Source organism: Colossoma macropomum, unplaced genomic scaffold (assembly GCF_904425465.1).
Source record: "Colossoma macropomum unplaced genomic scaffold, Colossoma_macropomum, whole genome shotgun sequence".
Taxonomy (NCBI): Eukaryota; Metazoa; Chordata; class Actinopteri; order Characiformes; family Serrasalmidae; genus Colossoma; species Colossoma macropomum.
The window spans coordinates 36,194,625-36,319,624 of NW_023494798.1; the positions used below are offsets into that span (position 1 = coordinate 36,194,625).

At 41.9% G+C, this 125,000-nt stretch overlaps 5 protein-coding genes and 1 long non-coding RNA gene across 6 annotated transcripts in view; 2 read left to right on the top strand and 4 right to left on the bottom strand.

The window, feature by feature from the left end:
- The window catches only part of pid1 (phosphotyrosine interaction domain containing 1), a 37,292-nt gene extending 30,506 nt beyond the window's left edge, over positions 1–6,786 (bottom strand). The window contains exon 1 of the mRNA XM_036585090.1: positions 6,656–6,786. Coding sequence (XP_036440983.1) covers positions 6,656–6,685 — 30 coding nt within the window. The 5' untranslated portion in view covers positions 6,686–6,786. The remainder of the gene's footprint in view (positions 1–6,655) is intronic.
- A 7,404-nt stretch (positions 6,787–14,190) lies between these two features.
- dner (delta/notch-like EGF repeat containing) lies at positions 14,191–72,047 on the bottom strand. Its single transcript, XM_036585619.1, has 13 exons — positions 71,602–72,047; positions 38,593–38,919; positions 37,430–37,524; positions 36,700–36,863; positions 35,559–35,707; positions 33,132–33,285; positions 31,932–32,045; positions 20,944–21,174; positions 18,907–19,029; positions 17,658–17,771; positions 17,324–17,455; positions 16,607–16,853; positions 14,191–14,933 (listed from the first exon to the last, which is right to left on the bottom strand). Exons 1-13 carry the CDS (start codon positions 71,839–71,841, stop codon positions 14,822–14,824), a joined length of 2,202 nt encoding a protein of 733 aa, XP_036441512.1. The 5' UTR covers positions 71,842–72,047; the 3' UTR covers positions 14,191–14,821.
- Positions 72,048–84,794: 12,747 nt separating this feature from the next.
- Positions 84,795–90,620, bottom strand: LOC118818013 (zinc finger protein 239-like). Its single transcript, XM_036585099.1, has 2 exons — positions 90,396–90,620; positions 84,795–86,705 (listed from the first exon to the last, which is right to left on the bottom strand). The coding sequence occupies exons 1-2, from the start codon at positions 90,453–90,455 to the stop codon at positions 85,665–85,667; spliced, it is 1,101 nt and encodes a 366-aa protein (XP_036440992.1). The 5' UTR covers positions 90,456–90,620; the 3' UTR covers positions 84,795–85,664.
- Positions 90,621–93,041: 2,421 nt separating this feature from the next.
- Positions 93,042–105,339, top strand: LOC118818015 (sodium- and chloride-dependent GABA transporter 2-like). The gene is made up of 14 exons (XM_036585100.1): positions 93,042–93,393; positions 94,437–94,571; positions 96,113–96,253; positions 96,416–96,500; positions 96,732–96,864; positions 97,052–97,186; positions 97,698–97,801; positions 97,965–98,089; positions 99,422–99,534; positions 99,624–99,761; positions 100,125–100,227; positions 102,505–102,605; positions 103,781–103,951; positions 105,159–105,339. Exons 1-14 carry the CDS (start codon positions 93,255–93,257, stop codon positions 105,300–105,302), a joined length of 1,767 nt encoding a protein of 588 aa, XP_036440993.1. The 5' UTR covers positions 93,042–93,254; the 3' UTR covers positions 105,303–105,339.
- A 1,135-nt stretch (positions 105,340–106,474) lies between these two features.
- The window catches only part of LOC118818011 (sodium- and chloride-dependent GABA transporter 2-like), a 22,934-nt gene continuing 4,408 nt past the window's right edge, over positions 106,475–125,000 (top strand). The window contains exons 1-9 of the mRNA XM_036585095.1: positions 106,475–108,218; positions 109,354–109,488; positions 120,051–120,191; positions 120,404–120,488; positions 120,748–120,880; positions 121,687–121,821; positions 122,385–122,488; positions 122,632–122,756; positions 124,828–124,940. Coding sequence (XP_036440988.1) covers positions 108,080–108,218; positions 109,354–109,488; positions 120,051–120,191; positions 120,404–120,488; positions 120,748–120,880; positions 121,687–121,821; positions 122,385–122,488; positions 122,632–122,756; positions 124,828–124,940 — 1,110 coding nt within the window. The 5' untranslated portion in view covers positions 106,475–108,079. The remainder of the gene's footprint in view (positions 108,219–109,353; positions 109,489–120,050; positions 120,192–120,403; positions 120,489–120,747; positions 120,881–121,686; positions 121,822–122,384; positions 122,489–122,631; positions 122,757–124,827; positions 124,941–125,000) is intronic.
- LOC118818016 lies at positions 119,255–120,833 on the bottom strand. Its single transcript, XR_005008059.1, has 2 exons — positions 120,737–120,833; positions 119,255–120,180 (listed from the first exon to the last, which is right to left on the bottom strand). It is a non-coding gene; the product is annotated as an uncharacterized LOC118818016 (long non-coding RNA).

Sequence of the window (125,000 nt, forward strand, 5' to 3'; positions counted from 1 at the left end):
CTAAACGCCTACAGTCCAAAAGCCGTAAAGGCCTACCACCTTAAAGTCCTACCACCCTAAAGGGCTACAGTCCTCAAGCCATGAAGTCCTACCACCCTAAAGGCTTAAAATCCTACCACCCTAGAGCCCTACAGTCCTACACTCCTAAAGGCCTACAGTCCTAAAGCCTCAAGTACCTACAGTCCTATAATCCTAAAGGCCTACATTTTTAAAGCCCTCCAGGCCTTTGCCACCCTAAAGGCCTACAGTCCTAAAGCCATAAAGTCCTACCACCTTAAAGCCCTAAAGCCCTACAGTCCAATGATCCTAAAGGCCTACAGTCTTAAAGCCGTAAAGTCCTACCACCTTAAAGCCCTACAGTCCAATGATCCTAAAGGCCTACAGTCTTAGAGCCGTAAAGCCTTACCACCCTAAAGGCCTACGGTCCAAAAGCCATAAAGTCCTACCACCTTAAAGCCCTACAGTCCAATGATCCTAAAGGCCTACAGTCTTAGAGCCGTAAAGCCTTACCACCCTAAAGGCCTATGGTCCAAAAGCCATAAAGTCCTACCACCTTAAAGCCCTACAGTCCAATGATCCTAAAGGCCTACAGTCTTAGAGCCGTAAAGCCTTACCACCCTAAAGGCCTACGGTCCAAAAGCCATAAAGTCCTACCACCTTAAAGCCCTAAAGCCCTACAGTCCAATGATCCTAAAGGCCTACAGTCTTAAAGCCGTAAAGCCTCACCACCCTAAAGGCCTACAGTCCAAAAGCCATAAAGTCCAACCACCCTAAAGGCCTACAGTCCTCAAGCCATAAAGTCCTACCACCCTAAAGGCCTACAGTCCTCAAGCCCTAAAGTAGTACCACCCTAAAGGCCTAAAATCCTACACTCCCAAAAGCCTACAGTCCTATAATCCTAAAGGCCTACAGTCCTAAAACCGTCAAGTGGCCAGTTAGTGGAAGACCAAAGTGGGTGTTTCTAGTAAACTGGTCAGTGAGAAAACACTGTACAAACTAGGTGTTTCTAATAAAGTGGCCATTACTCACACAGCTTAAATAAAAGTGTCATGTTTGCTGACTTGTTACAGGAAAAGTTTACTAATTTCTCAGAGACTGTCTGTCTGCCTGTTACTGCGTCACGCTTGGTATTGGTTTGGAATCAGACTGACCAATATATACACTGACGGTCACTGTGACATCCGGGAAAGACCCGAGTCACACACACAGTCTTGCAACAAACCAAACAATAAAATTCTCCAAACACTGACCAAATTCCACTCTCACCGCAAACACACTCCTGCAAACCACAGATAATATTCGATGGTATGAAACCCAGAAGACAAACTGTTTCACACATTAATAATTCAGATTGAAACCCTAGTAATTCAGATAATAATTTGATGGAAGTTAATAGTTAACAGCTTTACTGGTGCAGTGACTCCGAACCAAAAGGACAAAAGATGTTTACATGACCACCTAAACATTTCGGCTGAAACTGAAAAATGTCACTTTCAGTTGAGAAAAAAACAGGAAGACTAAAAATTAAGTAAAAGTAAACAGGTCCACACCAGTGGTCAACCACATTCTGCTCCAGATACTTCACCTCTTCAGAACTTCCTGATTAGCTGGATCAGATATATTACTGCGGAGACAGGCGATTAATATCTAATATAAGACATTTTTAAGATACACTTTATGTCACAATGTTTATTTTTTCAAACTTCTGATCAGGTGGAACAGAGAAAAAAGAGCCAGTAGAGCTACATTTAAAAACACGATCAAAAACTGAACACAGTGATTTTTATTCAGTATTTGTCTCTAAATCCAGTTAAACTGGACTAATTTTGTTCTCTTTATTATGAGCAGCTTTACTTTAAAATCCGGTCCGAGCCTCCATGAGTGTCGCCAGTGGAGACAGTGTGGCAAGGAAAAACTCCCTAAGAGCAAAAGGAAGAAACACTGAGAGGAACCAAGATTCAGAAGGGGAACCCATCTTCCTCTGGAACACACCGGATAGCAAACAGCGTTATCACAGTAACACAGAAAACACTGATTATTCACTGGTCACTGATATCTTAAGCTGTTTTCTCACTGAACGTTCAAAACCAAGAACTGACCAAACAGGAACCAGTGGTTCTACTTCTGCAAGGCAAGATTATTTATAGAGCACTTTTCATACACTGACAAAATGCTTCATGATGAAATACAAAGATAATTCATATGATAATTTAAGAAGTAACAAAGTAAACAAATCAAACACACGATGAAAAACAACAGATTTTAAAAGAGAAGAATCAGTAAAATTCAAAATCAAAATCAGATGAAATGAGGGTAATAGAGCAGTGTTAGAGGAGAGAGGTGCAGCAGAGCTGACAGTGTTTAAACTGAGCTAAACGCTGTTATATATTAACAGGACTGATATAATAAACAGGACACGGTAATTCCAGTTCATTCTCTACCTGAAGGAGCCGGAGCCTCATAATAACAATGATCAACGATTTAACCGTCTTCTTGGTCATTTTAAGCCTCTAAAGCGTCTAATTAGGCTAATTAGCTACCTTGCCTGCTAATGATAGTTAGCTTACTTATCAGCTGATCTGAGACGGGGCTGTTCTGCAGTCACGCTGACACGTCTACGTTCACAGAATACAAACAGGACATACTTTTGTAATTAAACAAAATCGCTAATTTTCTGGAGGCTAGCATGAACGCTAATAATGTTAGCTTTAGCGCCCTAACCTGCTTCCTCCTCAGCAAATTTACACATAATAATTATAAATTATAATAAAGAAAACAAATGAAAATAGCAACAAAAAAAAAGTTCTGCAAACAAGCGCTGCAATTTTTATTATATAATACATCAACAACACTGTCTTACGTTTTAAATGGAAAAGAATAAACTAATAACACAGAGCTTGTGAACTGCCTGTAGATGAGCCAATCAGAAGCAACCACATTCTGTATATGTGACATCACAACCAACTGGTAGACTGACCCACTCAGGAAAATACCAGACAAAGTGGATATTCTGCTCTTCTTGGCAGAAAACAGGCCTGGAAATGAATCTATAGAAAATGACTGCATTTAAATCACAATACTGGTCACACCTAGATATTCATTCAGCCCTAGTATCATGTTTTTCCTCCCACCTCTAACAGATATAACACTCATTATCATTATCAAATAATCACCATGAATATCACTAAACCTCAGTATCACAATTACATATCACCCACCCTTAATACCATCACCCCTACATCACACCTACATCACCCCTAGAACACCCCAACATCACCCCTATATCACACCTATATCACCCCTACATCACACCTATCACCCCTACATCACACCTACATCACACCTACATCACCCCTACATCACCCCTACATCACCCCTATAGCACACCTACATCACCCCATATCACCCCTACATCACCCCTATAGCACACCTACATCACCCCATATCACCCCTACATCACCCCTATATCACCCCTATATCACCCCTGCTGATATCAGTACTCAACCCAATGAAGCCCCCCGTCTGAATTTAGCCCAAACCAGCGGCAGCGTCCAGCAGAAACAGGAAGCAGCAGCAGCGGGAGCAGCACAGGCGCCTCAGTGTGGTCTGAAAAGGACGAGTGGACTGATTTCACATGTCTCACAGCCAAAACTTTCACATGAGGTTTGGTTACAAAACCGCACGAAGCCTCTGATCCGTCCTCCAGCTGAACCCGGAGATCTCGGATAGAGATATCATTCACTGCGGAACCAAACCGGCTCCGCTCACGGCTCTGTTTACAGACCAGGAGGGAAAGAAAACAGCGTCCACCGCACTTACTCACACAGACCGGCCCTGTGCTTCACTACGGAACCGACCAGCACACGCCTGCTTCCTCCCCACCACACACACTTAAAAAGGGGGTTCCTCAGTAAAGAAATGGTTCTATATAGAAGCTTTTTGAAAAGCGTTCTATACAGCACCAAAAAAGGTTCTGCTACTGTTACAAGCTTGAAACGTACAGTTAAAAAGGATGGTTCATCAAGAGTTCCTGAGTAAACGAAAGGGTTCTAGATGGTACCAAAAAAGCGAACAGTAAAAACACTACAGGAGACTCGGAGTGACAAACTGACCACATAACTTCAACAACTAAAGAAACAAACTACATCAAAATTCTAATGAAATCTAACAGAAATACAAGATAAGGAAAAAACATCAGAGGTGACTTAAGTACCAGCGTTCGCAAACACAATACGGTGATGGAAATATGAAGAGTATGAAACAATATCTGATTCACACTCGCATTTAGGTGTGCAACACATCAGCAGTGTGGGATTATTTCACGCTTGAGAAAACGTTCATTGCAGAATCTGTAACTTTATTAGCTGTATTTTGTGGTAGTGGGAGATAAAACATCTGGAATTCTTCCTCAGGTTTTCGTTTCACTGCTACGCCACAAATACACCAGATAACACAACATACCAACAGTGCACATCATGCAAACACTATAATAACTTTTTAAAAATTATTTATAGAGCACTTTCATAGCAGCGGCAGCTCACAGTGCTTCACAGTCAGGAGATGAAGTTTGACAGTAATAGAAGAAACTATGAATTATGTATTAATTTAAAATCATATAAAACAATGAGCGTGTTTACTTTCACTTAATAATCTGATAACTGCAGAAATCTGATTGTGTCAGTAACTGGTTCAGTGTGTTCACACATAATAATCTGATAACTGCAGAAAATCTGATTGTGTCAGTAACTGGTTCAGCACGTTTACACTTAATAATCTGATAACTGCAGAAAATCTGATTGTGTCAGTAACTGGTTCAGTGTGTTCACACATAATAATCTGATAACTGCAGAAAATCTGATTGTGTCAGTAACTGGTTCAGCACGTTTACACTTAATAATCTGATAACTGCAGAAAATCTGATTGTGTCAGTAACTGGTTCAGTGTGTTCACACATAATAATCTGATAACTGCAGAAAATCTGATTGTGTCAGTAACTGGTTCAGCACGTTTACACTTAATAATCTGATAACTGCAGAAAATCTGATTGCGTCAGTAACTGGTTCAGCACGTTTACACATAATAATCTGATAACTGCAGAAAATCTGATTGTGTCAGTAACTGGTTCAGCACGTTTACACATAATAATCTGATAACTGCAGAAAATCAGATTGTGTCAGTAACTGGTTCAGTGTGTTTACAGTTAATAATCTCATAACTGCAGAAGAACTGAGGGACTAAAGAACCTTTTCTGGTTCTACATACAACCATAAAGACTGTATACAGAACCAAACTCATTCACCATCAATCCGAAAAATTATTTCACCACATGAAAGCATGCAAATGGTTCTTTGCGTGTTCATGGTCTTTACTAAAGAACCCTTGATGAACCATCTTTTTTAGGAGTGTATCATAAAACAGTGTCTCAGTCATCAGGCAGTGAATTCAGAACCATTTCATGTAGGAACTTTCTGTGAGGGAGCTTTTAGAGGTGGACGTCTGGTTCCTATCACCACCACTGTGAACAGTTCTGACTTGGTAAGTTTCTCTAGAACAGAGCGTTTCACACCAAACCACTCTGTTTACATCTTAACCGGTTAATTATGCAGTAAATTTCAAAAACTGGGTGGAATTCCCCTTTTAAGCACGAACACAGTGTCTGAAGTTGTGAAATTCTGCTTTGTAGAAGTTCCTTGAGGCGTGTGTGCATTTCTACTGACATATGGCCACCATACCACACACACACAGCGAGAACTTTCACACTTGAGGACCACATCAGCATGGGTAATCCAAACCATTTGGCCTAGATAGGATCCCTTCGCACGTCAATGGGAAAAGGTAAAGAGTAAAAAGGGTTCCACTCTGCAGGCCCTTTGTTTTCACTCCAGACAGAACCAGTGCAGAAGATCTGATTCTGGTTTCACATCTAATAACCTTCCAAAGGATCAACAAAGGCACAAACGGTTGGAATGCACAGAGCAATGAGGCTGACTTTGGCTTGTGGAATTCTCCGTTCCACCTTAAATGGCGCAGCAGTCAGTTCCACCTTAAATGGCTGAATTTGGTTTCTTATTCAAATTCCACGTCCTATCTTAAACGGCTGGATTTGGCTTGTTTTTGGAATTCTGCGTTCCACCTTAAATGGCGCAGCAGTTACATTGTGGCGCCTGAGGCGCCACAATGTAACTGCTGCGCCATTTAAGGTGGAACGGAGAATTCCAAAAATAAGCTGCCAGAAAAGAGAGAAAACAGCTGAATTTTCCCAAATGAGCTGCATCTCGAGCTCTTGGGGTCATAATTTTCATGCCTGTACATTATTTTGCATGATTAACATTCCATATTTTTTGTGCAAATGCCTTAAAAATGCCTCTGCCAGAGCTATGTAAGCTACGAAAGCTATGGCCCTCCTGGAGGGGGGGTTGTGTAAGTCCTCCCTGGCCGCAGTGCTGGACATCTGGAGCAAATTAGGAGCAGCAAAAAAAACCCTCCGAAAGCTCCTCTCACTTCCACAGCAGCAGGTAGGAAAGAAGAACGAGCTCCTGCCAAAAGCGCAGTCTGGCTTCCAGGCTGCTAGGCTGCAGGTCTAGATCCATATAGGCACAGGAGAGTCTAGAGAACCTCCAGAACCTCCAGAACCCTCCTCCACCGTGCTCCTTACCTGCAGTCTCTCGCTCGCGGGCTGCCACATCTCAGCGGATCTGCGGCCTGCTGAAGCTGAAGGTGCTGGAGGTTCTTCTGCTGCTGCTGCTCTGGATCAACATCTGCTGCTGCTGGAGCTCCTTATTTTTCTCCTCCAAGCAAAGCAGAGAAAAAAACAGAGAGACGGGGGCGCGAGGAGAGAACAAGCCCCGCCTGCAAGGGGAGGAGCACGCGCCTCCTCCTTTCTTCTCTTTTTTTTGGTGCAGTTCTCAGAGCGTCCAGCAGAGGCCGCTGTAAACGCGCTGTTACATAGACAACGTTCAAAAGTTTGGAAGCACTTGTGAATGTGTTCGCATTCAGTTGTGGTGTAATGTGTTGGATTAAAAAATGGTTCTTTAAGGGTTCTTTAGTAAAGACAATGGTTCTGTATAGAACCTTTGCATGCTTAAATGGTTCTTTGCATGGTGAAATGGTTCTTCAGATTGACTGAGAATGTGTTGTATATGGTTCACACTTAAAAAAAGGTGGCTCTTCAAGAGTTCTTTAGAACAGACAGTAGTTCTATATAGAACCATGAGCACACATAGAACCCTTTGCATGATTAAAGGGTTCTTTGCATCACAGAAGGGTTCTTTAAATTGATGGAGAATGCGCTGAATATGGTTCACACTTAGAAATTATGGTTCTTCAAAGGTTCTGTAGTAAAGAAAGTGGTTCTGTATAGAACCTTTCCGTGCTTAAATGGTTCTCTGCATGGTGAAATCATTCTTCAGATGAATGGAGAATATGTTGTATACGGTTCACACTTAAAAATGATGGTTCTTCAAGGGTTCTTTAGTAAAGAAAAAGGTTCTATGTTGGTCCAGGACCACTCAGAGAACCCTTTGCAAGATTAAATGGTTTCATGCATGGTGAAATGGTTCTTGAGACTGATGGAGAATGTGTTATATACAGTTTGCACTTAAAAAAGATGGTTCTTCAAGGGTTCTTTAGTATAGAATATGGTTCTATATAGAACCATGAACACTCAAAAAACCCTTTGCATGATTAAATGATCTTGAGATTGATGGAGAATGTGCTGTAGATGGTTCTATATAGCACCAAAAAGAGTTCTATATAGAACCATTGTCTTTACTAAAGGACAAGAGTGTGCAGCAGGCGCCAGAATGCATCTGTGGACTGTTAAACCAACTCAGTTATGATAAATTTTCAGTTATTTTTAGTGTTGATTACTGTATTACATTTGCACTTTAATTGATCTGGTCAGTAAAATCTTGCAGGCCGCAGAAGCTTTTGTGGTCAGTTGTGTGGACTGTGAGTTGGGAAGGGCTGGGAACCTCTGATCTAGAACACTGAGTTGTGTTTGTGTACACTGTCATATGAACAATTTAGGATTTTGCTTTTAATAAAAAAACAGAAGACTGAAAACACATCAGACAGCAGCGCTGCACACCTTCCGAGTCCAGCTTAACGTCCGTCTGTGGTCACTCTGCTGGAGAGAGGAAGGAGAGGGATAACACAGTGTGACGGCTGAAAGCCTAACTGGGGTCAAAGGTCAAACACTTGGCCTTTTAAAACCATTTACTCACTGTTACTGCGGCTCTGAGGTCAAGCAAATAGTGAGTCAATGTCTCTCTCTCTCCCTCTCTCTGCATTGCTTACATCTGGAATATCCACATGTACCAAAGGTCAAAGGTCACATTTCTGATTCCGGCCTCCAGGGACACACTCACAGGCGCTCTGTTGGCTGAGTGTGTGTTTGTGATACTCTGAGGCTCAGCAGTGTTAAAGGGGAATGTCACTAATTTTTCAAAATTCCTCCATAATTAAGTGGTTAAGATGTAAACAGAGCGGTTCAGAGTCGTTCAGAGAGGTTTGGTGTGAAACGCTCTGTTCTAGATAAACTTACCGAGTCAGAACTGTTCACAGTGGTGGTGATAGGAACCAGACGTCCACCTCTAAAAGCTCCCTCACAGAAAGTTCCTACATAAATGGTTCTGAATTCACTGCCTGATGACTGAGACACTGTTTTATGATAGTTTAGAGAACTTAAACTCCATTCATGGTGGAGGGATACATGCAGGGCGCTGTGAGGCAAAATAGTCCCCAAAGAAAACTTATTATTTCAGATTTTCCACTATTTTCCATCATCAACATTCCATATAAACTCAGAAGACTCGTGTAGGTTCACTGGTGGTTCTGGATAGTAAATAAAATGTCTATATTTGTGTTGTAGTCATGGCGACCCCTGGTTCCCATCACCACCACTGTAAAGACATCTGAACCACTTCACACCAAACCACTCTGAATCATTCTGATTACATCTCACACACTGAGTTATGGAGGAATTCAGGTAAAGTCCCCTTTAAATGTGAGCTCTTATATCGTTACAGAGTAGCTAATCAAAAAGTCTAATTTACTAATTGACTTTTTAGACTCATCCCAAGTTCGAACCCCTCCTGGTCTCCACCTGTGCAGGTACCTGTTTATGCCTGTTAATCATAATCGATGAATAATGAATCCATTCCTGTTTTTATGTTGTGTGCTGTTGATTATTCAGGTCAGGCTGACCTGAGAGGAGTCACAGTTTGGTGTCATGAAGTCTCTGATTAAAGCAACAAGTCATGTCAGGCCAAAGATACTTAATATTCATGTCGAATCATCAGCATAAAAACACAGATGATAATCAGAAATACCTTTTAAAATGAAGGCAGGAAACAGAGAGCTCAGTAAACAGGAGTTCACCTTTATTAGAACATTATTCCACATATAGGATCACATGGGTTTTGTCTTTTATCTAACAGAAACAGTGCTCTGGCTAAAGGCCTTCAGCGCTGACCTGGGACCAGCAGTCCTGTCCGCAGCTTTAAAGGGCCCACATCCTGCATTTTACAGTCCACTCATAACGTCTGTGTGGTTTTATGGACCAAAAACAGTCATAATTCATTTCTACAGGATCATTTTTCCAGCCTCTTTTTGTCCCTTACAACTGTTTCTCTTACTGTGCCTTCAAGACTGATATATGTAAATGAGCTCTGTTCTGATTGGCTGCCCTGTATTGTGCCTTGTCCTAAAAGCAGTCCAGGCTAAAATGTGGATCAAACTATTAAGCTGACCGTGAAAACGCCAGGACCACGGAGAAAAAATCCTTCGGACGCTCCTTTCAGATGTGTGGATACTTTGGAAGCTGCAGTGATCCATTTGCTTCCTGACAGCCATGAACAGCACCACGTTTAATCCAGTGTGTGATATAGCCCCTGGTGTTTGGGGGTTCTGTGTTCGCTGTTTACTCCAGAGCAGAGTTACAATTTCTAGACTATGAAGGACCAACTGGGTGAACCAGTCTGCTACAGCGCCACCCTGAGGCAGAGCAGTGCTGCAGCTGTAGATAGTTGACAGAAGCTGATTGTGAGTGAAGCAGATACACAATCAGCTTCACTGATTCTGGATTTGAGTCTATTTTTCTCTAATGAAGAGCATTAGGGCATATGTTTTTTTTTTGGGACCCCCAGAATTTTGACTGAGACATTCAGGGGGTCAAAGAGGTTAATAGGGGGTTCCAAACCCCGCAGGACCCCCTGTGTTTCACACCTTGGTTTAATTGGCAAATCTGCCGAGCTCTGTAGGCACAATGGGCGGGGCTGGACTGCTGAACGGAAAATGAGCCACCATATGGAAATGCATTCATGGTTGTGACCTCGCAATACTGTATTTGTAGCTTACTTACCTTTCATACATGGACTGTGTGTTCTGGGGAACTTTACTGATGGTTTCTGAACTTCCTCAAACTAACATAAAAAGTGAGTACAATCTGATTTTCTGTGATATGGGCCCTTTAATGCTAATCATTACTGAAGGAACAGCCAAACTGCTCCCAGATCAGCTCCAAAAGCAGCCCATCACCAACATCAACAACAGCAAGAGGATGAGCGGGAGACGCTGGAGGACAGGATGAGGGAGTGGAGGTCAGGAGAAAGAGAGTGAGTAGTAGACACTGTTTAATAAGTCTTAAGATTAGTGAGTGATGCTTCTGCACTTTAAGGGGTTTTAACATTAACTGAGTTACTGTTATTGCATTGTGGAGGGAAATTGCGCCATCTGCTGGATGAGTTCATTGTGAATCCCGCTCAGTTCTCCATAAGGAGATTTATAACAACAAACTAAGGGCTGTAACTTTAGTCAAACTGTCATTTTGCGAGTGTAAGAGCACAAATACAGTATAACAGCAGAACATCTTTTGAGCCATAATTGAATATTGAGATATGATGAACTACAGCACCGTTTTATTGCGTCACCACCTACAGCAAATCGAGTTGCCCTCAGTAACGTGCTCCATCTGACAAAACTGATGTATAATTTACAGAGCTAGATATTTTCTTGATTACTGCTGACTGTGTGGTCTGTGTTGGCAAAATTAAAATTAAAAACTAAATTAAAAGCTGTTTTTCTGTCTTTTATTGTCAGTTACTCGGTAGAAACACTGATATAGTGTCAAATAGAAATGAAAATGGGGGCAAAACCTGTAACCAACATCACCTCCAATTCACTGTTAACCTACACACTTAAAAAAGACGGTTCTCCATGGGTTCTTCAGTAAAGGCAGTGGGTTATTTCATGACTAAATGGTTCTTTGCATGGTGAAATGATTCTTCAGACTGATGGAGAACGTGCTGTAAGTGGTTCTATATTCCCCCAAAAACGGTTCTGCTACTGTATAGAAGCTTCACATTGTAAAAATGGCAGAACCCTTTAAAAAAGGGTTCTATAAAGGTTATAAACGATTTCAACCTGCAAAGAACCATATAAGCATGCAAATGAACCACTGCCTTCACTAAAGAACCATATTTTTTAAGTGTGTACTTTTTGAGCGTAAACAGCAGGGGGCGCACTTTCCTTCTCCATTGTCAGTCACTATGTTATTTCATAGAGTGTAGAGCTCATGTTTAACTATATCCTCTGCTGTATTTGTATTTTCCCCTCTGCTTTGTCTCCCAAAGGAGACGACAGGAAGGACGAGTGAAAACTGAGTGAGTGAGAGAAAGAGGGAGAGAGAGAGAGAGAGAGAGAGATAGAGGGAGGGAGTGGAAGAGGGAGAGCGCTCTGTGTGGACCGTACGACACTGTAAATCTAGGCCGGTTCTGCGTTAGTACCCATAGTGCATGAACTGAGTGAAATGAAACAACGGAACGTTACTGTTAAAGCAGATGGTCAAACTGCCCCCACGACACAGCGGCGCTTTGAGACTCTTCTACCACCAACGTTATGGCACGAGACTCCGGCAAAGAGAAGAACACCAAATAAACAGATAAACAACACTGTACACACGGTTCCAGACATTAAAGGAACACTTCAGCGTTCTTCAGCGTCAGCTCTGTCTGCTGCAGCGTTCAGTCCATTAACACACTGACCACACTGACCACTATGCACATGGGGTCTCAGCAGGTGAAATCATCATTAATCTCATCAGTATGCCTAATAAGTCTCAGGTTGAGGCTGTCGTAATCTGACTGTGCGATTATTTAACTCATTTTAGAGATTTTGTGCTTGTTTTAAGTGACTATATTATGTGAAATGATCTCCACTGGCAGATAATTTTGCTTGTTGCTTGAAATTCAAATCATCTGCCAATATAGTGAGATAATTTGACAAAATTATTAAAAACAAGTACAAAAATAAGTGAAACCATCTGATAATAAGCTTACAACACTCTCAAATGAGATTTATGATGATTTCATTCAACAAGATACCATTTTGCAGAGTATAATTCATTAATTTCCCTGAAAACAGAAAAGACGTTTGGGCTTATAATTGAAGCGAAATGGGCAGCTGCTGAATTCAGGTAATAAACATTTCACTGCTGTTGGAACAAAACCTTCTATCTCCATTTTTGACGTTTTTGACATAATTTGAAAATGCCTGTTGCATCAATTTCATGATGAATGGACCAAAAGAAACGACTCAAAATGACTTGGAAATAATTCTGGTTCCATTGACTTCCATTAAAAGTAAAGCAGTTTTTTTCCTTCTCCTGTAAAGTTACCATTTTGGAGATACAAGGTTTTGATCTGACAGCAGTGATTTGTACTACATGGCTGTCAGGCTGACTTTATACCATGAAACTTTCATGCAACTAGTTGCATGCTGTGAGCTGGCGCCATATTTCAAGCATATTTGTTAAAATAAGCAGAATTATCTGCCAGTATAGTGAGATCAGTTTACTTAATAATTAAATTGACTTAAAACAAGTTAAAAAAAAAATTAACTCAGCTCTAGATTTATTATAATATTCCCACAACCATCTTAATGTGAGAAATATTTAATATTAAGACTAAATTTAATATAATTTCACTTTCCCAGATATAATTTTTTGCAATGTGTTACTTTTTTAATGTTATTTTCATGTCATTTTTTAAGCTGTAATTGTTGTTGTTCTCTGTTTATTTTATTTTTTTTTGGTGCATCTTTTTGTTTGCCAATTTTATTTGACTGCCTCTTGTTTCTTTAGTTTTTCTGTTAGTTTAATTTACACTGTAAAGCATTTTAAGCTGCATTTTAAATGCATGAACGAGCTATATAAATAGTTTATTATTATTATTATTATGAAAGTGAGCCACAAAAATATACGAGATTATTCGTGGAATTCAGCGTCTGCTGTTGGCTTCTATCATAAGTGAGTTTCAATGCAGTGAGTTTTCTGTTCTTATCTAGTTTCAGAGAATCATGTTGAAATGACCGTCTGCAGTAACCGACTGTACGAACAGACACAGCAGATACAGATCAGGAGCCATATTACAGAAACGTCCTCTCTTTCTGTCTTAAATTCAGATCTGACAGGTCAAGACAAGATTTTACACATTCGGATTACAGAATCAACTCTAATCTTAATTTAGGGATTTTATCTTATCTTACAGCACCTTATCTCCAGTTAGGAAATCTTAACCTACTCGATTGAACTCGACAATCGACTGGCATGTCTGTTGCCTAGCAACTGACCATAAACACACAGCTGAAACATAAACACATCATCAAAATAATGTTAAAATGTGAATTAAGCTGCTGTTACTGATGTAAAAAAGGTCAAACAGAACTAAAGAATGATAAGCTGTGAGTAGTGAATACTGTGAGAGCGCCCCCTGCTGTTTATCAGAGCATTGCCGCTCCCCAGTTTCAGTCTCCATTTCTCAAACGCTTTAGCCGAGCGCGCTAACGTTACTCCTCCTAATAAACAGACACACGTTCAGCTCCGTCTCCTCATTATTCACCACCATCACTGTAATATTTCATCATCAACATTAACACACGAAGGTGATCAGAGGGGCGGTGGAGATCGAGTCTGCAGCGTCTGAGATCTTTAAAACGCAGAGTTAGAAAAGAAAATCATCTCACAGTGAAAGCAGCGTTTTACAGTAGAGATAAATGGAGCTCATTATGCTGGTAGTGAACTATGCTGCTGACTCAGCTGCCTAAAAACCATAGAAACAGACCTTAAACAGAAGTGAGGACCCTGTTGGGGTTCATCCTAAAGTTAGGACAGGATTTAGGAGGTTCAGTCTAGTTAGGATGTTTGTGTGATGCTGTTTTCTTATCTGGAGTTCATGATGAGATCATGAAGGTAGGAACTGTTATTCTGGAATAGATACTGAACTAAATTCCGATCAGAGTTCAGAGTCTGTAATACGGCTCCTGGTGGGAATCTTCTGGAGTTTTCCTTTAATGCAGAAACCATCGAGTCTACCATGCAGCGCATAAGGCAACCTACAGCTTCGCTATAACGTACTGACTATCGTAACTGTGCCGCGCTGAATGCTTCTACGTCTGCTGACGCGCCTCTGCCGCCCGAATCAAAGCCTACAGTTACAATCAGCGAGATACTCATCGTCTATGAACAGCAGCATCTGCAAACCAGGCTAATTTAACTTGCCGCTAATCCACAACGACACTAAATTGATGCGACGCTCCTACTGCTGGATATGACTTAAAAGCTTTTATGGAGTTTAGTGGTAAAATAGATCTATCAAATACCAAAATTCAGCTAAATTACTTTTACAGTTATTACTTTTAGAGTTTTTACAGCTTTACTTCTTCTTTTTTAACCTTTATTCAGGTAAATAAATACTTTGATGGTCAGAATCAGCTTGTGAGTGGAAGTGTGTGTGAAAGTGTGTGTGTGTGTGTTTTCAGTGCTTTACAAATCTTTTGTTTTGATGAGTGTGACCAGCGGCTTGTCGTCTGGACTGTAGTCTTCATAAGAGATGGGAGCGGCGTCGTACATGGCCGGCCGGGACTTCTTCCCAAACCTGAAAAATAAAGAACATTCTAGAACCCACAGCACCGATCCACCTTATATGGCATTTTAGCACCTGAGAACATCTTAGATCTCGTCAATATATCTCATATTTCTCATTAAGAGACTGTAAGAATATTATTCACCTCACACTCCTAAAAAGGATGGTTCTTCAAGTGTTCTTTAGTAAAGGGAATGGCTCTATATGGAACCCTGAACACTCAAAGAACTCCTTGAATGATTAAATGGTTCTCTGAATGTTGAAATGGTTCTTCAGACTGATGGAGAATGTGTTGTATATGGTTCTATAGAGCACCAAAAAGGGTTGTTACAAGCTTGACATGGTAACAATAGCAAAACCCTTTTTGGTGCTATACAGAACCCTTTTCTAAAAGGTTCTATATAGAACCATTTACAACACATCCTCCATCAACCTGAAGAACAATTTAATCATGCAAAGGGTTCTTTGAGTGTTCATGGTTCTATATATAGCCATTCCCTTTATGAAAGAACCCTTGAAAAACTCTTTTTGAGACAGTATTTCAATATATATTTGCTTGTTTTAAGTAATTTTGTCTTAATTTGGCTGATTTTAAAGATAGTAATGCTTAAAACAAGTAAAATCACCGGTTTACATTATACATTATATGGACAAAAGTATTGGGACACCTCCACATCACAACTACAGGAGCTTTTATGACCCCATTCTAAATCCATAGGCATTAATATGGAGTTGGTCCCCCTTTGCAGCTCTAACAGCTTCCACTCTTCTGGGAAGCTTCTACAAGATGTTGGAGAGTCTGTGGGAATTTTTGTCCGTTCATCCAGAAGAGCATCTCCGTTCTAGTTCATCCCAAAGGTGTTTGATGGGGTTGAGGTCAGGGCTCTGTGAGGGCCAGTTAAGTTCTTCCACACCAAACTCACCCAGTCAGGCCTTTATGGAGCTGCTTTGTGCACTGGGGCTCAGTCATGCTGGAACAGGAAAGGTTCTTCCCCAAACTGTTCCACAAAGTTGGAAGTGTATAATTGTCCAAAATGTCTTGTTCTGTTGAAGCATTAAGATTTCCCTTCACTGGAACTAAGGGTTCTAGATCAACCCCTGAAAAACAGCCCCATATCATCATCCCTCCTCCACCAAACTCTACAGCTGCACAATTGGTGATGTAAGGCTTCATGCAGCTGCTCAGACATGGAAACCCTGCCATGAAGCTCTGGGTGCAGTTTCTGTGCTGATGTTGCTGCCAGAGGAGGTTTGAACTCTGCAGTTATTGATCAGCAGAGCGTTGGGGTCTTTTATGCTCTGTGCTCCTCAGAGCTCGGAGACCCGCTCTGTAACTTTACATGGTCTGACACTTCGTGGCTGAGCTGCTGTGATTCCTAAACGGTTCCACTGTTCAATAATACACTCACAGCTGATGGTGGAAAATGTAGGAGGGAAGAAATTTGAGAACTGGATTGTTACAATGGTGGCTCCTATTACAGAACCACGCTGGAACTCACTGAACTCTTTAGACCCATTCTTTCACTGATGAGTGTAAAGGCAGGCTGCAGGGCTGGGGGCTTGACTTTATACACCTGTGGCAACGAGACTGAATCAAACACCTGAACCTGAATTCAATGATTAAGAGGTGTGTCCCAGTACTTTTGTCCATATAGTGTAGATAGATAAAAAGGCGCTGAGGTTACCTGGCGTGGCGTATGGAGGCGATGGCGTTGCTGAAGTCACTGTCGATGCTGCGACAGTTGTAGAACTCCTGATAGGCGTGTCGGGATGAGGCCTGATACTCGATCCGGCTGATCCGGCAAATTCCCACGATGAGGATGATGAGCATCAGGACGAAGGCCACGCACAGAGCTCCGATGATGATGTAGAGAGAGTGACGAGGCATATTAGTGAGAGAGTCGACCGGGTGAGCCATCTTCCACTGCAGATCTGAGAGAGAGAGACAGAGAGAGAGACAGATTAGACAGACGGGGGGGGGGACAGATGGTTAGATTGACAGACAAACAGACAGACAAATAGACAGAGAAACAGACAGACAAAGACACAGACAGACAGACAGACAGATAGATAGATAGACAGACAGACAGACACAGATAGATAGATAGACACAGACAGACAGATAGATAGATAGATAGATAGACAGACAGACAGACAGACAGATAGATAGATAGATAGATAGATAGACACAGACAGACAGATAGATAGATAGATAGATAGACACAGACAGACAGATAGATAGATAGATAGACAGACAGACAGACAGACAGATAGATAGATAGATAGATAGATAGATAGATAGAAAGACACAGACAGACAGTTAGGTAGATAGACAGATAGATACACAGACAACAGACAGGTAGGTAGATGTCCCTCTGATTAAAGGTCCAAGGTGAACTCACGGATCTCACAGTTCCCGCCCACCCAGCCAGGTGGGCAGTGACAGGTGAAGCCGTTTGATTGGTCGATGCAGGTGCCGCCATGGTGACAAGGGTTGCTCTCGCACTCATTGATGTCCACCTCACAGTTCACACCTGGGAGAGAGAAGGTAACAGTAACACACCCCATACGTTCATACATATGCGTCCACACGGCGTCGGTGTAGAGTAACACACATAGGGCCGTGTCTGTCTGTCTGTCTGTCTGTCTCTGTCTGTCTGTCTGTCTGTCTGTGTTAATAATAATAGGCCTCGTATTTATTAAAACATGAAACAATGACAGTGATGTGTGTGTCACCTGTATATCCAGGTGTACAGACACAGCTGGCGTTGCTGCCTCTGCTCTCACAGCGTCCTCCATTCTGACACTGCAGCCTCACACACGGGTCTCTGTAGACCTCACAGTGTCTCCCTACAACACAACACACGGACATGAGCTCTGAGAGACAGAGCTGCTCTGAGAGTCTGTAATAACACACTGCCTCTAAAGGTATCAACCCCAAGACATATTCACCTTTCTAACAGTGAAAAGCAGAAGCAGCATGTAGAAATTCATACATTTAGAAAATTCACAATTAAAAATTCATCATTTTAGTCTTAATTTTGTGAAATGTACAATAAATTTGCTCCACGATAATTTAGATTCCCCACAAGGGGGTGCTATTACGACCCAAGCAGCATTTTTGTGCATCATTTAGAACAGGGGTGTCGAACTCAACAAGCAAAAGCGACCATATTAAAAAAAAATTTAGCACTCCGGGCAAGTGTGCTCACTGCCCCCTAGTGTGTGTGATGGGTCAAATGCAGAGGTGAATATCCCCGTTGTGGGACTAGTAAAGGTCACTTACTATCATATTATAATATAATTCTAGTTGATCTATCTAACATTACCATTTTGCGATGGTTGTGCATTTATCATAGGATTATCTATCTTATTTCTAGACACTATTTATTTGTTTTAAGTCATTTTTTAAGTAAAATTCTCGCTATTCTGGCAGATAATTTTGCTGGTTTTAAGCTCATTTCTTACAACAAGCAAAATTAACTGCCAATATAGTGAGAGTTTTACTAAATAAAATCACTTAAAACAAGTAAAAAATGTTTGAGTTCATCTTAAATTATACTTACAACAATCTCAACAGGAGAAATATTAGATAATCCTCAATAGGATTAAATATTCCAGTACAATACTGAGGCTAAACTAATCACTCACAAACACTGATTTATCAGTTGATTTATCAGAACCTCAGTGTTTGTAAAGAGGTTCTCCTTAGAACTCGTCGAATGAGTATGTTTGTTACATACATTAACAGTTAATAGTCTAACAGGCCCTGATGGTGTTTGAATATTTGTTATTATTCAGTGGGTATTTACTCTAAAAGGAATATAAATACGTAAAAGTCTCTGTATTCTGAAAGCTGCCTTTACAGAAAGTAACTGAGACTGAATACAGATACTTAATCTCTGTGTCCCGATACTTGTCTTCCATTACATCCTGACCCTGCAGAGCAGCTAACACGTGCGCTGATACCGTCCCGCTGACTCACCTGTGTACTGTGGGGTGCAGACACACTCATACGCATTGATGAGGTCCCTGCAGGTGGCGTAGTTCTGACACGGAGCAGATAAACACTCATTATACTCCTCCTCACAGTACAGACCATGATAACCTGCACAGAGAGAGAGAGAGAGAGAGAGAGAGAGAGATCAGAAAGGAGTCAGTGCTTCTTTGTCAGTGTGTAGTTCTCCTGTTCCACCACAGGGTGGCAGTGCTGCTCTGTTCTTTGTATATTTTTGCTCTCTGGGTTTTTTCCATCACTGAAGGGCAGAGAGAGAGAAACAGAGTGAGCGAGTCCGGCTGTTAGTGAAGGACAAAACAAACACATGACCAACTCAGACTCACAGTACTGACCACAGAACATCATTAGAACATCTGAGGGTGTGAATGGGTTCTTTATAGTGTTTCTTTACAGTACCGGTTCCTAGAATTTCCACACACACCTAAATCATCAATGTGGAGGTGTTCAGTATCTCTAATAGACTTGATTATGCGTATATCCTGACACTGTGATTTGCTGTTATCTATAAACATGGACTAAAGATTGGACAGTGTTAACAGGAATAAAGCACTGCCTTCGAATGGTGTTAAAGGGGAACTCCACCGACTTTTCATAATTCCTGCGTAATTAAATGGTTAAGATGTAAACAGAGCAGTTCAGAGAGGTTCAGAGTGGTTTGGTGTGAAACGCTCTGTTCTAGAGAAACTTACTGAGTCAGAACTGTTCACAGTGGTGGTGATAGGAACCAGACGTCCACCTCTAAAAGCTCCCTCACAGAAAGTTCCTACATGAAATGGTTATGAATTCACTGCCTGATGACTGAGACACTGTTTTATGATAGTTTAGAGATCTTAAACTCCATTCATGGTGGAGGGATACATGCAGGGCGCTGTGAGGCAAAATAGTCCCCAAAGAAAACTTATTATTTCCCTATCATTAATATTCCATATAAACTCAGAAGACTCGTGTAGGTTCACTGGTGGTTCTGGATAGTAAATAAAATGTCTATATCTGTGTTGTAGTCATGGCGACCCCTGGTTCCTATCAGCACCACTGTAAAGACATCTGAACCACTTCACACCAAACCTCTCTGAATCTCTCTGATTACACCTCAGTGACTTAATAATGCAGAAAATCTGAAAAATCGGCGGATTTCTCCTTTAATATGAATAAAGCAATTACACTGGATGGCGTTAATAAGAAAACAGAAATTTCACTGAACAAAGTTAATATAAATAAAGCTCTCCTATTGGACGAAGTTAATATAAATAAAGCTCTCCTACTGGATGAAGTTAATATAAATAAACCACTCCTATTGGACAAAATTAATGTAAATGATCCCATTAAACAACATTGGACGAAGTTAAAACGAATAAACCACTCCTATTGGACGATGTTAATGTGAATGTAGCTACCCCATTAAACAGCATTAACATAATTAAAGCAATCCTATTGAGTGTGTTAATGTAAATGAAGCAATCCCACTGGACAGTGTTAATCTGGACAAAGTGATACAACTGGACGGTGTTAATCCCACTGAAGCGTTCCCACTGGAAGGTGTTAATGTGGATAAAACGTCCCCACTGGACGGTGTTAATATCAATCAAGCAACCTCATTCGCTAGTGTTAATAGGAACGGAGTGACCCCATTGGGTGGTGATAATGTGAGTGAAGCGACCCCATTGGTGCATCCATGGCTTGCAGGCGAAGACGAATGAATAAGCAGGTGGCGGTTGCCATGACAACCAGACAGAGGAGGACAGGAGTGGTGCAGAGGATGGGGAAACACACACATGCACGCGCACACACACACACACACACACACAGAGAACGTCAGACACAGTGGGATGAGGAGGATCACGGTGATGGTGAAGATCAGTGCTGTTCCTGTTGGTAGAGGAGGAGCTTCTCCTTTACAAATCTATAATCAGAAGTGAGCTCGTTTCAGTTCATTGTGCAGAACCTGTTCTGGCACTGAGAGGAACCAATATCCAAAACTGAAGGCTGAAAAGCAGGAACTCTCACCTGGCACACACAGACACCTGTAGCTGGTGCCGGCGCTGCGGCAGACGCCGTGAGCACATGGGTTCAGAGCGCAGAAATCCACCAGTTGACCACAGGTGGGTCCGGTGAACCCCGCTGGACAGGTGCAGCTGAAGCCCCGCCCACCTACCTGTGGGTAACAGGTGCCGTTATTGTGGCACGGAGTGGACAGACACGGGTCCACCCTCACCTCACACGCACTGCCCTGGTAACCTACGGAGAGAGAGAGAGAGACAGACAGAGAGAGAGAGAGAGAGAGAGAGACACAGACAGAGACAGACAGAGAGAGAGAGAGAGAGAGAGAGAGAGAGAGAGAGAGAGAGTGAGAGAGAGAGACACAGACAGAGACAGAGAGAGAGAGAGAGAGAGAGACACAGACAGAGAGAGAGAGTGAGAGAGAGAGAGAGGGTGAGAGACAGACAGAGAGAGATAGTTTTTTTTATTTTAATAATCATATTATTATAAATTCTTCCATCTAAATGTAATGAGTTTTGCCCCTCCTCCGAGACGTGTCATTGTGCACCAATAAAGAGGGGCAAAATAATATTACCAATTATATTTTAACTCATCGGTCAGATATGAGAATCAGTTATGATTTATCATGCACAACCCTGTTGTTATCCAATGGTATATTTTTCCTATTTTTCAGATTTTTGGTCTGCAGTTTTCGAGATATCGGCACCGTTCCGATTCCGGAATGTCCAGTCTGATTGGGAATGATGTGCTTGTGTGCAGCTTTTTGATCTGGCGATTGGTTTTCATACAGTCGTCATTAAAAGACGATTTCCCCCCCAGTTAACCATGTAGGATATCATAGCAACAACCAGCAACCACCTGGGATACCATAGCAACCACCTAGCAACATCTTAGGAAGCTTAAGCTGCAGTCACTCTGCACTTCTCAGCAACAGAAGAAACTATGAGTGTTAATTTAATATCATATAACATCAAATTAAAAAGATAAACACCAAAGAGATGCAGAATTTCATTCAACCCTGTCACCAAAATTACTGTTAGAAAAAAGAACACATCTTTATATTTTTAATTTAGTTTAAACTGCGTGGTTATTAGTAGTTAGCATGCAGCATGTGTGCCCTGTCAAGCTGCTGCTGAATACTGCATATTTTAGGCTAAATTAGCAACTTTGTTACTCATTTTAACCTTCAATTATTTTTAGACAATAAACAAAAATCGCTTGAAATGTTTTCATTTTAATAAACCATTTTGATTAAAACAATGTTCAACTTCCTCTCTGCTCTATGTTGTATACTTTATATTTTTTACTGCATTAATATCAGCTTAAGGGGAACGTGATCTCTTCGTTTGACGCTGTTACCAGAAAATCAACAACTTTGGGTGAAAATAGTTTTAAAATGACAGAAACAGCTCATATAGTCTCTGATTTGACAGCCTGAAATGGGAAACTAACATTCTCTGAGGTAAAGCACTTACTTTGATTAATACTTTGATAAAAAATGCCAAAGAAAAAGACTTTTGAGGCCTAAAATCAAACCTATTCATGTGCAGAACTTAAAAGCACTTAAGTAACTCACTAGCTGGCTAACTGTCCAAATCAACCATTTTATTTACTTTAGCATTAACATGAACTACCTCACCCTCTCTTTACCTGGCTAGCTAACTCAGGTAGCTCGTTAGCCAACTTCCTGGGGCTTTTCCGCTCAAACTGCTGCTTTGCTCAGCTGAATCGTTTTATTCGTTTAACATTAATGTGAGCTACCTAACAGATACTAGCTAGCTAACTTAGGTTCGCTAGCTGACTGGCTAATTCTGCCCATTCTAGGACTGTGCTGAGTCTGGGGGTTCAGTCTGTCTGGGGGTTCGGTGTGTTGGGGGTTCAGTGTGTTGGGGGTTCGGTGTGTTGAGGGTTCAGTCTATCTGGGGGTTCGGTGTGTTGGGGGTTCGGTGTGTTGAGGGTTCAGTCTATCTGGGGGTTCGGTGTGTTGGGGGTTCGGTGTGCTGGGGGTTCGGTGTGTTGGGGGTTCGGTGTCGGGGGTTCGGGCTGTTGGGGGTTCGGTGTGTTGGGGATTCGGTGTTTTGGGGGTTCGGGCTGTTGGGGGTTTGGTGTGTTGGGGGTTCGGGCTGTTGGGGGTTCGGTGTGTTCGGGGTTCGGGCTGTTGGGGGTTCAGTGTGTTCGGGGTTCGATGTGTTGGACGTTCGGGCTGTTGGGGGTTCGGTGTGTTGGGGGTTCAGTCTGTCTGGGGGTTCAGTGTGTTGGGGGTTCGGTCTGTTGGGGGTTCGGGCTGTTGGGGGTTCAGGCTGTTGGGGTTTCGGTGTGTTGGGGGTTTGGGCTGTTGGGGGTTCGGTGTGTTGGGGGTTCGGTGTGTTGGGGGTTCAGTCTGTCTGGGGGTTCGGTGTGTTGGGGGTTCAGGCTGTTGGGGGTTCGGTGTGTTGGGGGTTCAGTCTGTCTGGGGGTTCGGTGTGTTGCGGGTTCGGTGTGCTGGGGGTTCGGGCTGTTGGGGGTTCGGTGTGTTGGGGGGTTCGGGCTGTTGGGGGTTCGGTGTGTTGGGGGTTTGGTGTGTTGGGGGTTCAGTCTGTCTGAGGGTTCGGTGTGTTGGGGGTTCAGTCTGTCTGGGGGTTCGGTGTGTTGGGGGTTCGGTGTGTTGGGGGTTCGGGCTGTTGGGGGTTCGGGCTGTTGGGCTGTTGGGGGTTCGGCTGTTGGGCTGTTGGGGATTCGGTGTGTTGGGGGTTCGGTCTGTTGGGGGTTCGGGCTGTTGGGGGTTCGGGCTGTTGGGGGTTTGATGTGTTGGGGGTTCGGGCTGTTGGGGGTTCGGTGTGTTGGTGGTTCGGTGTGTTGGGGGTTCAGTCTGTCTGGGGGTTCGGTGTGTTGGGGGTTCGGTGTGCTGGGGGTTCGGTCTGTCTGGCGGTTTGGTGTGCTGGGGATTCTGTGTTGGGGGTTCGGTCTGTCTGGGGGTTCGGTGTGTTGGGAATTCGGTGTGTTGGGGGTTTGGTGTTTGGTGTTTGGTGTTTGGGGTGGATAGTAAAAGAGCTGCTTGTGGTTCGAAAGCTTCTTGTTGCCATGTTGTCCTCAGTGAGTTTTGATTAAAAGATATTTTTTAACTTTGCCTTCTGCTCTATATTGTATACTTTATAAGGTTTTTACTGCATTAATATCAGCTTAATGGGGAAGATGATCTCTGTGTTCGACCCTGTGACCAGGAAACCAAACATTTTTGGTGAAAATAGTCTTAAAATGTTTCATTTAGTAGGTTTATTTACCAGAAGTGTTAATTTGGTACAAGAGTCATTAGATAAAATTCCTAATAGAGGTAAAATCATACATTTTTTATGTAGAGAGCAAAATATATGTATAAATATATATTTATGAACAATTGAAAACACAATTCAATGCACAGGTTGAGTTGGCCAGATGTTGTCATTCGCGTTTGCATACTTGCATTGAGTGTATTTTTGGCTTAATGCCGTAAATTAGGACAAAATGCTAAAGTGGTCATTAATCACTAGCGCAGAAAACAGCGGTTTTCCATTTAGCGTAAATCTAGCAGTCGTTCTTTTAACCTAGTTGGACCAAAGCGGGTGAGTCATTCGTGGTTTGCATGTAGAACGGAGATGTTGGAGGGTTGGAGAAGTAAAAAATGTAACTTAGGGCAGTTTTTTAATGACACACAGGGACATTTCACTACCCAGCTGTACCACAAGTCTTAAACAGTGTTCCTTTCCCTTCGTTTTCAGCCCCACCTGCACTAATCCCTCCTTCCTTATCCTCCTCTGTTTTCCCTCCAGTGCTCCACTGCACGGCCCTGCTGCAGTCAAAACATCCAGCTTTTCATCAGACATAACATAAACGGCCCACTCTCCATCACTCACTGTGTGAATGGCAGTAATTGCTGACCGCGGTTATTAATGATAGATTGCAACTGCTTAGTTTGTAATTTAGCAGCTCTGGCAGTTAATCTATGATAAATAACACTTGATTAGACCCATTAATCAGTTCCAGTGCTGTTAAAACTGGGTCACACTCATGCATGCTAACTCACTCCTGCATTTGTTTTCACTCTGCCTGAAAAAGAAGGCGACAAGCCGCAGGCGTTTTTTTATTACAAAAAAGAAAAGAAAATGCGCTCAGGAGCAAATCAGACTCCTCAGATTAATGATTCAGGCCGAACTGCAGCTTCGCCTCGAACCTGAACTGCTTTTGCTGCTTCTTTCTCAGCTGAACTCGTCTGACCCACATGGAAAAAATATATATGGACTTTTATATATGGATATTTTTTATATATTTGACATACGTTTCGAATGCATTGCCGTCGATCAGCCGAGACATGCTGGGTGTCCAAATTTTGCTTCTTTAGTTTTAGCAGCTAATAGCGGCTAACACCAGAAGTCAATAGTCACCCAAATCTTTTCTGTAAACACGAACCCAAAGCTTCTCTCAGCCTGAATCCAGGTCTTCATTGAGGTTGAGCAGACGTGTAGACGTGGTTTAGGCTGGCTGTGAGCTATAAACATGAACTAACCCAGAGGAGAGAAATACTCTAAATCAGATCTCCTTCTCCTGTTCTCCTGGACACAGTTCAGTCCAGTTTGAAATCAGAGTGAGACTGAAGCCGTTTTCTCCTGAGAAATAAAACTCAGATTTCTCACTTTGATCAAAATGTTGTCCCACATGTGGATTAACTCTTTAGTGTCTGACTCGTCTCAGCCCAGCCTCAGCTGAGTAATATCTCCATAAGAACACTGAGATCTCATCGTTCTCTTATGCAGCTCTGTTCTAGATAACAGAACCCTCTCAGCAGTCCGTCAGTGCAGAGGGAGAACTCATGCTTTTCTCCTTCATCACCAGAACGTCTCACAGTGAGACGCTGATGTTAGTCTCCTCTTTTCTCCTGAGGAGGTTCAGGAGGAACAGCTCAGAAATCAGAGATCCTTCATTAATATAATACTGAGATCTGCTTTATTTCTCTGAAACGATCTTAAGAAAGAATTCCCTTTCCTCTGGGAAACGTCCCCGTGTAGCTGTGGGCAGTTAGTATACATATAGTCCCAATCAGAACGTTTACACATAAGGGTTGGCTGAACTTCTGGGCGGATAACAAGTGTCCAGTCAGCGTGAAAGCAGCTGTGGCACAATTTACAATAATATTATGTAGATTTGCAATCTGTGCAACTGATTACACCATACGGAAAGTGGGAGGGGCCATTATGGCTGGCTATGTGCGAGAACATGTATGTCACAATGTGTTTATTAGAGGAACAGTTTGTTGAAAAATCAAATGTGTACAGTTTTCCCCCTACACAAGATATCAGTGCTCAAGTGCTCAAGATGATGTTCAGTGTCCAAATTTTGCTTCTTTAGTTTTAGCGCTGGAGCTACAAGGCTAATGTTGCTAACAAACAGTAGAAGTCAACAGACACCCAGTAGACTCGTCTGTGTGGTTTGGGACCCAGTGTGACTAACTGGGAGCTAAAAACATGAACTAAACAGACACTTCAGACTAACAGGTCATGCTGAATTTGGACTTAATCTATAGGACCGATTCTGGGCTCGTTTGGGGGAGGGGCTCATTATCACTGGTTTGCCTTCACACACAAGAATTCCATCCAAACTGTGGGTCGATTTCAATTCCATACGTCACTTTTCTGCGTGCGAGTTTGCAGGATGGTCAGCAGCTTCATCTGTTTGCTGCTTTTTATTATTTTCCTTGGATACAAACACTTAAGCAGCTCTTTCTGTCCACATTTAGTTTTAGACAGTAGAAGGATGAGTTTCACTAAAACAGCAAAGAAAACTCACCTGTATGTTTCCTTTACTACAGCAAACGGGTTTCAGGGCAGCAGAACACTAAAATTACTGCTACTGAGCACTAATTGGTTAGCATTACTGCTACTGAGTGCTAATTGGTTAGCATTACTGCTACTGAGTGCTGATTTTTTAGCATTACTGCTACTGAGTGCTAATTGGTTAGCATTACTGCTACTGAGTGCTGATTTTTTAGCATTACTGCTACTGAGTGCTAATTGGTTAGCATTACTGCTACTGAGTGCTAATTGGTTAGCATTACTGCTACTGAGTGCTGATTTTTTAGCATTACTGCTACTGAGTGCTAATTGGTTAGCATTACTGCTACTGAGTGCTGATTTTTTAGCATTACTGCTACTGAGTGCTAATTGGTTAGCATTACTGCTACTGAGTGCTGATTTTTTAGCATTACTGCTACTGAGTGCTAATTGGTTAGCATTACTGCTACTGAGAGCTGATTTTTTAGCATTACTGCTACTGAGCGCTGATTTTTTAGCGTTACTGCTACTGAGCGCTGATTTTTTAGCGTTACTGCTACTGAGTGCTGATTTTTTAGTGTTACTGCTACTGAGCACTGATTTTTTAGCATTACTGCTACTGAGCGCTGATTTTTTAGCATTACTGCTACTGAGTGCTGATTTTTTAGTGTTACTGCTACTGAGCACTGATTGGTTATCATTACTGCTACTGAGCACTGATTGGTTAGCATTACTGCTACTGAGCACTAATTGGTTAGCATTACTGCTACTAAGCACTGATTGGTTAGCGTTACTGCTACTGAGTGCTGATTTTTTAGCGTTACTGCTACTGAGTGCTGACTGGTTAGCATTACTGCTACTGAGAGCTGATTGGTTAGCATTACTGCTACTGAGTGCTGATTTTTTAGCATTACTGCTACTAAGCACTGATTGGTTAGCATTACTGCTATTGAGTGCTGATTTTTTAGTGTTACTGCTACTGAGTGCTGATTGGTTAGCATTACTGCTACTGAGTGCTGATTTTTTAGCATTACTGCTACTGAGTGCTAATTGGTTAGCATTACTGCTACTGAGTGCTGATTTTTTAGCATTACTGCTACTGAGTGCTAATTGGTTAGCATTACTGCTACTGAGTGCTGATTTTTTAGCATTACTGCTACTGAGTGCTAATTGGTTAGCATTACTGCTACTGAGTGCTAATTGGTTAGCATTACTGCTACTGAGTGCTGATTTTTTAGCATTACTGCTACTGAGTGCTAATTGGTTAGCATTACTGCTACTGAGTGCTGATTTTTTAGCATTACTGCTACTGAGTGCTAATTGGTTAGCATTACTGCTACTGAGTGCTGATTTTTTAGCATTACTGCTACTGAGTGCTAATTGGTTAGCATTACTGCTACTGAGTGCTGATTTTTTAGCATTACTGCTACTGAGTGCTAATTGGTTAGCATTACTGCTACTGAGAGCTGATTTTTTAGCATTACTGCTACTGAGCGCTGATTTTTTAGCGTTACTGCTACTGAGTGCTGATTTTTTAGTGTTACTGCTACTGAGCACTGATTTTTTAGCATTACTGCTACTGAGTGCTGATTTTTTAGCATTACTGCTACTGAGTGCTGATTTTTTAGTGTTACTGCTACTGAGCACTGATTGGTTATCATTACTGCTACTGAGCACTGATTGGTTAGCATTACTGCTACTGAGCACTAATTGGTTAGCATTACTGCTACTAAGCACTGATTGGTTAGCGTTACTGCTACTGAGTGCTGATTTTTTAGCGTTACTGCTACTGAGTGCTGACTGGTTAGCATTACTGCTACTGAGAGCTGATTGGTTAGCATTACTGCTACTGAGTGCTGATTTTTTAGCATTACTGCTACTAAGCACTGATTGGTTAGCATTACTGCTATTGAGTGCTGATTTTTTAGTGTTACTGCTACTGAGTGCTGATTGGTTAGCATTACTGCTACTGAGTGCTGATTGGTTAGCATTACTGCTACTAAGCACTGATTGGTTAGCATTACTGCTACTGAGCACTGATTGGTTAGCATTACTGCTACTGAGCACTGATTGGTTAGCATTACTGCTACTGAGTGCTGAATGGTTAGCATTACTGCTACTGAGTGCTGATTGGTTACCATTACTGCTACTGAGCACTGATTGGTTAGCATTACTGCTACTGAGCGCTGATTGGTTAGCATTACTGCTACTGAGCTCTGATTTTTTAGCATTACTGCTACTGAGTGCTGATTGGTTAGCATTACTGCTACTGAGTGCTGACTGGTTAGCATTACTGCTACTGAGTGCTGATTGGTTAGCATTACTGCTACTAAGCACTGATTGGTTAGCATTACTGCTACTATGATAAACTATGATTTTGCTCAAAGGCTCTTATCCCAAAATGAATGGTTTGGACTTTCAGACAGATTACAGGAAGTTGAGGCAGGATATTGTCACCCACTAAACAACAGAAGAAGTAAAAGAACCAGAGGAGCAGTAAAAAGAGACCATTCATTTTGGACTCGCTCAGGAGCGCCCTCTAGCGTTTGAGAAAACCAGAAGACATTACAGAGTGATAATCCTCCTCTCTATAGGTTCTCTGATGCAGCCCCACATGCAGCGCCAGGTGCAGAGAGCTTCCACACGCACAGTGGGCCACACCAGAGTTCCCCCAGACCACCAGAGAACGGTTCTCTGAGCCTCCCGGGCTCAAAAGCAGCTTCCACACTTGACCAAATGTACCAAACTCACAGAGCAAGCAGATCTGGGCCCGGGAAAAACTCTGCCCTAAGATACAGTCAACAACAACAATCAGGAGAAGAAGCCAGGAACCACTCAGGAGCATGAACTAGCCAATCCCAGCACACGAGGTGCAGTTTGTCAGAACAGAAGTGGGGAAAAAGATGAGGTTGGAGTCAGAGTTTTCCCTCCAGAGGGGAGGAGCAGGACGGTTCGGGGATTCAGGATTAATTGGAGCCGAGGAGGGGAAGTTTAAAATAAGAAACGCGATGACACAGTTAAGGAGCGGAGGACAGAAACAGAAACGAAATCAGGACAAACCAAGCAAACCGCTGATCAGACCTGCTCACACTGAGCGGGAAATAAAAAGACACGGAAAAGAAGCTCGACTGTTTAAAAACTCCCAGACACGGTTTATTCAGCTCAGAGTCTCAACCGCGGCTGAGTCAGTGGATTATATTAAGTAGAGCACATCTGAGCGGATTTAAAGCGGCGTGATAATGCAGAGTTTTTGACTCAGCACCTTAATGCGGGGATGTTTAGGGGAGCATTTCCTGCTTTTAAAGAGGAATTCTACTCCTTTATTCAACACTTCTGCATAATTAAAACAGTTATGGTGTAATCAGAGAGATTCAGAGAGGTTTGGTGTGAAACGGTTCAGATGTCTTACAGTGGTGGTGATAGGAACCAGGGGTCGCCATGACTACAACACAAATATAGACATTTTATTTACTATCCAGAACCACCAGTGAACCTACACGAGTCTTCTGAGATTACATGGAATGTTGATGAGCTTTCACACCTACCTTGTTTGGTCTGGACCTTCAGACTTTTCAGTTTGGTCTGAACCAAAATAGCAGGTGTGAAAGGTGATCTAGGTCCAGATCAAACTGAGCCAGGGTTCGTTTCGTCTGCAGTGTGAAAACACTTTTTTGGATGGTTTGGACTTTCAGACCAGGAAGACCTTGACAGGAAGTTGAGGCAGGATATCGTCACCCATTAAACAACAGAAGAAGTAAAAGAACCAGAGGAGAAGTAAAAGTGAGGCGCGGTGCCTCACAGGGGTGGAGACCAGCTATTTAACGGTAATTTGGTCTGATGAAAAAGTCAAAAGTCAACATTTTTCTCCATCCAAACGGAAAAGTCTGCCCACTGAACTGACCACATGCCACCGTCAGACGCTCCTTTACAGACCAATCAGTGTCCAGTGCAGGGAGACGCAGCCAATGCAGGTGATGACGACAGGATGCAGGTGTGTCAGAGTTCTTTAGTGCGTCGCTAAAAGGCAATGAGGAACCAAAACTAACTGGATCAAATGTAGACTATGTAACAAAAACAGGAACCTTGGTCCAGAATTTCAGGTGTGAAAACACCTTCAAATAATCACTGTGTTCCAAAGCCGAGGCTGCAGCTGAGGTAGGGCGGGTCCTCGGTAGGACTGTCCTATGAAGACTCCTCCTTAGTAGCCTAGTGGTCACACTAATGGAGCAGTCCTAAAGATGCTGCATGGTGACGTCACCAGAAATGTCACTCTTGCAACTGCGGCGCGAAACTTGTGAGGGAAGTGGAGAGAAAATGGAGCCGTTGTGTTTGTTGCTGTGGTAGCTAAGACACCAACAAGCTTATGTAGTACAATAAACTATATATATAACTATAAATACAAATACCTCTGAGTAAAATACGATATTTGGACGAATCCTTTAAACTAATCATTTTACACTTGATAAGGTCATGAAGACGAATTCAAGGATGTGAACGACTTACATTTTAAAACGAGCTCCGCTCCAACGGCTCTGTTTTCCTTTTTTGTGTTATTTTCATGCTGTTTTTTTTCCCTCCATTTCGTTTGTGCGGTGAGAACTGTGGGTAACCGAAGCCTGGAAGGATAAATCAGATGCGTCCTTGAAATCCCTCAGAACGATAGCTGCATTTCTAGGCTGTATATGAAGAGTCCTTTACTTTGGAACGGCCTGCTATGACACAGCGGCAGAGAAATACAGCCTAGGCTTTGTAATGCAGCTAATAGGTTTTCTTTGGGGACTATTTTGCCTCACAGCGCCCTGCATGTATCCCTCCACCATGAATGGAGTTTAAGTTCTCTAAACTATCATAAAACAGTGTCTCAGTCATCAGGCAGTGAATTCATAACCATTTCCTGTAGGACCTTTCTGTGAGGGAGCTTTTAGAGGTGGACGTCTGGTTCCTATCACCACCACTGTGAACAGTTCTGACTCGGTAAGTTTATCTAGAACAGAGACACCAAATCACATGAATCACTCTGAATCAGGCTGTTTACATTTTAACCTTTTAATTATGCAGGAATTTTGGTGGAATTCACCTCGGATGTGAGTATGTATTATCTGGAAGATATCTGAGGAGACTTTGCTGTGTGTGTGTGTGTGTGTGAGTGTGTGTGTGTGTGTGTGTGAGTGTGTGTGTGAGAGTGTGTGTGTGTGTGTGTGTGTGTGTGTGTACCCTCAGCGCAGTAGCAGCGTGGTCCGTCCAGCGTGCTGGTGCAGGTGGCTCTGTTCCTGCAGGGCTCTGAGGCGCAGTGATCCACCAGAGCCTGACAGCGCTCGCCCTCAAACCCTGCGGCACACACAGCTCATCAGCTCACTCTGAGTAACACACAAAGTTCCCAACAAATAAACCACCACTTCCCTAAAACCCAATTAGCGCGAGCGCTCGTTAACCCAGCTGTCCTCTTTTCTTCCTAACGAACCAATTAGAGGCAGTGGAGGCCCACAGTCTTTAATGATCCTCGTTCTGACGGGCCTGATGAGCAGATCCTCAGCTCTGCTGTCCTGCAGCGTCTGAGAGCCGGAGTTTATAATGAAAACTGTCCTGTCGTCAACACGTCTGCAGTGACCTCTAATACACACAGCTCACTGTATACTACAGCACTACAGCACTGTCTCTCTCCCAGTCTCTCTGTCTCTCTCTCTATCTCTCTGTTCTCTCTCTGTTCTCTCTCTCTCTGTCTCTCTCTGTCTGTCTCTCTCTCTGTCTGTCTCTCTCTCCCCATTCTCATTCTGTTCTGTCCTTCTCTCGCTCTTCTTTTCCCTCTCCCATTCTCTCTCTGTTCTTTTTTCCCCATTCTCTCTCCTTCCTTCTCTTTCATTCTCTCTCTTTCTTTCTCTTTTTCTTTCTCTCTTTTTCTCTTTCTCTCTCTCTCTCTTTATTTTTCTCTTACTCTTTGTCTTTCTTTTTCTGTTCTCTCTCTTTCTGTTCACTCCTTCTTTTTCTCTTTTTCTATTACTGAAGCCTGTGTAGCTGCAGAGATGAAAAACTAGCTGTTCTTTACAGCCACAGAGTCTCTAACACAGAAACTGTAACTCAACTATAAATATATAGAACGTATATACTGTGTTTTGACTTGCCTTATAAGCTCTATTACTTGTGAATAAAGCTTAATATCAGTGTTATAAAATGAACCAATGTGTCACTTTAGTTTAATGTCCTTTAAGTCAATACAATGTCATTTACCTCCTAAAATATCTTTAGGCAAGTTGCAATTTCTAGCATAAGACGTTCATCAATACAAATATGCTATTCAGTGCTAATACACGTGTTATGATACAATAAACTGTTACTGTTTTTTCTCAGAATTTTAAAAGAAGGTGAGGTGTCCCCAAATTGTTTATGGGCAGCGTATATACACACACATACACTCACCTGGTGTGCAGGTACAGGTGTAGTTGCGTCCCTCGTCTCCCTGCCTCAGGTCAGTGCAGGTTCCGTTATTCTCACACGGCTTTGTGTGGCACGCGTCAAATTCCTCACAGAAAATTCCGGAAAATCCGTCGTCACACTGACAGTAAAACGTGCTCTATAACACACACACACACACACACACACACACACACACACACACACACCACTGTTACTGTAAATAGCATATTTAGCACCATTAAATGTTTATCATACATCTCACGTTTATCATATGCCACATATATCACATACATTACATACACCACATGCTACATATATCACATGTATCACATGCATCACATATTACATACATTACATACAACACTTATACCACATGTATCATGTGTATCACATGCGTCACGTCACATACATTACATACGTCACATATATTACATATATACACCACAAACATCACACGAATCACACACATCACACATCAAATATACCATATACATCACATACTACCATGTATCACATACATCACATATATGAGATAGTAAAACTATTATTACCACAAAAATACTTATGTTCTTTGATAATTTCAGTTTCTAATAATATTTATTTATGAATATTTTATTTGTAATATTACAAGTATTTTATAGCACCTATAAAACACTTAAATGCTCTAAATATTTGTTCCTGTGATTTTATTGTTGGTGCTGTATCTAAACCTGCTTTACTGAACTGAACTGAAAACTCTGCTTCTGCAGAGCCGCCTCTGATTAATGAGCTCCCTCTCTTTCTATTCTTAGACTATTTTCTCTCTCTCTCTCTCTCTCTGTCTCTCTCTCTCTGTGTCTCTCTCTCTCTGTCTCTCCCTCCTCTCTGTCTCTCTCTCTCTCCATTCTCTCCTCTGCAGCTTTTCTTATATCACACACTGTAGATCTTACAGCGCTTAAAGTGATACTTCAGCAAAAATGTAAATGACTTAGTCATGATGCTAATTGGTGGGTATAAGCTTCCATTACTTGTTAGCTACGTTAGCCTCACAGCTCCGGTGTTAAAGATAAAAAAACAAACTTCAGACTCCAGGGATGCGTCGATACCGATACCCCGCTCGTTTACTCAGACTCATAAAAAAGAACCGATACAAGCATCGGATACCAGCTGATACTGTGTGAGGTTAGCCGAGTGGAGCTGCTGCGCTAACGAACAAACTCAGTGAAGGAGGATCTGATCAGAGTCACTGACTCCGTCACAGTCGGACACAAAGCCGTCGGTCACTTTAAACACTCCACCATGGCAGATTCCCACCAGGTAAAAGTGTGTAATAAAGGGTGTTAATAAAACTCTGAGCCCATCAGTGGGCTCTGACCACTTAAACGATTAATATGTTCATTTTTAACCTGTCTGTGTAAATCAGTCTGTACAGAGACCAAACTGTCCTACTGTGTATATTTCAGAGCTCAGTGTTAGCAGCGCTGCTCAGCGTCTCAGCGTGCTGCTCAGTACTCGGTTATTCTGAGTGAATCAGCTTTATTGATAACGGTCTGTAGACAGAGCGTCTGTAGAGGCTGCGTTTCCCGTAGCAGGTCAGTCAGACGGAGCGTTTCGTACAGTGTGAGTTTAGAAATCGTAGCTTTGTCTGAACACGATGGTCTAATCAAACGGACAGTGAGTCACCAAAGAACAAGATCTCTAACATCACACAGCGTCTGGCTTTAGAGGACATTCAGCTACAGCTCAGCCGGCCAATCAAAAGACTCCAACAAAACGGAAAGGATGCATCAGACTCGGATGTGATTCCTGCTGTCGCTGTGCTGCTGCTGAAAGAGACAGATGAGGATCAAAACTATGAAACCTACTTTACTTACAGCTGTACAGAAGAGCTTTTCTGACGGGGAACTAAACCTCCACTGCAGCGCTGCTCGATCAGAGATCACTGATGCAGCAGAGCGAGATAACGCAGTTCATTAAAAACCAGATAGATTTTAAGGATTTAACTGTACATTACATTACACTCATTTACACTAATAACTGCTTCATTCTAAGTAGGTTACTCAGTATTATGTCAGACTTGGCATCAGTGAGTACTAAAAACTATGTCCTCATACTCGGTCTGGAGAAACAGTATTGATGCATCCCTAGTTTCATCACTCAATGTAGCCAAGAACTGCCTACTTTAACATGAAAGGGCTGTTTGACCGGCATGCATATTGAATGTGTAGGCCAGCTGTGACAGACTGGGTCCCTCTCAGGCCACAGCTCTGCAGAGATGAGCTTTTCCCTTCTTCTCAACCTCCAAATTCAACTCGAAGGCCTTCCTAATCACGGCCCCCCGGGGGCCGTGGCTCCCAGGTGCAAAACCACTGATTTAGGGAGAGTGGGAAACTGGGGGAGTTTGATTTATCGCTTTAACCTCACCTGCAGGAGAGAGATTTTTTATCTTACCGCAGATGGCTGGGTGATGCACTTCCCTCTCCCAGAGCATTGTGGGTCGCTGAAGCCGCTGCCAGGCTCCATGCAGCTGCTGGCCTTCACTGTTAGCTGCAGGCGCACAATCACCTCCGGAGCAGAGGGGGCGCCGACGCGCAGCACAGCTACACACAAACAAGCAGAGTTAGAGAGAGAAAAACTTTGGCTGTGTTTGAAACAGCACTGCATACAGGTCACATACTGAACAGAACACCAAAGATCCCCAGGTGACGTTCCGCTCTGGGGCAATATTCCAGTACACGAGTAGAGCTCCGAGATATACTGCATCCCAAAATGCAACACGGCGGTTCAGGAGGATGTAAACACTGACGTAACCGCCCGGATATTTTAATAGCGCAGGTTTCAGCCTTTATTCTGTACATTAAAAACAACAACAAAGTGCAAGAAATTTGACCAGAAGCTGCTGCACTCACTGCAGTGCTAAATCCACACCAGCGCCCTCTGCTGGTCTTGAGGTGATTTGATAACTTTGTCTATTTAAAGGTTAACTTTCTGCTTTCTGGCTAAAACAGTAACTCAGCCAAACAATCCGCTCAGCATCGACTTCTCAGTCTCCTGTTTATTATTCAGTCTAACTAGATAATATTACCAGCGAAGACTTTAATAAATTAAAACAACTCGCAAACGGAGGAAAACAGGTGTTTGAAACAACACAGGTTTACCACACATACAAATCTGTCCTGCCCTCGGTCACTGTATGGAGTGTCTTTTAAAAGTCACACAGACTCATCTCTCAACCAAAATACAAACGGACACGCTGGAAAGCAGCTTGCAACGATTGCTAAGCAGTGATTGGAGGGCTGAGAAAAATGGGGCGGGACTTGAGATCAGTCTGATTGGCTCAGTTCCTGATGGTGGTGGTCTAGTCACGCCCCTGTCCTGTAGTTCGTCACACGGCTTGTGTCATATACTGGATGCTGTTCAGAGTATGCAGTATTCAGTATGTACTGGAGCAGTACACAGTTCCAAACACAGCCATACTGTGAGCTTCAATAACGAAACTGGTGTTATGAGACATCAAACTCATCTTACATTGTAAACTTCCCTGTGTGACATTCCTGCTGAGCTTCAACAGGACGAACACACACATACTTACTGATGAAGTAGTTGTGTCCAAGTGGAAGCGACTGGTCAGGGATGACCAGACCGTCGGCCGCCTGTTGGAACCAAACGATGGTACCATCATCTACAGAACAGCGCGAATAACCTTCATCCTTAACTCGCCATAACACAGCGGGGCCGCTAACATTAACCACCAACCTACAGAGAGAGAGAGAGAGAGAGAGAGAGAGAGAGAGACAGAGAGAGACAGAGAGTGATTATTTTATTACCTCTTTATTGCTTCATCATATAACCTTATAACCTTTTTATCCCTTACAATTAAAAAGGTTGTTTGTGTTACTGTGCCTTTAAGACTATATATGGCTGAATGGGCGGAGCTAAAGTGCTGTAGGCTGAATGGTTGGGGCTAAACTGCTGTAGTCTGAACTGCTTTAAGCTGAACGTGTACAAGTGTTCATGGTTGTGACATCACTTCCAATGTTCTACTAACTGCTTTTATAATAAACTTTTTACAAAGTAAAGAAAAAATAAATGAAAAAAGCCCAGAACACTTTTAAAGATATAGTATTGTTTATGCTTGAAATTATGCAAAGCGTAGTGTCAGCAACTTGAGTAAAGTGACCATTGTTGTTGGTGGTCAGCAGAGTGATACAGGTAGAGTGAAAAAACTGTGTTATTAAATATATCAACACAGGTGGAACACTTTTCAACCAATCAGAGTGTGTGGGCGGAGCTTACTATTGTATAAAATAAAAGTGTCATACTTTACAGCAGTTTCCTCGGCAACTTCCATGGAATCGGTCATCACCCCAGCGGAGTCAGGGCCTGCAGAGCTCCCACACTCTGAGCCGTCAGTGATCTGGAACAACCACACAGATTCGGTCAGATCTCTACAGAATTTAGGCGCTTTAAAGTCGTTTTTACACTCGTCCTGTATGTCTGAGTCCACACCCAGGACTGATTCTGGGCTCTTTACTGCTTTCACACCACAGATCTTCATTACAGCCTCTAACAGTCACTGACGTTCATGGTTCTCTGTGATTCTCTTCTAACAGCAGTTACTGGTTTTCACCACCAACACTGACTGATTCTCTCTGTTACTCTGATCGGCCTCTAACAGTCATCAGTCATCACTGCTTAATCTAAACATGTCTGTCCAGTCACAGCCTGCTTTTTCCCCTTTTCTGTATTTTTATCTTTTACACTATTGGTAAAATTCTCTTACTGTTTGCTATCCGGTGTAGACCAGAGGAGGATGGGTTCCCCTTTTACATATTAAATACATTAATACAATGTCCTGTGAAGATGCATTAAGGAAAATCATATTAATATTTTCTACAAACAGCTTAATATAATATAAAATAACAAAATGTGGAAACGTGAACTTAAACACAGCGCCGTCTCACCTTGTTCTGTGGCCCAGAGTATGAGTGGAGCTGAGCGGCAGACATTTCCAGTCCTCACCCAAAACTCCAGCTCCACTCCAGGTTTTCCATGTCCTGCTACTCACTCACACGTCAGAGAAACCCGCTCTGTCTCTGCTTCATACGGTCCATTATTATGATCTTTATTGTATGTCTTAAATGTATGGAGAGACTACAAAGGCACCACACTTCTGAACAATAACACACTGTGTGGCTAATCAATATATTGGCTAGCATTAGGCTAGTAAAGCGAGTCCATTCAGCCTAACAAACGCAGCCCAACAAGACAGAAGACACTCAAACACTTTTGAGAGGAGGTTTCGAGATCTTTCATTTTCCTTCTTCATGGAGAAGAACAGCTGGAGTGATTTGAGCGAGGAGTGGAAATGTCTGACACTCCTCTTCACTCACACGCTCTGGTTCGGCGTCACAAAAGCCCAAACCCTGAAGACTCAGACATTAATTATAAGAGGAAAACATTCTGACTCTGTGTCCACCCTCACCTGCTGCTCATCCCACTGGACCTCCACCACTCTCTGTCCGGGTTTGGGTTGCCATGGCTGCAGGGTGGGAGGGGACTGAGTGGTGGGGTTGACCGTGATAGGCTGAGACGGCTGAGTGGCGGTCGCCGGAGTGGCCGGAGTGACGCTCTCGGGGGCGGGGCTTTCCGCCAGGTCCCAGGACTCAGTGAGGTCAAAGGTCGTCGTGGCCTGGTCACACCTGACCCCTCCGTATCCGTCATTGCACTCGCACACAAACCCAGCGCCGTCCGTATCTCGGCTACAGTTACCATGGAGACAGGGGCCGCTGGCGCAGGGGTCGGCAAAAAACTGTGGAAGAAAAAAAAGGTTTATAGATCAAAGCCTGAACTGAAACACTCATTACTTCAGAACGAATGGGCGGAGCTAAACTGCTGTAGCTGAATGGTGGAGCTAAACTGCTGTAGGTTGAATGGGTGGGGTTAAATTGCTGTAGGCTGAATGGGTGGAGCTAAACTGCTGTAGGTGAATGGGTGGGGCTAAACTGCTGTAGCTGAATAGGTGGAGCTAAACTGCTGTAGGCTGAATGGGTGGGGCTAAACTGCTGTAGGCTGAATGGGTGGAGCTAAACTGCTGTAGCTGAATGGGTGGAGCTAAACTGCTGTAGCTGAATGGGTGGAGCTAAACTGCTGCAGGCTGAATGGGTGGAGCTAAACTGCTGTAGGCTGCTGTGAGTTTGTATTTTTTTGTGACATCACAACCACAACCAGCTAAATGTCCATATATGGACTGTATGCACTGCGAATGGTACGGTTTGAAACTGTAACGATGTTTACATACTAGATCAAATCTTATTTCAGAAAAGTGAAGAAAATTAAATTTTCCTCGATATGAGCCCTTTAATGCTGAGGCTGACAGACAAAACAGACGACAGGATTTAAGAAAAATTCAGTGCTAAGGATCAGAACAGTGTTTTTCAGTGCGCCCACAGTAACAGTGGAGCTGAATGTGCAGTATTGTGGTGAATAATGTGTTTCTATTTCTATTTCTAAAGTCATTAGCTTTGCTTTGTAACTGATTGAATGAGTGCACAGCGCTGAAGCCCATTAGTTTAAATGATGAAGTGTTATCTTTGTGTAGCTAATCTAATTATCCTGTTCCCTTCAGCACAGAGAGAGACTCTCACCCCAACCATAACATCCCCCACACTGTGCTTTGTGCACTGTGCACTGTTATCTCTCTTATCTCTTATCTCTGTGATTGTCTCTGTGGGGGAAACAACACACTGTTAATAATAAATATATATTATGAAGGAATATGAATCATTTAAATCTTCATTAAAGTAGCCTCCCAGTGAGTGATGAGCTCAGCGATTTGAACAGCTTCATTAGTCCGAATATACTCAATGAAAATGTTCAGTGCTGGAGAATTCTTCCTCACTTTGAGTTTCATTTTTAAAGTTCTTTGTTTCTGTCACGAACAAGTTCATCTATTTTGAATGTCTATTTTGTTTTTTGTGACAAGTGCTCTGACAAAAGCGTTTTGGACTGTTTTTTACTCAGTTATTTCATGTCAACAGAGATTCTTCCATAAAGAAGTGGAGCTTTATTACAGTTAAGCTGAAGCTAAAACTAATGTAACGTCATTTAAAAGTGGAGAAGTGGTGCTTTATGAGTGTTGGCAGTACGACCAACCATGTTGGTTTGACATGAAATGCTCAGAGTTGAGGGTGCCTTCCCGACAGTTAAGGGGTGTTTTTTTCCCCTCAATCAGAGGCCGAAAATTCAGAGTAATGAGTTTTAGTCAAACGCAGCATAACTTCAGTCATGCTCCAGTGGCTGGTGCTGTAGACTTAAGCAGTAGAGCACGAGAGGCAGTGTGTTATCGCGAAATAACATCACTCCTCGAGTGTTCTATTGCTTTTATACAGCAGTTAAATAAATACAGTAATAAATTAATAAACTGGGCCGTGAACGCGGCGTTTAATATGTTTTAATGTTCGCAGTTCCTTCACCAAATTATAGTTCCTTAACAAGCAGCGTCAGAGTAACAAGCTCCGCCCACTCGCTGCACAGTCTGCTGTAAGACTCGCCTTTTGAAGCACAGACTGAGCCATAAAACTGCCGCAATATCAGGTTCAGCTCAGTTTAGTCAATTTTTGCCAGATCGGCTGTCGGTCAAATGTGATCTTAAAAGTGTCCGTTTTCTGTTTGTGGCAAAGTAAGAAGTAAAAACGTTCAAACAGCTTGAGCGTCTCCTACAGCTGTCAAAGTCGCTGCTTAGCAACAGCGTCTCAGCGGAGTGATACAGTGTTTGTGAGAAACCCGTGATGTTATGGTAAAATAACAGCACAGTTAGAACACTTCTCAACCAATCAGCTTGCGTGGCCGGAACCAACTGTTGTAGACTAACAGATGAGTCTACTCTGCTAGAAAAAAACAGCACAGACCAGCATGCAGTCTAAACTGGTTTATGCTGGTATTGACTTGTGAAGTCATTACTGAAGTTATTGAGAATAAAATAGACATCAGGCCCTTAGAGACAGATACACACCACAATCCAACAATCCCCCTGTGATCATGTAGGAAAGACCCAGAAGGCACTTGCAGAGAGCAGTTACAGCTACACTGATTAGATGTGATTAATGATTAATAATGGAGTGTATATATTGATCACATGAAGAGGAGGAAAACAGAAATTGAGATTATTTGGATTAAATGAAAGACATATGATTAATGAAGTAAATATAATAATTGATATATCTGTATAAAACGGAGGACAGCGTCATAAGGACCATGCTGTCCACATCAGATCAAGATTTGATCGATGAACCTTACCGCTCAGTGACTTTATGTTGGGCTTGTGCTGGTTTTGCTGGTGACCAGCCATGCTGGCCTGTACTGGTTTATCTAGTAGGGCTAATAAATCCTTTAGAGTAACTTCAGCTACGCTACAGTAGTGTAGATTATGACGTTAACTTAGCCAGCCAGCAATGTTAGTAAATCCCTAAAGCTACGTTCACATTACAAGCCTCGTTGCTCAAATCTGATTTTTTGCTCAGATCCGATCTCTCTGACAGGATGGTTCACACTCGTTTAGGTAAGTGATTCAAATCTGTCATTAATGTGACGAACCGGCGTCCTGAAATGACCCTCATGAGCTCATCCTACTCAGTAACGTCACGTGAATGAATCACCGCATCATCAGCACAAACTAACGAGCAGAACGAGCTTCGCTGAGAAGATCATTAACTCTGATCAGCTCTCAGCTTCATTATTAGAGCGAGACGAAGGAGAAAAAGGTGAGATGAGCTGCTTTTCCACCGTTTACAGGCTTTAACTTCCATTCGGCGCTGTTGCCATGGTAACGCTGAATGATGGCGCAGCGCAGTGGAGAAAAAGCACATGAATTCAGATCTGAGCGTCACATTAAGGTCACATGGCCACGAATCCAATACGTATCCGATCTAGGACCACATATGAAAGATTTGAAAAGATCAGATTTGCATCCACACAGCCCTGAAAACAGATCTGAGTCACATTAGGGCAAAAAATCTGATTTGTGCCACTTCAGCCTGGTAATGTGAACGCAGCCTTAGAGGAACATCAGCCATATGCTACAGTAGCTGGTGTCACAGGCTATGACATTTGGTCTGGAAGAAGGTGACAGAAAACTCCTCCATTTTGGTGCAGCTAGCTAGCTAGCTAACTCACTAAACATGGTTAAGCATAAACAGCAGCAACACAACTGTGAACCTAATCATATCAGGTGATTATTTACTGGGAGTAAGAGCTGCTGATATGTAACGAACAGGTGTAGATGACTGTTGATGTTGACAGCAGTGGGTTGACACTATAGGTGATATAGTGACTCTATAAGGAGATAGCATCACAGTTAGCAAGCTGGCTAACTTGCCTACCATAAACAGTTAAAACACAAAAATAAAAGGATAAGACAAAAGTCCTCACTGTGTTCTTTTAGCCTTTCTTTCATCTGTTTATTTAGAGTCAGGGCACACAGTGTGACTAAGCTTAGTTAGCTAAAAGAGCTACAACAGGTGAAACTGATGAGCCTTTTAATCAGAAACCTAAAAAAAATACGCAATACAAACTCAATGTGATCAATCTAAACAATGCGACCTTTGCCATATACACAAAATAAATTCTATTATTCCATTAGAAATGTATAACTGGCTCTAAATGTAGGTATAGTGATATAAACTGAGTCTGTTCTACAGTTTCTCATTAGGCTGAATGAATAACTGGCTCTAAATGTAGGTATTGTGGTATAAACTGAGTCTGTTCTACAGTTTCTCATTAGGCTGAATGAATAACCGACTCTAAATGTAGGTATTGTGGTATAAACTGAGTCTGTTCTACAGTTTCTCATTAGGCTGAATGAATAACCGACTCTAAATGTAGGTATTGTGATATAAACTGAGTCTGTTCTACAGTTTCTCATTAGGCTGATGTTACTGATCTTCCTGTGTCCTGAACAAATTTCATCAACACTTCACCAGTTTTTCATGACAGTAACTGTGTTGCCATGGATACAGTAGTTAGAAAACCCAAAGCCAATGAGAGCGCTCAGATGAAGCCGTATGTTTATTATTCTTTATCTCTCCCTCCATCTGTCTCTCAGACTCAGACTGCACTCCGTATAAAGGATTAAACTGGAGGCAGAGCAGTTTGATCTTATTAGCATATATTTACATAATCATAAAGGGAAATGATGAGGTCTGATCGCAGTCTGAGGAACGCTTCCTCCTGAACAATCCATATATTATTGTATACAAAAATAAATATATACATGTGTAATATACTGTGTGTGTGTTAATAATTGAAATTAGTTGGTTAGTCTAAATATTATTAAATAGTAGAATCATAATAATTTTGCATAGTATTAATAACCTTAATATAAATATTATTTATGTTGTTTAAGTTAAATTATATAACAGATTTAACACCACTGCAATATGAGCTACTGATGTTCACGCTGATGATAAACAGAGAAACAAATACTTTCACCATAACAATCACATTAGCAAATTAATTAAACAAGCTAATGATCAAAATGATGCAAAGGAGCAGAGAGAGAGAGAGACAGGGAGAGAAAGGAGAGACGAGAAAGGAGAAAGAAAGAGAAAAAGAAAGGAGAGAGAAGAAAGAGAGAGAAAAGGGAGAAAGAGAGAGAGATAGAGAGAAAGTAAAAGAGGACAGAGAAAAAAAGACAGAGACAGAGAATGAGAGAAGAAAGAGAAAGACAAATAAAGACAGTGAAGGTGAGAGAGAGAGAAAGGAGGGAAAAAACGAGACAGAGAAAGAGAGACAGCTAGAGAGAAAGAGGAGAGAGAGAAGAGAGGGAAGAATGAGAGAGAGAAATAGAGTGAGAAAAGAAAGAGAGCGTGAGTGAGAGAGGAGAGAAAGAGAGAGAAGAAAGGAGAGAGAAAGAAAAAGGAGACAGAGAGAGAGATAGAGAAAGGACAGAGAACAAGAGAGAGAGAGAGAGAGAGGTAGAGAGTGTGTGTGTGTGTGTGTGAGAGAGAGAGAGAGAGACAGAGAGATATTGCTGTGTGTACAGTGGGTTCTCCTCTGTAATAATAAGGCTGTAATATGAGCGACGCTGCAGTGTTGTTATCTGATGTGGTAAAGCTGGAGCTGTTCCTGCGTTAATGGAGCTGTTTTATGAGTATAATAACACAGTCGGTGCACATCATCCCTACAGACCATCAGCTTCAGTCTGTTTAGCTTTATTTAGCGCTAAGGAACCCGGAGCTGTGAGATGCTGTCAGACTGACAGGAAAGATCAGTCTGAGCACGTCTAGAACACTTCAGTCCGGCCCTCGGGGGAACCACGCTGAACAAAACACAGTCACAGACGATTAGAACCAGGCCAGCTCCTCCAGCGCGATCACCTACCTGTCTGAAAGCGCAGCATAGATGGTTTAGCTGCTGTGAATGGAAAGTCTGACCCATACATCCCCTCACACTAAACACCAGAGCGCTGATCTCATACAACACAGCCCAGCATTCGGGACAAATTAATATACACACAGAGATTTCGGATTATTTTAATTATTATTGAGCTCAAAGGTCAATATCTGGATCAGCTGTCTGAGCAAATAAACAAATAAACAAACAAATAAATAAAATACTACTATTTTCAGCTAACTCCACCCCCCGGCACAACTTTGAAAAATGGGAGGGGCACTGCAGTGATGTTCGGGTTTGGAGGTGGGGCTGTGAGGGAAACCGGGTGGGCTGGGCTGCTGTGTTTTCAGAGCTAGCGTACGTAGCTACCAGACAATATGGAGACAGAAAGAATCAAACGGCACTTTTGTGACTGAGAGTCTTATTTCTCCACTACCGTCCCCATCTTCGACAGAGGAAGGTGTTTCTGATCAGGCAGTGCGTCTTCAGCATTAACAGCAAGCCGAAGAGTTAACATAGTGCCACTAAACGATTAGCAGTGAGTGGCAGAGAACATTCCCTGAAACCGCGACAGCTCGCTTCTAATGATCTGTTCAGCAGGTCCACATTCGATATAACCTGATGTCCTCCTCACTCTCGGCTCATATGCTTTCATATTTATGTGCACAGCATGAGTAAGGAGTCATCAGGGGGCGGTAACATTGTTTGACTGATTTGCATACTGTGACAAGTCATCTTTAGTACGAAGACATGTCATCCGCGCCTATAGCAGAGTTGAACCAGAGGGGGCGCTGCAGAGGCAGAACTGACATTTTAAGCAAAGCTGTCATATTTTATTATTACAGAGCAGAGCGTTTCAGCTGGTCCTAGTGGTGGAGTTACTCTTTAAACAGTGACTGAATAGAAAAAAGTTAAAATTGCATTTATATTCACTTTTAAAATGGTTCTTCAAATGTGCTTTAGTAAATGTCCAAAGTCCTATATGGAACCATAAGTTCTATATAGAACTCTTTGCCTGCTGAAATGGTTCTCCAAGCTTGGCATAACTGTAGTAGAACCCCTTTTGGTGCTATATAGAACCATGTACAACACATTCTCCATCAACATTCACCATTTAAGCTTGAAATGGTTCTATATAGGACCCACCTTCAAATTTACATTAGGATTAGGTTGACAGGTATGATTCACTGACAAGACAGCAAAATATGAATAAAAACTTTCTCAAATAAAACAAATGCAGAAAAAACATTCAAAGCTGCACTGTGTAAGGTTTGGGGGATTTGAGACCCCTCTGGTGGAAATGTGTAACTGCAGCCACTTTGATTGAAAGAGAATTGAAAGAGATCTCAGTCTAAACTGGGTGAAGCAGCGTCTCTGAGGATGAGAGTGAATTATCTACTACTGTCATCACATCTTCATCAGTGTGATGCTGATTCTGAGATCATTTGAGGCGAAACATCGAGCCGGACCTTCTTTCTGAGTCTGTGTGTGATGTTAATACGTAAAGACGTACGACGTGGTGTGAAAAACTCAACGCCTCTGAGTTTAAATGATTATTTCAGGTTTTACAGGCGACACACTCACCATATTACAGCCTGTTTACATTCTCCTCACTTAATAATGATGCTGCTTTCAGTTTTAAATAAACCTGTTATCTTCAAATTTACTAACATCTTTAATTCTTGAGGTCAAACTGACCCCAACAACAATGAAGACAAAATGTGTACAACATATTGAAAACATATCATCATGTTAATTTTATATTTAACCAGTTATCCCAATTAAATTAGGAAACATCATTAAATATGAAGCAAAAAAATGATCAGTTAGTCATTTATTTAGGGACGTTAAGATTGAATGGGGTCAAATTGACCCCAAAGATAATCAGAGGCTGATTTCCACTATGAAGCCAAATGGTTCTCGTGGCTGTACTGGGCCGTTCTGCGCTGGTCCGGACTCGTGAGGCTGGTTACGGTTTCTGTTTCCATCTGTTGAACCACTAAATCAGAACCAGGAAATACCGAAGAAAGCTACACAAACGAGTGGCTAACTGCTAACAAGCTAAGAGCAACACACACACCACCCACCCACATCTGATTCCATCTGTCCCTCCAACTCCAGTCTCTCTCTGTCAGCTGCTCTCATCTTCTTTATCCTCTAAACGGGTGTTTTTAAGCATCGGCCCGCTAGAACCGAGCCTGTACTGCAGTGGGAGGCACCGGGCACTCGCATTAGCTTAGCCTAGCAGGCTACAGTTTAAAGCTCTAACAGAACAGGTCCGATTTCAGCTTTCAGTCACTCCAACACCGATCAGTCGACTTTGCTCTCACTTTTTATGTTTTTATCATCTACAGTTGTGACAGCAGAGCAGTTGGTCAAATTGAAACTGCACTGGGGTGTTTGATCTCTTTAGCTAGGAGAGAGAAACCAGCATTAGGATTAGCTTAGCTAGGAGGCACCAGCTCCAGACACCAGAGAACAGGTTTCATTTCTGTTCCTCTAACATCAGCCGCTCGACTTTACTTCCTTAGATATGAGTCATTATCATCTAAATTTGTGTCACTGAAGCTTCTGTTACATTTAGAAACTGGGTTAGACTGAAGCTTTGATGTTTATTGAGTGGTGGGTTTAAAATCGTGCACTGCTTTCATTTATTTAAGCAAAGTGAATGTATTTGATTGCTTTTGGGTTTGAAATAGCGCAGCAGGATGCTGTGGCACAATACCGACATAAACACAGAACCAATCAGCGAACGGCTACATCGTTACATCATCCCACCAAACGGTTCTGTGGCCCCGAGTACGGTTAGCTAACCGTGCCAAAAAAACGGGCTGAGCCCACCTTTTAAGCATTCCGTGTCAAACTGTATCCGTATGGAAAAGCCACTGGAGCGGGTAACTTCCGTGCTCAGGACCGCTCGGCCCTGCAGTGGAAAAGAGGCCAGAGGGTTAAATATCTTATGTAGTGCAGCTTTAAGGGGGAACAGAAGATTCAAAGAAGAAGCTGGAGAACATCAGCTTTGTTCCTCAAACTGGGAATTTCATCTTCTGTAACAGGTTCCGATCATGGATCATTCTGATGGAACGTTCTGACTGTTTCACTTTGGCAGATAACTGTACCTCACAGTAATGAATGGTTTCTGGAGTTTCGGACCGTAAGCAGGGCAGAAGAGCAGACCGGAGAGAGACTGATGATGAAGAAGAAGAAGAGCAGACGGAGAACTCAGGGACTTGATTATCTAAACAGCCTAATTATTTAAAACATCTCCACGTCAGTCGTAATGCTGTTAATCAATCAGGCCGTAATGGAAGTGAACCTCAGTGGAACACAGTGAAGATGCAGCAGAGTGATGGAGACTGACCAGTGGAGGGGACAGAGTGGACTGAAGGACAAGCGAGTCTGACAGGACGAGATAAGATGAGTGAATCAGGACTTCTAATGTTTATGTGCTTTTTGGTAGATAAAACATTAATCCTTTCAATATGACCGTATTATAACCTCTCTTCATTCTGTACAATTAAACAGGCTGTTTTCATTACTGTGCCTGTAAGACTGATATATGGGCAGAGCTAAACTGCTGTAGCTGAATGGTGGAGCTAAACTGCTGTAGCTGAATGGTGGAGCTAAACTGCTGTAGACTGAATGGTGGGGCTAAACTGCTGTAGCTGAATGGTGGGGCTAAACTGCTGTAGACTGAATGGTGGGGCTAAACTGCTGTAGCTGAATGGTGGAGCTAAACTGCTGTAGCTGAATGGTGGGGCTAAACTGCTGTAGACTGAATGGTGGAGCTAAACTGCTGTAGCTGAATGGTGGGGCTAAACTGCTGTAGACTGAATGGTGGAGCTAAACTGCTGTAGCTGAATGGTGGAGCTAAACTGCTGTAGCTGAATGGTGGGGCTAAACTGCTGTAGCTGAATGGTGGGGCTAAACTGCTGTAGCTGAATGGTGGAGCTAAACTGCTGTAGGCTGAATGGGTGGGGCTAAACTGCTGTAGCTGAATGGTGGGGCTAAACTGCTGTAGCTGAATGGTGGAGCTAAACTGCTGTAGACTGAATGGTGGGGCTAAACTGCTGTAGCTGAATGGTGGGGCTAAACTGCTGTAGCTGAATGGTGGGGCTAAACTGCTGTAGCTGAATGGTGGGGCTAAACTGCTGTAGCTGAATGGTGGAGCTAAACTGCTGTAGCTGAATGGTGGGGCTAAACAGCTGTAGGTTGAATGGGTGGGGCTAAACTGCTGTAGACTGAACGGGCGGGGCTAAACAGCTGTAGACTGAATGGTGGGGCTAAACAGCTGTAGGCTGAATGGGTGGGGCTAAACTGCTGTAGACTGAATGGGTGGGGCTAAACTGCTGTAGACTGAACAGGCGGGGCTAAACTGCTGTAGACTGAATGAGCGGGGCTAAACTGCTGTAGGCTGAATGGGCGGGGCTAAACTGTTGTAGGCTGAATGGCTAGATATATGTACATGTGTTGATCTTTGTGACATCACAAAACATTTTTTTTTTTTTGCAGTTCAGTGTCCATTTATGTACTGCATGGATTTTAAACATACAACAGCTGTGAACTCACACCAGCAGGAGCTTCACAATTCACATTCACAATGAGAAGCGAAAGAACTTATTGAGTTATTTAGCGTAATATTATTTAATGTGTGATTTCCATTAAAATGTTCATAAGAGAGTATGTTCGTTATGACCTGATATCAGGTGTGTCTACAAGAAATTCTGTGAGCTCTCAGGTTGGTTGGCAGGTCTGGTTATATTTATTTGGTGTTGCTTTCTGCACAAAAAGCCAAGCGAAAGAAAAACCCATGCAGCACACATTCTACAGACATTGCTGCCACAACTTGAGACGTTTATCCTCCTTCTCTGTTGTCCACTTAGTTCTCGATTTAGCCACTATGCTTACAATTTCTCCTGTACATGCTGACAAGTTCTGTTCAGCTTGGCTCTCGTTGGTGGATGGTCTTTCAGGTGTGACGTCAACATCGTGTTTCACACCAGAGAATTCTGGTCATAAATATTTAACATTTAAAATTCACTGCACGGGACTGGGAGCAGATCGGAGGAGTCAACGATTGGATTACAGACGCTCCACACCAGAGGATAACCTGGGAAGATCACCGTTTAAGATCAACATGATATCGGGAGACCTTTTGCGATTGTCTGGAGAAGCAAATCTGTCTCAAAATCGGCCTGGTTATCCTGTCGTGTGGGCCAGGCCCAAACAGTGTTTGGAGGACAAAATGTAGCGAATATTCAGAAAAAACATGGAAAGCAGTCCTTTTTCGCTGTGCTGCTAGTAAAGTAACCACCGCTACTGGCACTGTGAGTCAAAATAGCTGTTTATATTGTCTTGTTATTGCTCACAGGAGCCCCCTAGTGGCTCAGACTGCTAAAACCCATGAGATGATCTGGGCCTGCTGGTCGGGGTTCATCAGTGTAATCTGAAAGTGTGTGGTGTCTCGTTCAGGGCAGATCTGAGATGACTAAGGACTAGCAGTGTGTACAATCTGTCGTCATGTGTGGGTCTCTCTCATTTCCAACATCCGTTAGGATTGTATAAATCCTGAAGCGTGGGCCCGGCATTACACAACCCGTTATACACACGACTCTTCCGTTCCTGCTGGATGACTCATGGTTCTGACCCACATGTTTGGGCTTTAATATGAACGTCTGGCTTCTCTACTGCAATAAACCAGAACATAACACTGTGTCCCTGTGAGGCGGGAAATGATTGGGCTCATTTACGCTCTTACTCTGCTCTCGCTCTCTGTCTCGCTGCCTGAGGATTGATTAACAAACAGACCATCAGGAAGAGATTAATGACCTGTCTAGTGGTCAGTTAACACAGTCTGAGGTAATTAAAACTGCTGGGGGGGTAAACTATGAGAAATTAAGCACATATGTGAAGAAGTTGTAATTACTAGGGGACAAGCAAAAGGAGGGAATTCTGAGAGGAACGAAGACTCAAAAGAAGAAACTCCTCAAGAGCATGAGAAAAACCCCTGTGAGGAGCCAAGACTCACAAGGAGAAACTTCCTGAGAGCATGAAGAAGAACCAAGACTCAAAAGGAAAAACTCCTCAAGAGCATGAGGAAGAACCACTCAGAGGAAGCAAGACTCAAAAGAAGTACCTCCCTAATAGCATGAGGAAAAACCATTGAGAAGAACCAAGACTCAAAAGGAAAAACTCCTCTAGAGCATACTGGTTCCAAACAGAGGAACCAAGTCTCAAAAGAAGGACCTCCCCAGGAGCATGAGGAAGAATATCTGTGAGGAACCAAGAATCACAAGGGGAACCTCCCTGTAAGCATGAGTAGACCCACTGAGAGGAACCTGTGCTCAAATGGAGATCTCGTCCTCCTCTGGGCTGGATGGGGCAGTCAGAATAAAAGTAGAACACGTTTAACAAGGCAGGTTAAACAGAGGCAGTGAGGTTCTTCAGTGGAAAGATCCAGGGCATAATATTCATTAGCCGAGTTATGACACGGGTGTGCCCCAGGGCTCTGTTACAGGACCTTTACTGTTTACTTATTAATAATTAGCCAAGTGCTTATGCTGGTTCTGCTTAGGGTTTAATTACACTGCCCAGGAAAACGTTCAGAACAAGCAGCTTTTTAAAATGTTTTTAATACGAATCAGCAGGTTTCCTTGTCAGTTTGCAATAATTTAAACAAGTTTATTTAGACCAGGGCTGCCTCAGAGGGCATTTGATTTAGCCCCACTCCCTCACAAAATAAAATAATTAACTCAATTTTATATCCATAACTTAAATTGCTATTTCCCTTTAAATGTGTATTTTGAAGTATTTTACTATCAAAATATAACGTAATTTAATATAATACACATTTAAAAATTAATTTTGAAACTTAGCTCCCTTTATTTGCATATCATTCTGTCTTTTTGGCCTTCGGGCCACCAAAAACACAGCACTTTGCAGATAAAAAGTTTGAGCACCCCTAATTTAAAGGAAAACAATGCCATACATCTAAATATTTTTTGACAATAACCATAAAAAACAAAAATCTCCCACAGCAGCTATAATTTCCATACATGCTTGTCAGATATACCTGAAAAAAGGGGTATGTTTGTTTGTTTGTTTGTTTGTTTGTGTTTATAGTTATTGTCCAAAATATTTACAGATGTAATGTTGTTTTCCTGTAAACAACAGACATGCCTGACACCACGTATCCTGTGGGTCTCCATACACACACACACACACACACACACACACACACACACACATACACACACACATACATACACACACACACACACACATACACACACACATACATACACACACACACACACACACACACACACACAAAGTGTGTAGGCGAGGCGAGCAGGTGAACTTCATAGATACAATTTCAAAACGTGCTAATGTCCAGCAATGTCGTTAAATCAGGCTACAGGCCGTCATCACCCTGCATATCTCATCACTCCCACCCTGATACAAAACAACAGCAACCAATCAGAAAGCTGGATTTGCTAAACACAACCGACACTGCAGCACCGTCACTGTAAAGCAGGCATGTCAAACTGGGGACCTCCTGGTCCAAAGTGCTGTGGAGATCAGTGTTCACCCTCATCTAACGCTCTGAATTCAGTTCATGAAGGTCTGATTAGCTGATGAGCTGAACCAGGTGTGTTTAATGTGCAGTGAGCTGAAGTCTGCAGAGATTTGGCCCATGAGGACTGGAGGCTGACACAGTGCTGTAAAGCATGCATCCATCGAATTGGTATGAATCGGTGTGCAGCAGCTTTGAGGCCAGTTTTCTCTGGTTTGATGGGCGTGTCGGAGGTGTTAGCCAATCAGCAATGACATGTATGTAAACACTACTGTATTAAAAAGTCAGCACACAATGGATTCTAATAAAGTCTCTATAAATGCAGCTGCTGCAGCTCAGTGCACACTGAACTACTGAAGACGCTAGAAGACGTTTAAAGTATCGTATTTAAACCGGTTTCATCCTCGAAAAGGGGGCGGCCACTGTTTCTGTTTATATATTCGTTTTGTTACGTTTTCTCAGGGCTGAACGCCCTGATTTGGGTAGTCAGTTGATCTTTACGTTGAATTAAGTGAGCTGGTGATGGAATGTAACAAATCCACATGTTGATGAGAAAAAATATCGAGCTCACAAGAGTCATTTTTCAGAATAAGAAACTGAAAGTGACTGTTAATAAAAAGAAAAACAGTCGGAAAAGTTTGGTGCCTCCGAATGTTTGGCGGTCAGTGTGCTGTCCATCTCAGCCAGCACAGTGTGTGTGTGTGTTTGAGTCTCATTAGCTGGTCAGTCTGCAGGACGACTCTCACTGTTACAGTTACTCATCTCACTCTGCAGGAAACAAGCAGGTGGAGAATGAAAGAGAGAGAGAGAGAGAGAGAGAGAGAGAGAGAGAGAGAGAGGGTGGGAAAAAGAGAGAGAGAGAGAGAGGGGAGGGGGGGCACATTGGCAACATGTCACACATGTACGCCTACAAACCTAAAGGTTCTCTATCACTATTGTGTCATAACACACACACACACACACACACTCACTCTCACACACACACACACACACACACTCACTACACACACACACACACACACACACACACTCACACACCACTGGAGACTAAATTAGCTCTTATTTTGACAGCAGTCTGAGATGCAGTGACAGCAACAGCCATCAGACCACCTACACACACACACACACACACACACACACACACACACACACAATACACACTCTCACTGGCCACTTTATTAGAAACCCCAGCCTTCTACTTCTGCTAACTGGCCACTTTATTAGAAACACCCAACTTGTTCTTCCACTAGATAGATAGATAGACATACAGACAGACAGACAGACAGACAGACAGATAGATAGATAGACAGATGTTAACACTGATCCCTCAGTCTGTTAGCGTTAGCTCCGTCTGTGAGGAAAGTCAATGCTCTCCTTTCAGAGCTGGAATCAAAGTTTATGTTTTCACCTTTTCAGGAGACTCACTTTCAGTTCCTCAAAGAATCTGCAGACACACCTCCAAAGTTCAGTCTTAGAAGCTGGTTGATCATTTTCTGAAGTAATCAAACACATTCAGTGGTGTTGAGGTCTGGACTCTGGGGTGGTCAGTCCATCGTTCAGCTTCTTTGTTTGATGTGTCCGTCTCCTTTTCTCAGTGAGGTTCTTCTTGATCAGCTACACATCCTTTCAGACCCACAGCGCTGAGTCGTCTTCTCACAGTGGAAGGATGGACAGAAACACCTGTGGATGTTTTCAGATCTGAAGCAGCTTGATTTTCTCCTCTCTCTCAGAGATGAAAGCTTTAAGTGCTGTTTATCTGATGGGGGCAGTTTTGGGGTCGACCAGGTCTTCCAGGTGGTTGTTAGGGGCCACATTTTCTCTGTAGCTTTAATAAGTTTTTAAACTGCAGTTTTGGAAACTCCTGTTTTTTCACTTCGACCTTCTCCTTTCTTATATCCTATCTTATATCTAATTTCCTCACAGATGCCTTCTGAAAAATGAAGAACTTGTAATTGATGGCTGTTTCGGCTGGAAGTTCTATAAATGAAGGGTGATAATGTAGTTTATACTGTGCAAAGCATTCGGTTTTGCATATCTAAACAACAGTCAAAGTGAAGGGCGAATCAGAGAGCCGAGAATGAATAATAAATAACTCAGCGGTGAGGCTGTGATTTGGTTATTATGGGATGTGGGTTATTGTTTGTATACAAAAGATGTCCTGTTTTTCATTCACAGAGGCTGGAGCTGTTTATGGTGCAGCTGCACAATAAAAAGCCATTTAAATCACCCGCACACACACACACTGCTGGGGGGGTTATGGGTGTAGGAGAACAGAAGGAACAAAACGTTCTGGATAAGAAGTGGTTCACTCAGAATCCCTCAGCAGACCATCCATCTCTGAAATCAGCCCCGATAAACCAGCAGCATCTGACAGAACTGAGTCTGAGATACGAGAGAGAGAGAGAGAGTGAGAGACAGAGAGAGAGAGAGAGAGAGAGAGAGAGAGAGAGAGGGTCGTGTGGTTGCTAAGAAACGACCAGAAGTGGAGGATGAAACACACACACACACACACACACACACACCACCTGTCAACTGCATTGCAAACACAAATCTGTCATGAGTCCTGTTTCTAAAAATAATCAATAAATAAATATATAATCTGTCAATCTGGTACACACTCACACTCGCGCAGCTGCTGTGTGTTCTCGCAGAACCAGAACCAAATTCTCCATTGTCACCACTACAGCATCTGCAGCTCCGCAGATTAATCTGGATCAATAACAGACGCTCCTGTCCTCTGACTGGCTTAACTGACCAGAAACAGGTGCATTCAGGTGAAAAACAACAGGTCAAATTTGAAAATCACAGAGCGTCAACAGGAAGAGCTCGAATGTAGGTCAGATCTCATCAGTCCAATGAGACCAGCTAGAGCAAAAGAGCCCGGAAAACACTGACCAACCGTATCCACCCAAACACCATCACTCACCACTAAACACCAACCATCATTCTCCTCCAAAACACCATCACTCACCACTAAACACCAACCATCATTCCCCTCATAAACACCATCACTCACCAATAGACACCAACCATCATTCCCCTCATAAACACCATCACTCACCAATAAACACCAACCACCATTCTCCTCCAAAACACTATCACTCACCACTAAACACCAACCATCATTCTCCTCATAAACACCATCACTCACCACTAAACACCAACCATCATTCTCCTCATAAACACCATCACTCACCAATAAACACCAACCATCATTCTCCTCATAAACACCATCACTCACCACTAAACACCAACCACCATTCTCCTCCAAAACACCATCACTCATCACTAAACACCAACCACCATTCTCCTCATAAACACCATCACTCACCACTAAACACCAACCATCATTCTCCTCATAAACACCATCACTCACCACTAAACACCAACCATCATTCTCCTCATAAACACCATCACTCACCACTAAACACCAACCATCATTCTCCTCATAAACACCATCACTCACCACTAAACACCAACCATCATTCTCCTCGTAAACACCATCACCACTACAAAGCACAATCATTCTTCACCAAAAACACCACTGATCTCTACCATAACTATCACCATTTTCCAAAAACACACCGATATCATTGAGTCACATTCTCCAACAAAAACATCACTTTTCGATCACCATCATTCTCTACCAAAACACTAACATTCCCCAATAACACCACTATTCTCCAACAAACACCAGCTTTCTCCAGCAAACACCAGCTTTCTCCAACAAACACCTATATTGCACAACAAACATCACTATTCTCCAACAAACACCACCATTCTTCAACAAACACCACCATTCTCCAACAAACACCAACATTCCCCAACAAACACCAACATTCCCCAACAAACACCACTATTCTCCAACAAACATTAGCATTCTCCAACACCAGCATTCTCCAACAAACACCACCATTTGCCAACAAACACCACTATTCTCCAACAAACACCAGCTCTCTCCAGCAAACACCACCATTCTCTAACAAACACCTACGTTCCCCAACAAACACCACTATTCTCCAACAAACACCAGTGCTCTCCAACAAACACTAGCATTCTCCAACAAACACCAACATTCTCTAACAAACACCTATGTTCCCCAACAAACACCACTATTCTCCAACAAACACTAGCATTCTCCAACACCACCATTCTCCAAACACCAGCATTCTCCAACAAACACCAACATTTGCCAACAAACACCACTATTCTCCAACAAACACCAGCTTTCTCCAGCAAACACCACCATTCTCTAACAAACACCTATGTTCCCCAACAAACACCACTATTCTCCAACAAACACCAGTGCTCTCCAACACGACCATTTGCCAACAAACACCACCATTCTCCATCAAACACCAGTGTTCTCCAATAAACAACAGCGTCCTGTATCAAACACCACTGTTCTCCATCAAACACCAGCGCTCTCCATTAAAGACCAGTGTTCTCCAATAAACACCACCATTCTCCAACAAGCACCACCATTAAAGTGTGTATAAGGGCCGTTCAGACATTCCCTTTTTAACTGTGAGGATCATCGTGTCTCCTGAAAGAGAAGCAGGACAGCTGTGTGGTCAGCTGTGGAAGACCGCAGACCGCATGTGGCCGCTCGGCACACAAATTGACGGTTATTCAACTTAAACACAGTATTAAACCGTGTGAAAACGTGAGCCGGCTGGAGGAGCGCTGTTCAGTCGCGGCGCGTTTCTCTGTAGAGAACAGAGAACAGAGGTGCACTTGAGAGTCTGAAAGGCGCCGTCTGAACACCCACTCAAACAGCACATCACAGGCTCTTAGTGGAATAATTCTCCAGAGTGAATTTTAAATCAGATCGTCTGATGTTTGTAGCATATTAAACTGAAGTGAATGGATCTCCTGCAACATCCAGAGCATCTAGATCTGTTTAGTAAGCTCCCTGTCAGTCAGCAGGTCTGAGGCTTATCTTCCAAATCTGTTAATAAGTTTTTATCACACTGTCAGAGATGATTAATGTGTCATTATATAACATTCAGAGGTTATTTTCTGTGTGAAATAACGCAGCATCACCACGTGCAGCAGGAGATGATCAGAGCGCTGGGTGATTATTATGGATTTATGTCCTGTCACATCACAGAGCTCTCTCTCTCTCTCTCTCTCTCTCTCTCTCCTCTCTCAGACACTCATATTCAGGACATGAAAGGCTGGGATCAGAGTGATATGTAAATGAACGGTGTGAATTGGCTCCCAGCAGTATTTTAGATCCTAAGCAGCAGAACCAGCTGCGTTTACTAACCCACACAGCCTCCGAGCAGGAACACAACCCACTTCCTGCAGACGAGACTCGACATTCACCATTCCTGTTCACCACACAACAGCACTGGCGGCAAAGATTCAATACAAGAGTAAATCCATGAGATTCATCCCAAACAGCCATGCTAATTAGATTTTTTTCATTTCAAAATCAAGAAATCATTTTTTTATGTCCTCTGTAGATTTTACCAAAACTCCCCCTATTCTTCAAAAACACCGACATTTCCCACTAAACACCAACATTCTCCAACAAATAACATCAATCACCTCCGAAAATACCAACATTTTCCACTAAACACCAACATTCTCCAACAAATAACATCAATCACCTCCGAAAATACCAACATTTTCCACTAAACACCAACATTTTCCAACAAAAACCATCAGTCCCCTCCAAAAACACCAACATTCTTCAACAACAGTATATTGTTGTTGAAACAAAACATCTCATCTCCATTTTTGTCATTTTTCATGTTGTAATCTGATGTGAAAATACCAGTTGACCTTCACATTGTGGCAAAATTTTGTGATGAATTGACCATCAGAAATCACCCAAAAAGACTGACACTAAAAACTTGTCCCATTAACTTCCATTCAAGGTTGAGGATGTTTTATTCTCCAGTAGATTTACTAATTTGAAATTCTGACAGTAACGATATGTAAACATTACAGTAGCACAAACACTGCAATAATGCAGTAAACATTATAGTGCAAATACTGCAGTGATGCACTGTAGCACATACAAACATTATAATGCAAATATAGCACTATTGGAATGACAATATTTTACAGATTTGTTGTTGTTATTATTATTATTATTATTATTATTACTACTATTATTATTATTATTTAATACTATATATTTTACATTTTAATGGTAACAAACTAAATGCTACACTTTTTTTAAGTTCTGATGTGAGTTTGAGTTTGAAGGGCAAATGCTAAAAGAAACTTTCTGCAGAACACAAACACAAATCAGGCTCAAACCCCTTGAGAAGAACCCGCACTCACACAGACACGTACACAGAACGAGGAAAGGTCAGAACACTGAGAGAGAGAGAGAGAGAGAGAGAGAGAGAGAGAGAGAGAGAGAGAGAGAGAAGAGAGAGAGAGAGAGAGAAGGAGAGAGAGAGCGAGAGAGAGACAGAGAGAGAGAGAGAGAGAGAAGGAGAGAGAGAGAGAGAGAGAGAGAGAGAGAGAGAGGAGAGAGAGCGAGAGAGCGAGAGAGAGACAGAGAGAGAGAGAGAGAGAGAGAGAGAGAGAGAGAGAGTCTCTGGAGGTTTTTTCTAAAATGTTCTGCCGTGTTCTCTCTGGAGGAGAATGTGGGTGATTGACAGCTCCAGGCTCTCTCGGAGCAACGTCACTATGGCAACACCGACCAACAATGACGCACACACACACACACAGTCAGAGAAGTGAAACTATAATAATGCCGTGAAGAGGACTGAGGTCAGTGTGAAATTTCTGGCCACGGCGGAGCAGAGTGGACTGCAGGTATGCTTTAGCGCTCGGCGCTTTAGTGCTCTGTCAAAAGACCTACATTGTAGAACTAAATGTAGGTACTGTGATATAAACTGAGTCTGTTCTACAGTTTCTCATTAGGCTGAATGAATAACCGACTCTAAATGTAGGTATTGTGATATAAACTGAGTCTGTTCTACAGTTTCTCATTAGGCTGAATGAATAACTGACTCTAAATGTAGGTTTTGTGATATAAACTGAGTCTGTTCTACAGTTTCTCATTAGGCTGAATGAATAACCGACTCTAAATGTAGGTATTGTGGTATAAACTGAGTCTGTTCTACAGTTTCTCATTAGGCTGAATGAATAACTGACTCTAAATGTAGGTATTGTGGTATAAACTGAGTCTGTTCTACAGTTTCTCATTAGGCTGAATGAATAACCGACTCTAAATGTAGGTATTGTGATATAGACTGAGGCTGTTCTACAGTTTCTCATTACTAACTGACTGTGCAGTGAGGGCGTAGGGATATATCTGGGTCAGGACGTACACCTGTGGAACCCCCTCGTCCAGGTTTGTCAGGTTTACGCTGTGCTGTGTTTGTAATTAGCGCTCTGCTGGAGAGCAGATTAATCCCCGAAAAGTCGTGATGGAGCTGTGATCACGCAGAGAGACAGTCAGAGGAAATCTCCTCCTCAGCTGCTGTCTCTCTGCTGGAGCTCCAGCGTCCGGCTGCGTCTCAAACACAGCGCTGCTGTAGGGTACTAGACAGTGTATGTGGTAGACAGGTGTATCCAATACATCTGCAAAGGTGAGTCACACAGTCATTACAGCTCATTACTGCAGGAAACAGCTCTGCCTTAGAACCTGGTTTTGCCGTTATCAGTCTCTCTCTCTCTCTTCTCCTGATTGGCTGTAGTGTGGAGTGTGACAGTGTAGTGAAAGGTGCACTCTTAAAAAAGATGGTTCTTCTAGGGTTCTTTAGTAAGAAAAGGGTTCTTCTATTGTTACATTGTCAGGCTTGTACATTTTTGGTGCAATATAGAACCATCTACAGCACATTCTCCAACAATCTGAAGAACCCTTTACAATGCAAAGAAACCTTTAATCATGCAAAGCTTTAATGGTTCTATATAAACCCTTGAAGAACCATCCTTTTTAAGAGTGTGGGTAGAAGTTTGTACATAAAAACAGTAAATCTAAATCACTGTAAATCAAAATGACTGTAAATCACCGTTAATCTAAATTATGTATGTACATTTTCTATGAATTGCCTTTGTGTATGAAATGTGCGATACATAAACTGAGTTTGTGGTGTGTGTAGAGAGTGTGTGGGGTGTGTGTAGAGAGAGTGTGGCGTGTGTAGAGAGAGTGTGTGGGGTGTGTAGAGAGTGTGTGGGGTGTATGTAGAGAGAGTGTGGTGTGTGTAGAAAGAGTGTGGGGTGTGTAGAGAGTGTGGTGTGTGTAGAGAGAGTGTGGCATGTGTAGAGAGTGTGGTGTGTAGAGAGTGTGGGGTGTGTAGAGAGTGTGGTGTGTGCAGAGAGTGTGTGGGGTGTGTGTAGAGAGAGTGTGCGGTGTGTAGAGAGAGTGTGGGGTGTGTAGAGTGTGTGGGGTGTGTAGAGAGTGTGTGGGGTGTGTGTAGAGAGAGTGTGGGGTGTGTAGAGAGTGTGGTGTGTGTAGAGAGAGTGTGGGGTGTGTGTAGAGAGAGTGTGGGGTGTGTAGAGAGAGTGTGGGGTGTGTAGAGTGTGTGGGGTGTGTGTAGAGAGAGTGTGGGGTGTGTAGAGAGAGCACTGTGTAGAGAGAGCACTGTGTAGAGAGTGTGTGGGGTGTGTAGAGAGTGTGTGGGGTGTGTAGAGAGTGTGGTGTGTGTAGAGAGTGTGTGGGGTGTGTACAGAGTGTGGGGTGTGTAGAGAGAGTGTGTAGTGTGTAGAGAGTGTGGTGTGTGTAGAGAGAGTGTGGTGTGTGTAGAGAGAGTGTGTAGTGTGTGTAGAGAGTGTGTGGGGTGTGTGTAGAGAGAGTGTGTAGTGTGTAGAGTGTGTGGTGTGTGTAGAGAGAGTGTGGTGTGTGTAGAGAGTGTGTAGTGTGTAGAGAGTGTGGGGTGTGTAGAGAGAGTGTGGTGTGTGTAGAGAGTGTGTAGTGTGTAGAGAGTGTGGGGTGTGTAGAGAGAGTGTGTAGTGTGTAGAGAGTGTGGGATGTGTGTAGAGAGAGTGGTGTGTGTAGAGAGAGTGCTGTGTGTAGAGAGTGTGTAGTGTGTAGAGAGTGTGGTGTGTGTAGAGAGAGTGTGGTGTGTGTAGAGAGTGTGTAGTGTGTAGAGAGTGTGGGGTGTGTAGAGAGAGTGTGTAGTGTGTAGAGAGTGTGGGGTGTGTAGAGAGTGTGTGGGGTGTGTGTAGAGAGTGTGTAGTGTGTAGAGAGAGTGCTGTGTGTAGAGAGTGTGGGGTGTGTAGAGAGTGTGGTGTGTGTAGAGAGAGTGCTGTGTGTAGAGAGTGTGTAGTGTGTAGAGAGAGTGCTGTGTGTAGAGAGTGTGGTGTGTGTGGAGAGTGCGGGGTGTGTAGAGAGAGTGCTGTGTGTAGAGAGTGTGGTGTGTGTGGAGTGTGGGGTGTGTAGAGAGTGTGGTGTGTGTAGAGAGTGTGGTGTGTGTGGAGAGTGTGGGGTGTGTAGAGAGAGTGGTGTGTGTAGAGAGTGTGTGGGATGTGTAGAGAGTGTGGTGTGTGTAGAGTGTGTGGTGTGTATAGAGAGTGTGGGGTGTGTGTAGAGAGAGTGTGTAGAGAGTGTGGTGTGTGTAGAGAGAGTGTGTAGTGTGTAGAGAGTGTGGTGTGTGTAGAGAGTGTGTGGGGTGTGTAGAGAGTGTGTAGTGTGTAGAGAGAGTGCTGTGTGTAGAGAGTGTGGTGTGTGTAGAGAGTGTGTAGTGTGTAGAGAGAGTGCTGTGTGTAGAGAGTGTGGTGTGTGTAGAGAGTGTGTGGGGTGTGTAGAGAGAGTGGGGTGTGTAGAGAGTGTGTGGGGTGTGTGTAGAGAGTGTGTAGTGTGTAGAGAGAGTGCTGTGTGTAGAGAGTGTGGGGTGTGTAGAGAGTGTGGTGTGTGTAGAGAGAGTGCTGTGTGTAGAGAGTGTGTAGTGTGTAGAGAGAGTGCTGTGTGTAGAGAGTGCTGTGTGTAGAGTGTGTGGGGTGTGTAGATAGTGTGGTGTGTGTAGAAAGTGTGGTGTGTGTAGAGAGTGTGTAGTGTGTAGAGAGAGTGCTGTGTGTAGAGAGTGTGGTGTGTGTAGAGAGAGTGCTGTGTGTAGAGAGTGCTGTGTGTAGAGAGAGTGCTGTGTGTAGAGAGTGTGTAGTGTGTAGAGAGAGTGCTGTGTGTAGAGAGTGTGTAGTGTGTAGAGAGAGTGCTGTGTGTAGAGAGTGTGTAGTGTGTAGAGAGAGTGCTGTGTGTAGAGAGTGCTGTGTGTAGAGAGAGTGGTGTGTGTAGAGAGTGTGGGGTGTGTAGAGAGAGTGGTGTGTGTAGAGAGTGCTGTGTGTAGAGAGTGCTGTGTGTAGAGAGTGCTGTGTGTAGAGAGAGTGGTGTGTGTAGAGAGAGTGCTGTGTGTAGAGAGAGTGCTGTGCGTAGAGAGTGTGTAGTGTGTAGAGAGTGCTGTGTGTAGAGTGTGCTGTGTGTAGAGAGAGTGTGGGGTGTGTGTAGAGAGAGTGCTGTGTGTAGAGAGTGTGGTGTGTGTAGAGAGAGTGCTGTGTGTAGAGAGTGCTGTGTGTAGAGAGTGTGCTGTGTGTAGAGAGTGGTGTGTGTAGAGAGAGTGCTGTGTGTAGAGAGAGTGCTGTGTGTAGAGAGTGCTGTGTGTAGAGAGTGTGGTGTGTGTAGAGAGTGGTACTATATAGAACCATATACAACACATTCTCCATTAATCTGAAGAACCACTTCACCGTGCAGAGAATATTTAAGCATGCAGATGGTTCTATACAGACTCATGGTTCTAAATAGAACCATTCCCGTACTAGCCACCTTTTTTAACAGTGTACCGGGCCGTGCCTACAAGCAGGCCTGATGTTAATCATTTCTAATAAAGATCAGGCGGTCTGAGCACCTCAGTGGGTGAAACCTCTGAGTCTGAGACTCAGTTCATGCTGAATAATCAGCATCATAACTGACAGATCAATAAAAATAAATAAACAAAACATTCCAGATGAGGCGGAGCTCCCGAACCTCACACAGCTCCGATCAGTGGGACAGTATCTACAGTATCTACTGAACCTCCTAGATGAGCCGATCTGTGACAGCCCTGTTCTCTCTGCTTTAAACCTCCTGTTTAGGCTCGCTGAGGCTTCTGGAGACGTTAATTACTGACCATGCTAATGAGGGTCTCATTAGAGGATGATTAAGGACCAGAAGACTGAAGCTCAGCAGAGAGACGTCAGAATGATCAGACAATTTCTCCAGACCAATCACAGAGCAGCATCCCAGCCTGGCCCCGCCCCCTGTAGGTGCAGTGTGTGACGTCAGCAGCTCGGGGAGAGAGAGAGAGTCTCTAAAGGACACGAAGCCTCCTGACGCTGGAGCCTAAAAAAGAGCCACTGCTGATAAAACTGACCGCTAAACAAAGTGACCTCTAAAGGAATTATGGGAGAGAACGACACAAAGCCCTGATTAGGAGTCTGGACAGACAGCTGCTGAACACACACACACACACACACAGCACTAGTTCACAGATAACAGTGAGTCACAGTATCAGAAACCACATAATCAATTCCATTACAGATTACTCGGCTTATAGGCCTGAGCTGACTGATCATCGTAGCGTCAATCATGGATATTTTCCATCTATCATAATTGTCAATCAAACTATAAGATATAAAAGTCCAAAAACATCATCTGCAGCTTTACGATACACAAACATCATGATCCATGATAGTGTCTCAAAATCTGTTTTGACAAGTTTTGTTTTAACATGTAACGTTAGCTCATGTCTTGATATGCTGTCTGGCTTTAGAACGTTCTCTAGCAGCGTGAAATAGAACCTTACCAAACCTTAGAACATCTAAAAATACCAAAAACTGCCAAACCTTTCCAAAGCTACCAACCCATACCAAAAATGATCAAACCTTACAAAACCATTAAACCATTACAGGAACAAAATCATACCAATAACCACCAAACCATACCAGAAAATGACCAAAACTACCAGAATATCCCAAAATAACCAAATCATACAATAACTAACAAACCAATAACTACTAAATGATAATAAGTAGAATAACCAAACCAAAACAACCAAACATCACCAAACCTTACCTAAACTACCAAACCATACCAAAAACAACCAAATCATATCCATAACTAGCAAACCACACCAAAAATGACCAAACCTTACCAAAAACCAAATCACACTAAAAAGAGCATAAACAAAATAAATTGCAGAAACAACCAAATCACACCTAGACCAAATAAATCATACCAATAACAACCAAAAGATACCAAAAATTACCAAACTATATCATAAACAAAAGTTTCTGTGCAGAAAGCCTGTTTATCGTCTCTGGGTTAAGCAGGTTTGTGTGTGGTGTTACCGAATAACCTGCTTTTCTTAAACAGGTCCCGCGAGCTTGTCCTGTTTACATTTCCCCCCTGGATTATGAGGTTGTTAAGTAGTTGTTAATAACTACTGCTACATGCTAAGTAACACTGCTGCGAACTGAACCGACATCATAGAACTGACCTCACCAAAATACACCACACAGACCAGCAGGCTCTGTCCAGTGTGGTAGTTTGAAAGCGTTTGGCAGGTTTAGGCTGCAGTTTGAGTAGCTGGTGTTGGTCTATTATACTGCTGATGTTTAATTGCAGACTTACTTTCATGTGTTGTGCGGGAGTGTTAGCTTATTTGTAGCATATATGTAGCGTTATTTATATTTATAAATGACCTTTGGAGAATCCAGTTACATTCGGGGGGAAATGTACACAGGACAAAATGTATGGGGTTTTTCATCCAACAAAACATGGGAAAAATATTTTCAACAAACACTGGTAGCTATTGGACTTGTTTAATCCTCTTAGATTGACGATGTCATATACAACATCAAAGGATATCATACGTAGAAGAAAAAAATCTCAGGAACGCTGCATGGGAGAGACTTACTTTTTTCCCAGAAGGCTAGCGTTCCTCCGTTCTAATGAAGGCTCTGCTTTCAGAAGCTTTGTAATCCAGACTTGAACTGTGCTGTCTTTATGGAGACTTTGTGAAATACATCCAGCAAGACAAATCCAACGGAGTGTCTTCTGTTCTGTGATTATTTATCTGTTTCTCCATGTTGAAAAGAGTAATTGTTGTTGTCACCATGGCTGTTAGCTGTCCACTGAGGCTATGGGTCAACTCTTTTAACCAATCAGAGGCTGTCTTTCTGACTGGCAAACCATTCGGAGGCTGTGTTTCTGCATTGTCAGTCAATCAGAGGCTACGTTCCTGACTTGTCGGCCAATTAGAGGCTGTGTTCTTGACGTAATGGCCAATCAGAGGCTGTGTTTCTGCCTTTTGGCCAATCAGAGGCTGTGTTCCTGACTTGTCGGCCAATCAGATGCTGTGTTCCTGACTTTTTGACCAATCAGAGGCTGTGTTCCTGACTTGTCAGTCAATCAGAGGCTGTGTTCCTGACTTTTTGACCAATCAGAGGCTGTGTTCCTGACTTGTCGGTCAATCAGAGGCTGTGTTCCTGACTTTGTTTGACCAATCAGAGGCTGTGTTCCTGACTTGTCAGTCAATCAGAGGCTGTGTTCCTGACTTTTTGACCAATCAGAGGCTGTGTTCCTGACTTGTCAGTCAATCAGAGGCTGTGTTCCTGACTTTTTGACCAATCAGAGGCTGTGTTCCTGACTTGTCGGTCAATCAGAGGCTGTGTTCCTGACTTGTCGGTCAATCAGAGGCTGTCTTTCTGACTGGCCAAGAATTCAGAGACTGTGTTTCTGATTTGTCAGCCAATCAGAGGGCGTGTTCCTGACTTGTCAGCTAATCAGAGCCTGTAGTCCTGACTTGTCAGCCTATCAAAGGCTGTGTTCCTGACTCGTGGACCGATCAGAGGCTGTGTTCCTGACTTGTTGGCCAATCAGAGGCTGTTTTTCTGACTCGCCAACCAATCAGAGGGTGTGTTCCTGACTTGTTGGCCAATCAGAGGTTGCATTCCTGATTATTGGCCAACCAGAAGCTACATTCCTGACTTGTCAGCCATTTAGAGCCTGTGTTCCTGGCTTGTAGACCAATCAGAGGGTGTGTTCCTGACTCGTTGGCCAATCACAGGTTGCATTCCTGACTTATTGGCCAACCAGAAGCTGCGTTCCTGACTTGTCAGCCATTTAGAGGCTGTGTTCCTGACTTGTTGACAATCAGAGGCTGTGTTCCTGACTTATTGGCCAACCAGAAGCTGCGTTCCTGACTTGTCAGCCATTTAGAGCCTGTGTTCCTGGCTTGTAGACCAATCAGAGGGTGTGTTCCTGACTTGTTGGCCAATCACAGGTTGCATTCCTGACTTATTGGCCAACCAGAAGCTGCGTTCCTGACTTGTCAGCCATTTAGAGCCTGTGTTCCTGACTTGTAGCCCAATCAGAGGGTGTGTTCCTGACTTGGTGACATATCAGAGACTGTCTTTCTTACTCGTCAACCATTCAGAGGCTGTTTCTGACTTGTTGACCAATCAGAAGCTGTGTTCCTGACTTGTTGACCAATCAGAGGGTGTGTTCCTGACTTGTTGGCCAATCACAGGTTGCATTCCTGACTTATTGGCCAACCAGAAGCTGCGTTCCTGACTTGTCAGCCATTTAGAGCCTGTGTTCCTGGCTTGTAGACCAATCAGAGGGTGTGTTCCTGACTTGTCGACCAATCAGAGGTTGTGGTTCTGACTTGCTAACCAACAGAGGCTGTCTTTCTGACTTGCCGGCCATTCAAAGGCTGTGTTCCTGACTTGTCAAATCGTCAAAGGCTGTGTTCCTGACTTGTTGACCAATCAGAGGCTGTCTTTCTTACTCTTCAACCATTCAGAGGCTGTGTTCCTGACTTGTCACCCAATCAGAGGCTGTGTTCCTGACTTGTCGGCCAATCAGAGGCTGCATTCCTGACTTGTTGGCCAAACAGAAGTTGCGTACCTGCCTTGTTGGCCATTTAGAGCCTGTGTTCCTGGCTTGTAGACCAATCAGAGACTGTGTTCCTGACTTGTTGACATATCAGAGGCTGTCTTTCTTACTCATCAACCATTCAGAGGTTGTGTTCCTGACTTGTCAGTTAATCAGAGGCTGTGTTCCTGACTTGTTGACATATCAGAGGGTGTATTCCTGACTTGTTGACCAATCAGAGGCTGTGTTCCTGACTTGTTGACATATCAGAGGCTGTAGTCCTGACTTGTTGACCAATCAGAGGCTGTGTTCCTGACTTGTCGACTAATCAGAGGTTGTGTTCCTGACTTGTTGACCAATCGGAGGCTGTGTTTCTGACCTGTCGACCAATCAGAGACTGTGTTCCTGACCTGTCGACCAATCAGAGGTTGTGTCCCTGATTTGTTGACCAATCAGAGGCTGCTTTCTTATTCATCAACCAATCAGAAGCTGTGTTCCTGACTTGTCAGCCAATCAGAGCCTGCGCTCCTGACTTGTTAGTCAATCAGAGCCTGTGTTCCTGACTCGTCAACCAATTACAGGCTGTGTTCTGGGCAAAATAAAAGTACCTCTCTGGCACACAGCCTTCCCGAGATTTATTCTTTTATGTACAAAGTCCTTTGACGGTGCATATGACATCATTGACCTGAGATGGTTGAAGTGTCTTTATCTCAGAAACTAATGGAGACACAGGCCTTAAAATGCACACCCTGTCTATGAAGTGTTGTGACATTACTTCCTAAAACTGTTATGCAAATTTGAGGTGGTCAGTCTGGAGGCGTATTAGCATTATGCAAGTGTGATAATGCTAATTGCTGATTGGTGGGTTAGAGTGCACAGTGGACAGGCGGAGTGTCGGCCCTACATTCTGTATGAGAGTGAGAGAGAGAGGGAAAAGGAAAAATCGATGGGTTTCTAACAGCCTCCCTGTTGTTACGCAGTAAATGGGTCGATGGTTATGTTCTCTGCTCTATTTCTGAGCAGGAAAAGCAGGACACACTGCAGAAACACAGCTGCGTCCTTCACTGGAGCGTCTGCTGAACTGCTGGACAGAAAGTTCTCTTTACACTCACACCTATAAACTGACTTTTAAAGGGCTCGTATCATTAAAAAACTCATTTTCCATAAAGTTTGATAAAGTGTGTAAATACTGTACCACTCACTCCCCAGTAGACACAGTTTATAGAAAGTAAACTGCCACAACAGCAGTTTAGCCCCGCCCATTCAGCCTACAGCAGTTTAGCCCCGCCCATTCAGACTACAGCAGTTTAGCCCCGCCCATTCAGCCTACAGCAGTTTAGCTTCACTCATTCAGCCTACAGCAGTTTAGCCCCGCCCATTCATACTATAGCAGTTTAGCTTCACTCATTCAGACTACAGCAGTTTAGCCCCGCCCAATCATACTATAGCAGTTTAGCCCCACCCATTCAGACTATAGCAGTTTAGCTTCACTCATTCAGACTACAGCAGTTTAGCCCCGCCCAATCATACTATAGCAGTTTAGCCCCACCCATTCAGACTACAGCAGTTTAGCTTCACTCATTCAGCCTACAGCAGTTTTGCCATGCCCATTCAGAATATAGCAGTTTAGCCCCGCCCATCCAGACTATAGCAGTTTAGCCCCGCCCTTTCAGTCTACAGTAGTTTAGCTCCACCTACTGCTTAAAATTTCAGCACCCTCAGCTTAAACCACCTTCCCGCATCCCTCACCCTCCAACTTCAGTCACGGTAACTGTGACAGAGATGCAGTGACTCACTTTCCACGGTGAGCTGAAGTGATATGAGGGCCTGTATTTGTGAGGTTAATAAAAGTGAAGATGTTTCTCTCTGAGCAGCACCGAGAGAATGATACACCTTTTATAACCAGCAGGATGGGCTACCATAACTCTCTGGTCAACAGAGAAATAAAATAAATAAAGTAAATAAAATAAATAAAATAAATCAGCTACAATTGATTCACAATTCTGAACGAGTGCTGACTAAGACCAAATGCAGGGCACACACCACGCCTACATTAAAGTCTTTACACTGATGACCTGTTAGTTCCCATATTGATTTAAAAAATCATTTATTAGTTTATAAGGCCCACAGACGACCTCTCAGACAGATTCATGAACCAGGAAGCTCCCTCAGATCCTCTGGTTCTCTTTTAGCTGTTCCACAAAGCAGAACACAAACATCTGCTTTCAGCCATTTGGCTCCAAGATGCTGGAACAGCCTCCCAGAAGATCAGAGAGGAACTGAAAACATTTAGATTTTTAATCCATTTGGCTTTTATGGATATTTTATCATTTTATAGTATTAGTATTTACACTTATTTATTATTATTATTTATTTGACCTGTTTTGTTTTCAACTGTTTACTGTTGATCAATTTTATTTCATTAGCATTTCACAGTTTCGGTTTGTTCTGTGCCCTATTTCATCATTTCATTTTTGTTTCTATTGCTTGTATTATCTTTTATCACTTATCTTTTATTCTCTTAACTATTGTTGTCTTATTAAATGGGTGTGTATTTGTCTCTAAATACGTTTTAATATCATACATTTTGTCAAACACTTTGAACTGCAATTTGATTTGTCTCGTGAAAAGGGCCTGCAGGATAAAAAGAGCTACAGTACTCTCAGCATCAGCTCACCCAAACTAACAACTAATGAAGGAAGTTATAAGGAGTGTTTCAGCCTGGACTGACAACCAATCAGAGCAGAGCTCATTTACATACATTGGTTTTAAAGGCGCAGTAACTAAAGCAGCCAGTTTAGTTGTGATGGATAAACAGAGGCTGTAAAATGATGTTTTTGGAACATAAACTACACAAATGGACCAATTTCATAAAAGTAAAACATAACACAATGTAGGATATTAATCCTGTCAGCAACACACACTACTGACCACTCAGCTGACCACAAGGACAACACACACACACAAACACACACGGAGGACAGAGCCTCTCTTCCTTGGTGTTCTGTTGCCACGGCAACGCAGCACTTGTCTTCAAGTCTTGCTGACCACACATGAGCACACACACACACACACACGCATGCCGGCCTGCTGGACACTGACTGGACGCAGCTGGACCGTCTCATAAAGTACCTCAACACCTACCTCTCTCTCTCTCTCTCTCTCTCTATCTCTCTCTCGTTCTTTCTGTTTTCTCTCTTCCTCTCTTTCTCTCTCCCTCTTTCACTCTCTCTCTTCTCTCTGTCCTCTCTGTCTCCCTCCTTCCTCTCCCTCTCTCTGCCTATCTATCTTTAACTCTGTCTCTATCTCTGTCTCTCTCTCTCTCATTGTATGTTGATAAATCATTAATATATAGAAGTCTGGCTGGTCAGTTCTTAGTGATTTCCTGAGTGTCCATTGGTCAGTTTCACACAGAATGTAGACGGACACACCAATCCACCAGTTCCACACGGTGAGAGGCAGATGACGTGTATCTCAGCCCCTCTTCATAGGCTCATAACTCCGGATGTGAGTCTCGTATGATCTCGTGATAAGATGGAATGGAAAGGGCGACTCTACAGATTCAGGAAGTGTTTGAACTGGATTTCTGAGCTGGATCATCACAAAGATACAGACACAGATATAGAGACATTAAATTTCTCTTTAGCCGCTCAACAACCCTTCACACACAGAGACGACAGAGTCCGAGTTCATCTGATAACAGAGTTACGGGGAGATATTTTATTTCTGTACATTAATTAAAAATTTCAGTCAATTTTCATTTTGCTGGAATGGCCACTAGGTGGCACTGCAGGGAGAGGTATATAGTTGTTTCAGCTAGCATATGCCTGAGATTTTGTAACTATGAAAAAAAGAAAAGTGCTGTATAAATGAAGATTTATTATTATTAATATTATTATCATTATGTCAAAACAATGAGGAAAATTTGGTTTTCCATAATTTTTTTTGTTTTTTTTATTGTTTCAGCACTGAATATAAGAAAATATGCAGAAGAAGCTATACTAAGCTGACAATAATAGATCTAAACATTAGCAAATCCACAAAATCTGGTTTAGCATCCATGCTATCCGCACAAGGACATTAATATCATTCTAATCATCTATTTACCATTAATATTGTAGCAAATTATCAAATTGTCAATTAAATAATAATAAATAAAATAAATGAAGTATCAAGATTCTTCTTTTCAAATCAATCATCACCAATATAAATGAAAAGCATGAGCTTTTCCTCTATGATCCTCAGGAAATTCGGATAATGCAAATTTCAGGTGAATTTGTGACTCGTGGAATATTTCAGATTTCTCAGAGGGGTGAGTGAGTCGAGGTAACAGGGTTGGGTGAAGGTTGAAGGAATAAAATGCACATTTTTCATCATATATAAAGGACAATTCCTGAAAAAAGCTGTTTCAAGCATGAGATGTTTCCCGCATTAATGCTAAAATAAGATAAGCACTTTAATAATTTAATTTAATTTAATTTAATGTAATCTAATTTGCGAACACTGCGGCTGCGGCTGAACAGATAAAGGACCAGCGACGCTGTTTCAGACTGTTCAGTTTGTCCAGCTCTAATGTGGAATAACTTTACTTTTGGGAGGGGGACACAGTGACCCAATGCCCCCATATAGCTGGTACCTATTACATGTGATGTAAACTCGCATCACTTGTGCAGGTAAACAGCTCAACACACACACCTATCACTGACCTCACAGTTGTGTCCGGTGAAGGCCGGTCTGCAGGTGCAGGTGTACGTCCACTGCGAGTCCGGGAGAGAAGAGCACACTCCTCCGTTCAGACACGGCCATCCCTCACACGGGTCGGGGGGGTCGGTGGGGGCCGTTGTCACCGCAGGGGTCACTGGGGTCAAAAACATGCTACAGACGGTGAGGAAGAGGAGCGGCGGGAGGAAGGCTGAGGGGAGACGCATCCGCATCATCATCAACATCACCAAGGCAACAGAGAGAAACAGAGGGATAAAGATATTCTTCTCTCCTCTATTCTACTCTATTCTATTCTTCTTTCTTGTCTCTCCTCTGTTTTTCCTTCCTCGTTTCTCTTCCTCTGTTCTCCTCTCTTCTCTCTCACTGTGCAGTGCTGAGTGCAGTGATCGGCTCGGCTGCTGGTCTCCGTCTGCTGGAGTGCGTGAGAGAGGATGGCAGGTACTACTGAGAGAGAGAGAGAGAGAGAGAGAGAGAGAGAGAGAGAGAGAGAGAGAGAGAGGGATGGTGCTGAATCACAGTGACGACGAATGACGACACAGTACCACATGCACATGCATATTCACCTCTCAGTCACAAAACCAGCCTAAATATACCAGTGTGTGTGTGTGTGTGTGTGTGTGTGTGTGTGTGTGTGTGTACATTAGAAAATGCCAGCTGCTGTTTATATTGCATCAAAATTTCAAGAACAACAGACCAAAGAAATGTAGAAAATGACTTAAAGTTGTTACATTACCTTACATAGAGGTTCTATTCAGTCAGTGACAGTGTATTTATTCATTTTTATATATGCAAGAAACATTAATACTATGTTACTATTAATACCACTTTTATTAGAGAGACACAAATGTTTTCCATTACACACCAGTTGTAAATATACATGTATACTCATTACTGGATAAAATTGGATAAAATTAAGCACATAGTCTTGCAGTCTTGATAGACACTGGCAGTAGAGGGTGGTACTGAAGAGCTCAGTGACTCAGAGAGGATGCTGCCTCTGCCACAAGTCAGTTTGTGAGATTTCTGTCCTGCTAGATCTGCCCCAGACAACTGTAAGTGCTATTATTGTGAAATTGAAGCGTCTAGGAGCAACAACAGCTCAGCCATGAAGCAGCAGACCACCCAAACTCACAGAGTGGGCCACCAAGTGCTGAAGCGCTCAGTGACTATCCTCTGTTGAATCACTAAAGAGCTCCAAACTGCATCTGGAAGCAACATCAGCACAAGAACTGCATGTTAGGAGCTTCAGGAAATGGGTTTCCATGTCTGAGCAGCTGTACTTAGCCTAAGATCAAAATGCACAAAGCCAAGCGTCGGATGGAGTGGAGTAAAGCGGCCCCACTGGACTCTGGAGCCGTGGAAACGTGTTCTGTGGAGTGACCAATCAGCTTCTCTATCTGTCAGTCTGATGGACGAGTCTGGGTTTGGCGAATGCCAGGAGAACGTTACCTGCCTGACTGCACTGTGCCAGCTGTAGAGTTTGGTGGAGGAGGGATGATGATATGGGGCTGTTTTTCAGGGGTTGATCTAGAACCCTTAGTTCCAGTGAAGGGGAATCTTAAAGCTTCAGTAGATCAAGACATTTTGAACAATTATACACTTCCAATTTTGTGGAAGCATACAATTATCTTGGTGAGCCCTGACCTCAACCTCATCAAACACCTTTGGGATGAACTAGAACGGAGATTGTGAGCCAGACCCTCTCGTCCAACATCAGTGTCTGACCTCACAAATGCTCTTCTGGGGGACCAACTCCATATTAATGCCGATGGATTTAGAACGGGATTCATAAAAGCTCATGTAGGTGTAATGTGTAGGTGTCCCAATACTTTTGTCCATATGGTGTATCTTTCAACAACACTTGGAACTGAAGACACAAACTGATCCCGTTTTGAAAGCAGAATTTTTTGCTTTTCTGCCAAACTTTTTCAGTTGTCATGTTGAAATAATTATGGATGTCCCTGAAAAATATGGTACCTAAGGCAGCATATGTTGCTCAAAATATGTGTACATTTTGTGTGTCTTTCAGTGTTTTTCAGATGTGCAGGTCGCCCACTGATACCCCCCCCTTTTCTTCTTTGTCCTGGAGAACACGATGTCCATTATTTCCATAAACAATCTGAAAGGTCGGGCTACAATACACTTTTCCACTGAGCATCAGTCCATTTAAGATGAGCTTTAGCCCAGAGAAGTCGGCGGTGTTTCTGGATGTTGTTGAAATGTGACTTGTGCAGAGTACAGTCTTCACCTGCATTTGTTGAAGCAGCATTGCTTTTCAAAGCAAAACTACTGTCTCCAAAATGGTAACTTCACAGAAAAGGGCAAAAATGTATTTGCTTTCAGTGTAAGTTAATGCAATGAACATTTTTTGAAACTACTTTGGAGAATTTCTATTGGTCCAATCATCATGAATCATGAAATTGTAAAGGACCACTGCTGAGCTCAAACTTAAATTTTACAGAAAACTAAAAATTGCAAAATTGCAAAAAAATTATATACTTGTTTTTTTGTTGTTATACACACACTCTATAAATACCACCTGCCATTTACATTGTGTTGAAATTTCACAACAAACAGATCAATAGGAATGGTCCAAAATTACTTGGACATTTACTTACATTGAAACGTTAGAATGTTTTTTGCTTCTCCTGTAAAGTTTCGTTTTAGATATGAGTTTTTATTCAGTTTTCAGCGTCAGGAAATAGAAAATCAGAAAACATATTTAACAGAAAATTCCAAAGAATCCTCAGCAGCTAAATCTACTCTCAGCTGTGTGAGTCAGTGAGTCACTCTTCACCTTCATTCCAGCTTCCATTCTTTTCAGGAGACTCACTTTCAGTTCCTCAAAGAATCTGCAGACACACCTCCAAAGTTCAGTCTTAGAAGCTGGTTGATGATTTTCTGAAGTAATCAAACACATTCAGTGGTGTTGAGGTCTGGACTCTGGGGTGGTCAGTCCATTGTTCAGCTTCTTTGTTTGATGTGTCCGTCTCCTTTTCTCAGTGAGGTTCTTCTTGATCAGCTACACATCCTTTCAGACCCACAGCGCTGAGTCGTCTTCTCACAGTGGAAGGATGGACAGAAACACCTGTGGATGTTTTCAGATCTGATCAGCTTGATTTTCTCCTCTCTCTCAGAGATGAAAGCTTTAAGTGCTGTTTATCTGATGGGGGCAGTTTTGGGGGCTACCAGCTCTTCCAGGTGGTTGTTAGGAGACACAGTCTCTCAGTAGCTTTTAATCAGTTTTGGAAACTCCTGCTTTGTCACTTTGACCTCCTCATTCATGATGTAAGTGGATTATTTTATGTCTAGGCTCTTCACAAACATCTCCTGAAAAATCAGTAACGTGTACGTAATGGATTTTTGTATATTGTTGGTTTATTTTGATGCTTTTTCTGCATTTGTTTCTCTTTTGGATCACTCATACACACTTCTCGCGTCCCTCCCATCACACACACACACACACACACACACACACACACACACACACACACAGTGCACCTGATTTACAGTCTCGTCACTCATAACCTGTCCTTGAGGACTGTGTGTGTGTGTGTGTGTGTGTGTGTGTGTGTGTGTGTGTGTGTGTGGAGCAGATCTGCTCGGCTGTGTGAGTATGATTAGCCATATCACAGCAAAACCAGAGTCTAAATGTGTCTCTATGATGTTTCCATGTACTCACCATGTATACATACACAGTAATATGCAAATGATGGTCAATGACATGCTGTGTTGATTTCTATGTGAAAGTAAGTGAACACATCCTCTACTGAGAACACATTTAAATATGGCATTTTCGGCACATTTTAGAGCACAGTTTGTTTTGGTTCATAACAACCACTGTTGCCATTTACATTCTGTTTTTACCCAATATGTGAAATTCATCAAATAAAAAGAAACTGTGCAGTAAACTGTGCAGTAAAGTGTGCAGTAAAGTGTGCAGAGGTGTGCAGAAGTGTGTTCTCTGTAGAGATATTTAACTTATTTTCATTTAGAAAATCAACAGCACGTCATTTAACCAGGGGTGCACAAATTTTTGCCTGTGACTGTCAGTGGTACACACTCTGCAAACGCAGCGCAGATTTGTGATTTCTATTTTTAACTGCTTAAAATTGTGTCCATTAACTGTCTAAACGTTGGTCTTACTACCAGGAGGTCGATCATCAGTGATGACACAGCCATCTGTAAAAATCACGTTTCCTACATTTGCTTCAAATGTGAGTTTTCCAACACATTTCCTTCAATCGCTCAGGTTACATTCACTCATGTTTCCTTTAAACACTTACATTTCCTTTAAACACTCACGTTTCCTTTAAACACTCAGGTTTCCTTCAAACACTCACATTTCCTTTAAACACACACATTTTTCTTTGAACACTCATGTTTCCTTCAAATACTCACATTTCCTTAAAACACTCCTGTTTCCTTTACTCCTGTTTCTTTAAAGCTCAAAATTGCTTAAAACACTCGTTTCCTTAAAACACTCACGTTTTCTTTGAACACTCACATTTCCTTAACACAGTCATTTTTCCTTTATTCACGTGTCCTTCAAACACTCACGTTTCTTTAATACTGTCACGTTTCCTTCACTCACATTTCCTTCAAACACTTGTTTCCTTAAACATGCAGAGAACAGATCTGTAAGCCGTGTGTTGTATTTAGTCATCTTCTCAGCTGCTGATTGATTTCATGTATATCTGGAGGCTGGTCTCTCTTAAAAATACAAAATAAAAGTAACAAAATCACTTCCTGCATAAGAATAAAAAAAATATATAGTAAATAAATAAATATAAACTCTTATGACCATAAAAGAGGCACAAGCCTCGTTTTAAATAAAACACTTCTTAAAAAAGTGACCCACTCTAAAAGAAATAATAAAAAATACTTTTTTATAAATAAACATAAAAAATATTACAGCCAATATATATATTTAATTTTTTTGTTATAGTCTTTTTTGCTGCAGCACATTCACTAATCTCTCTTAAAAATAAAAATATATTAAAATAATACAATACAATACAATGAAAATTACTGAGGCACAAATCTCTACTCCAAATAAAAATATAGAAAAATAATCAAATAAAACATAAAATCAGCGTTCACTGCCACAGAAACAGCACTAGCAAATTGAAAGATAATAAAACAAAATTCAAAGGCATGAAACGTAATAATAAACTAATTTTTTTAAATGAAATAAAAAGCTCCTCTTGCAGCTGAAAGAGCCTCAGTGTTAAAGTGCAGGAGTGTGTGTGTGTGTGTGTGTGTGTGTGTGTGTGTGTGTGTGTGTGTATATGTGTGTGTGTGTTCCCCCTGCAGGCACCGAGTTCGCCATCGCCTCCTCAATTACCACGGAGACGGTTTCCACGGCAACCGGACGGGCAGTCAGGCTGTTACTCTCCATCTTCGAGAACATACAGAAAAAAAAGGTCAAACCTTCAAACACACAGACACACACACACACACACACACACACACACACACACACACACACACACACAGACGAACGTATACACATACACACCACACACACTTAGACACACCACACACACTTACACACACAGACACACATATACAAATACACACCACACACAGAAACACACACACAGAAACACAAACAGAAACACACACACTTAGACACGTATACTTACACACACACACAGACACACATTTACACATACACACACACACACACACCACACACACTTAGACACGCACACACACAAGCACTCACACAAACATACACACGCAAACACACACACATACATACACAAACACACATACAATAAAAGCTTTGTTTACATTTTACTCCTTTAATCACTCAGAATCTTAGACTCCTAAACTGACAGACAGCAAAACTGAGTAAAATAATTAATCAGAGCATGAAAAAAAAAAACAGGTTGACCAATCAGAGCTCCATCATCATGGTTGCAGTCCAAACTAATATGCATCAGGATGGCGGCGGAACAACAGAGCACAATACCGTTTACAATAAACAACAATATTATTAAATAATATTAAAAATATTAAAAAATGTTATGTTAATGCAAAAATAATAACATACATATTTGATAAAGAGATTTAATTTTGCTGCCTAATAAAATAGCATTTTTTTCTTCTCATTGTGTCAGTAAAGTTCTCTGTCCGATCTGCAAATTGCTATGAATATTTTGGTAAAGTGAAGATCATGAATAATAAGAAAAACGGGAGGACGATTTATAGCTTTTATGGCAAGAGTCAACAAACAATCATCAGCCAAGTCAAATATCATATTTTACATTAAAACACTAAAAAGTGCTGAACTGCAGAAAATCTGACGGTTCTTAATGTTCCACACTGACTTTCAGACTTTGGGACAGATTTACTTCAAAACAATGGGATCTACCTGCTCACCATGTGGCCATGAGGGACAGGGATGCAGCCTCACTCCCTGCTCTGAAATGCAGGGGCGTGGCTAAACAAGGCTCCGCCCACATACTGAAAAAGTTTTAGTAATGACATTAGTAGTTTATGGATAAAATGTATTAAAAATGTAACTCATGATAAACCTAAATCAACTTCACTTTTAAAGAAAAAAGAAAGATCTACAAGAAACTGAAAAAGTACCAAAAATTAAGTACTATTTTCCCAAGTATAAATTTAGGGGTTAGGGTTTGGGACAGACTCCTCCAAGTAGAAAGGACCCTAAAAATGATGATTGTTTCTAAACACCTCAGTGTCACTGCTGGACTGAGAATAGTCCACCAACCAAAAATATCCAGTCAACACCGTCCTGTGGGCAGCGTCCTGTGACCACTGATGAAGGACTAGAGGATGACCAACACAAACTGTGCAGCAGCAGATGAGCTATCGTCTCTGACTTTACATCTACAAGGTGGACTGACAAGGTAGGAGTGTCTAATAGAGTGGACAGTGAGTGGACAGTGTTTAAAAACTCCAGCAGCACTGCTGTGTCTGATCCACTCGCACCAGCACAACACACAATAACACACCACCACAGTGTTACTGCAGAGCTGAGAATGATCCACCACCCAAATAGTACCTGCTCTGTGGGGGTCCATGGGGGTCCTGACCACTGAAGAACAGGGTAAAAGGGGGCTAACAAAGTATCAGAGAAACAGATGGACTACAGTCTGTAACTGTAGAACTACAAAGTGCACCTATATAGTAAGTGGAGCTGATAAAATGGACAATGAGCGCAGAAACAAGGAGGTGGTCATGATGTTATGCCTGATTGGTGTATATAGTTAATTATCTCTATTAATGTTTTGGGTTTAAATAGATCGAAACATTATCACTGTAAATATCTAAGATCTGGACACTTCATTGTTTTTACTGGGGCAGTTTGAATTCATTCAGTAAAATGGTCCACACAGGTGTTTATTTGTATATGTTGGTTCTCTGTCTTTGCAGGGGTTAAAATATCCTGCTTTTCTATCTTCTTCATTGTTTAAAAACACAATTTGAAAAAATCACATCCATTTTTACTGTTTGAAAAAGTGCTGGCCGGTGTGAACAGACCCTTAGACACCTGAATGTAACAGCTGCACCATTTAAAGCAGCGGGCGGCAACATGTGACTCCAGAACCGCATGAGGCTCTGTTACTGTCCTGTTGTGGCTCCACAGCTGAATCAGATTTGTAGGTAAAAATAAAATAATCCTCCTTTACAGTAAAATAAAGCTCTGCTGGTGTAACCGTTACATTCTGGCACCTCAGGCACCATTTAAGGTGGAATGGAAAAAAAATTTGAACAATGAGCTTGGTGAATGAGAAGCGACTTCAGCCTCGTAAAAAGTCAAACTTTGTTCTACATTTGAGGAAAAGTTTCCTGCTGGAGATGTGAGAAAAGCAGCTATAGCTGAGCTGAAGCTTAAAGCAGAGCAGAGTAAGTCTGTGTTTTCATGTATATTATATTTTTATTCTATACTAGAACATCAGCACATACTGAGACATATTTACAGCCAAGGTGGTAAGATGGATATAAAATGTTGTGGCTCTCAAAGTGGTTTGATTTTTGCTGAAAGGACAAAATGGCTCTTCTTAACATTTGGGTTGCCGATCCTTGAATTAAGGTGAAACAGACAATTCAAATAAGAAGCTAACTTCAGCTTCGTCAGCGTGATCGTCTCAGATGATAACTCTGCAGACCTGCTGTGTGATATATGAGTTTAATCATGGTAAAAGCCCCCCTGTTCATCACTAACCACAGCGCTCAATAAAGCTGTGTATGAGGGAGCATCTCTCCATCTCCACCTTCTTCCTGGAGACACACAGCAGCAGTGTGTGAGCTGTAAACAGAGAGATTCAGAGTGGTTTGGTGTGAAACAGTTCAGATGTGTTTACACTGGTGCTGATAGGAACCAGGGGTCGCCATGACTACAACACAAATATAGACATTTTATTTACTATCCAGAACCACCAGTGAACCTACACGAGTCTTCTGAGTTTATATGGAATGTTGATGATGGAAAATAGTGGAAAATCTGAAATAATAAGTTTTCTTTGGGGACTATTTTGCTTCACAGCGCCCTGCATGTATCCCTCCACCATGAATGGCTCTAAATAGAACCACTGTCTTTACTAAAGAACTGTTGAAGAACCATAAGAGTGTATTATGATCTGCGTCAGGTATAAAAGTACTGAGCAGGTCCAAGGACTGAGATGATTAAGAGGAAAAGATCTAATTAACTTTGAAAAAGGGTTTAAATGTTATTTTTATGCTTATTTTAAGTATATTTTGCAATACTGTATAAAAACAATCATATCAAGAAGAAAGAAAGCAATCCTGTATAGAGACTGCTATAAAATAAAAAGTTGAATTTACAATAGGTATATTTCTCTATATAATATTGCTTATTATATATAATCATGCACATATTAGTAATAAAATAAAAGAATGAATCTGCAGAAGGTTTTAATTTTTAAGAAAACGTTTATTCATATTTGCTGGGTATTGGCATCAAGGTATATAAATTAGTAACGAAGCCAGAAATCTCACAAACAGTAGGTAAACAAAAACGTGTGAATTCACTTAAATGTAAAAGAGTTAAAATGTAAAAACAGTCAACATGATACAAGACTTTAGTAATAAAAACGAGTCCACAATGTCAAAGGGCCCTTGTCGGATTTTAAAAGTTTTGAAGTTGGACAGAAGCAGGAAAAAAAAGGATTCTTAAAAAAATGCACAGTATGTCCAAAAGTTTGTAGACACATCTAGCATCCAGAAAATATATACAAGGCTGTCAGACGGGATCAGGGACGGGATCCCTTGTTTGTCAAATATTCAAATATATTTTAAATACATTTTTTAAAGGCGCAATAAGATTTTGTGGCATTTAATGGTGAGTTTGCAGACTGCAACCAGCTGAGTCCCCTCCCTCACCCCTCCCTTTCCAAGTGTGTTGTAGAACCCACGGAGGAAATGGTTCTATATTGAACTGGTGGTGCCAAACAGAACCATTTCCGTTACTAAAGAACCCCTGAAAAACCATGTTATTTAGTGTGTAGTCTTACTGTTCCGTTGACTTCCTTGGGGGTTCTAGGCTGAAGTACAGTGTACATCTGGTCCTTTCCAAAAACCTTGTACACTGAGCTGCCAGATTATGAGGTAGACCTAATGGAGGTACATGTTTACTGACTGTACACATATACTGCTGCACAATTTGCTGCACCACACCATCACCCTAAACACTGGAACCCTCCCAGAACTGTATACAGAGATCTCTGCTGTAGTCCTCATCGCTGAATGGGTCACCAGATATCACAGTAATCACTGTGGGCATCATCATCAACAGTGATGAGCCTACAGAGGGAAGTTGGACAGATGGAGGTCTGGTGCAAGAACAATCTCGAATCTACGAATGTCAACAAGACAAATAAGATGACTGCTGACTTCAGAATGTGTGTGGCTCACAATGTTCTGCACATTAGCAGTACTTCAAGTTCCTGGGAGTGCACATCACTGATGATCTATCCTGGTCCCTGAAGCGGTGATAAAGGCACAAGTTCTCTACTTTCTAAAAGACTGAGGAGGACTAGCATGCGCACACCTATCCTCAAAAGATTCAGGAGACGCATCACAGAAAACACCCTGACCTGTAACATCACTGTCTATCATCAAAGAGAACTTACTGACCTTTAGTATTACTGTCTGGTATCACAGAAAACATCATGACCTGTAGGACCACTGCAATATTATATCGCCCACTCTTATCCTGACCTGTAGCATTACTATCTGGTATCGTAGAAGCATCCTGACCTGTAGCATCACTGTCTGGTATTGTAGAGAATGTCTTGACCTGTAGCATGACTGTCTGGTGTCATGGAAAACATCCTAAACTGTAGCACCACTATCTGGTAACATAGAGCATCTGTAGAATCACTGTTTGGTATCATGTAGAACATCCTGACCTGCAGTACCACTGTCTGGTCTTGTAGAGAACATCCTGACTTGTCGCACCACTGTCTGGCCTTGTAGAGAACACCCTGACCTGTAGCACCACTGCGTAGTGTCTTGTAGAGAACAACCTGACCTGTAGCACCACTGCGTAGTGTCTTGTAGAGAACAACCTGACCTGTAGCATCACTGTCTGGGATTGTAGAGCTCGTGCTGACCTGCAGTATCACTGTTTGATATCAGGGAGAACGTCCTGACCTGTAGCACCACTGTGCAGTGTCTTGTAGAATTACTGTGTGGTATTGAACAGAGAATCCTAACCTGTAGCATGACTGTCTGGCGTCTTTGAAAGCATCCTGACCTGCAGCATTACTGTCTGGCATCATACAGAACATCCTGACCTGCAGCAACACAGTTTGGTATTGCAGAGAACATCCTAACCTGTAGAATCACAGTTGGGTATCACAGAGAACATCCTGATCTGTAGAATCATTGTCTGATGTCATGTCAAACTTCCTGACCTTTAGTATCACTGTCTAGCATCACAGAAAACATCTTAACATGTAGAACCACTATCTGGTATGGGAACTGCTTGATCTCAGAGAGGAACACACTGCAGTAAGTGGTAAAGAACAGATCTGCCTGATGGTCCTTCAACCATTTTGATCTGACTATGGCCCTTCACTCATCTACTGTACTGTACCGATTCACTTCACAAGACAGTTTACATTTCACTTCCCTTTATACGCACAGGACAATTTCCACTGTACTCAGCATCTACACTGTTAAGGCAAAAGCACAGTGACCAGACAGACACCAACAGACCTACAATGTTCTACCCCATTCCATCTGATTCATTTGACTTGTCAGTTCTTTTTCTGGATTTCTAAATGTTTGGTCAGTGTGCTCTGGACTTATACAATGAGATCTACAGCTAAGGACTAAAGGTCACTGCACACCAGATGTACCGCGACTCATAGCAGATACTACAAAGTGCAACTATGCCATTTAGAATGCATTGCATTTCGTAAAATTTATCAGATTTGCGGTCGACTAGCCAGCTCTTCACTGTTCTTAACTTGAAATATACGAGGTAAGTAACTTTAGCCATTTAAGACTTCAGATTGGCTTCCTTCCTCTGTATAAATTCAAAGCCACGTGTCATCTACTCTCCATTTTTGTGGTCTCGGTCTGGGTTTAAAGCTTCATCCAAAACTGCATAATACCACACTAAATAGTAGTCAAAAGGAACACACCACCAACAGAAGTCCATTCATTAGTGTAGTATGTGTAGTATAACAGTATGTGGTTTTAGACACAGCTTAATTTAATGCTGATAAAGCAAAATGCTGAGTACTGCTGTTGAGCTGGAGGTTGCTGAATGTCGGAATACTCATTTAAAACTATGGCTTCGTATTTTTTTGGACACTTTTGGTGTGTTTAGTATGTGGGGGCCTTAATAACTACAACCCCATTTCCAAAAAAGTTGGGACACAGTGCAAAATGTAAATAAAAAAAAAAAAATGCAATGATGTGCAAATCATTTAAACCCTATATTTAACTGAAAATAGTACAAAGACAACATACCAAATGTTGAAACTGAGAAATGTCAACAGGTCAGTGAAAGACTGCACAATCAAATAGTGCAACAATTCAAGAATAATGTCTCTCAACGTAAAAGAGTAAAGAACTTCTACTTTTCATCATCTACGGTACATAATAACATTAAAAGATTCAGAGAATCTGGAGAAATCTCTGTATGTAAGGGACGAGGCCAAAAACCAGAATATGCTGGTTGTGATCTTTGGGCCCTCAGACAGCACTGCATTAAAAACAGACATGATTCTGTAGTGGAAATCACCGCATTGAGTCAGAAACACTTCTGAAAACCACTGTCTGTGAAAACAGTTCATCACTGCATCCACAAATGACAGTTAAAACTCTAAAACACAAAGAAGAAACCAAATATAAACAGGATCCAGAAACGCTGCCACCTTCTCTGGGCCCAAGCTCATTTAAAATGGACTGAGGCAAAGTGGAAAAGTGTCCTGTGGTCTGATGAATCAAAATTTGAAATTCTTTTTGGAAGTCATCAACACTGTGTCTTCCAGGCTAAAGACCACTCGGCTTGTTATCAGTGCACAGTTCAAAAGCCAGTATTCATGATGGTGTAGGGGTGCATTAGTACAAATGGCATGGGTGACGTGCACATCTGTGAAGGCACCATTAATGGTGGACAATATATACAGGTTTTGACAACACATGCTGCCATCCAGACGACGTCTTTTTCAGGGAAGGCCTTGATTAATTCAGCAAGACAATGTAAAACCACATTCTGCATGTATTACAGCAGCATTGCTCCATATTAAAAAAGTCGGGGTGCTAAACTGACCTGCCTGCAGTCCAGACCTGTCAGCATTGAGAACATTTGCCACATTATGAAATGAAAAATACAACAAAGGACACCCTGAACTGATGAGCAGCTGAAATCCTGTATCAAACAAGAACAGGAAAACATTTCACTTTCTAAACTACAGCAGTGTCTCCTCACTTCCCAAACGCTTACAGAGTTAAAAGGTGATGAAACACAGCAGTAAACAGGCCCCCGTCCCAACTTTTTTGGAACATGTTGTTGGCATCAAATTCGAAATGGGCAAATATTTTTCAAAAAAACAATGAAATTTCTCAGTTACAACACTTGATATGTTGCCTTTGTACTATTTTTCCTTTAAAAATATGGTTTACATGATTTGCTCATCACTGCATTCTATATTTACATAAATTCTGCACAGCGTCCCAACTTTTTTGGAAATGGGGTTGTATTACTATTAGTAGTGTGCACTGACAATAAAACATTTACAAACATACATTGCTGTTGTGGACTAACAAAGGTTTTCCTTAAACAACCTTGCAGTCCACTGTCCTAGATATCATTTTTGTTGTTTAGTGTTTGTACAGTAGTAGAGTTACATGTAGCACCATGCCCCAGATTCACTATATTTCCCTATTCAACACAAAGCTGACAAATTTGACTTTGACCATTTTACCAACCACCCTCCAATCCATTCATCAATGGACAGAGACCACCACAGGTGCTGCTAGTTGCTTGACAGATGACTCTAGGCTTGTGCCGGTAACAGAGTTTTCTTAATCTGTTAACTATGTGGAAAATAACCATGATAACTGGTTAAACCAGGTTGGGAAGGGATGTTTTTCCTTTGCAACAACAGTCCCTTACACCAAAGCAGGCGCAGGAGAGTTTCTGGGCACTTATCCTGATGCTTGATTCTCTGAACTTATTTCTGAAGCTGTCTGTCTGATGTCTGAAACCTGATGCTGTGGTCTAAGGACGTTGTAAAATGTAGCACCCGCAGCACTGACCGCGTTCAACCAGCGCAGCCACGTTTCTAGAAAGATCTTATCAATGCAAAGTAATAAATGTGGTATTAATGCAGAATATAAAAATCACCAAACATCTTAAAAGCGCAGTTATGTTCACACGAGGGACTACTAGTGTCTTGTTATGGTTTACGCAAAATACATCAATATATTAAACTATATTTTTTCAAACCAGTGACCTTTTACCATCAATGGAGACTGTAGTAACTAACCGTCACTAGGCACTAGATGATTCCAACATTAGCTACACTTCTCACGAATCATGAACGTCATGAATGTCCGGAGTTCTCACATCAACCTTAACGCACTTATGTTTCTTTAAAGTGTTGGAATGCCTGAAGCTCCGCCCACACTCGGAGCAATAGTACGGCTTCTCTCCTGTGTGGATTCTCTGGTGTCTTTGTAGAGTCGTCTGTAGAGTAAAACCCTTCCCGCATTCTGAACAGCAGTACGGCTTCTCCTCTATGTGACTGTACAGGTGCAGGTGGAGACTACTGTACTGCTTGAAACGCATCCCGCAGTACGAGCAGTGATACGGCGTCTCTCCAGTGTGAATGCGCTGGTGTTTTTGGAGGGTGCCCTGCTGACTAAAATTCCTTCCGCAGTCTGAACAGTGATACGGCTTCTCTGCCGTGTGGACGTACTCATGTTTTTTGAGGGTTCCTCGGTCCCTAAAACTCCTTCCACACACCGAGCAGTCGTACGGCTTCTCTCCGGTGTGAATTCGTTGGTGGATTTGGAAACTACTTTGTTGATTGAAGCTCTTCCCGCACACCGAGCAGCAGTATGGCTTCTCTCCCGTATGAACGCGCTCGTGTTTTTTGAGGGTACCTCTTTCTCGGAAACTTTTCCCGCACTCTGAGCAGGTGTACGGTTTCTCTCCGGTGTGAATGCGCCTGTGTTTTGAGAGATTACTCTGCAGATTAAATCTCATTCCACATTCCGAGCAGGGATACGGCTTCTCTCCGGTGTGAATGCGTTGGTGAACCTGGAGATGGCACAGCTGAATAAAACTCTTCCCGCAATCTGAGCAGTGGTGAGTTCTCTTCTTGCCTGCACTGCTCTGCGTTTGTCTCAGAGATGTCTCGGCACAGACGGTAACGGAGGACTCTTGCGGAGTGCTGGAGCTTATTCCGGACTCAATGCTTTCACATTTAATCTCCTCTGATGTCAGCAGCGGGCCGTATTCCTCTTCAGAGGCATCTCCTGACATGTTTGCAGAAGTAGATTTGAGCTGTGTAGGAAGGTTGACACTAGGAGTAGGAGGTGACTCGCAACAGGACATCATTATTTTCTGGAAAAGAAAAAGGAAAAACAAAGAAAATGGGAAAAGCATCAAAGTAGGATAAAGTCTGTTTTGTTTCTGGATGAAAACAAACAAAAACAAAAAAACAAAGCTTCAAAAACAAGAACCAACCAAACGGTAACTAATATAACTGAGATTCTATATGTGTAGTTCAAACTCCACTTACTTGAAAGACAGCTGGATCTCAATTCTAATAACAGTGTTAGCTTCCTGACTAGCTTTATGTCGTTTTTCCACTGTTTTCACAATTTTAAACAAAGCCAATTAGATCTGTGTGGATGCTTTAATAAGCAGATTGAATCAGAGCTGAATCAGAGCTTTCAATGCTAGGTGTAACGTTGGAGGCTTATAAGTTGGTCGCAAGTGCGAAATGGCTTTATTTGCGACAGTCCGACACTCATAAATCTCATAAAACAGGCAGGGGTCGAATCACAGGCAGGCAAAACAAGAGGCAGATCCATACTGGGAAAACCAAGAAGGCAAAGCAGGGATGAACACAGGAAAACAATACAAAGACAACACACTCAGAACTCAGGTATAACACAGACTTCACAAACAACTGATCCAAACACAGGGGTTTATAAAAGGCCGTAAAAGAGTCAAAGGCTACGTTTACACAGCGGCCCAAATCTGATTTTCTCATCAAATCCCATTTTTTGTTTGGCTGTTCACATTATCTTTTAAAATGTGACCTGTATGCGACATCAGTCTGAACAGATCAGCTCCTAAACCGACCCACATGCGCAAAAGAACAGTGCTTCACGAGGCGGCTCGTCCAGAGGTAAACTGCCATGACGGCCAGCGAACACCAGTCGCTCCCGGAGCTTCAGTTTCATCTTCGCCAGCAACACATGAGTGAGTATAAAGTTCCAGTGGTTGACAGCTGGATTCATCACCCACAGTGTGTTCGAGTTCACCATAAAAGGGGCGCGTTATTCGGCCACTTCTTTGGTTCGTGTCCTCGGATTCTTTAAACTGTTCTCTGACGCTGCAGCCTCGGTCTCCTCCGGCCGCGTTCGGCCGATTCGTTTGAAACCTCTTCAAACACGGAGCGGTTTGATGAGATTTGGTACAGAAACATCAGACTAAATGTTTATGAGTCTAAGCAGCGCAAAATTATGACGAATGTTGAGTTGGACTGACGTAAAAGTTGCATGAATTCCGATCTGGCTGTTCAGACTGAGTCGCATTGCCTCAGATCGGATAGGTATCGGATTTCAGTACCACATAAGAAAGTGCCTCAAATCGGAATTGAAAATGTCAGATTCAGTGTGTTTATCTGTTCACACTGACACACAGACACACATCTGTGTCACATTTGAGGAAAAAGATTGGATTTGGGCCACTTTTACCTGCTGTGTAAACGTAGCCTAAGTCTGTGTTCAGACTGCAGGCGAATCGGATTAGTTCCTCAAATCTGATCTTTTGAGTCGACTGTCCGCTCTGTTATCTGTAAGTGATCAGATCAGATTTGTGTGTCCAGACGTCACCAGTATATCTGCATGGGTTGCCGTGGTAACGACGTAGGCGCCAGTAACTACGTAGCTACGCTGGTGACGCTGATTTCAGTCGCGGCTGCAGGAGAGATGGAGGAGCATCATCTCCCCTCCAAACTCCTCAGAACTCTCTTCATCATCATGAATCTCTGGAGCTCTTCTTGAATTCCAACACTTCATCTCTCTGGATTTCACATCGTCACTGTTTGTCGTGTTGCGAGTGACGAAAAAGACACTTTGAAATCTGATTTGAGCGTCCAGAGCGTCCACTCTGAGGCGGATCGATCAAAGAGTAACAGTGAAGCTTCATCTCAGGGCTCTGAACATAAAAAGGAGCGATCATTAACCAACATTTCTCCACTGCTGAGACTCCAGTCCCTCTCCACTGACACGCTGCAGTGTTAATAGGGAGCCACTTCCTAAAACCCCCAGTTTGGTATCAGTTCTTTCATTCAGGTCAAAAAGTTTATGTCTGTACGAAAAACACAGCCTTTCACAACACACACACATCAACAGTCCAACATTCCAGCTGAAATCTGCTTACAGGAAACTGTAAAACTCCAGATGAATTTTAAAATCTCCAACTTCCTCCACTCAGTGTGCAACTGTTTTAGCTCAACTTAGTTTGGGTCTTTAGTTTATTTCAGTCATTTTCTTTTTTTTGCTTATTTTGAGTTTTTATTGGTGTAATTTATTTGATTATAGATTTTATCATAACTTACTGTCTTAGTAGTGTTTCATTTCTATACAAATCTGCTTAGTAGCTTTTTCTTAATCTCATTTGTCTCACAGTTTCCTTTTTTAGTTTGTCTTATACCCTTTTAATAATAATTCCTCTCAGCTGCCCACCTGAAGGGGCCGACAGGAGAGTCAGGTACAGTCAGCTAAGCTAATTTAGTTAGCATTAGCTCTCCAAATTTCCTCATTAAAGGAAATTATAATTAACACTGTACTCCAGTTCTGCCAGAAGTGCTTCTCTATGTCTGGGTTTTTGGAATCGAGTGGATTGTGTGGAATCGACTCTTGGAATTGATTCCCGTCACCTGGAACTGGAATTAGAATCGACTCTCAAACTTGTCTGGAATCAAATAGTCCAAAAAACAAACTGTTCTAACGCACTAGAAGGCGATGTTCTCCTACTGCAGAAGGGTCGACATCATAAACACACCTGCACCATTAGCCTGCTCCATGAGGACGTTTGATTTGGTGCTATACAGTACCATATACAACACATTCTCCATTGATCTGAAAAACCATTTCACCATGCACAGAACCACTTAATCACTCAGATGGTTCTATACTCATTTTAAAGAGATGGTTCTCCACGACAACGGTTCTATATAGAACCTATATAGCATCCTAAAATGGTTCTTTGCATGGTGAAATGCAGAATGTGTCGTATGTGGTTCTACACAGCACCAAAAAGGTTCTGCTATTGTTATAAGCTTGAGAATACTATACAGAACCATTTTCAAAAAAAACACATGTTCTCCATCACTCTTCAGAACCATTTCACCATGCAAAGAACCATTTAAGCACGCAGACGGTTCTATATAGAACCTATAGCTCTGAACTGTACCATTGCTTTTCCTAAAGAACCCTTGAAGAACCATGTTTAGGTGTGCAGTGTAATAACACACATTCTCAAAATCTCAGTTTTAACCTTCTATATTTGTATATTCTGGGGTTTTAACCTCGGCCCACCACAAACATTCTGCCCCTCCCCCAAGACAAAAAGTTTGTGCACCCCTGGTCTCAGGAGGTCTGGGGAGTGAGTAAGGGGTCAAAAGGGACCACCAGCTTCCAGGACAGCTTCTACAGCCGGGCCAAAAAGCAGTCACATTCTCATTAAACTCAATACGCACAAATTTCAGACCATATTTTTGCCATATTTAAGTGTCCACATCCTGTATGACGTCATCTCCTCGGCACATTGTTTTCATATCAGTTTAATAGACAATAAACCACTGACATAAACATGCTGTGGGATTTTAAACATATATCTACTGTAAATGACACAGAGCATAAAATCAACTAGTAAACATTACTAAACTCAGTTGGTTCAGAATTATCGTTCCACCTTAAATGGTGCAGCAGTTACGTTCTGATGCCTGAGGCGCCACAATGTAACTGCTGCACCGTTTAAGGTGGACCGGAAAATTCTAACAAGAGGCTGGCTTACCTGCTTTACACCTGAAATCAGAACACCTCTAACCGCTCTGCAGTGATCTCTGCAGAACATTAAATGGACATTTCATAATCAGAGCTCCTCCTCCTCCACAGCAGCTCTGCTCCTCCGTCTCCCACAACACCGCAGACCCGCGGAGGCGTGGAGCTCCGGATCATCTTCTTCTCCGCTTTATTCGGGTTGGAGAACCACAGCGGCACCGCCTGGACTGTAAAAGAACTGTAGGAGCGTCTCCTATAGAACTTTCTGAAACTTTCCCCAACAGAAATCTGATTTATGGCCATACATGCAAATATATTATTAATGGCCATAAATAAATATATATATACACACACACACATATATATATATATATATATATATATATATATATATATATATATATATATATATTTCTGTATCAAATATTGAACATATTACACTGTTGTCGGAAGAAAACCTCGTATCTCCATTTCTGTCATTTTTCAGTTTTTGACATAATTTGAAAATGTGTTGCTTTTTACATTGTGTGTCAATTTCATGATGAATGGACTACAAGAAACGGACCAAAATTACCTGGGAAAACATTCTGGTTCCATTGACTTACATTAAAAGTACAGTACGTTTTTCCCATCTACTATAAAGTGACCATTTTGAAGATACGAGGTTTTGTTCCGACAGCAGTGACATGCATAATATATATAACATGCAAATATGTCTGATAGGCGGCATTTTGCTTTTTGTTTCTACACTCACTGTCCACTCTATCAGCTCCCCTGACCATATAGTTTCACTCTGTAGGTCTACAGTTACAGACTGTAGTCCAGCAGATGAGCTATCGTCTCTGACTTTACATCTACAAGGTGGACTGACAAGGTAGGAGTGTCTAATAGAGTGGACAGTGAGTGGACACAGTGTTTAAGTTGAGCTGATAAAATGGACAATGAGTGTAGAAACAAGGAGGTGGCCTTATTGTTATGGCTGATCTGGCTGCCATTCAGAACAGAGCTCATTTACATATATAAGTCTACTCTTTTCTAAACTGCTGTAGGCTGAATGGGCGAAGCTAGACTGCTGTAGGCTGAATGGGTGGGGCTAAACTGCTGTAGGCTGAATGGGTGGAGCTGAATGGGTGGGGCTAAAGTGCTGTAGGCTGAATGGGTGGGGCTAAAGTGCTGTAGGCTGAATGGGTGGAGCTGAATGGGTGGGGCTAATGTGCTGTAGGCTGAATGGGTGGGGCTAAAGTGCTGTAGGCTGAATGGGTGGAGCTGAATGGGTGGGGCTAATGTGCTGTAGGCTGAATGGGTGGGGCTGAATAGGTGGGGCTAAACTGCTGTAGGCTGAATGGGTGGAGCTGAATGGGTGGGGCTAAAGTGCTGTAGGCTGAATGGGTGGAGCTGAATGGGTGGGGCTAAAGTGCTGTAGGCTGAATGGGTGGAGCTGAATGGGTGGGGCTAAAGTGCTGTAGGCTGAATGGGCAGATGTGTGAATGTGTGATTGCAGTGATCAAAACAAGCTGTTTATATTAACTGTAAACACTAGGAGTGAATGGTACATTTAGAAACTTAATTAATTAATCTCTTTTAAAAACCAACAGGAAAATTTGTTTTTCCATGATACAGAAACTTTAACTCTCTTCTAAACAAGTTTTAACTTTTTTACGTCGTTTTATTAAGTGAATGATCTCACTGTTTTAATAAAGCAATATAGTGAGATTACTTAATAAAATTAACTGAAATAATTAACACAATAAAATAAAAATACTAAATAATACAGTAAATAATAATAATTACACAACAGTAACAAATAACTGTTAACAGGAATAGGTCAACATAAACACATGCACTGTATCTCACAGTCTGAGAAGAGTCTGTACGGCCGCAGGAGGGAAGGGAACTCTGAGACCTCGGTACATTTTAAACTTTAAATTATGCAGGAATTTTGTTCGATCTTGTTGTTTACATATCAAAATCAATACAGCAGCAGCGACAAATCGCGTTTATAATACTCTTACATGCTTATTCGGTTCTTGGCTTGTATGAATTGTTCTAGCAGAAACCTTTAACTAATATATATATCATGCAGAGGTTCTTTAAACTGTAAAAAGTTCTTCACACACATCTCAGAGTCAGAAAGTTCCTCTGAAGCGCCACCAACTGAAACGGTTCCTCTGTGGCATCACTCTAAAGAACTCTTTATTTATGACTCTTTATTGTTAAGAGTGAAGGAGAACCGTAACAGACGTTCACTTCTGAAATGTGCTGAATTCTGGGTAACAACAAAAAAATACAGCATCATTCTGGATGTCCATTTAATCAGAACTTTATTCTGGATGATAATTTTATTAAACTCCATTCTGGATGTTTTTTTTTGTAGAATTTCTTTCCAAACATTGATTTTATTAGAATTTTGTTCTTATTATTCATTTTACTAGAACTTCATTTCTGATATTAATTTTTAGGTTTTTATTAGAATTATTGATGTTAATTTTATGAAAACTTCACTCTAAATATTAATTTCTTTAGAACTTCATTCTGGACGTTAATTTTATTAGAACTTGAATCTGGATGGTCCGTAGTTTTCTCAGTCTGTCCATCACTCTGGACTCGTCTAATATTTCTACCTTTTTATTTAGATCTGTTTTATTCACAGTGACTCAGGACATTTGAAGGTTCAGTTGATGTGACCCTTGTTCTGGTCTGAATATAAACCAGGTCACTGCGGGTCAATAAGTACCTACTTTTACTTTACTGTACAGCTGATCTCCATCACTGCCCCAGTCCAGCACTGAGTGTCCAGAACTCTCCCACCGATCTGTTATCTCACTTTGTTCTACAGGACGATCCGCCAAAGCAGTAGGAGAACCGAGAGGAGATGAAGGGAGCAGATGGACAGGTGGAGGAGCGAGGGCACTGGGCCAGTAAAACAGAGTTTCTTCTGGCAGTGGCGGGGAACGTGGTGGGTCTGGGAAACGTGTGGAGGTTCCCCTACCTCTGCTACAAGAACGGAGGAGGTAAGAACACACAGGTTCCTTTATCTTAAGCACAATTTTGATGGATTTGAGTATTTATAACATTTTCAGCTCTACTCCAGTGAGTGCAGTGATCTACTGTCCCCTCAGCTCTATTACAGTCATTAACATTTAGTTAATTTCCTATATTGGGTTTAATTTTAATTTCATTCTGCTGTGCTGGTTCAGCTCCTGTTCTGCTTTCCTGTTGGTCACTCCTCTCACTGTGGAGCTTTAGTGTTTTATTATAGACCAAAAGATCCAAAAATAGAAGAACAGAGCTGAACAAACTTCAGTTCCTGTGCTGATTCTTTCTGCTGAATCTTTACAGCAGAATTAACATTCAGTATATGTCAATGTCAATGATTTACATTATTTTAAGCAAATTTGGACAGTTTTTATTGGTCCATTTGCCTTGAAGTTGAAACATTTTTAAATTATGGAAAAAAAAACAAAAATGACCAGGTCATATTGGACGTGCAGGTGGTCAAACTTTTCGTCCTGGGAGGCCAAAATATTTGTGGTGGGCCGTGGTCTAAAAAAAACAAAACAGTATACTTATAAAGAAGGTAGATATTAACTGAGATGTCTTCTGTAACATTACACTGAATGAAATGAATATACTGTTTTAAAAAGTTAAAGGATAATTCAGCTGATTAGTGTTTAATATTATATAATTCAGAGTTTATAGATGGGCAGATTTATCAAGAAGTACTGCTGCTGTTAGAAAACAAAAAAGGACACTCTTTGCTGCCATAAAACAAAAACAATAATGGCCCCAATATTGATCCTTGGGGAAACGCCACAATTTGTGTTGTTTAGACTGGAACAAGCTGTACTACGATCCAATGAACAGCTTTTGAAACATGATATAAGGCTGCTGATACTGGCTGTGAGTTAAACACTCAAAGACACACTTCCCAGTGCCTATAAAGCAAACAGAGGCAGAATATTTAGTTCAATTCTACAGGTCAGTCATTTTTGTGGCTCTACAGAAAATCAGTATGGTGTCTGAAACAGACATGATGTTCTTGGTGTGTTCTCAGGGACGTTCCTAGTGCCGTATTTGGTGTTTGCGGTGACCTGTGGGGTGCCCCTGTTCCTCCTGGAGACAGCTATGGGGCAGTACACCCAGCAGGGGGGCATCACATGCTGGCAGCGTCTCTGCCCTCTGGCTGAGGGTGAGCGCCATTACATCACATTCAGCATCCTCACCAACAGACAGCTGGGGTTACTTGTGTTTTGATGCACTTTGGGTACAGTAAACAAGTTAAAACACTCTTAGTGGATGGTGCTCCCCTTTTTGAAATTCTGACAGTGGGTTTACAAAGTCGTAACTGTTACAAGCTGGTGAGCAAGAAAACTGACTTCAGCTTCACAACTTTTTAGTGTTTCAGTTTCTCACTGCGGATTAAACGTATCAGGAAACCAGCTGGAGTGATTATAAATGCAAATAAATCCTTTAATCTCCAAATTATCGATGTTCGTCTTAAATCTCTCGCTTTGCCGTTTCGTTAGCTGCTAGCTAGGCGAGACTGTTGTCCGTGTTGCTGTGGTGACCAGCAGTCTGCGCTGATCTTCAGGGTTAAAGGGTGAATCAGCAGTTCTACATTAACTCCAGAGTTTAAGACCATTTATTGTTAAACTGTGTTGAACGATCAGCAGAGCTTTATTTTACTGTAAAGGAGGATTATTTTATTTTTACCTACTAGATCTGATTCAGCTGTGGAGCCACAACAGGGCAGTAAAAGAGGCTCCAGGGCAGCATTTTGCTGTTCTAACTGAAACAACTAGAACTTGATCTACTTTTAATCAACTAGAACTTCTAATCTAATGTTAGGACAGAGTACTTTTCCTTGGTTTAGAACTGAAACAGCTGACTGACTGGGTGATACATCTCTGATACACTGAAGGTATTTCACAACCAGGCAACTTCAGCAGGTATAACCAACGAGCTGAAGAACTTTGGAACATTTGAAGTTTAACATTGAATTTTTTTGGTTTAATGAATAAGCAGCAAATGAATCTACAGAGAACAGATTTATTACTGAGACAGAGTGTCTGACTGACTCACTTGCTGTTAGCTCTGTGGACACTCTAGCTCTACAGTCACAATAGCCCTATCGTATAACTCTATCATACAGCTTGATGATTACCATGTGCTCTATCATATAGCTTTATGATCACCATATGCTTTTATCATTCAGCTCTATGATTACCATGTGCTCTACAAACACCATATACTCCATTATACAGCTCTGTGATCACCATATGCTCTATTATACAGCTCTATGATCACCATATGCTCTATCATACAGCTCTATCATTTAACTTTATGATCACTATATATTCTATCGCATAACTCTGTTTGCATCATACAACTCAATGATCACAGTATGCTCTAACATATACAGCTCTGTAGTCATCATATGTTCCCTTATATGAACAGCTATTGCTCTATTATACAGCTCTATGGTCACCAAGTGTTCTATCATGCAGCTCTATGATCACCATATGCTCTATGGTCACCATATGTTCTATCATACAGTTCTATGGTCACCAAATGTTCTATCATACAGCTCTACGATCACCATATGCTCTATGGTCACCATATGTTCTATCATACAGTTCTATGGTCACCAAATGTTCTATCATACAGCTCTACGATCACCATATGCTATATTGTATTGCTCTGTGGATTCTGTCTGTATTCCCTGGTCAGGAGTTGGCTATGGAGGTCAGATGATTTTGGTGTACAGTAGCATGTGTTACAATACTCTCCTGGCCTGGGCACTGTTCTACCTGGTGTTCTCCTTCAGCTCCCAGCTGCCCTGGGCCACCTGCAACAACACCTGGAACACAGGTACAAAACAAAGCCACACCAAAACTATGTATTTAATTTCGCTTATAAGCATAATTTAGGCTCCCGGTTTGCTGACTTTGTAATTGTGTGTTGTGTATATTGTAATTACAATATAATAATAACATAATAATATAATAATTTCAAGTTTTCTCTCTTCCTTAGATCATTGCAATGTTGCTGTTAAAAACCTCACACTCAACTGGACGGGACAAATGAATTCAACATCAGCGGCCACTGAGTTCTGGGAGTAAGTGGGCTTACAGGAAATGTCCTTATATACATCAGCAAGAATTCAACAAGTTTTATCTGAGCCTTTAGCTGTGGAAAGACCCATAAGGTGGAAAATCCTCAGTTAATAACTGCATAACGTTCATTTCTGATCATATACATTTGTAGAATATTAGCATTTTGGTAGACAGGACCAAAATATTAAATGTTAATTCCAGATGTGGTCATTCTCCCTTTACCTGCTGTCCAGGCGCAGAGTGCTGGCCATCTCTGGTGGAATTGAAGAGCTGGGTAAGGTCAACTGGGAGATCCTCCTCTGTGTGATTGCAATGTGGGTCATCTGCTATTTCTCCATCTGGAAGGGCGTTAAGTCCACTGGCAAGGTGTGTGCACTAGTTTGTCACAGAGGTATGTATATCAATTTGTCACAGAGATGTATATGTACAGTATATATGAATGTGGCCAAAAACACTTGGTTAATAAAGCACCTTTACTTGTGCAAAAGCTGTGCCTCCTTAAATAGTGGTGAACAGTACAATATACTGAATCAGTTTCCTCCGTTGCCACCAGGTGGTGTACTTCACAGCTACCTTCCCCTACGTCATGCTGCTGGTGCTGCTGATTCGGGGGCTGACTCTGCCAGGTGCCCTGCAGGGCATCCTCTTCTACGTCTATCCAGACCCCCAGCGCCTGACTGACCCTCAGGTTCTGCCTTAAACCAACCTTACTGAGTATATTTCAAAATATTGTTAGAGAAATTACAAAAATATCTGAAATTGCTCTGAAACAAAACAGAATATTTAGAATATTAAAGATTCTAAGTATGCAGTTTTGTTTTTCTTAATTGTTTATTGATGCCTCGTTTGTTATGGGACCTTCCCCTGACTGTGATTGGTCCCATTCTCTGTCTCGTTTGTTCTGAGACCTCCCCCAACTACGATTGGTTAACTGTGTGAAATGGGCTTCCAGCAGTGCTGAGATATTCTTTTTAAGTCTATTTACAACAGTCTGTTCATAGATAGATAGTTGAGTTTTGTTTAGCTCTTTTGTTTAGTTGTTTGAAGTACACTGCCAGCTTCAAGCTCAGGAACCTGTGCTTCTCTCAGACTTTCAGAGGTGGGCAGTCAGAAGTCATACTCATGTTAAAATATTGTTCCTGAAAAATGATATCTCTTCAATTATTCCTTTATCCGATCTGTCTGTGCTACCTGTGCAGGTGTGGATGGAGGCAGGTACTCAGGTGTTCTTCTCATACAGTGTAGCTGAGGGATCACTTACTGTGCTGGGGAGCTACAACAAATACAACAACAACTGCTACAGGTGAGCTAATTAACACCATCACCTGCTGAAACATCGCCACACAGTGGATATTTATTTATCTGCAGGTCCTGTGTGTGTGTGTGTGTGTGTGTGTGTGTGTGTATGTGTGTGTGTGTGTGTGTGTGTATGTGTGTGTGCGTGTGTGTGTGTGTGTGTGTGTCAGGGACTCGATCTGGCTGTGTGTGTTGAACAGCTGTACGAGTGTCGTGGCTGGATTCGCTGTGTTCTCAGTTCTTGGTTTCATGGCTGAGCAGCAAGGAGCTACAGTGGAGGACGTAGCAGAGTCAGGTACCTCTGAACGTCTTTAAAACTTTAGAGGCTGTTTCTGAATGATGCATGATTTTCTCTAAAGAGTCAAACAAATTTCAATAAAATTCTACAAAACTCTTAAACATCCCAAGGAATTCCAACACTTTTCAACAAATTCTTAAAAATTCTGAAAAGCAAACCAATTCTACCAAATCTTAAAAAATCCAACAAATTCTAAAAAATTCCAATAATTCCCACCAATTCTAATCCCAACAAATTCAAAGAAATTTGATCACATTTTGATCACCAAATATTTGATGATCAAAAAAATAAACAAATAATTCCAAAGGTAATAAATCCTGCAAATCTACTAAATTTCAACACATATCAACAAATTCTAAGTAATTCCAAGACTTAACAAATTCTTAAAAATTCAGAAAAATAACAAATTCTACCAAATTTAAACACATTTCAATACTAAGGAATTCCAACTCTTTAACAGTGTAATGTGACAGAACCAGCCAGACGCTCGGGGGAAAAAATAGAAAATGAGGCTTTACTAGTTAGAACATAATCAATACTGGTGGTCATTAAACATGCGTGGGTCAAATCCAAAGTCAGACAGATATAAAAAAGAACAGACACAGGAACATGCAAACACGGTCCAAAACTGGGAAGACAAAAGGTAAAGTCGAAAAGTCCAAAAACCCGGTCAGAAACACAGGAAATCAATCTAACACAGGATGGACGGCTCAGTAGCTTTAGAGAAAGAAGCAATATGTCACAATGACCGAACTAAAGCCTGGGCTTTAAATACTATCTATCACAGGTCATATGACAAACAAGACAGGTGCACCAGATTAGTGTTCAGGTGAAAGGGATCGATGATTGGCTGTGGATGGTGATGTGACAGTCATGTGATCACCAAGGGAGTTCTGGGAATTCGAGTTCTGCAAGGAGTCAGTACCGGAGAATGCGTGACAAACAAGTTCAAATAAATTCCAACACATTTCAACAAGCTGTAACAAATTCTGAAAATTTCTAAAATCCAACGAATTCTAAAACAAGAAATTTGATCAGAATTTTTCAAATTCCAAAGAATAAACAAATTCCAAATGTAACAGATCCTGATAATCTATCAAATTTCAACACATTTCAACAAATTCTAAGAAATTCTTACATATTTTAACAAATTCTGTAAAATAAAAAAACTAATTTTAACAAATTCTGACAGCTTTCGACAAATTCAAGCACATTTCTGACAAATTAAAATAAAATCTAAGAAATTCCAACAAATTCTGACAAAATCTACCAAAGTCTAATAAAGTATAATTGTGTGTGTGTGTGTGTGTGTGTGTGTGTGTGGATCAGGACCTGGTCTGGCGTTTATAGCGTATCCTCAGGCGGTGGCGATGATGCCGTTACCTCAGCTGTGGTCTGTGTGTTTCTTCATCATGATCATCCTGCTGGGCCTCGATACACAGGTACACACACACACACACACACACACACACCCCCCTCTGGTTCTGCGTTCTAGGTTCTGAGCTGCTCCATGTTTGTCTCTAACCCTTAGTTTGTTGCCATGGAGGTGATCATCACGTCGGTGACTGACCTGTTTCCAGCGACGCTCCGCAGAGCCGGACGGAGAGAACTCCTCCTCCTCCTCTTCTGCCTCTTCTGCTTCTTCAGCCAAATGGTCATGGTCACTGAGGTACAGATAAGAGAAGACCAGAAAGAAAGAGGGACAGAGTGAATAAAGAGAAAGGGAAGAGAGAGAGAGAGGCAGAGAGGTTCTGTTAGCAGATCTCAAACTGCAGCGTAAGAGTTTCACCAAAATGAGAATATTTCAGAATAAATTTAAGGTTGACTGCATTTAAAAGAACTTTTCCAAAAAACATCTTGTGCACAAAAGTACAAAAGTAGCAGCTCAAAAAATAACGTAAATAAAAACACAAGTTACTGCCTACATGAATGTGACTGATATCATTTTCAGAGAATAAATTAGAGGCCAAAATGGAACCTGTGTGAAACTTTATATGAGTCTCATCTTCTGTTTCTGCTTTGTGTCCACCAGGGGGGGATGTTTGTGTTTCAGCTGTTTGATTATTACGCCTGTAATGGGAGCAGCATTCTGTTTCTGGCTGTGTTTCAGTCTCTGGCTGTGGGCTGGATCTACGGTGAGACACACACACACGTGTTTGTAAGGGTATTGCTGGGGTATCCCAGGTGGTTGCTAGGCACTTGGCATCATATCCCACAAGGATGCTATGACGTGGTTAGTGCAGGTGTATTATGGTGACATAAGGGGGGTGCATAGACTTTTGGCTGCATGGTTCTGCTGTTCATTCATTTAGGACAAAATGCATCCAATCAAAAAGCTGTAAACGATCCATCATTCCTGAGCAGATCAAACATTCTAGAGTCGGTTCAGTGTTGATATCACCAAAACTGTGAGATGAGTTGGTGGACAAAAATCTGGCAGAAAAAGAAGAAACAGAATTGCTGAAAATACAAATTTTCAATATGATTTTTTAAGGAACCTAATGTTAACTAACTAAGCTAACTAATGTTAGTCAAAACCTACACTAAATGAACGGGCTAGCTACCTGCTGAGTATATCCAGCACCTGTAGACGTATGGTAGCATGATAACAGCTATCTTAGCTTGTCCAGCTATCTTTACTTTTCTGCAGACTTCAGGATTCAAGAGTGACATTGTTTATGGCCACAACAGTCGCTGTTGGTTACAACTGCTTACTAAGATAAATTAAACACTAATTTACACGTTAACACTTTCTATGAATGTCAAGTTTGTAAGCATAAACACATTTATAACATGTTACAATGCATTCATATGGCATTATAAACATGATTATAAAAATTTATAAAAATGAATTACACTTTATTGTCATGTTTATTATACGTTATGAATTGTTACTATAATGCATTATAAGTAGCGTTAATAACATGTTATACTGTCCGTGCCAAAGAAGTCAGTCCCAGCTTGGAGAGCATAAAGACAAATACAAAGTTTATTTACACCCTGAGATTTCCAGTATTTTATTTCTCAGCGCTGGAGCTGTTAGAGCTGCATCTTCAGGGCTTCAGTCCTGAATATTCAGATGCTCCAAACAGGCTGTCCAGCCTAGAATCACTGCTACACTGCGCTTTTCTTACCCAGCGCTCTCACTTTAAACACTACATTACATCACAGCAAACCGAGTTCCCATCAGCCCCTCCCCTGAACCCCCTCTGACATCACACTGAGCGTGAAGTCACTGTGGAGTGAAGGCCTGGAGAGGGAGAGGCGAGATAGTAGAGCACTGTCATTGTAATTTGTTCCCTCACTGGTTCTAGTGAAGCACTAGAACCCTTCACCCTGTAACATCACTACACTACAGTACAGTAATGCTAATTTCTGCTAGCATTCTATTGGATATGCAGTGTTAAGTTAGCGCCAAGCTAACGGTGGTTAGAAACAGGCCACTGCGTAGTCCACTACACAGAGCACTAAACAGGCCACTGCACAGCGCACTACCCAATGCAATGAACAGGCCACTGAACAGGCAACTACACAGTGCACTGAACAGGCCAAGGCATAGTCCACAACAGAGTGAACTCAAAAAAGGCCACTGCAGAGTTCACTACACACTTCTCTAAACAAGCCAATGCCCAGTGCACTTTAAAGGCTGCTACACAGTCCACTACACAGTTCTTTAAACAGGCCACTGCAGAGCTCACTACAAAGTGCACTAAACAGGCCACTGCACAGTGGACTGCACATTTCACTACATGCTGTACTTAACCTGCCACACCACAGTCCACTATACAGAGCACAAAACTGGCCACTGCACAGTCCACTTCACAATTATTTAAACAGGCCACTGCACAGTCCACTACCCAATGCTCTAAACAGGCCACAGGACAGTCCACTATACAGTGCACTTAAGAGGCCATAGCACAGTCCACTACATAGTGCACTGAAAAGGCCACTGCAGACTCCACTATACAGTGCAAGTAACAGGCCTGTGCAGTCCAATATAAAGCACTAAATGAACAGGCCACTGAACAGTCCACTACACAGTGCACTGAACAGGCCAAGGCATAGTCCACTACACAGTGCACTTAACAGGTTGCTCCACAGTCTACTACACAGTTCTCTTAACAGGCCACTGCAGAGCTCACTACATGCTGTGCTTAACCTGCCATGCCACAGTCCACTATACAGTGCACTAAACAACCACTGCACAGTCCACTACCCAGTGCACTAAGCAGGCCACTGGACAGTCCACTGTACAGTGCAGTAAACAGGCCACCACACAGGCCACTATAAAGTGCAATAGACAGGCCACTACATTTCACTAAAATAGCCACTGCACAGCCTATTACACAGTTCTCTAAACAGGCCACAACACAGTCAACAGATTTAATACCCATGTACCTTTTTCCTCACAGGAGCAGACCAAATGTGTGACATCATTGAAGACATGACTGGGTCATCCCCCAGTTTCATCTTTAAACTGTGCTGGAAATATCTCACCCCCCTCGTTTCCATGGTGAGCCTCTATCTGTTTGTTTGTTTAATTCACCAGGGTATATTTGGGTTTTTCCATCTGAATTTACATGACAAAATCGTAAGGCAAATTATTCAGTAACTGCATGAAATTAATGTAAATTTTTATTTTATTTATTTGGTTTTTTTTTTTATAAAGGTTCCCTTCAAATTAACAGAACATGTGTTTTATGATCTACACATATTGCTATATGCTTACAATTTACTGCTGAAAGCCAAAAATCTTAGTATTATTTTAGAAATTAATGTTTACAGAGCAGATCACTGAAGAGACGCCATCTGTTTATAGTTTATAGCCCAGATTTGTGAAAAATGGGTCGACTTTCAGTAGAAAAAAATAAACTGTGAGTTCAGCTTCTTTTATTATAAGGGTTTAAAATTACATCACCCATTTATTTGACTGGAAAGAAGACAGTCACAGCTCTCATACGACCCCCACCTTTAGAATGTAGCTTATGAAATATGAAAGTTATGAAGAATATGACGAAGTGTTTTTTGGAACCACCGGTGGTTCCAAGCAGTTAAAAAGGTTAATAGCTTTTAATTTTCTGAAGTAATCACTCTGTATCTACTCTTTCAAACAGTGAACATGTGACTGCAAATCAGTAGAGCCAATAATTTTACAGTACAGTGAAATATGTGCAGCAAAAGACTGGATAAAATACAGGAGCAGCACAAACACACTGCAGCAGAGCGCTGAAGAAATCTGCAGAGGAGCAGTAGATGGCAGCATATTCAAAACAAAAGATTTTAATGTACCTTTTTAGCCAACTGTGTCTGAGCACATCAGAATTAGACCTCCGCATTTAACCCATCTGTGCAGTGAAACACCACATACACACTAATGAACACACAGACACTAGGGGGCAGTGAGCACACTTGCCCGGAGTGGTAGGCAGCCCTATCCACGGCGCCCAGGGAGCAGTTGGGGGTTAGGTGCCTTGCTCAAGGGCACTTCAGTCACGTACTGTCAGCTGAGGGGATCAAACCAGCAACCTTCCGGTCACGAGGCCGGTTCCCTAACCTCCAGCCCACGACTGCCCCACATGGCAGTTGTGGCATACAGCAATGCATTATTATTACAGCTTGTTTAAACACCTGACCAAGCAGATTGTAATGAATTTATCAATTATGATTTTCACATCACAAATTTTTTAGGTGTCGTTTATCTGTTCTCTGGTGGAGTACAAGCCCCTGACCTTTAACCGCTGGTATGTTTACCCCAACTGGGCGTACGGGCTCGGCTGGGCGATGGCGCTCTCCTCCATCCTGCTGGTGCCCGGCCGGGCGCTGGGTCTGCTGTGGGCAGGGAGACGGAACCTGAAACAGGTGAGTATCAACACAGGTACACTCTGTTTAACACAGGGCGTTACAGAGAGAAGGGCTGAACTGATCAGACTAAAAATGATCAGACCTTTAATACACTTTAAGAGTGTTTGTAGATTAAGTCTTAAACATAGTCTTATATTAAAGAGGCACTTTGGCCAAAATGTAACCATCAGTGCATCTGTTTGTAAGGATTCGTCAAAACCCAGACGCTCATGGATTAAGAGGACTAAAGGTGTTTTAATAAGGCTAGGCAGATGCGGGGTCAAAAGGCAGGCGTGGGTCAAATCCAAAAGACAAACCAAGTCCAAAAAAGGGGCAAGGCAAAAACGAAGTAAACAAACAGGCAAAGGTCTACTTTGATCTCGATTCACCCATAAAGAAACACTCAGTCTCCCTGTCTCTCCTGGCAGGGTCGTCTACACAGCTATCGGGGGCTACATCTCCCCCCATTCAAAGAGGGCATGAAGTTTCACAGACAGTGAGAATGATGATCAAAATGATCCACAGAGAGACAGGAGTGAGTGGAGCTCCGGCGCCAGGACAGCAACCCAGACCCCAACGCGTTATGGCAGCCCCCTACAGTATAGCAACCGAGACCCCAACGCGTTATGGCAGCCCCCTACAGGACAGCAACCGAGACCCCGATGCGTTATGGCAGCCCCCCCACAGTACAGCAACCGAGACCCCGACGCGTTATGGCAGCCCCCCCACAGTACAGCAACCGAGACCCCGATGCGTTATGGCAGCCCCCCCACAGTACAGCAACCGAGACCCCAACGCGTTATGGCAGCCCCCCTACAGGACAGCAACCGAGACCCCGATGCGTTATGGCAGCCCTCCCACAGTACAGCAACCGAGACCCCGACGCGTTATGGCAGCCCCCCCACAGTACAGCAACCGAGACCCCCACGCGTTATGGCAGCCCCCTACAGGACAGCAACCGAGACCCCTACGCATTATGGCAGCCCCCCCCCCACAGTACAGCAACCGAGACCCCAACGCGTTATGGCAGTACCCTACACTTAGCCCCCCTACACTTAGCCCCCCTACAGTTAGCCCCCCTACAGTTAGCCCACTTTATCCTCCAAATATTACGACTTTATAAAATAAAACACAGGAGTTAAAATGGTATATATGCACTATTTGACGCAGGATGTCAGGACAGTCACGGAAATGAAATGAAATAAATTGTTGTGTCTGTTAACAGCGCTGGCTCCAGCTGTGTACGCCCGCCGCGGACCTGCCCCTAACCCGGAAGCAAAGGGCCGAGATACAGGAAATGACATCAGCAGCAGAGACAGAGGGGCTAATGATAAACAACACAGAGCAACACAAACAAGCACAACAATAAACAACTAACAGCTTGTGTTTCTGTAGCCCGTATGAAATAAAATCATGTGACACTGAACAGCCAATCAGGAGCGTTTATTCTTTCCACAGCGCTTTATATTCAGAGACACCCAAATAAGGACTTCCAGGTCTGAGCTGTTTTCCCCCGACCCTGAAAACGACCCTGCAGTTAAAATGAACGACTGATCATCATCATCATCATCATCAACCGCTTAGTCCAGATAGGGTCGCGGTAGCAGTTGGGAGAGCAGAGAATCCCAGACGACCCTGTCCCCCGCAACTTCCTCCAGCTCATTCCCGGGGACCCCGAGCCGCTCCCAGGCCAACTTGGAGATATAATCCCTCCAGCAGGTCCTAGGACGACCCCGGGGTCTTGTCCAAGTAGGCCGTGCCTGGTACACCCCCACCGGGAGGTGTCTGGGGGCATCCGGATCAGATGCCCGAACCACCTCAACTGGCTCCTCTCAGTGCAGAGGAGTAGTGGCTCTACTCTGAGCTCCTCCCGGATGACCGAGCTCCTCACCCTATCAAGTAGAGTGTAGCCTACCACCCTGCGAAGAAAGCTCATTTCCGCCGCATGTATTCACGATCTCATTCTTTTGGTCATTACCCACAGCTCATGACCACAGGTGAGGGTGGGGATGTAGACCGACCGGTAAACAGAGAGCTTCACCTTATGGCTGAGCTCCCTCTTCATCCCTACAGTCCAGTACAGTGACCACATTACTGCTGCCACCTGTCCCATCCTGCAGCCAATCTCACAATCCCTCTTCCCATCACTCGTGAACAAGATAGTTATACTTAAACTCCACCTGGGGCAAGTCCTTTCCCCTTACCTGGAGTGGGCATGCCATCCTTTTCCGGGCTAGGACCATGGACTTGGAGGTGCCGATCCGCATATCAACCACTTCACACTCAGCTGCAATCCGCTCCAGTGAGTGCTGGAGGCATCCTTGCGATCCAGCCAAAAGAACAACAACAAAACAACAGACGCCACCCTCCAGCCTCCACACACAACGCCCTCCTGACTTCGGCTATGCCTTGACACCCTGTCCATGAATATCATGAACAGGAGTGGAGCCTTTACATTCTTACAATGTAACAGTCTACTCTGTCAAGTTCCCCAGGTCAGAGGACACCACCACATGTACTTTTGTTTATTGGCCAGGGAAGTGTAGAGTAGTTTAGTTTTTGTTTCCCTTTGCAGGTTAGCTAAGTACTTTTTGTTTGTCTTTGGTGCCGTCCACAGTTTGATTCTTCCAGGGCGGTACTAGATGTCATAGCTTATCGGTTTTATTTGAATAAAATAGCTTTAAATGCTCTCTTGGTCTGTTCCTCAAGCTTTTAACCAGTCATCACCAGTTCAGTGTTTAATGCCACATGTTACCGATCCCAGAGCGCCCTAGACAAAATGTGGGGTTCTTTAAAATGCAGAGTTAATTAAACTAAGCAACGCAGAAGTAAATGGGGTGAACTTTTAAGAAATTGTAGTTAATACTGCACTCCCTGTTTAAATGGTCACTTAAGTAGCCTTTTATCCCCATCTAACTGTGTTCTGCTTGCATTTTCTCGCTCTAGATTTAACCAAGAGATGTGAGATGAATTTTGAATGATGTGAGGCTGGCTGTTTAAAATTGGTACGGATGTGTTTGGGGTTTAGAAAGTAACAGATGTAAAGTGATGAGAATTGTGAGATTGCTTTTTCCCTGTAAGTAATAAGTAAAGTGATTTCCTTACAGTTTGAGAGAAGTGGTCATTTATAATGTAATGTTTTGAGTAACTAACTGTAATGATCTTTGGGAGGCTGGGAGAGTAAGGACACCAGGAGCAGGAGTATGAAGACACAGAGTTCAGTTTTTATCCGGACAACAACACAAACGCTAACCCCCCAACACTTTGAGCAGGAGAGGAAGTCAGCCACCACCATCTGAGCCCCCAGCTTGTGAACACCTTCACACAGAGAGCTGTTTTAATGCGGTTAGAAGCCTATTGGCACTGCTCCATCCACTGGACCAGATCTGGTGCTCTCTTTTTAGTGAGATAAGTCAGCAGGCTGGTGACATCCAAATAATTAGGTATAAACCCATGATAATAGCCAGTCAGCCCTGGGAACCGTCTCACCTCCTTTTTGGTCTTGGGTATCGTCTTATTAATTTGGGGACGCATATCCATGACCTAAGAATCCACCAAGGTGTGATATAAACCCCCTTGAATTCTCACAGGTATGTGGTACGTTCCAGTTCAATCAGGGGAGGTGGGTGGTATTGTGGGAATGAGGACCAGTGTCTCAACCTCCGTGTGGTGACACTGGTCCTGGAAATTCCCAGGCTCCCCACAGCACCAGCACACCTGCCCAGGCTACACCCCAGCCACATACTGGTTCTTGCCTTGTATGAACTGTTCTAGGAAGAACCTTTAATGAACATAGAACCTTTATATAACTTCATTCTGGATATTAATTTTATTAGAACTACATTCTAGATATACATTTTTTAATTTTATTAGGACTTAATTCCGGATATTATTTTTTATAGTTTATTAGATGCACTGTGATTCAGGACATTTGCATGTTCAGTTGATTTTTTCCAAACTGTGAACCTTGTTCTGGTCTGAATATAAACCAGGTCACTGCGGGTCAATGAGTACCTACTTTTACTGTTTCACTACAGCTGATCTCCATCACTGCTCTGGTCCAGTGTCCAGAACTCTCCCACTGATCTGTTATCTCACTTTGTTCCAAAGGAGGATCCGGTGAAGCAGTAGGAGAACCGAGAGGAGATGAAGGGAGCAGATGGACAGGTGGAGGAGCGAGGGCACTGGGCCAGTAAAACGGAGTTTCTTCTGGCAGTGGCGGGGAACGTGGTGGGTCTGGGAAACGTGTGGAGGTTCCCCTACCTCTGCTACAAGAACGGAGGAGGTAAGAACACACAGGTTCCTTTATCTTAAGCACAATTTTGATGGATTTGAGTATTTATAACATTTTCAGCTCTACTCCAGTGAGTGCAGTGATCTACTGTCCCCTCAGCACTATTACAGTCATTAACATTCAGTTAATTTTGTTTATTGGGTTTAATTCTAATTTGACTCTGCTGTGCTGGTTCTGCTTTCCTGTTGGTCACTCTTCTCACTTTAGTGTGTTATTTTAGACCAAAAGATCCAAAAAAGAGAAGAACAGAGCCAAACAAATTGAACCAGCACAGTAGAATGAAATTAAACCCCCCAAAAAAAGTCCTGAAGGGGACAGTGACCCTCCAGGACCAGATGTGAACATCCCTGCACTGAATAATTACTACATATATATTTAATTGGGTGGTGGTGGTGGGGGGGGGGTCGCTTTCTATTTGTCGAAATCAAATCCTTACCGACTCAGATGTCCTTACAGCGGTGATGATGGGAACCAGGGGTCTCAATGTAGCCTTTTAATTTACTATCCAAAACCATCAACTACAAAAAGCTGAACATTCAGATTTCTTGAGTCTTGTAGCTCCTATGACAGTAGATGTTGGATGTTCTAAGAAGTTCCACTGCAGCTCTATAAGTTCACTGCAGTAACAATGTTTTTACTGAAGAATGAGGTTACACTCTCTGGCTGGGGTTGTGGTCAAACTGCATCAATGCCTTTTTATTTTTAGGGCTGAAAAGCATTTATGGACATTTTTTTAAATGTTAAAGGTTAATTTAGCTGGCTAGCACTTAATATTGGATAATTCAGTTTATAGATGGCCAGCTTTATCAGAAGATAATGGTGTTGTAAGCAAAAAACATAAACAACACTCTTTGCTGACATATATTAAAAACAACAAGGGTCCCGGATCCTTGGGGAACACCACATTCTGTGTTCTTTTGACTGGAACAAGCTGTACTGAATCCAAAAAATGTTCCAAAAAATAGCTTTTGAAACATGATATGAGGTTGGTGACCCTGGCGGTGAGTTAAACACTCATAGACACACTTTCTAGATTCTATAAAAGTTTTTTTACAAGGTCAGTCATTTTTTACAGAAGGTCAGTATAGTGTTTGAAACATACATGATGTTCTTGGTGTGTTCTCAGGGACGTTCCTAGTGCCGTATTTGGTGTTTGCGGTGACCTGTGGGGTGCCCCTGTTCCTCCTGGAGACGTCTATGGGGCAGTACACCCAGCAGGGGAGCATCACATGCTGGCAGTGTCTCTGCCCTCTGGCTGAGGGTGAGCGCCATTACAGCACATTCAGCATTCTCACCGACAGACAGCTGGGTGCAGTTATTGAATTTTGGCTTGACTTTGACCTAGAAATTCTAACTGAATCAACTAGAACTTGATCAACTTCAAGTAAATCTAACTTCTAATCTCATTTTAAGATGCAGTTGAAACAGCTGACTCACTTGGTGATGTTTTTGCAAAAGTTTGTTAATGAAAAAAGTGAAATTAAAGAAGTCAAATATATAGCAACAAATCGCTGTTATCAGAAGGAAATCTTGTTTCCAAAATGGTAACTTTACAGGAGAAGGAAAAAACATACTTTACGCTTAATGTAAGTCAATGGAACCAGAACTTTTTCCAAGTCATTTTGGGCCGTTTCTTTTGGTCCATTCATCATGAAATTTACAGGCAATGTAAAGAGCAACAGGTATTTTCAAATTAAGTCAAAAACTGAGAAAAACAAAAAAAATTGAGATAAAAGGTTTTCTTCCGACTGCTGCAATGTGAATTTATGTCAAACTACCATATTTAGGTCTAATTGTTGATTGCACAAAATGTCTGGTTAATTTAGCACTGAACAGCTGTGTGAAACAAAGTGTAACACATCTCACTGAAGGTTTTTTTAAAACCAGACCAGTTTAGCAAGTAAAACCAAAGAGCTGAAGAACTTTGGAACATTTGTAGTTTAACATGGAAACTTTTCGGTTTAATGAATAAGCAGCAAATGAATCTGCACAAAACAGATTATTACTAAGAGAGAGTGTCTGACTGGCTCACCTGCTGCTAGCTCTGTGGACAAATGGTCACTCTCTAGCTCTATAGTCACCATATGCTCTGTCATATAACCCTATTTTCACCATATGCTCTATCATGTACTGTAATTCTGTTATCACCATATGCTCTATCATACAGCTCTAGCACCACCATATGCAGTATCTTAGAGCTCTATTGTCACTATATGCTATATCAAGCTCTTTGGCTACCACTATTAAACAGTGCTATAATCACCATATGCTCTATGCTCTATCATACAGATCTACAGTATTATCATCTTATGTCCTGTCATACAGCTCTATTGCCATATGCTCTACTAGATTAAGAGATGAAGATGGAGCAGTTGTGAGCTGAAGGTTAGGGAACCTGCCTTGTGACCAGAAGGCCATCAGTTCGAACCCGTGACTGAAGTGCCCTTGAGCAAGGCACCTAACCCCCAACTGCTCCCCGGGCGCCGTGGATAGGGCTGCCCACTGCTCCTGGCAAGTGTGCTGACTGCCCCCTAGTGTGTGTCTTCACTAGTGTGTATGTGGTGTTTCACTGCACCGATGGGTTAAAATGCAGAGGTGAAATTTCCCTGTTGTGGGACTTATAAGGGTCACTTAATCTAATCTAATATAGCTCTATTACCATATGCTCCATCATAGAGCTCAGTGATCACTATATGCTCCATCATATTGCTCTTTGGTTACTATATATGCTCATTTAGCACTATCATGACCATATGCTCTATGAAATAGCTGTACGATCACCATATGCTCTATCATACAATTCTATTATCACCATATGTTCTATCATATAACTCTATGATCATTATATGCTCCATCACATAGCTCTTTGGCCACCACATGCTCTATCGTTTAGCTCTATGATTACCATCTACCAAATAGCTCTACGATCACTATATAATCTACTAAATAACTCTATGATCACCATATGCTCTATGCTCTAACATACAGCCCTATGACCATCTTATGTTGAATCATACAGCTCTATGATCACCATATGCTCCATCATATACTGTAGCTCTATGATCATCATATGCTTTCATACAGCTTCATGATCATCTTATACTCAATCAAACAGCTCTATGATGACCTACTCTACACGTACAGTTGTATTATCACCACAAACTCTGTCAAGTACTTCTATGGTCACTATATGTTCTATCATACAGTTGTATGATCACTTTATTCTTTATCACACAGCTCTATAATCAACATATGCTATATCAAACAGCTCTATGATCTCATAAGTACACTACATGGACAAATGTATTGGGACACTTACACATTATGCAGCTCTAACAGCTTCCACTCTTCTGGGAAGCTTCTACAAGGTGTTGGAGAGTCTGTGGGAATTGGTGCCCGTCCATCCACAAGAGCGTTTGTGAGGTCAGACACTGATGTTGGACAAGAGGGTCTGGCTCACAATCTCCGTTCTAGTTCATCCCAAAGGTGTTGGATGGGGTTGAGGTCAGGGCTCTGTGAGGGCCAGTCAAGTTCTTCCACACCAAACTCACCCAGTCAGGCCTTTATGGAGCTGCTTTGTGCACTGGGGCTCAGTCATGCTGGAACAGAAAAGGTTCTTCCCCAAACTGTTCCACAAAGTTGGAAGTGTACAACTGTCCAAAATGTCTTGGTGCTGAAGCATTAAGATTTCCCTTCACTGGAACTAAGGGTTCTAGATCAACCCCTGAAAAACAGCCCCATATCATCATCATCCCTCCTCCACCAAACTTTACAGCTGGCACAGTGCAGTCAGGCAGGTAACGTTCTCCTGGCATTCTCCAAACCCAGACTCATCCATCAGACTGACAGATAGAGAAGCTGATTGGTCACTACACAGAATACTTTTCCACTGCTCCAAATTTGCTATCACTTTACAATACTAAGCAGGAATGAATGAGTAGTTCTGAATTAACGATTAAGTAACTACACTTAACTACCAAGGACAACTAGTTAACTACCCAGTAGGTAATAGTAAACTAATGATTAGGGTAATTCACTATTAACTAAACAATAACTACTGAGTCTCATAGAGAAATACTTAGTAACTATGGTTTATTAAAATAACTACTCATAAATTACTGATTAATTCAATATTATTTACTCAATAGCTGAGTCTGACAAGGTTCCTACCAAACTATTAACTGATGTAGTGTATTCCAACACTTCTAACAGTAGTGAAATACACTACACAGTGTGCAGTCTCTAAAATATAATGGATTATACCCTCCATTTCTATTCACAGAAACAGGTATCCTAAGAGAAGGCTGGGGCATCACACCACACTGTGCTGACTGGTGTCCCTCATTTGTTTGTTTTGATCAGAAACCTTAAAAGGCTAATGTACATCTTCATATTTGGCAGTGTAAACCAATTTGCACATCAGCCTACAAATGGGACAACTGCTAAAATACTGCAGTATTCACTAGACCAGTCTGCTCACCTCTCATCTTTAGAAAACACCATTCTTTTCTGCAGGAGCACACATGTGCCAGTGTTTCTTCTGAACAGTAATTCTCCTTTAATGTCCTCTTGAGGGTATGTAATTACTGTCAGTCAGATAATGAATGAGGTGTTGCTGTTTTTCATTAGGAGCTAATGATAATCAGGAACAACAGAAAATGAAACAATGGTAACTAATTATTAATGAACTAGGAGTTGATGATGACCAGGAACAGTATAAAGTGAAGCACATGGTAACTCACCATTAATGAACCAAGAGTTAATGATGATCAGGAACAGTATTATAAAGTGAAGCACATGGTAACTCACCATTAATGAACTATGAGTTAATGATGATCTGGAACAGTATTATAAAGTGAAGCACATGGTAACTCACCATTAATGAACTAAGAGTTAATGATGATCTGGAACAGTATTATACATTAGAAATAAAACCCCCTAAAGAAATGATGTACTGTAGTAAAAAAGTATTAATAAAGAGATTTTGAAAAAATAAATAAATATAGTAAATAAGTTGTTTATTGAATGATTTTTGGTAACACTTTACATTAAGGGTCACTAATCAATCATTAAATATATAATAATCAACTATTAGTTTCCCATTATTTAGTTATTAGTTAACTCTTCATTAAGCATTAGCTATTCCTTAGTAATTGATTAAGCACTTATCAATTAGTAATTAAGTACACTGTTGATAAGTTAGTTTGTCGTTAGTTTGTGGCTTACTTACTCATTATCTGTGTGCTAATTGCTGCTTATTACATTGTTAATTAACTAATAAGTATTTTTCTTCATATAAAGAAGTAACGTGATAACTTACTAGCACCTATGTGTTAATCCCGCTAATTATCTGTTAATTAACTTTCCATCACCTCCATATATTCAGTTGCTTCACTTTTCTCACTTTGGTTCTTGTTCATTAAAGATGCTTATGGTCACATCTGACCGTAAGATGAGCGCACACAAATTCACGGACGGTTTTGTTATTCATCATGTTCATCTTGGCATATCTGTACTCATATCTGGTAGGAGTGCATGTAAATTTGGGCATAAATGCTGGATATGTGGCTAATTAACCAAAACTATTATCAACATAATCTGTAATAGCAAAAATAAGAACAACAATAGAAAATTTCAATAATACTAATTTGTGTGCATGACAGTCCAGTACAAAAGTGGATGTACTTACTTTACATGCATATTGATATAAGCAAGTGCTGCAACTATTTCATGTTCCATTTAAAGACACATTACACTGTGCTTTTGTTTCATACTACTGACTCACAAACACAGCTTCGGTCATACACTGCAGTAATACAGCGTTTATTTTAGGGAATTAACTACACTAAACAATCACTCTACTATGTTAACAACACTGAGTATTTTGTTTTATTTCACATTTTATTTTTTCCAGTTGTTTTCATTTTAATACTATTAAGTTTGGTCAGCAGGGGAGGAGTGCACTCACTGCTGGACATCAAACTCCACCCACGAGCACGGCCATTAGCTTTCATGCCAAACACTGCCGTTTTATTGGCTGGCTACTGAAACATCTGCATGAATTAGGGTGTGCTTCATGTAAATGATATGTAAATGAGATGCTGGTAGGCTGCTTTCATGCACTGAAGCTGATTTATCATTTATGCTCAAATCTCCACTTGTTTCCACATCGTACAAAATTGTTATGAATCAGACGCAGAGCAGTTCATACCTTATAAAAGGCAAAAAAAGGTGTTCTTTTTTACGTAACTTTGATGATTAATGGGCCCTTTTCACAAGATTCGTGATTACTTCCGGTTTAAGCATTAGCAGGGTAGAACTCACTTCCTCTCCATAAAGCTACTGCAGACGCACTGTCAGAGTGTTTAGTAGTGAACTGTAACACTCAAACACGGAGCTACAACAGCTGTATTTTAGTGTTCCTGCACGGTTGTGACAGTGAGAGTAACAAGTGGACAGAAGCTCTGACTGAACTGTAAACAGAGCTGAGATGCTGTATGTTGTTTTTACTGCAGTTCTGCTGCAGCTGCTTCACGTCAAGCAGCCTCTGTGTCTTTGTACAACACGCCAGCGATTTCGGTAATATTCTGTTTTCAAAAGAAAGAAGAACTTTTATATGTAGCATGAATTTATAGACTCTGTTTATATTAAGCTGGCTATACTGGCTAGAAGCTACTGCTAACCAAACTAGCCCGGCTAACATGAAGCAGCTTTTTCAGATGTTTTTTTCAGCTCGGAGTCTCGTTTTTGACTGAGCAGTGAAAGGTGGATGTTTTCTGAAGTGCTGCTTCAAAAATTGCCATGAAACCATAAGAATAATGCTGTTTGGCAGATCGCTAACATAGCCAGCGTTAGAGCTAACTTAGCTTTAAAGTCTGCTGCTCATACGAAGCTGGTGCTCAAACTGCTACTGGCAGGCTAGCTAATTAGCGACTGTAGCCTGCTAGCCTACCGTAAGCTAATACAGTTTAAATAAGGTCTGTTAAACAGACTTTACATGTAAAAGTTTTTGTTTGTGTTTATGTCAGAAGTCACTGCCATCCTGTAGCTAAATGTGTCACAGAACCTGCTCCACGTTAGCCGGCTGGTGGCAGCAGCTAATGAAAGCTAACTAGCTTCCTTATTTTGGGAATACAGCTACAGTTATAAATGGCTTCTAGCGTTGCTAGCTAACCTGGCTACAGCTAAGCAATGTCTACCAAATTCATACTACACAGAAGAACTTTAATTTCTTTTAAAAACAGAAATATTACAGAAATCACTGGCATGTGGTACAACTACAGAGACACTGCTTGATGTGAGCAGTGTAAGCAGCAACTGGAAAAAAATAAAATGTGAAATAAAACAAAATACTCTGTGTTGTTAACATAGTAGAGTGATTGTTTAGTGTAATTAATTCCCTAAAATAAACGCTGTATTACTGCAGTGTATGACCGAAGCTGTGTTTGTGAGTCAGTAGTATGAAACAAAAGCACAGTGTAATGTGTCTTTAAATGGAACATGAAATAGTTGCAGCACTTGTTTATATCAATATGCATGTAAAGTAAGTACATCCACTTTTGTACTGGACTGTCATGCACACAATTATTGATATTTTCTATTCTTATTTTTTGCTATTACAGATTATGTTGATAATAGTTTTGGTTAATTAGCCACATATCCAGCATTTATGCCCAAATTTACATGCACTCCTACCAGATATGAGTACAGATATGCCAAGATGAACGTGATGAATAACAAAACCGTCCGTGAATTTGTGTGCGCTCATCTTACGGTCAGATGTGACCATAAGCATCTTTAATGAACAAGAACCAAAGTGAGAAAAGTGAAGCAACTGAATATATGGAGATGATGGAAAGTTAATTAACAGATAATTAGCGGGATTAACACATAGGTGCTAGTAAGTTATTACGTTACTTCTTTATATGAAGAAAAATACATATTAGTTAATTAACAATGTAATAAGCAGCAATTAGCACACAGATAATGAGTAAGTAAGCCACAAACTAACGACAAACTAACTTATCAACAGTGTACTTAATTACTAATTGATAAGTGCTTAATCAATTACTAAGTAATAGCTAATGCTTAATGAAGAGTTAACTAATAACTAAATAATGGGAAACTAATAGTTGATTATTATATATTTAATGATTGATTAGTGACCCTTAATGTAAAGTGTTACCTGATTTTTTATTTGTGAACAGTCCAAATGTGAAAACATCCCTGGTTTAGCTAACCTAGCTATATCACTGAAAGTAATACACCCAGACAAAATGAAATCAAAATCTGTCATTACTACTGAAGGAGAAAGTCTGAGAGCTGAGACTGATCACAGTGTCTTCTGCTAGTAATTAGTTACATATATTTGTTTCATAGCTGAGGCACAAAGTTTTACTGCCTATGAGCTTAGCTCTACCTAGCTAGCATGCACTCAGAACATCAGCAGCAGATTTAGGTTTAATAAAGCTAACATGTACTTATAATTCTTAAACAACATGGTAAAATAGACATTGTACAAGAAGACCAAAGATATGAACAAAATTATCTAACTAATCCACTGAGAACGCAGCATTAACTGGTCTCCTTCACCAGCACTCGCAAAAACCTCATGGGCGCTCAGCAGAAACACCAAAGCTATCATAATAAGAGTCCTGTGCAAGTCTACTGTTGAATGTAAGTTTACTTAATTCAATAGAACTCAAAAATGTTTATTATTTTATATGTCAAAACCTCTATGTATTTATACTACTACTACTACTACTACTACTACAGTAATAATAATAATAATAATAATAATAATAATAATATATAGTAGTAGAAGTGGATTGTGGTGATTGAAGACTTGATAATAAGCACTGAGCGCTTAAATGAGTGCATATTTGAAGTACTTGGATGAAAAATACAGAACATTTTTTACCTACATTTTTTGTACCAGGGCTTTTTGGAGAAAACCACCTGACACTTGGCCCACAAACAATTTGATTTCATGACTCTTTATTTTTTATTTTATTTCAAATAAAATCTAATTGGTCTTTTCATGATGGCTTATCTGGGCAGATTAGAATGTTTTAATTTAATAATAAAAATGGATGTATATTGTTTGGTTTATATTTAGTTGACCTTAGGTAGTTATTCTGAATAGATTTTAGAGAAGAAGGGACAGAGAATAATCTAGCATCAAAGGTATAATGCAGAATAGGACTAATTTTATAATAATATTTCACAATGTTTATGGGTATGTATTATTTAGTATTTAGTTGTACAAAATATGTTATAAATATAATGTTCATCTATATATAATGTCTAATGAATATTAAGGAACATTTTTAGTGGTTTCAGTGTTTTTTCTCTTTTCTTTTCATTTTTAAACTCTGAAAAATCTTGTCTCAGTCTCAATCTTGTCTTGGCCTAACCACTCCTATTGTTTTTTTGTTTTTTTTTGGAGAAGTAGTAGCATAAATATAAAAAGAGTCTGACATCTAAATAAGAAACATTCTTCTATTGAACATTCTTCAAGTGAATTAAATAAACTTACATTTAACAGTAGAGTTGTACAGGACTCTTATTTTGATAGCTTTGGTTTGATAGTTTCTGCTGAGCGCCCATGAGGTTTTTGCGAGTGCTGGTAAAGGAGAGCAGTTAGTGCTGCGTTCTCAGTGGATTAGTTAGATAATTCTGTTCATATTTTAAGTCTGACTCGCTGTGTCTCCTGATGAATGATGAGTGAATCAGACTCATGAAAGACCCCTGGGCTGCTAATGTGAGACTTTTGATTCAGATTCAAGGTTTTATTCAGACAGCAGCACTAATGCAGAGACACAGTTAGCTGACTTGCTAACTATCTGAGCTCAGTAGGTTTGGTCTTCTTGTACAATATCTGTTTTACTGTGTTGCTTCAGAATTATAAGCACATGTTAGCTTTAGTAAACCTAAAGCTGCTGCTGATGTTCTGTTATGAGTGCATGCGAGTTAGGTAGTTAAATTAACTAATGTGAGCTAAGCTAAAAGGCAGTAAAACTTTGTGCCTCAGCTATGAAACAAATATGTGTAACTAATGTACTAGCAGAAGATACTGTGATCAGTCTCAGCTCTCAGACTTTCTCCTTCAGTAGTAATGACAGACTTTGATTTCATTTTGTTTGGCTGTTCACAAATAAAAAAGGACTCAATAAACAACTTATTTACTCTCACTTTTTCAAAATCTCTTTATTAATACTTTTGTACTACAGTACATCATTTTTTTAGGGGTTTTTATTTCTAATGTAGTTCAATTTATAATACTGTTCCTGATCATCATTAACTCCTAGTTCATTAATTATGAGTCACCATGTGTTTCACTTTATAATACTGTTCCTGATCATCATTAACTCCTAGTTCATTAATGGTGAGTTACCATGTGTTTCACTTTATAATACTGTTCCTGATCATCATTAACTCCTAGTTCATTATGAGTCACCATGTGTTTCACTTTATAATACTGTTCCTGATCATCATTAACTCTTAGTTCATTAATTATGAGTCACCATGTGTTTGACTTTATAATACTGTTCCTGATTATCATTAACTCCTAGTTCATTAATAATGAGTTTTATATTGTTCCAGATCATCATTAGCTCCTAATGAAGAACAGCAACACCTCAATCATTATCTAACAGACAGAAATTACATAATCACTTGGTAATATGTAGAACCAAGTGAATGTGAAGGCAGGACACATATACATTCAGGACACATATACATTCAGATATTTCTGTGAGCCCTCTCTTCAACTTACCCTGCCCTCAAGAGGACTATTGTTCAGAAGAACTATTATTCAGAAGAAACACTGGCACACATGTTCCTGCAGAAAAGAATGGTGTTTTCTAAAGATGAGAGGTGAGCAGACTGGTCTATTGAATACTGTAGTATTTTAGCAGTTGTCCCATTTGTAGGCTGATGTGCAAATTGGTTTACACTGCCAAATATGAAGATGTACATTAGCCTTTTAAGGTTTCTGATCAAATCAAACAAATGAGGGAACCCAGTCAGCACAGTGTGGTTTAATGCCCCCAGAGGATACCTGTTTCTGTGAATAGAAATGGAGGGTATAATCCATTATATTTTAGAGACTGCACACTGTGTAGTGTATTTCACTACTGTTAGAAGTGTTGGAATACAGTTCACACTGTTCAGTTAGTAATTCAGCAGGAACCTTATAAGACTCAGCTATTGAGCAATTAATGTTGAATTGATCGGTAATTTATGAGTAGTTATTCTAAAAAACCATAGTTACTAAGTAATTCTCTATAAGACTCAGTAATTATTGTTTAGTTAATAGTGAATTATTCTAAACATTAGTTTACTATTACCTACTAAGTAGTTAACTAGTCTTCCTTTGTAGTTAAGGGTAGTTACATAAGTGTTAATACAGAACCACTCATTCGTTCGCTTAGTTCCTGATTAGTTACTTATTAAATACAAAACAGTATTGTAAAGTGTTACCGAGTCCAGTGGCGGCACTTTACTCCACTCCATCCGACGCCTGGCATTGTGTATTTTGATCTTAGACTTGTGTGCAGCTGCTCAGCCATGGAAACCCATTTCGTGAAGCTCCTGACAAACAGTTCTTGTGCTGATGTTGCTTCCAGAACCACGTTTAAAGTCACTGAGTTCTTCAGTACGATGCATTCTACTGCCAGTGTTTGTCTATCAAGACTGCAAGGTTATGTGCTTAATTTATCCACTTGTTGGTAATGAACTCTACAACAATTAGGAGGGCTGTCCCAATACTTTTGTCCATATAGTGTAGCTCTATGGATTCTGTCTGTATTCCCTGGTCAGGTATTGGCTATGCAAGTCAGCTGATTTTGGTGTACAGTTGCATGTGTTACATCATTCTTCTGGCCTGGGCACTGTTGTACCTGGTGTTCTCCTTCAGCTCCCAGCTGCCCTGGTCCACCTGCGACAACACCTGGAACACAGGTACAAACAAAGCCATGCACTTAACTTTTCCATGAGCATAATTCAGGCTCCTGGTTAGCTGACTTTGTTAGCTTATATGTTAATTACAATCAATTCTAAATAATTATCATCACCTTTCTTAATACAGAACAATTTAATCCAGAAATTATAACGCTGTTAGGAAATGGTCAAACAAGTTATTAGCAACAGATGCAGTTATTTCTCTTTCTCAGATCGTTGCATCTTTGCTGCCAAAAACCTCACACTCAACTGGACAGGACAAACTAATTCAACATCAGCGGCCACTGAGTTCTGGGAGTAAGTGGAGCCATCTATGTGAACATGTGGTGATAACACATCAGAAAGATTTCAGTCATTACCTGAGCTTTTAGCTGTCTGGTCGAAAGATCTAGAGGCTCCACAGTTTATAACTGCAGGCTCAACATTTATATTTCTGATCATATATATCTGTACAATATTAGTATTTGGCAGACAGGACCAAAATAATTCATTTTAATTCATGTTAAATTAAATGTTAATTCCAGATGTGGTCATTCTCCCTTTACCCGCTGTCCAGGCGCAGAGTGCTGGCCATCTCTGGTGGAATTGAAGAGCTGGGTAAGGTCAACTGGGAGATCCTCCTCTGTCTGATTGCAATGTGGGTCATCTGCTACTTCTGCATCTGGAAGGGCGTTAAGTCCACTGGCAAGGTGTGTGTTAGTCTATCACAGAGTCTTCAAATACAGCCCAGTTTACAGTCCTGCGTTTTATCTCATTCATGTCCAAACGCGGCCGCAGGAGAACGAGGCTGCAGCGCCAAAGAACAGTTAAAAGTCTGAAAGCGAAGTTTAAAGAATCCGAGGACGCGAACCAAAGAAGTGACCGCGCCCTTTTTACGGCTGGAACACATTCTGAGTGATGAGCCCAGCTGTCAGTCAGTGAAGCTTCATGATGGCTCCTGTGATGCTGGTGAAGATGAAGTTTTAATTTAGTGAGAAAATCAGATTTGGGCCACTTTCACCTGCTATGTGAATGTAGCCTTAGCTTCCATGTCACAGACTGGACGTGGTGGAGTCACATGACGACCCACATGGTAGTAAATTTTAAGGGGACAGTACATGAACACAGAGTCGCGAAAGGATTAACAGAATTTCTAAAAAAAAAAAATCAAAATAACCGATATGGGCAAGATTACGTCAGTTAGAGGTTCTGAATGTCAGTTTCGACTACTTTTCGATTAACTGCCCAGCCCTAGTTCATATCAGAAAAAAAATGAAAAAGTAAAAATTATTTTTGTGATAAAAAGTACCTTATAGATGATAATTTTGTGTATATTTAGCATAGTACTATCTATGTTAATGCCTCAATTAACGATGCTTGTAAATACATATATACGTATGAATGCATAATTGTTTTTGTAAATAGTGTTTTTCACACAGTTGTATTTGACATGCATTTACTTTCTATTATCAGAATTAATATTATAAATTCAATCAATTTCCTCCATTGCCACCAGGTGGTGTACTTCACAGCTACCTTCCCCTACGTCATGCTGCTGGTGCTGCTGATTCGGGGGCTGACTCTGCCGGGTGCCCTGCAGGGCGTCCTCTTCTACGTCTATCCTGACCCCCAGCGCCTGGCTGACCCTCAGGTTCTGCCTTAAACCAAACATACTGAGTATATTTCAAATGAAAACAACTTCACAAAGCAAACTTTTTGTTCTGAGACCTCCCCCTCACTGTGATTGGTTCTAATTACCTCCCCCTCACTGTGATTGGTCCTAATCAACTCCCCCTGACTGTGATTGGTCCTAATCACCTCCCCATTTGTTCTGAGACCTCCGCCTGACTGTGACTGGTCCTAATCACCTCCGCCTGACTGTGATTGGTCCTAATCACTTCCTCATTTGTTCTGAGACCTCCCCCTGACTGTGATTGGTCCTTCTCACCTCCTCATTTGTTCTGAGACCTCCCTCTGACTGTACCTGGTCCTAATCACCTCCTCATTTGTTCTGAGACCTCCCCCTGACTGTGATTGGTCCTAATCACCTCATCATTTGTTCTGAGAGCTCCCCCTGACTGTGATTGGTCCTAATCACTGCCTTGTTTGTTCTGAGAGCTCCCCCTGACTGTGATTGGTCCTAATCGTCTCCTTGTTTGTTCTGACTCCGCTCCCTGACTGTGATTCTCTTATGTGTCTGTGCTACCTGTGCAGGTGTGGATGGAGGCAGGTACTCAGGTGTTCTTCTCATACAGTGTAGCTGCAGGGTCACTCACTGCGCTGGGGAGCTACAACAAATACAACAACAACTGCTACAAGTGAGCTAATTAACACCATCACCTGCTGAAACATCGCCACACAGTGGATATTTATTTATCTGCAGGTCCTGTGTGTGTGTGTGTGTGTGTGTGTGTGTGTGTGTGTGTGTGTGTATGTGTGTATGTGTGTGTGTGTGTGTCAGGGACTCGATCTGGCTGTGTGTGTTGAACAGCTGTACGAGTGTCGTGGCTGGATTCGCTGTGTTCTCAGTTCTTGGTTTCATGGCTGAGCAGCAAGGAGCTACAGTGGAGGACGTAGCAGAGTCAGGTACCTCTGAAGTTCCTCAACAACTTTTGAAGACACTTTAACAAGTTCTACCAAATTCCAACACATTGCAATAAACAACAAATTTCAAAAGAACAACAACAAAAATCCATCTAAATCTAACAAGTTCGAATAATTCCCACTAATTCTAATAATACTAAAAATGCTAAACAATTCCTACAAGTTCTAAGAAATTCCAAGAAATTCTAAGAATTTCCTACTCACTATGACAAATTTAGTAAAAATAAAAAACTAATTCTATATCCAAAAAAATCAACAAATTCTACCAAATTGTTTGCACATTTCAACAAATTTCAACCCATTTAAATATATTGTAACATTTTTTTGAAAAATCCCACTAATTCTAAATCCAACTAATTCTTCCAAATTTGCCATCATCATCATCAACCGCTTAGTCCAGTTAGGGTCGCAGTAGCAGTTGGGAGAGCAGAGAATCCCAGATGACCCTGTCCCCCGCACCTCCAGCCCATTCCCGGGGACCCCAAGCCGCTCCCAGGCCAAATTGGAGATATAATCCCTCAGCGGGTCCTAGGACGACCGCAGGGTCTTGTCCCGGTAGGCTGTGCCTGGTACATCCCCACTGGGAGGTGTCCAGGGGCATCCGGATCAGATGCCTGAACCACCTCAACTGGCTCCTCTCAGTGCAGAGGAGTAGTGGCTCTACTCCGAGCTCCTCCCGGATGACCGAGCTCCTCACCCTATCAAGTAGAGTGTAGCCCGCCACCCTGTGGAGAAGCAGAGAAGCTCATTTCCGCCGCTTGTATTTGCGATCTCATTCTTTCGGTCATTACCCACAGCTCAGGACCACAGGTGAGGGTGGGGATGTAGACTGACCAGTAAACAGAGAGCTTCGCCTTATGGCTGAGCTCTCTCTTCACCACTACAGTCCGGTACAGTGACCACATTACTGCTACCACCTGTCCCAGGCTGCGGCGGATCTCACGATCCCTCTTCCCATCACTCGTGAACAAGACCCCGAGATACTTAAATTCCTCCACCTGGGGCAAGTCCTTTCCCCTTACCTGGAGTGGGCATGCCATCCTTTTTCGGGCTAGGACCATGGACTCAGACTTGGAGGTGCTGATCCGCATATCAACCGCTTCACACTCAGCTGCAAACTGCTCCAGTGAGCGCTGGAGACATCCTTGCGATCCAGCCAAAAGAACAACATCGTCTGCAAATAGCAGAGACACTGTCCTTCAGCCTCCACACATAATGCCCTCCTGACCTCGGCTACACCTTGACACTGTGTCCATGAATATCACGAACAGGAGTGGAGACAAGGCACAACCCTGGCGGAGTCCAATGCTAAGGTTGAGAGAGTCCGACTTAATGCCGAGTATACGAACACAGCTCTCACTCCGGGAGTACAGAGATTGAATGGCCCAGAGTAATAACCCCAGCACCCCATACTCCTGGAGGACCTCCCACAAGATATCTTGGGGAACACAGTTGTAAGCCTTCTCCAAGTCCACCAAACACATGTAGACTGGGTTGGCAAACTCCCATGCCCCCTCAACGATCCGTGAGAGGGTCAAAAGCTGGTCCATTGTTCCACGTCCGGGAACGGAGTCCGCATTGTTCCTCCTCAATCTGAGGTTCAGCTATCGGTCAAAGTCTCCTTTCTAACACTTAGACTTTCCCAGGGAGGCTGAGCAGTGTGATACCCCGGTAGTTGGCACACACCCTCCGGTTCCCTTTCTTAAAAATAGGGACCACCACCCTGGTCTGCCAGTCCAAGGGTACTGTTCCCGAGGTCCATGCAATATTGCAGAGGCGTGTCAGCCACGACAGCCTCACAATCTCCAGAGCATCTCTGGATGAATCTAAAAAAATCCAACACATTGACATATTGAAATTTCAGTAAATTGTAAGAAATTACAACACATTTTGACAAATTTCAACAAAGTCTGACAAATTTCAACAAATTCTAACAAAAAGTCCAATTCTAAAAATTTCCAAAAATTCCCATCAATTCTTATAATGCCAACAAATTCTAACAAACTTCACCAAAGTCTATTGACGTGTAACCGTGTGTGTGTGTGTGGATCAGGACCTGGTCTGGCGTTTATAGCGTATCCTCAGGCGGTGGCGATGATGCCGTTACCTCAGCTGTGGTCTGTGTGTTTCTTCATCATGATCATCCTGCTGGGCCTCGATACACAGGTACACACACACACACACACACACACACCCCTCTGGTTCTGCGTTCTAGGTTCTGAGCTG

Bases quoted from the DNA above. Each gene is read 5' to 3' on its own strand.
- dner (XM_036585619.1), bottom strand. From the start codon at position 71,841: ATGTTGATGATGATGCGGATGCGTCTCCCCTCAGCCTTCCTCCCGCCG. The intron at 38,920-71,601 runs GTCAGTGATAGG...TTTCTTCCACAG, and splicing joins TCACCGGACACAACTGTGAG to TTTTTTGCCGACCCCTGCGC. The intron at 37,525-38,592 runs GTGAGGGTGGAC...TGGTTGTTCCAG, and splicing joins TCCAGTGGGATGAGCAGCAG to ATCACTGACGGCTCAGAGTG.
- LOC118818013 (XM_036585099.1), bottom strand. From the start codon at position 90,455: ATGTTCTGCAGAGATCACTGCAGAGCGGTTAGAGGTGTTCTGATTTCA. The intron at 86,706-90,395 runs GTAAGCCAGCCT...TTTCTTTTCCAG, and splicing joins TGATTTCAGGTGTAAAGCAG to AAAATAATGATGTCCTGTTG.
- LOC118818015 (XM_036585100.1), top strand. From the start codon at position 93,255: ATGAAGGGAGCAGATGGACAGGTGGAGGAGCGAGGGCACTGGGCCAGT. The intron at 94,572-96,112 runs GTGAGCGCCATT...TTCCCTGGTCAG, and splicing joins TCTCTGCCCTCTGGCTGAGG to GAGTTGGCTATGGAGGTCAG. The intron at 96,501-96,731 runs GTAAGTGGGCTT...CCTGCTGTCCAG, and splicing joins GCGGCCACTGAGTTCTGGGA to GCGCAGAGTGCTGGCCATCT.